The 144,179-nt window shown below is 32.6% G+C and overlaps 6 protein-coding genes across 10 annotated transcripts in view; 4 read left to right on the plus strand and 2 right to left on the minus strand.

Annotated features, from left to right (window-relative positions):
• The window catches only part of LOC139494324 (mucin-2-like), a 14,222-nt gene extending 12,688 nt beyond the window's left edge, over window positions 1–1,534 (plus strand). The window contains exons 9-10 of the mRNA XM_071282491.1: window positions 115–351; window positions 1,035–1,534. Of these exons, the coding sequence (XP_071138592.1) occupies window positions 115–351; window positions 1,035–1,534 (737 nt within the window). The remainder of the gene's footprint in view (window positions 1–114; window positions 352–1,034) is intronic.
• A 26,195-nt stretch (window positions 1,535–27,729) lies between these two features.
• Window positions 27,730–45,439, plus strand: LOC139495686 (uncharacterized). Of its 2 annotated transcripts, XM_071284016.1 has the most exons (7): window positions 27,730–28,030; window positions 33,535–33,671; window positions 38,938–39,088; window positions 39,899–40,120; window positions 42,004–42,240; window positions 44,110–44,277; window positions 44,748–45,439. In XM_071284016.1, the coding sequence occupies exons 1-7, from the start codon at window positions 27,970–27,972 to the stop codon at window positions 45,170–45,172; spliced, it is 1,401 nt and encodes a 466-aa protein (XP_071140117.1). In that variant the 5' UTR covers window positions 27,730–27,969; the 3' UTR covers window positions 45,173–45,439. The 2 variants fall into 2 exon arrangements, with proteins under 2 accessions (XP_071140117.1, XP_071140118.1); XM_071284017.1 differs by lacking the exon at window positions 39,899–40,120 and having other exon boundaries at window positions 27,732–28,030.
• Window positions 45,440–52,297: 6,858 nt separating this feature from the next.
• Window positions 52,298–82,267, minus strand: LOC139495719 (hepatoma-derived growth factor-related protein 2-like). Its single transcript, XM_071284049.1, has 20 exons — window positions 81,510–82,267; window positions 80,669–80,745; window positions 79,716–79,851; window positions 78,048–78,161; window positions 76,617–76,673; window positions 75,721–75,840; window positions 74,445–74,646; window positions 71,425–71,506; window positions 70,897–70,986; window positions 70,050–70,194; window positions 67,523–67,885; window positions 66,757–66,848; window positions 65,325–65,357; window positions 64,776–64,849; window positions 63,687–63,763; window positions 62,827–62,928; window positions 62,018–62,131; window positions 60,161–60,239; window positions 57,774–58,552; window positions 52,298–57,126 (listed from the first exon to the last, which is right to left on the minus strand). The coding sequence occupies exons 1-20, from the start codon at window positions 81,582–81,584 to the stop codon at window positions 56,854–56,856; spliced, it is 3,084 nt and encodes a 1,027-aa protein (XP_071140150.1). The 5' UTR covers window positions 81,585–82,267; the 3' UTR covers window positions 52,298–56,853.
• On the plus strand, window positions 82,059–91,837 carry LOC139495720 (guanosine-3',5'-bis(diphosphate) 3'-pyrophosphohydrolase MESH1-like). Its single transcript, XM_071284050.1, has 4 exons — window positions 82,059–82,179; window positions 85,558–85,613; window positions 86,992–87,073; window positions 89,542–91,837. Exons 1-4 carry the CDS (start codon window positions 82,059–82,061, stop codon window positions 89,832–89,834), a joined length of 552 nt encoding a protein of 183 aa, XP_071140151.1. The 3' UTR covers window positions 89,835–91,837.
• An 11,946-nt stretch (window positions 91,838–103,783) lies between these two features.
• Window positions 103,784–125,444, minus strand: LOC139495687 (transmembrane emp24 domain-containing protein 7-like). Of its 3 annotated transcripts, XR_011657431.1 has the most exons (4): window positions 125,133–125,444; window positions 118,744–118,992; window positions 115,148–115,648; window positions 112,573–115,015 (listed from the first exon to the last, which is right to left on the minus strand). XR_011657431.1 is itself a non-coding variant. In XM_071284018.1 (3 exons), the coding sequence occupies exons 1-3, from the start codon at window positions 125,280–125,282 to the stop codon at window positions 104,943–104,945; spliced, it is 639 nt and encodes a 212-aa protein (XP_071140119.1). In that variant the 5' UTR covers window positions 125,283–125,436; the 3' UTR covers window positions 103,784–104,942. The 3 variants fall into 3 exon arrangements, 2 of the variants coding, with proteins under 2 accessions (XP_071140119.1, XP_071140120.1); XM_071284018.1 differs by lacking the exons at window positions 112,573–115,015; window positions 115,148–115,648 and adding an exon at window positions 103,784–105,182 and having other exon boundaries at window positions 125,133–125,436; XM_071284019.1 differs by having other exon boundaries at window positions 113,731–115,648; window positions 125,133–125,432.
• An 11,436-nt stretch (window positions 125,445–136,880) lies between these two features.
• The window catches only part of LOC139495688 (von Willebrand factor A domain-containing protein 7-like), a 24,499-nt gene continuing 17,200 nt past the window's right edge, over window positions 136,881–144,179 (plus strand). Inside the window, exons 1-7 of one of the 2 annotated variants that reach the window (XM_071284020.1) lie at window positions 136,881–136,995; window positions 139,180–139,488; window positions 140,486–140,602; window positions 141,307–141,480; window positions 142,243–142,315; window positions 142,838–142,929; window positions 143,931–144,122. In XM_071284020.1, coding sequence (XP_071140121.1) covers window positions 139,233–139,488; window positions 140,486–140,602; window positions 141,307–141,480; window positions 142,243–142,315; window positions 142,838–142,929; window positions 143,931–144,122 — 904 coding nt within the window. In that variant the 5' untranslated portion in view covers window positions 136,881–136,995; window positions 139,180–139,232. The remainder of the gene's footprint in view (window positions 136,996–139,179; window positions 139,489–140,485; window positions 140,603–141,306; window positions 141,481–142,242; window positions 142,316–142,837; window positions 142,930–143,930; window positions 144,123–144,179) is intronic. The other variant, XM_071284021.1, reaches the window with a different exon arrangement.

A 144,179-nucleotide genomic window follows, 5' to 3' on the forward strand; every position in this document is an offset into this window, starting at 1 on the left:
TCTTTTCTGTTTTTTTGTGATGGTATTGGGGGTTTCCCTTGATCATATTTTGTCTTGTGTCCCTGACATTTCTATGTGTAGCTTCTTTCCTAAACAGAAATTATATTATTACAGAACAAACAACTGATACTGTGACAGTACAAAATACCCAAGCGGCTAGTGCAACTTCTATCTCTATGAGAGATACAACAACAGCAGATGTTAACGGCATGTTAAACGATGACACATCTCCAGCAACTGCAACGCAGAGTATGCCTGAAACTGTGAGGGAAATATCCAGTTCAACTTCTGAAAATGTGAATTCTATTATTTCAACTGTGATGACTGATACCTCAACACCAGCAAGAACAGGTATTGAATATGTTACAAACATAGATTTAGTGTGTAATTTTGTAAAACAAAAATTAAAAGCTTTTTCATAGCTTTTATTATCATACATTACACGCCTTCAACTCTGAAGTCGCGTTAGACTTATTGCAATTAAGTTCAAAAGAAATCTATTAAAATGGAAACATCTAGTAATAGTCATCATCATACTAAACCATGTGTTCTTGTCAGAGGGTTTGAATGCGAGGTGAAGATGAATCTTGTCTTCGGTGCCTAAAAAATACAACTACAAAAGTGCCTCCAAGTGGATAGTTAATTTATAACAAGTGACGAATTACCAAACAAATACTTTCTATAGGGTCATTTTGGCACTGGGAAAAGTATTGAAAGAAAAGACGACGACGACGCGGATCTATAACAGTTAGGTCTACTCTAATATTATCCCATCAAGAGTAAACCGCTGGGGGGGAGGGGTCGCATCACAGTCGGCTCATAATGGCAGAAAACTAAACAAAAATTCGTTGACAATTAGTTGGTTGACAGTATTTGCTGTATTTGTATTGCTTTATCATTCTTACATGTTCTATTTTACATTTTTTTTTTTCGTTTAGATAGCTATACATATTTAAATTAGATAGTTTTTTTTATAATTCAAATCAAAAACTTTAAATTAACAGATAAAGATTCATCTAATATGTCTTTTTCAGTTAAGAGACCAAAGAAACTGTTGTGTGAATGTCCGAAGGAATATTGTAATACTAAATGGGACTTCCTTGACGGATCCGATCTAACAGATTCAGAAGTTATGAAATTAGTCCTTGAAGATTTTTACCAGAACATACTATCGGAAATCACTATCGATAAAAAATCTGTGACAAAAGAAGAACGAAAGAGGAACTCAGCTATTAATAAAACAAAGTCTGCAAAATTTATTGGATGGGGTAGCATTGTATTCCTCATTCTTCTATTGGCTATCATGATCGCCATAGACCTACTCAACTGCTGTTTTCACTTCAAGAATCGGTCTCGTCGCAGTAAACATGTTAAACGTAATCGAATTAATGCCATTTCTGGAGATGGAGATATTCCTCTGCAAGAAAATGTACATTTAACAGAGGACTATTACGCAAGCAGATCCGGCAATAACTTCAATCCAGACGAAATTAAACGTGACACTTATCACAAAAGACGGGAAGAGCCCTGTTAGAAAAACAGAATGAACCAATAGTAACATACGTTCCTCAGTAGAACTTGTTATCCATGAATATCCTATCTTAATCAGAAAAATGTTCAAAGTTATTACATTATGACCTGAATGAGTATCAGAAAACACTATGAACAAACTGTTTGTACTTCTCCTCACGAGGAATATAGATTTTAAAGATAACTAATTATTTTCAAAGTTTTATAAACATCTGTCATATCTGTGGTAATGTGTTGTAAAAGCCGGTTTTTGCTTATATTATATATCTGTATACTATGTTGTTGTACCCCGTGTTTCATTATATATATATATATATATATATGTATACTCTGTTATTGAACCCTGTGTTATTGAACCCTGTGTTTTGCTATACTCATATCGTTTCATAATGTTTTGTTGGACCTTACATTTTGCCATTATCGTAGCTCGGTACAATGTGTTTTTGAACCAAAGTTTTTGCAATTATCTAATCTCTGTAAAACAGGTCATTTTACCCTTTGGTTTGCCGTTATCCCATATTTTAATGTGTTGTTGGACCCTGTGTTTCGCATCATCAAATCTTTGCAAAATGTATTTTTTTAGTGTAATTTCAAATTGCGATAAGACGTGTCACGGTACTTGTCTATCCCAAACTCATGTATTTGGTTTTGATGTTATATTTGTTATTCTCGTGGGATTTTTTCTGATGCTTGGTCCGTTTCTGTGTGTGTTACATCTTAGTGTTGTGTCGTTGTTCTCCTTTTATATTTAATGCGTAGTCGGTTTTAGTTTGTTGCCCCGATTTTGTTTTTTGTCCATGGATTAATGAGTTTTCAACAGCGGTATACTACTGTTGCCTTTATTTAGTCTTGTGTATAGCCATTATAAAATATCTGTATACTAGTAATACTTAGCTAAACCATGTGTTCGCCATAATGATATATCTGTATAATGGGTTGTTAAACTCTGTGCAATTGCCGTTAATATATATATATCTATGTGTTGTTATACCCAGTGTTTGTCAATAATCGCACCTCTGTATATTGTGTCGTTGAACCATTATTTTTTACTATCATGTCTGTGTATGATGTGTTGTTGAGCCAAGTGTGTTTTCTCTCGTTATGTCTGTGTATTATGCGTTGTTGAACTCTGTTTTTTTGTCATTAGCAAAAACATGTATCTTAATAATGTGTTATTCATTTGTGTGTTTTGTCATTATCATTATTCTGTATAATGTTTTTGAACTCTGTATTTTGCCATTACAATATATCTGTATAATAATTTGTTGAAACCTATGTTTTGCTTTTATCGTATTTCTATATAATGTATTGTATAACCATGTTTTTTTTTGCAATCCTCATAACTTTAAATTAAGATGTTTACTTATTTTTGTTTTTGTGATGCTCTATCACTAATAAAAAATGGGGGAAATATATGTTTGTCTTACATTTTTATTGATGCAATAAAAACAAACCGGAAAGTGTAAAAAGTGTTTCCCAATCAAATATCATTAAAGCTAAAGTGGACATCAATATATTCACTGCTGTAAATATTAGATGCTTTCAGGTCTATATAATGTAAATAATGAAATTTTGGTTGACAAAAATAACTTTTGGATAAGAAACCATTAAACAAATGGGGGAGAAACGAAAATGACAATGGAACTGATAAGTCTTAAACAAACTGACAATACCATTGCCAACCAACAATTCAGAGACGCACAGACAAACTAATCAGCACAAACCGACAATACCATTGCCAACCAACAATTCAGAGACGAACAGACAAACTCATCAGCACAAACCGATAATACCATTGCCAACCAACAATTCAGCGACGAACAGACAAACTAATCAGCACAAATTGACAATACCATTGCCAACCAACAATTCAGCGACGAACAGACAAACTAATCAGCACAAACTGACAATACCATAGCCAACCAACAATTCAGCGACGAACAAACAAACTAATCAGCACAAACTGACAATATCATTGCCAACAAACAATTCAGCGACGAACAGACAAACTAATCAGCACAAACCGACAATACCATTGCCAACCAACATTTCAGTTACGAACAGACAAACTAATCAGCACAAACCGACAATACCATTGCCAACCAACAATTCAGCGACGAAGAGACACACTCATCAGCACAAACTAACAATACAATTGCCAACCAACAATTCAGCGACGAACAAACAAACTAATCAGCACAAACCGACAATACCATTGCCAACCAACAATTCAGCGACGAACAGAAAAACTCATCAGCACAAACTAACAATACCATTGCCAACCAACAATTCAGCGACGAACAGAAAAACTCATCAGCACAAACTAACAATACCATTGCCAACCAACAATTCAGCGACGAACAGACAAACTAATCACCACAAACCGACAATACCATTGCAAACCAACAATTCAGCGACGAATAGACAAACTAATCAGCACAAACCGACATTAACATTGCCAATCAACAATTCATCGACGAACAAACAAACTAATCAGCACAAACTTACAATACCATTGCCAACCAACAATTCAGCGACGAACAGACAAACTAATCAGTACAAACTGACAATACCATTGCCAACCAACAATTCAGCGACGAACAGACAAACTAATCAGCACAAACTAACAATACCATTGCCAACCAACAATTCAGCGACGAACAGACAAACTAATCAGCACAAACTGACAATACCATTGACAACCAACAATTCAGCGACGAACAGACAAACTCATTAGCACAAACTAACCATACCATTGCCAACCAACAATTCAACGACGAACAGACAAACTAATCAGCACAAACTGACAATACCGTTGCCAACCAACAATTCAGCGACGAACAGACAAACTAATCAGCACAAACTGACAATACCATTGCCAACCAACAATTCAGCGACAAACCGACAAACTAATCAGCACAGACATTACCATTGCCAACCAACAATTTAGCGACAAACAGGCAAACTAATCAGCACAAACTGACAATACCATTGCCAGCCAACAATACAGCGACGAACAGACAAACTAATCAGCACAAACCGACAATACCATTGCCAACCAACAATTCAGCGACGAACAGGCAAACTAATCAGCACAAACCGACAATACCATTACCAACCAACAATTCAGCGACGAACAGACAAAATCATCAGCACAAACTAACAATACCATTGCCAACCAACAATTCAGCGACGAACAGACAAACTAATCAGCACAAACCGACAATACCATTGCCAACCAACAATTCAGCGACGAACAGACAAACTCATCAGCACAAACTGACAATACCATTGCCAACCAACAATTCAGCGACGAACAAACAAACTAATCAGCACAAACCGACAATACCATTGCCAACCAACAGTTCAGCGGCGAACAGACAAACTAATCAGCACAAACTAACAATACCATTGCCAACCAACAATTCAGCGACGAACAGACAAACTAATCAGTACAAACTGACAATACCATTGCCAACCAACAATTCAGCGACGAACAGACAAACTCATCAGTACAAACTGACAATACCATTGCCAACCAACAGTTCAGCGACGAACAGACAAACTCATCAGCACAAACTAACCACACCATTGCCAACCAACAATTCAACGACGAACAGACAAACTAATCAGCACAAACTGACAATACCGTTACCAACCAACAATTCAGCGACGAACAGACAAACTAATCAGCACAAACTGACAATACCATTGCCAACCAACAATTCAGCGACGAACAGACAAACTAATCAGCACAAACCGACAAACTAATCAGCACAAACAGACAATACCATTGCCAACCAACAATTTAGCGACGAACAGACAAACTAATCAGCACAAACCGACAATACCATTGCCAACCAACAATTCAGCGACAAACAGGCAAACTAATCAGCACAAACTGACAATACAATTGCCAGCCAACAATTCAACGACGAACAGACAAACTAATCAGCACAAACCGACAATACCATTGCCAACCAACAATTCAGCGACGAACAGACAAACTCATCAGCACAAACTAACAATACCATTGCCAACCAACAATTCAGCGACGAACAGACAATCTAATCAGCACTAACCGACAATACCATTGCCAACCAACAATTCAGCGACGAACAGACAAACTCATCAGCACAAACTGACAATACCACTGCCAACCAACAATTCAGCGACGAACAAACAAACTAATCAGCACAAACCGACAATACCATTGCCAACCAACAATTCAGCGACGAACAGACAAACTAATCAGTACAAACTGACAATACCATTACCAACAAACAATTCAGCGACGAACAGACAAACTCATCAGCACAAACTGACAATACCATTGCCAAACAACAATTCAGCGACGAACAAACAAACTAATCAGCACAAACTGACAATACCATTGCCAACCAACAATTCAGCGACGAACAGACAAACTAATCAGCACAAACCGACAATACCATTGCCAACCAACAATTCAGCGACGAACAGACAAACAAATCAGCACAAACCGACAATACCATTGCCAATCAACAATTCAGCGACGAACAGACAAACTAATCATCAGCACAAATTGACAATACCATTACCAACCAACAATTCAGCGACGAACAGACAAACTTATCATCACAAACTTACAATACCATTGCCAACCAACAATTCAGCGACGAACAGACAAATTAATCAGAACAAACCGATAAAACCATTGCCAACCAACAATTCAGCGACGAACAGACAAACTAATCAGCACAAATTGACAATACCATTGCCAACCAACAATTCAGCGACGAACAGACAAACTTATCAGCACAAACTGACAATACCATTGCCAACCAACAATTTAGCGACGAACAAACAAATCAGCACAAACTGACAATACCATTGCCAACCAACAATTCAGCGACGAACAGACAAACTCATCAGCACAAACTGACAATACTATTGCCAACCAACAATCAGTGACAAACAGACAAACTAATCAGCACAAACCGACAATACCATTGCCAATCAACAATTCAGCGACGAACAGACAAACTAATCATCAGCACAAATTGACAATACCATTGCCAACCAACAATTCAGCGACGAACAGACAAACTAATCAGCACAAACCGACAATACCATTGCCAATCAACAATTCAGCGACGAACAGACAAACTAATCATCAGCACAAATTGACAATACCATTGCCAGCCAACAATTCAGCGACGAACAGACAAACTAATCAGCATAAACCGACAATTCCATTGTCAACCAACAATTCAGTTACGAACAGACAAACTAATCAGCACAAACCGACAATACCATTGCTAACCAACAATTCAGCGACGAACAGACAAACTAATCAGCACAAACTAAAAATACCATTGCCAAACCAATAATTCAGCGACAAACAGACAAACTAATCAGCACAAACCGACAATACCATTGCCAATCAACAATTCAGCGACGAACAGACAAACTAATCATCGGCACAAATTGACAATACCATTGCCAACCAACAATTCAGCGACGAACAGACAAACTCATCAGCACAAACTGACAATACTATTGCCAACCAACAATTCAGCGACAAACAGACAAACTAATCAGCACAAACCGACAATACCATTGCCAATCAACAATTCAGCGTCGAACAGACAAACTAATCATCAGCACAAATTGGCAATACCATTACCAACCAACAATTCAGCGACGAACAGACAAACTAATCAACACAAACCGACAATACCATTGCCAACCAACAATTCAGTTACGAACAGACAAACTAATCAGCACAAACCGACAATACCATTGCCAACCAACAATTCAGTTACGAACAGACAAACTAATCAGCACAAACTTACAATACCATTGCCAACCAACAATTCAGCGACAAACAGACAAACTAATCAGCACAAACTATTAATACCATTGCCAACCAACAATTCAGCGACAAACAGACAAACTAATCAGCACAAACTAACAATACCATTGCCAACCAACAATTCAGCGACAAACAGACAAACTAATCAGCACAAACTAACAATACCATTGCCAACCAACAATTCAGCGACAAACAGACAAACTAATCAGCACAAACTAACAATACCATTGCCAACCAACAATTCAGCGACAAACAGAGAAACTAATCAGCACAAACTAACAATACCATTGCCAACCAACAATTCAGCGACATACAGACAAACTAATCAGCACAAACTAACAATACCATTGCAAACCAACAATTCAGCGACTAACAGACAAACTAATCAGCACAAACTAACAATACCATTGCCAACCAACAATTCAGCGACAAACAGACAAACTAATCAGCACAAACCGACAATACCATTGTCAACCAACAATTCACTTACGAACAGACAAACTAATCAGCACAAACCGACAATACCATTGCTAACCAACAATTCAGCGACGAACAGACAAACTAATCAGCACAAACCGACAATACCATTGCTAACCAACAATTCAGCGACGAACAGACAAACTAATCAGCACAAACTAAAAATACCATTGCCAACCAATAATTCAGCGACGAACAGACAAACTAATCAGCACAAACCGACAATACCATTGCCAATCAACAATTCAGCGACGAACAGACAAACTAATCATCTGCACAAATTGACAGTACCATTGCCAACCAACAATTCAGCGACAAACAGACAAACTCATCAGCACAAACTGACAATACCGTTGCCAACCAACAATTCAGCGACAAACAGACAAACTAATCAGCACAAACCGACAATACCATTGCCAATCAACAATTCAGCGACGAACAGACAAACTAATCATCAGCACAAATTGACAATACCATTACCAACCAACAATTCAGCGACGAACAGACAAACTAATCAGCACAAACCGACAATACCATTGCCAACCAACAATTCAGTTACGAACAGACAAACTAATCAGCACAAACCGACAATACTATTGCCAACCAACAATTCAGTTACGAACAGACAAACTAATCAGCACAAACTTACAATACCATTGCCAACCAACAATTCAGCGACAAACAGACAAACTAATCAGCACAAACTAACAATACCATTGCCAACCAACAATTCAGCGACAAACAGACAAACTAATCAGCACAAACTAACAATACCATTGCCAACCAACAATTCAGCGACAAACAGACAAACTAATCAGCACAAACTAACAATACCATTGCCAACCAACAATTCAGCGACAAACAGACAAACTAATCAGCACAAACTAACAATACCATTACCAACCAACAATTCAGCGACAAACAGACAAACTAATCAGCACAAACTAACAATAATATTGCCAACCAACAATTCAGCGACGAACAGACAAACTAATCAGCACAAACTAACAATACCATTGCAAACCAACAATTCAGCGACTAACAGACAAACTAATCAGCACAAACTAACAATAATATTGCCAACCAACAATTCAGCGACGAACAGACAAACTAATCAGCACAAACTAACAATACCATTGCAAACCAACAATTCAGCGACTAACAGACAAACTAATCAGCACAAACCGACAATACCATTGCCAACCAACAGTTCAGCGGCGAACAGACAAACTAATCAGCACAAACTAACAATACCATTGCCAACCAACAATTCAGCGACGAACAGACAAACTAATCAGTACAAACTGACAATACCATTGCCAACCAACAATTCAGCGACGAACAGACAAACTCATCAGTACAAACTGACAATACCATTGCCAACCAACAGTTCAGCGACGAACAGACAAACTCATCAGCACAAACTAACCACACCATTGCCAACCAACAATTCAACGACGAACAGACAAACTAATCAGCACAAACTGACAATACCGTTACCACCCAACAATTCAGCGACGAACAGACAAACTAATCAGCACAAACTGACAATACCATTGCCAACCAACAATTCAGCGACGAACAGACAAACTAATCAGCACAAACCGACAAACTAATCAGCACAAACAGACAATACCATTGCCAACCAACAATTTAGCGACGAACAGACAAACTAATCAGCACAAACCGACAATACCATTGCCAACCAACAATTCAGCGACAAACAGGCAAACTAATCAGCACAAACTGACAATACAATTGCCAGCCAACAATTCAACGACGAACAGACAAACTAATCAGCACAAACCGACAATACCATTGCCAACCAACAATTCAGCGACGAACAGACAAACTCATCAGCACAAACTAACAATACCATTGCCAACCAACAATTCAGCGACGAACAGACAATCTAATCAGCACTAACCGACAATACCATTGCCAACCAACAATTCAGCGACGAACAGACAAACTCATCAGCACAAACTGACAATACCATTGCCAACCAACAATTCAGCGACGAACAAACAAACTAATCAGCACAAACCGACAATACCATTGCCAACCAACAATTCAGCGACGAACAGACAAACTAATCAGTACAAACTGACAATACCATTACCAACAAACAATTCAGCGACGAACAGACAAACTCATCAGCACAAACTGACAATACCATTGCCAAACAACAATTCAGCGACGAACAAACAAACTAATCAGCACAAACTGACAATACCATTGCCAACCAACAATTCAGCGACGAACAGACAAACTAATCAGCACAAACCGACAATACCATTGCCAACCAACAATTCAGCGACGAACAGACAAACAAATCAGCACAAACCGACAATACCATTGCCAATCAACAATTCAGCGACGAACAGACAAACTAATCATCAGCACAAATTGACAATACCATTACCAACCAACAATTCAGCGACGAACAGACAAACTTATCATCACAAACTTACAATACCATTGCCAACCAACAATTCAGCGACGAACAGACAAATTAATCAGAACAAACCGATAAAACCATTGCCAACCAACAATTCAGCGACGAACAGACAAACTAATCAGCACAAATTGACAATACCATTGCCAACCAACAATTCAGCGACGAACAGACAAACTTATCAGCACAAACTGACAATACCATTGCCAACCAACAATTTAGCGACGAACAAACAAATCAGCACAAACTGACAATACCATTGCCAACCAACAATTCAGCGACGAACAGACAAACTCATCAGCACAAACTGACAATACTATTGCCAACCAACAATCAGTGACAAACAGACAAACTAATCAGCACAAACCGACAATACCATTGCCAATCAACAATTCAGCGGCGAACAGACAAACTAATCATCAGCACAAATTGACAATACCATTGCCAACCAACAATTCAGCGACGAACAGACAAACTAATCAGCACAAACCGACAATACCATTGCCAATCAACAATTCAGCGACGAACAGACAAACTAATCATCAGCACAAATTGACAATACCATTGCCAGCCAACAATTCAGCGACGAACAGACAAACTAATCAGCATAAACCGACAATTCCATTGTCAACCAACAATTCAGTTACGAACAGACAAACTAATCAGCACAAACCGACAATACCATTGCTAACCAACAATTCAGCGACGAACAGACAAACTAATCAGCACAAACTAAAAATACCATTGCCAAACCAATAATTCAGCGACAAACAGACAAACTAATCAGCACAAACCGACAATACCATTGCCAATCAACAATTCAGCGACGAACAGACAAACTAATCATCGGCACAAATTGACAATACCATTGCCAACCAACAATTCAGCGACGAACAGACAAACTCATCAGCACAAACTGACAATACTATTGCCAACCAACAATTCAGCGACAAACAGACAAACTAATCAGCACAAACCGACAATACCATTGCCAATCAACAATTCAGCGTCGAACAGACAAACTAATCATCAGCACAAATTGGCAATACCATTACCAACCAACAATTCAGCGACGAACAGACAAACTAATCAACACAAACCGACAATACCATTGCCAACCAACAATTCAGTTACGAACAGACAAACTAATCAGCACAAACCGACAATACCATTGCCAACCAACAATTCAGTTACGAACAGACAAACTAATCAGCACAAACTTACAATACCATTGCCAACCAACAATTCAGCGACAAACAGACAAACTAATCAGCACAAACTATTAATACCATTGCCAACCAACAATTCAGCGACAAACAGACAAACTAATCAGCACAAACTAACAATACCATTGCCAACCAACAATTCAGCGACAAACAGACAAACTAATCAGCACAAACTAACAATACCATTGCCAACCAACAATTCAGCGACAAACAGACAAACTAATCAGCACAAACTAACAATACCATTGCCAACCAACAATTCAGCGACAAACAGAGAAACTAATCAGCACAAACTAACAATACCATTGCCAACCAACAATTCAGCGACATACAGACAAACTAATCAGCACAAACTAACAATACCATTGCAAACCAACAATTCAGCGACTAACAGACAAACTAATCAGCACAAACTAACAATACCATTGCCAACCAACAATTCAGCGACAAACAGACAAACTAATCAGCACAAACCGACAATACCATTGTCAACCAACAATTCACTTACGAACAGACAAACTAATCAGCACAAACCGACAATACCATTGCTAACCAACAATTCAGCGACGAACAGACAAACTAATCAGCACAAACCGACAATACCATTGCTAACCAACAATTCAGCGACGAACAGACAAACTAATCAGCACAAACTAAAAATACCATTGCCAACCAATAATTCAGCGACGAACAGACAAACTAATCAGCACAAACCGACAATACCATTGCCAATCAACAATTCAGCGACGAACAGACAAACTAATCATCTGCACAAATTGACAGTACCATTGCCAACCAACAATTCAGCGACAAACAGACAAACTCATCAGCACAAACTGACAATACCGTTGCCAACCAACAATTCAGCGACAAACAGACAAACTAATCAGCACAAACCGACAATACCATTGCCAATCAACAATTCAGCGACGAACAGACAAACTAATCATCAGCACAAATTGACAATACCATTACCAACCAACAATTCAGCGACGAACAGACAAACTAATCAGCACAAACCGACAATACCATTGCCAACCAACAATTCAGTTACGAACAGACAAACTAATCAGCACAAACCGACAATACTATTGCCAACCAACAATTCAGTTACGAACAGACAAACTAATCAGCACAAACTTACAATACCATTGCCAACCAACAATTCAGCGACAAACAGACAAACTAATCAGCACAAACTAACAATACCATTGCCAACCAACAATTCAGCGACAAACAGACAAACTAATCAGCACAAACTAACAATACCATTGCCAACCAACAATTCAGCGACAAACAGACAAACTAATCAGCACAAACTAACAATACCATTGCCAACCAACAATTCAGCGACAAACAGACAAACTAATCAGCACAAACTAACAATACCATTACCAACCAACAATTCAGCGACAAACAGACAAACTAATCAGCACAAACTAACAATAATATTGCCAACCAACAATTCAGCGACGAACAGACAAACTAATCAGCACAAACTAACAATACCATTGCAAACCAACAATTCAGCGACTAACAGACAAACTAATCAGCACAAACTAACAATAATATTGCCAACCAACAATTCAGCGACGAACAGACAAACTAATCAGCACAAACTAACAATACCATTGCAAACCAACAATTCAGCGACTAACAGACAAACTAATCAGCACAAACCGACAATACCATTGCCAATCAACAATTCAGCGACGAACAGACAAACTAATCATCAGCACAAATTGACAATACCATTGCCAACCAACAATTCAGCGAAAAACAGACAAACTCATCAGCACAAACTGACAATACCATTGCCAACCAACAATTCAGCGACAAACAGACAAACTAATCAGCACAAACCGACAATACCATTGCCAATCAACAATTCAGCGACGAACAGACAAACTAATCATCAGCACAAATTGACAATACCATTACCAACCAACATTTCAGCGACGAACAGACAAACTAATCAGCACAAACCGACAATACCATTGCCAACCAACAATTCAGTTACGAACAGAAAAACTAATCAGCACAAACCGACAATACTATTGCCAACCAACAATTCAGTTACGAACAGACAAACTAATCAGCACAAACTTACAATACCATTGCCAACCAACAATTCAGCGACAAACAGACAAACTAATCAGCACAAACTAACAATACCATTGCCAATCAACAATTCAGCGACGAACAGACAAACTAATCAGCACAAACTAACAATACCATTGCCAACCAACAATTCAGCGACGAACAGACAAACTCATCAGCACAAACTGACAATACTATTGCCAACCAACAATTCAGTTACGAACAGACAAACTAATCAGCACAAACTGACAATACCATTGCAAACCAACAATTCAGTTACTAACAGACAAACTAATCAGTACAAACTGACAATACCATTGCCAACCAACAATTCAGTTACGAACAGACAAACTAATCAGCACAAACCGACAATACCATTGCCAACCAACAATTCAGCGACGAACAGACAAACTAATCAGTACAAACCTAATCAAAAACATTTCTAAGGTGATCCTGAAATTGAAAGTATGTCTTGTTCAAAACGTTGCACCCGTTGTATCAGTCACACAAATACATAGTTTGTGATACGTCTTTTTCGGTGATGACGCAGTCGGAAAATGAGGACGGGGTTACGGTTCCTACAATTGAAACATGGCCATCGTCATAATAAAAAAATATTCTATTGGTGTCAGTCAATTTGTAATTGTTTCCATATAATGTCATCTGAAGAGACGATTACATCTGTATCGAAGGTTAGCCTCTTTTGTCATATAACAGTTTTCTTGTATGCAGCAACCATCATTATAGGAAAAGAAAACTCTGGTATAACTGGAAAATAAAAAAAATCACGCTACTGGAAATTGACTTCATATACATTTAGGGTAAACTAAGCCTTGGCTGAAACCGAAAAACAAGCTACATTGTATAAATAGCATTTTACAATATACGAAAACAATAAAAATGTGTTATACTGACTATAAAATTGCATTAAACTATAGCAACAACACCAACCCCATTGTGTTCAAATTCACATTTTTCTAATTTAATTTACTGACTGTTTTTATAATTTAAATGACTGCAAAACAAACAGAAAATGGATGATTACAGGAACTTCTTTACCGAAATCATTGCTTAAAATATGAATTTTTAGCACAACCTTCATCAGTACGTTGAAAGCTAGAGATTTTTGAGTTAAAGATAAATTGAACAATTGCATCGTCAGACGCAGACAGTGACCTACATATGAGGATATGTTTACGTTTATACGTAAGTCATGAACTGAAACCTTCTAATAAGCAGTATTGATAACGTGAGAAATGACAGTATTGATTGGGTACTATACTTAGTGTATTATTTGAAATAAAACTTGAAATCCAGGAACAGCCGCTACAAACGAGGAGTACATGTAATTATGTCAGCAATATCGACTTTGTTGCACACGAAAATATAAGTTTTCTTTTTACAGCATTATGAAAAAAGTTGAATATTTCGATGTTTACATGTGCGAGAACATCTTTTCTTTCTTGTGTTAAGTTTGCTTTTACGAATTAACAAAGAAAATAAGTTATTCAACAAACCATCTGAATGCATCTCAGTGAATTAAAAATTGCTAAAATAACATACCAAGAGGAAAATTGAAAAAAAACAATAAGTCATAGAAATCTTATAACACTTTAACAATAATATCAAACTAACAAGTATAGCTCCCTTGAAAGTCACACACTCGAATCTCGAAATAGAACTAAATCATGAACTTTGACGTAAACCGGTTTTTCTTTTGGTATAACCCTACACAAAGATACACACAGTGTGAAGAGGGACGAAAGATACCAGAGGAACATTCAAACTCATAAATCGAAAATAAACTGAAATTGTTTCATTGGTACTCATACCTCATCTCCCTATATCTATTGACAACGTCATGGATAAAATAGAAAATAGACAGACAGACAGACAGACAGACAGACAGACGAACAATAGTACACAAAACACACAAAGGAAAATATAAAGACTAAGCAATAACATAATACCAAATGGGGGTACACTTTGGGACGAAGTTTGAATGCTATGACTGTTGAAACACGCAGTTTAAGAACTGTCTGTGTCTTTCAATTTAACAGTACTTTCGTGCGGATTTCCATGTCAGGGTCAGTAATCAATTCCTTAACTACAGTAGTATCTAGGTCATGGATTATGCTCAATGAAACTCTCATAAAAGAACACAGATGTTTGGTTCAAGGGTTTGATTGTAATCATATAAATTTTAAAACTAACACGATATAAAATCCAACTTGAAACTGTTTTGTTGTTCGATCACATGGTTAAAGGACACAGTTATCCTCTACAATAAGAGTCCCGTGTGTGGACAGTGTATAATTTGTTTAAATGTTTTTAATACGCCTACAAACTTATTTCTTGAAACTGCATGTATACAATTGTAAGTAGGGGATAAAATTACATGTAAAAAATTGTGCATGAAGGTTAAGGTCAATTAGTTGTTAGGTTCAGTTAAAGTAAATAGTCTTGCCAAATTTTGGATATAAGTTGTGATGAATATGAACACACGATTGCAGTAGCACGATTGTCGAAATGAATTTGTAATGCATCAAAATAAACAAATTGATAAAAAGATAGAAATGCATGCATGTTAAGGATATTGATGTTTTAAAAAAGAAAAATGAATATATTTCAAGTAGGTATTCAAATTTAGAGTTTTAATCTTCTACTTCGTTCAGACAAAAAAAACATGAAAAAGTGAGTTAATAGTTATCAAAGGTACCAGGATTATAATTTAGTACGCCAGACACGCGTTTCGTCTACATAAGACTCATCAGTGACGCTCATATCAAAATATTTATAAAGCCAAACAGGTTCAAGAGCATTGAGGATCCAAAATCCCAAAAGGTTGTGCCAAATACGGCTAAGGTAATCTATGCCTGGGATAAGAAAATCCTTAGTTTTTCGTAAAATTCAATGTTTTGTAAACAGGAAATTTATAAAAATGACCACATTATTGATATTCATGTCAACGTCCTCAAACCTTATTAAGCAGGCATTCGTCCTCAGACTTAAACACAATTCTATACTAACATAATTCCGCTTAAAATCAAACATCTCACTTACTATCGGGAACTACACTTCAATATGCCATAGAAAGTTAGAGGTGTATTTTTATCATACGGTATTAATCTGCAACAAAAACTATTAATGTAATGTAACAAAATCGAATTTAGATATTTGTTGGATCAAGAATTTATACATTACTATTATTGAATTACTTGAATTTAGCTTCTTTGTTATTTATAGCATCCCAAAATATTTTATAGATTCTTGCACAATACAGGTTGACCTCCAAAACTTTGTCTCAGATTTTTCCAATTGCATTTCATTCTCTCATAAATCTTCAATGAAGTTTGCAACATCAATTCATAAGAGACTACTTAACTCAATTGGGTATAAATTTGTTCTATTAATGATTTTGAAAATCTGAGACACGGTTTTGGAGGTCAAGATGTGTTGTAAAAGAATCTATAAAATATTTTGGGATGCTATGAAGAACAAAGACGCTAAATTCATTCAAGTAAGGACATCACAATAAAGCAACTAATTACATAATAATTAATTATGTAATAATTATGTCATAATGAAATTATCACAATTTGAAAGATTAATCTGTCTTCTTTCTTTTGGTACCTCATTTATAAAATATAAAGAAGAATAAAACGAATTACAACAGTTTAAGTTGTCTGATTGGGAGTGAAAAAGTCTTTGTATTGTGCTACCGTAAGCAATAATATCAGACGAAAAAACGAGAAAAACTGAAAATCAACGCCGAAACCTGAAAATTATAAAAACTATTACATTGCCCTACTTCATGAAGGAAGTTCTAGATTCGCACTTTGTACACAGGATTAGGTTTGGGTTGTTCATGGCCCTTGTATTGCAGCGTGATCTATCAAATTTTAGAAGCATTACTTTATTGCTTTTCATTTTAGTTTTAGTTAAAAATGATATTAAGAAGAATAAGATATAAACACCAGATGTTAATTTTGATACTGACCCTAAGACGGACGAGGATAAATCTCTCGAGAAAGGAAATTCGTAAAAGCAACAAAAACAAGACGTCCAACGAGCATATTCAACTATTAGAATAAGTGCTAAAAGAGGACAACCAAAAAACATGAGAAAAATGGCTGTGATATAAATATTGGTAGTGTTAAATTTGAAAGTGTGATGAGTGACAAAATTATTGTATTGGAAGGTGACTTTAATAATATGTTTTTTTTCAATTGTCATTTGTTCGTTTGTTGTATTTTTTGTTCACATGATTTTAAACAATTGGGGTAATTGATAGGTTTTTGTTATTATGACAGTGATTGAACTATCATTTACCTATAAGAAACAGTTAGGCTACATTTAGCTGTCCAATTTTTAAGGCAGAGTAGGGCTATTCTTACAAATATTGGACAGCTAAAGGTAACATGATAGTTTCTTACAGGTAAATTATAGCCCAATAACTGAAATAGAGAACGGTTAAAACAATAGAATGACGTCACAAAAATGTTTTAAATTTCAATTGCAAAATACTGTTTGAGCTTTTACTTGACGAATGTATCATCATGGTTTTAAAATACATATACCTAATTAAGTTATTTGTTATGTATTAACAGCTTCCCGAATAGTTTGAACCTCGTTTAAATGTAGTTAATAGAAAAACGACAATAGTCGTAGTAATCAGGTTATGTTTCTTTTATCAATATTTAACCATCAGATAATGAACAACATGTCACTTCTTGCAGCAATGGCGTAAATATATGTTAAATGTTGCTTTGTTCTTTGTCGAATTAAGCCTTCATCTGCTTACCCTGTGATTTGTTTACTGTTGTTTGTCGAGGTAGTTTTTGATGAAGTTGAAGTCCAATTAACTTGAAACTTACTACTCATCTTACCTAACATATGATCTTTCTGATTTTAATGCCAAATTAGAGTTTCCATCCCATTTTTACGTTCCACTGAACATAGAAAATAATAGTGCGAGTGGTGAATCCCTGTACTACGGACATATGCTTGTTTTAATTAGTTTATCTAGACAATACTCAATTATTTCCCCATCATTTCTGTTGGTTGATATCTACAGAAATTGTTTGCCCAACATCTAAAGTATATAATAATGGTATAACATTGAACTGTTATTGAGAAATGTCATTTAGGCTTTTCGTGGACTATTGGCACATTCTTGTTTTTTTATTGATTTTTAACAAAGTGTTTGCCATCCCTTTTGTCAATCATATAAAATTCGGCGATTTGGATGACGTGGTGTTTAATGTGTCATACTTGATATATTGTATGTAAAAATACATAAATTGTGTCAAGTTCAAACCACGCACCTCGGAATTTTATTCAATAATATCCATTATACATAATTACATACTTGAATTAGATATTTCTTCTCAATCTCAACGTATATGACAATATAAAATACTTATTATTCATGATAGACTCTTATGCATGCAACAGGATTAACGGCGATATTCCTACATTTTTGTGAAGACTATAGGAAGACAATTGTTAGAAGACCACAGACAACAACCGTCCCGACAGACGTTAACACCATTTTATGTTTGATTGTCTGAATGACCTTCATCACGAATTTTTATAACCTTGCGTCACTTACTTAGTTATTTTAATGACAACTCGACCCTTGTTTGATAACTTTACCTAATTAAAGTGTTTGTTATGTGTTGACATTTGCTTATTAGTTTGATCCTCGTTCAAATGTAGTTAATTCAAAACAAAACCGAAAATAATCGTATTAATCAGGATAGTAACTTTTTTGTTATTAATATGTCATATCAGATAATGAACAACATGCAAATGGTGTAAATATATGTTTAATTTTGCTTTGTTATTTGTCGGATTAAGCATTGTTCTGCTTACCCTGTGGATCACCTGACATCATTTCCGGGTTTTTGTGGGGTTCGTGTTGCTAGGTTATTAGCTTTTGTGATGTGTGTACTTTTGTTTGTCTTTTTGCCTTTCTCTTATTTTGTCATAGCGTTATAAGTTTAATTTAGATTCATGTGTGTAAATGTACTTTTTGGTATCATTCTCCTTTTCTTTACAAAAAAAATATGTTTGTTTTTCTATTTTTCATCATGGCCTTTTTTACTTTGCTTTTCTTCATATATTCTTTAGAGTCCTGATGTTTATGATTATATTTATTTTTTTTATTTTTTTTATTTTATTTATTTATTTTATTTTTTTAATTTTCTTTTTGAGGGGGGGTATTTAATGGCACAAAGTTGTTTTCTGAACAATTAAAGTAGGCTTTTTTTGATATTTCATAAAGAGAAGATGTCATCGTTGAACTGTAATATAGTATGCTCGATTAAACATAATGAGAAGAGGAAAAATATATGAAAGGACATTCAAACTCGTAAGTGGAACATAAACTGACAACTCCATGGCTAAAAACGAAAACAGAAAACAGTACATAAAAAACTAAATAAAAAATACCAAGACTAAGCAATACAAACCCATCTAAACTGGAGGTTTCAGTTGCTTCGCAAGAATAAGCACATCCTATTCAAAAATTCTTTTCAACTGTTGGTCCCAACGGATATGTCCATAGGTAATCATTGTTTTGAATCTAAAATTCTAAATTTCATTTCATAATGACAATTAATACTTTAAGGTTTCCGATGTTTTATATGTACAATTAATATTTTTAATTTGTTATATGAAATGAAAGATATAAAAAAGAATTAAAGTTAATGATTATCACTTTTGATTTCAAATGGGAGTTTTTTCTACGAAAATACATTAAAAACATTCAGCTATTCAATAAATTTTAATTATTGATGAGCTTGACAGTGCTATAAAGTGAACGTGTGGAAAAAGCTAAGTCCCTGAAGAGAGATATTCAAATGAAATGAAATTTCTATAAATAAGATTATTCTGTACAAAACATAAAATCTATGACCAATAAATTTTCAATTTTCAATTGTTTGCGTTTTCATTGCATATCATATTTTAATAGAAATATGGCTAATCGAAGGAAATGCAGTAAAAAGAAAAACATAAAAATACCGAACTTTCAAATCAGAAAGTCCCTTATCAAAGCCACGTCTATCAATGATACGTCACTAATGATGACGTTCATTTGATATCATCAGACAGTTTCAGTCGTTGGCTATGTATTTGGTTTATATGACCCTCATAATTTAGTTGAGCGTATACATAGCGTCTGCTTGTTCGATGAATTAATGTCAACTAAATAACCAATGTTAAACGACGGAAATAAGCAAATTAAAACACAACAACCTTCAGCACCTATTTTTTAACATTGATTTTTTACAAAGATTTTGCAATTTCTTTGGTCAATAATAATAAATTCTGTGGTCCGAATAACGCTGTGTTGAAGGTGTTAAAGGAGTAGGTCCGGTAAGGGCCGATTTTGGCCCCAAATTTCAGTTTCATCTAACGAGATATTAAGAACACTTTTTAAACACTTAAGTGTCTATTTCAATTGATTCGATTAGTTTATGTTAAAGATTTTAACTGATTCAGTCATTAAAAACGCTCCAATTGAAGCTTAAATATGAAAAATCTATCAAATATGCCAAAAAACGTCACTTTTCAAATGGTTTACGTCAAAAATGAAAGTGGCCGCATCCGTGTTCATCCTCAACCTTTATATATGTTATGTATTATCACGAAATACAACTTCCATTTCAATATTATGAATGAACACTTTCATTTAAGACGGAAACCGTCTAAAATTTAACTAAAATGCTATAATTGCAAAGATTTCAGTAATTTATCATGACTTTATGATGCTAGTACACGATATATGTGCATTGTATTGTCAAAAACAGCACATATTTATGTAGCAGAAGCATTTTACTTTCCAAAAAATAGCTTAAAGATTACATTTTCACAATTTTGCAAAACTGCTTAATTTTGGGGCCAAAAAGGGGTCTTACTGAACCTACTCCTTTAATATATTTCATGTCTAAATAAATTAATCATGTCATGGTAAACCCAAAAATATCTCATCGATTCAACAATAACCATTATATATAAATATCTACTTTTTCCATAATTGGAACTTTATAATATAAGTTACCCGTTATTGAAGATAGACTGTCTAACATGCAATGTGACTGAAGGCGACATTTCTACATATTTTGTTGTATCCTCTAACTGTATAAGAAGATTATTGTTAGAAGACCCAAGACCACAACTGTTCCGACAGACAAAACACCATTTTACTTTTGAATGCCCTGAATGACCAACTCCACAAACGTTTAAATAGTTATCAAATGTACCAGGATTATAATTTAGTACGCCAGACGCGAGTTTCGTCTACATAAGACTCATCAGTGACGCTCATATCAAAATATTTATAAAGCCAAACAATTACAAAGTTGAAGAGCATTGAGGATCAAAAATTCCAAATACGGCTAAGGAAATCTATGCCTGGAATAAGAAAATCCTTAGTTTTTCGAAAAATTTTTAAAACTTTTGTTAATAGGAAATTTATAAAACAAAATGACAACATTATTAATATTCATGTCAACACCGAAGTGTTGACTACTGGGCTGGTGATACCCTCGGGGACGAAACGTCCACCAGCAGTGGCATCGACCCAGTGGTGTAAATAGTTATCAAATGTACCAGGATTATAATTTAGTACGACAGACGCGCGTTTCGTCTACATAAGACTCATCAGTGACGCTCATATCAAAATATTTATAAAGCCAAACAATTACAAAGTTAAGCAGCATTTAGGATCCAAAATTCCAAAAAGTTGTGCCAAATACGGCTAAGGAAATCTATGCCTGGAATAAGGAAATCCTTAGTTTTTCGAAAAATTTAAACAAACTTGCGTCACTTACTTAGTTATTCTGACAACAACCTGATCCCTTCCACTTAATTAGGCATATTAGAAATATATCAGAAACTATTTGTACTTTAGGTAGCTAAAGATTAGCGCTCGCTGAGTTGAAGACCCATTGTTGGCAACGGATGGTCTCTGCCCTTTGATATAGTTGTTGTTTCTTTAACATATCCCCCATTACAATTCTCAACTTATTTTAACATTCTTGATAAAAAAAAAAGCATGAATATTTCAAGTCAAATTGATTATAAACAGTTTTAGGTAGTTATTTGGAAGTTTATAGTAGCTGTAATTATACAATATAGTATACAGTTACCAGATTTAATATCCAAAGAATAACAAATGAAACAGGAGAGATAAAAACCACCTACACTTAAAGTAATAATTATATTTTCCATTTGCAAAAAACAATAACAAAAAAAAACGTTTAATTTGATGGCATCATTTCATATTTCATTTACATGCCTTTGTTGTATCGTACACTTTAACCGTTTTTCTATCAGTAAGGCTTCTCAGCGTCGTTTTGTAAAATATTAGTCTATGTTATCGAACAGTGAAACTGAATATGAGTTAATGAATACTTTGAAAAATAATCGTTATTTTGGATTTAATCTTGAAATATCCGATTTCCATTCTTTGAAATGATTTTTCATACGATTATTACATTAAACATGATACCGAAATATGAGTCGAATCAATTTGACAAATTCTTCTTGATTTACATACTTAGACGCTTTTAGAACTTAAAACCGGAGACATATCAGAAGAAGTAAGTTTCCTAAAAAACACAAATAAAATAAACTGGACAGCTACAGTGTGTTTGCTTTATGTTATCACTCAAACGTGCAGGTCTTTCTTTTATTTAAAGCTGTCCGTTAAGCGTAAAAACATAATGTCGACTATTTGCTTAATACAAAGGGGCAGTAGTTTAACAAAACCCATTTGTTTTATGCGAACTTATGAAATTTGTGTTTGAATGAGTATAAAACATATCTTTCATATAGCCTTGAAATGAGGACTGTATGTAGTAAAAATGTTTCATTGTACATTTAGTATAGTCAGATACACATTTTCATATTCAATTTCCTCGATATCTGTTACTTAAAGCTAGTTCCAAATATCTTGCTTCATGGTTTGTGATACCCATGCCTATCAACTGACCCGTATTCTGCGGGTGTGACCCGAGATTTTCACAATTCTGAGGGATCACTTGGGACACCCGTCGGGTCATTGAATAACCCGGGAATTCCGAAAATGAACCGTTTTCACCCGTATTTCTTAGCCTTGAGATTGATTTCATAAGTAATATTCCTTTGAAATACCGGCAAATTCGTAATTGTTCCACAAACAGGAAGTTCATCTAGCTGTGTAAACTGTCAAATGAGATGAAACCTGGAAGTACTAAAGGGTATCATACCCTCTAGTACTTCCAGTTTTCATCGCTTTGTTGATGAAATAAATTCATAAAGACTTCAGGATTGGGTTCGATTCCCAGTGAAGGCATACATAAATAACAAAATATAAAGATTGGTTGTAAAATAATTATATTTGTGAAAATACATCAGTAAATTAGCCAGTTTAAACTTATTGAAATATGACACACAAAGCAAAAACATTGTCCGCGACAGGTTTCAGAAGTGTTTTGCTATAAAAAGACACTACGTTAAACGAATAGTCTGACGTCACTAAAATGGTTAAAATAAATTTCTATAATATTTTATTATTCATTTTCCCTTCAAATTGTGTGTAACAGACGGAATTACTTTTCAAAACTGAAAGTATGATGAGGATCTTATTTTCAAGTAAATCTATAATTGTTATAAGAAAAGAAGAATGTCATATACAAATGGATGGTCCATATAGTTATCAAAGGTACCAGGATTATAATTTAGTACGCCAGATGTCATTTATTTAATTGATCAAGCAAATCTGAAATCAACGATCAAGTTAAATTTTATATAATCATAAATAAGTCTCCACACTTTTCAAAAAACATAGTTCTGCATTATGATGCACGTGCTCTTGAATAAATGCTTTTCAATATATCAGAATTTCATCATTGGTATTAAGTGATAAAAAGATATATATGTGAGCTGTATCGATTCGACATGAGTGTAAATATGGTTGATTATTAACATGTGCATAGAAACATTGTATTTGGTCATAAGTCAATATCTGCATTAATTTTTCAATTTGAAGTGCATTTAATCTACATTTTGTTTTCGGAAAACGTATTTGTGTAACTAGAGCTTGAAGCATGTTACGTATGGTATCCTATAACTATTGATAATATTTCATAATTCATGTCCGTTAATATTGCTTGTTACAGATATACTACACAGAAGTTTCAAATATCACTATAATAGTATTTAAAATTAAAAAAAGTAATTATGATTCCCATTCCCAAGCTGTCTTTTTTCGTTTATGATCAGATCATCTCACTAAACCATTAAAATTGACTTCCTTGTATTAATTTTGCTGCTTCTTAAATGCTTATATTCAGCTAATTTTATCATTTGAATGCTTCGACATGAGTAAAAAAAAATCAACAAATCTTCTCCCTTTATTACGCTTCTTTAAAGTCGACACGACAAAAATGTTAAAAAAAATACAATCGTTTACATGGTTATAGATTTATATTGTGAAACGTTCAGAAGATAACGATAAAATACAGCAGCAACCATTCCTTCTCCAGCAACTGTCATAATGTAGGGTAAATATTTTGTTGAAAGATCACCCTATTTTACAATGGAACAATGTATGCTGGCATCAATCATTATTATTTACTTGGTATGTGAATACTTTATGCAAACATTCTAAGAAAGAAATGACATTCAACAGATATAAAGACTTTGTCTGGCTTAAAATATGATCAAATAATCTTTAATGTTTTCTTATATATCATACATATGTATATCACCATTGAATGCAATAAAGATCACTTATATCAGAAGTATGTTCTCCTTTTCTATAAACGATACACAACATTTATACTTGCCTGATCATAAAAATATCTAACATGTGAAGAAAAGGCTGATGTTTCTCCTACAGCACATTCTTAATAACGATAGAAAGACAGAACGAAAGACATTTGTTTTCTATATTTATAAGATATTGCTACTCAATAACGAGCATTTTAATAATTTGCGTTTAATGTATCAATAACTGCCTGAACTCTTGAATTAATTCTTTTTTGTTAGTTGTGTTTTACGGTTTCTGTCAATGTATATACCTATATGCAGTTATTTTTTTCAGAACCATAGGTAATTCTTTCTCAGAAATAACTCGGACAATACAATGTTTCAATGAAATGTGTTCCAAGGCATAAAATAATTACCTATATCACGTCATTATTTTCCTTGATACAAATGCAAACTATAATTTACTTCAAAATTATATATTCGTCTGAAAGATTTTTGGTTGCCAATTTGGAAATTTATTTTTTAAAGTTCAATCGATGATAGGTGTAAAAGAAATTGTCATTGCCGCATTTTAATTTTAGAAACAAATATAACGTGAAGTTTTGTTACTTGATCGCTACAATATAGAAACATTATCATATATGTGAGATGAAGTTTAATGTAGACTTTCATAAAATAAAAGGTTAATTGATTGTTGGTTGCTTGCTAAACGTTCAGTGTCAAATATTTCATGCATGTTCAGGACGATACACACTAAATAGGAAATCATACTCTGACCTACATGTATTTATATTCCTCTTCGTGTCAGTTCTTAACTTTTTTAAATCTAAGTGTACCTTTTACTCTATCAAAGGATGAACTAATAAGTTATTCTTATATTCTATTGAATAACATTCACGTAACTCACAATAGGGTCGGGTGGTGAGTGTATATAATTATATCCTGATTATCTGTTTAAAAAATGTATTGCTATTCAAAAGACATTCTTTCTGAATATTTCATTTGATTCAAATACAATTGTTGAAAAAAATAATCACTTTTCCGTGGTAGAAATGTCATTACAAATAGAAAAAGACATACCCCCCAAACTAAGTTGGTACAATAAATTACTTACAATGTGTTTTGTATTAGTCATACACCGTTATCGGATGGTAACAACTCATTTGTGTCTGTTTTCATGCAGTTACAGTAATATTTGTTTGGTGTATTGATAATAAGTCCAAAGATTTATATCTAGAATACTTAGTAAGTTTTATTTCACATTCTAAATGAGCCGTAGGGCGTATTAAAACCTGAACGCATTAGAAAGGAATATCTCACTTTAGTATGGTCGTTTAAATAGCATACTAAATTTTGCAAATCATTATAAAATATAATATTTTTGACGTATAATAAGTCAGATAATGCATATTTTAAGGTTTTTCTTGTTGTAGAACACAACTTGGGGTGTTCTTCGACAAAAAACCTTAAAATGCAATATCTATAACTTATCAACTGATTTTTGACAGGTAGTTCTTAACTGCTTTTACACTACTGTCCAGGTCAGTAAAGGGTTGTTTGCCCACAGACATGTCTAACCCAGGCACTTAATATTTGTTTCAGTCAAAAGTCTGTTAGACTTGTGTTGTATATGACTTTTCGGTCCAATGTGTATGTCCTTGATCAGTCAGAAATGCATATACTATAGCCGCCTATCCTTTTGACGCATACGGTTTTTTTTATTTGTGACTCTATTCACAAAGAATTTTTTTATTACCTTAAATTATGTCTTCCGATAAAATATTGATATCTTAACTGCTTTAAAGTATTGTCAGTTCTCATTCAACGAGTTTGTGTTGATTTATTTTTAATGTTTTGTGTAGCGTTGCGTTGTATGATTAGGTGTGTTGTGTCTTGTCTTTTTTTCTTTTACTAAGAACTCAAATTTTAATCCTCATTTGATCATGCTAATACCTTATATGTTGTTTATCACTGGTGATTAAGCAAACAACAGTCAATAAATCCGCGTTTTTCATGTTTGAAATGTGTACCTTGTATTTTTATTATTTTATCTAACGTAAGGAAAGTGTTCAATAACAATAACATAGATAAGTGATACATTTCGTTCCTACCTATGGACAGATTGTATTAACTAAAAATATCATTTCATTTTGTAATTAAACACCGGAATGAGATCAATAGCTTTCACTGTAATCAGGCCTGTCTATTGTACAATGTAATCGGAATGTTAATAATTCAAAGAACATGGTAGTTTAAATAGAGAAGCTATAACAAAATGACAAAATATTATTTTGTAAACTTTTGTTTTCCTATCAAATTCTCTTTCTCGATCCAAATATGTTTAAACGTTAATACATCAGCAAGGAAATTTACACATACATTTTGCCATTAGCTTGTTATGGAAACGTAAATATGATTCACACATCCTGTATGACAAGGCGTCATAAAAGAGGCATCGAGACTGCGCAGCATGATTTTGGAAATTAAACTTTTGATTTTGGATTTTTTGTATTGAGATACTTTTCAAAACGATAGACGTGTACTATTGTCAAGCTGATATGAACAATCCGGTCATAATTGTGGTATTAATTAGTTCAGTTATTTACATTAAGACTTCAGGTAAGATTATGAAAATCCTCAACTCGTTCAATATCAGATATATTTAATTTTTTAAAATAATGATTTAGAATTTATGTCGATTTTTAATTAGCCAATATCAAAATTTCATGTAGTTAAAAGATTTTACATACACTGCGTCTGAATTCACTGAAGCAAATTGGACTCATATTTTTATAATCAAGCTGAGTTATGAAAGAATGAATAATGTAAGACATGTTATGATTTTAATAAAACCGTTTTTTTGCGAGTTAGTTAATAAAACAGGGATATATATTTTTTTTTAATTTAATATATGAAATGCGCTTTCGACACTTTGAAAATATTTTTTTTCTGATACAGGTATGGTTTCATAGTCTTTTTAGATGAGTCATTAGTAGTGCTTAAGTGATAATGCGCAAAATATTTTGCTAATTTTTCGGGTGTGTTTTTTTGCTAATTTTTGTAATACCAGATTGTTCCTGAAAACGAGATAAATTGAAGTAAAGGATATAAGCCGAAAACAGTCCCTTCAGTAAAATTATTGGACAATTTTACAGAATGGACAGTAAGGCCGTGTTCACATTGACCTAAACTCGATGTTGTGTAAGTGTAACTCACACGTAAACTAAACAAAATTACGTTCCCATTGATAAAACTCAATGTTTACATGTAGTGTAAATCATGTTTTGTCTACATGCAGTCGATACTCGATGTAGGCCTTGTGTAGATAAAGTGTACACAAAACTAGGCATTTAAAACATTAGTTTCACCGTGTATATTTAAGAAAGAAACAATTTTGAATAAAATTGATATTTCTAACAATTATTAATAAAGTTCTTTACATAAATATTTGTCTAAACTTGATATATTTATTTGGGTTTTTTTTAAACTTAACGTAACTTTGTTAAGCCTTTATCAAGACTCAAAGCAGCATCATTGCCGAACACATAATTCATTTAAAAAATGAAGGTCTTTCCGAAACGACTTACCTTGCACAGAAATGTTTGCCACTGGTCTTTACTCAAACAACGATTCACTCATAAATGCATTACCTAAAAAGTGTGAGGTAAATGTATTGTTTGTATAGTGCATGTATCTCGGATCCGTTAAATTACCCTTAAAACTTAAAAAACAACATTACCCCCTCCCTTTGCATAATACTCCTTGGAGAAGAAATACCATTTGAAACAAACAGAAAAGATAAAAATATAGTGATCCCTAATATATCATTCCTTCTTCTTCTTCAATCTCTGTACCGATGTAATGCATTGGCTTTATGAGAATAAAAATATATATTCTTCGCCTGTAAGCACGCTGCTGCAGCCTACGTTTTTTAATGCTTAATCGAGACATCTTTATTATTTATAAACTACTGCAAATCATCAAAATGGCTTTTATAAAGAAGCAACCACTTAACGTAAAAGGTGGTTGGGGGGGGGGGGTATTTTGTTAATTTATCTGAGCCAGATATTTTTCCGCGCAAACGTGTTTTATTCCGGGTATTTTTTTCGATGCTGGTAATCAATTTTTTTTTCAGAATTTAACACTATCAAAAAAAAAAAAAAAACCATCCCCATTAGCTCAATTTAAAATAATACACACAAATAAAGTACAGTTGATGGAAAGCAACGTGTATTGCTCAATGTACATAGAGACATAGTGTATGTGTATCATGCTTTTTGCATGCGCGAACACTACTTAATATATTTTTGTGAATACCTTCCCAGTGTTCCAAAATGGATACATACGATGGAAGTATATTTGTAATGCAAAACAACGAAGGAAGTGATGTCTTAACTAGTGATTGTGTTGTTTCCAAATTCGGACAACGAAGAGGATATAGTTATACGAGCTAAAAATGGCAAGTTATATATATATATATATATATATATTAAAATGTAGTCATCTCCTATTACTTCCTTGTATTCATTAAGAGTGCATCGCAGTTGATTTTATTTCAAATATACCACTATAAATAAGTTCAATGCAAGAAAGGGTTCAATGTTCAAATGTATATAACACAATTACAAACTGTCTCAAACTTATGTTACAAACATATGAATAAATCTAGTACCTACTTTTATCTAATTTCAAGAGAGTACATAGGTTTAAAAAAACCGATAATTTTGGACAAAGTGCAAATCTGGCACATGATTGATTTGTTTAACAGATAACTTGCGGTAACATGTTCCTTTATTTAGCTTTCCACATTGATCGTCCTTAATAAGCGAAGTTTTGCATTTTATTTCTATACAGGCAATGACATGCGATTTAAAAAAACAATATATAGCAACGCCGACACTTGAAAATCATACAGTCCCCTTATTCGTAAAGCAAGTGTCGATTTGTACTTTGTACACAGGATGAGGTTTCAGTTGTTAATCAAAATTTTGATAAGCTAACTTGCACAAGGAACAATACGTGGTTTGCACAGCATGACTTGGTAAACCATTTACTTCAATGAACGTTTTTTTTTTCTCTTGATTATGAAACATGTGATACAATTATTTTAGTTGTGGTCCTTGTATTGCGACATGATCCAACAAGCATTAGAAGCATTGATTTTGTTTAATTGTAGCATACATTGGTGTTGGGAAGAATGATAGCAATACCATAGGTCGATTTATATATTTTCAAAGACGGACAACGATACATCTTTTGCAATAAGAAATATCTTAAAGCAACAAAAACACAACTTACATCTCACAAGGAAGCTATTCAACCAGGAGTTCCAAATGGTGAAGTTGAAATCATTCCTTCGGTAATTTTACGGACGCCATCACGAACTGTTTGATCGTTCTGGAATAACCGTTTTCACAGACGATATCGGATATGTTCTTTATGTCGTTACTACAATACCATTCCCCTTTCACGCATGTGACCTACCGAATAAGACTATTTACCGGATTTGTAATACTATAAGCAACACGACGGGTGTCACATGTGGAGCAGGATCTGCTTACCCTTCCGGAGCACATGAGATCACCCTAAGTTTTTTGTAGGGGTTCGTGTTCCTTTGTCTCTAGTTTTCTATGTTGTGTCTTCTGTACTATTAGTGTGTTTGTCTTCTTTTTTAGCCATGGTGTTATTTATTTTTTTATCTAACGTAAGGAAAGTGTTAAACAACAATCAATTAGATAAATGATACATTTCGTTCCTACCCATGGACAGATTGTATTTACTAAAAATTTTCATTTTGTTATTTTGAACACCGAAATGAGATCAATAGCTTTCATTGTAATCGTGCATGTCTAATAAACAATGTAATCGGAATGTATTTGGTATAACATGAATAATTCGATATGACATGATAGTTTACCTGTACCAAGTCAGGAATATGACAGTTCTTGTCCATTCGTTTTTTTTGCGTTTTGTTATTTGATTTTGCCATATGATTATAGACTTTCCCAATTGATTTTCCTCTAAGTTCAGTATTTTTGTGATTTTACTTTTTAAATAGAGAAGCTATAACAAAATAACAATATCTTATTTTGTAAATTTTTGTTTTCCTATCAAATTCCTTTACTCGATCCAAATATGATTAAAATTTAATATATCAGCAAGGAAGTACTTGTAATATTTGAACATACAATTTGCCTTATTCATGTTTAGGAAATGTAAATATGATTCAAACATCCTTTAGGATACGGCGGAATTAAAGGTACACCGAGACTGAGTCTCAGGACTGAGTAGCATGATTTGATAATTTAATTTCATATATTTGAATATTGTTATTGAGATACGTTCTAAACGAACATACATGTGCAGTTGTCAATGCTAACATGTACAATTCAGTGATATTTGTGGTATTATATTGTTCAGTTATTGACCTTAAGAATGCAGGTAAAATTTTAAGAATCAACCAATCTTTTAATTATTAAATATTAATGTTATTAGAAACATAAGATTTTTCAAAATGTGAATTTTTACTTAATATTTATTTTGAATATGAACAATACAAAAATAAGTAGTGGTCTATTAAATAGATGTTACTGAAGATTCTTCTGAAATTTCAACTCAAGAAAAGCACTTATAATAAATTTCAATCAACCTGACCATTTATAAAAGGATGGATATTATTATAGTGTTAGTAAAGACAGTTCGGACCAAACAATAGAGATACTGACAATAAAAATCTTAATACTGTACTTTAATCATGAAATGCGCTTTTGACAAAATGTTTGACATTTTTAAAATATTTTCTCTGATACGGGCATGATATCAATAAATATTGCAATGGGTTTTATCATGATTAATAATGCCTTTTGGCTTTTACGTAATTTTTTTTATTGCTTTTGGGGTTTTGTTTCTTTAGTTTATTTTGCTGCACACCTTATTGTTACAAGATGTACTGTGAACGAAATAAAATGTACAACGTATAGAATACAACTGTTCGTAATCGACTTTCTTATCCCTTAAATATGTTTTAAGAGAGAAAATCTTTGGGAAGTCGAAATTAAGCTGCCAACGCCATTACTTAAAAAAGAAAAAGACCAACTGACAAACATTAGTAGACAAAACATAGCATAGAAAACTAGAGACTGAGCAAAATGAACCCCATCAAATACTGGGAGTGACCTAAGGTGAAAAGATTGAGTTTCAGAGGGGGTTGTATAGGTGTTTATTGTGAGAAAAAAAAATCATTGGTAGACTATATTGATATTATGTATGATAAGTAACAAATCGTTAAGAAAAAAAGTTTACGATTGTATCAACATTTTGAGAAACGAAGAAAAACACTCTTTAATCATTAATCCTTAAACACCTGAATTAGAACAGGACTCACACAGACGGCATTTTTGATGTTATAACTTCTTAAACCTCATTGCTCAAGTTGCGATAAGGCATATCATATTGGCCAAACAATTAGGGGAAAAACAAAAATATTTGATTACAACCATCAAACGTTTGTTATCGTTGTTAACATACGGAACGTTTCGGATTAAGTGTACTTTCAATCGTTTGTCTTTATTTTTAATACATCAAATACGTCTATTTGATGAACACATCTTTTTCCCGATTCATTTGATAAAGAAACTATATCGTTTAAGAAATTTATTCATATACTCTTAGCATTATCGAGGAACATAAATGAAAGACTCCATTTACGTTTTTTTTCTTTTGTGACATATATGACATATATGACAGTTCTATTGAGAAATAACAATATTTATGGAATATACCCTAATAGAAATAAAATGAGATTAGGTTCTTCGAATCTTTACAAAAATCACCTTCGTATTTCTGAAAATGGAGGTATAATTGAAGATTATACTCACACTGAAGTTTTCTGATCTAGAAGTCTTCCGTATATCATGTGATGAGAAGTTCGTTTCGTTGAAAAGGTCATTCAAATCCCTTCTGTTTTTTCAAAATATTTAAACACACTTTTAATTAAGAAGGTAACAAAATATTTGATCCTCAATGCATGCATATTGAATGTACTGGTTTTAAGTCCAAAGGAGAAACAGAAAAATACTATTATAATTTATTAGTATCATACGAAACTCGTTTTTATTTTGCAGATCGTGTAGTCGTTAAATCGTGTTATAGATACGAATCATCATGGACATATTTTCGTTTTAATGCGACCCTTACCAACATTTGGTGTGAAAACCAGTGTAAAAAAAGTGTTGACAACTATCGGTATTGTGGAACATTGGTAAGTATGTTTTCCTCAAAATAGTTCAATCATTTATATTTTTTCTGCACGTGATTCATGCTTACATAATCCAAATCAAGTATATTTTAAAAAAAATCCTAAGCATAAACAAGACACAAGTATAATATTAAGACATCGGCGCATATATATATATACGCAACAGAAATGATTTCAGCTTTTCAATTGTCACCTTTCCATTTCCAAGTAGCAACATTCCAGCAGCACCTGCATACGTGGTATATATCTCCAAATTGATACGATATTCCCATGCTTGCATAATATCATGATTTTCTTGATAGAGAATTGCTGCTCACAAGGAAGCTATTCAACCAAGAGGTCCAAATGGTGAAGTTGAAATCATCCCTTCGTAAATTTTACGGACGACATCACGAGTTGGTTGACCGTTAAGGATTAACCGTTTCACAAATATTATCGGATATGTTCCTTACGTCGTTTCTACAATCCCCTTCCCTTTCATGAATGTTACCTTCCGAATTAAACTATTTACCGGATTTGTTAATACATAAGAAACACGATAGGTGCAACATGTAGAGCAGGATCTGCTTACCCTTCCGGAGCACCTGAATTCAAACCCTAGTTTTTGGTGGGGTTCGTGTTACTTATTCTTTAGTTTTCTATGTTGTGTCAAGTGTATTATTGTTTGTCTGTTTGTCGTTTTCACATTTAGGCATTGTCAGTTTATTTTCGATTCATAAGTTTGACTGTCCCTCTTTTACATGCATAATAAACAAGAAACCACCAGTATGTGGATGGTTAACGTCGACTGCTGGAGTTTTAATGCATTCACATTCTATTTAAGGTCGGGATTTTAGTTGAAATCATGTCAGTACCTTCCGTTCGGATGGTATTAAAAGTTAAAAATAATACGTATATAATGTGTAGTACTTGCTGGTTTTTACATCTTAGTCTATTAACAACTCCTGGTTGACATCACTGTATTTTTTTCTCGACGAAGATATCACTAGCAAGAAGTCAAAACTTCTGTGTTCCCAAGTATTAAGACTGATATGGTCATAATTATATATTCACCGTATTCATTTGTGTATTTTTTCAAAAATGTTTTATTCCAGTCGATTTTATAGTCAAATAACATCTTCATCAAATAATATATCCTACGATATGACGTTTTATACAAAGCATAAAGTTGTTATTTAAACTGTCAAAATACCTGACTATATATTTGACCTAATGAACGCTATTATTCGACACTTATCGACCTGGACCTGCAAAGGGAGGTCACAGTCTATTTCTTAACTTTGAAATTAGTTGGTTAATGTATTAAATCTCACACCCTCAAATATAGATACAAAAAAAACTTGTATTTCACATAATAATCAGGGGAACCATTATTGTTTCTCGTACCAGGAAATGTGTGTAATACGCCGATTTTTTTCTATATTCTTTAAAGGGTTCACAGTGTTTAAATATTCGACAAATATCTTTCCGTCTATATTCACGGTTTTGTTTATCTTTATCTTCTTTTAAAGAATACTTGACTTTTAAAAACAAGTTAGACATTCCGTAAATATGTAATCATTATCGTGCAAACAGATTTATTATTGAAGGACAACATATTCAAATTAGCTGATAGTGTAGATTAATACACGAATACTATTATTTGAGTGACAATCTAAGAAAAGGGTGCTTATATCACGACTGTAATTGGCCAGCATAACTCATTTGTAACTGCTGGCGCTTTTTCAAAGCCAATTCCTTCATCTTACTTTTCACGGTCATAACTATTTTCCCCTTGCAGTCTCTCAGCAAATAGAAATGAAAAGACATGTTGAGTTTCCATTCAAAAGGCAACTCTACAAATAATTTGCTTTTACATCTTTTTAATAGCCCTCAAACTATTCCTTATGCCTTTAAATTTTAAGAAGAGTTCAATTGCTTATTTATATGGTAAGAATGTAGTTTTCCTATTTTTGATCAATGTAGATATAAGAAAGAAATGTTGTATGATAGCCAATGAGACAATTCTCTACAAGAGACCAAATGACACAGAAGCTAAGAACTTAATGTCACCGAACGGCCCTCAACAATAAGCAAAGCTCATACCGCAAAGTCAGCTATAAAAGCTATAAAAGGCCTCAAAATGACAAATTGAAATCAATTCAAACGAAAAAACGAATGGCCTAATTTATGTACAAAAAATGAACGAAAAACAAATATGTAGCACATCAACAAATGTCAATCCACTGCAGTACAGGCTCCTGATTTGGGACAGTCACATACATACTGAATGTGGCGGGGTTAAATATGCTACGGGATTCAAACACTCCCCTAACCTGAAACAATGGTGTAACAGTTGAACATAAGAAAGAACTATACAAATCAGTTGAAAAAGGCTTAACTCATCAGATGGATACAAGTAGAAATTGATACAAGTAGAAATTAATGCATCTAACAAAAACACAAAGTGGAAGCGACTTGAAGCTAGTAAATCCCAATAACTAAAATAAACTAAGTACATACCTGAGGTTACTCGCAGTTACAGCTTATTATGTTCGTTATTGCTCTGTTTCAAAAATACGGACCCTGTTTTGTTTCAACGGAGTGGATACAAAATTTGTATATTTACTTTACATCGATATCTTTCACCTTTCAAGATAAATAAAGGCAACAAAACTCAAAACTCGTAAATCCATGGACAAAAACCAAAATCGGGGTAACAAACTAAAACTGAGGAAACGCATAAAATATAAGAGGAGAACACCGACACAACATAAAAATGTAACAAACACATAACGGACTAAGAATTAGACAGAATCCGATGAGAAATAACAAATATAACATCAAAACCAAATACAGGAATTTGGGATAGAAAAGTACCGTGACACGTCTTATAGTAATGTGAATTCACACTCAAACACAAGAGAAAACAAACGACACAACGTTAAAATGTAACACACACAGAAACGAACTATAATATAACAATGGCCATATTCCGATTTTGGTCTTTTGTGGATAGTTGTCTCATTGGCAATCATACCACATCTTCTTTTTTATATTGGTACAGGACATTTTTAAAGAAAAAATGGTGGGTTGAACCTGGTTTTGTGGCATGCCAAACCTCACACGTTAATGGCAATGTTAGATATAACATTAAAATGACAACATAATATTACAGGAATACAATACAAATAAATAGGAGAACATATTAGACAAAGTAACACATGAATAATAACTAACAAAAGGCATCAGATTTAAAATTCAATACGCCAGAAACGCGACGTTCACACAAGACTTACCAGTGAAGCCCTGATATAAAATTTCGAAAGGCAAAACAAGTACAAAGTTGTACAGCACTGAGGATCAAAAGTTTCAAAAAGGTTGTGCCAAATACGGCTAGGGATTTCTGCTTGGGACAAGAACATCCCTATTATTTAGAACAATTTATGCTATTGCAAACAGTAAATTTTATCAAATGAATATAAAAGATATACATGATAAAACTGAAGTATTAACTAATTACAGAAAACAAAAAACAAAACCCGGATACATACATAAACCAACACAAAAAATAGACACGTCCGACTTATATTAGTCGAGGCCTCAACGCAAAAAAAAAGAAAATACTGGTAAAGTTATGAAACCACGTTGGCTCAGTTCTTCAAATTATTTTGACATGTTTTTAATATATATATATTATATTATAATTCATTGAATGTCATTGATTCAAAAAGATCCGTGACACTTGGTGATTCTTATAATGAATTTATGTCATGCTGACCAATCGATCAGATACCAAAAACTTCTTGCTAATGGGGTAATTGAGTTTTGTTTGAAGGAGATCATAGATACCCATTTTGCAGAAAATACTGAAAGCATTGTACCAACTGTTGGCGTTTTTTTTATATACTATCATAATTCAAATTTGAAATTAGTTTATAACCTTTGTTCCGGCTTGAAATACAAAACGTAGCAACATGGCAACATTTATTGTATAAACCGCTATGAAATAATATTAAGATCTGTTTAGCAAAAGGTTCACAAACTTTTGACCAGCGGTTGTATATTGTTACTCTACAATATTTGTTTTTATGACAGGCGTTATTTACTCCCACATTATCTAAATAAGTTGATTGCACGGGTCTTTGTCTTTTATGTATCAACTAACAGATTCTAATATAAGAACAGTCTAATCGTGCTGTTCCAGAATTAACACTGCCATTTATTCATTTTTTTTTCAATTGACGCTTAAACATAAATGATATAAAAAGTATTGAACCAAAAGGAGCGAAGGTTTGCTGTCATTATTTATTTTGTTTCATTAAACTTATTTTCAAAGGGACCTATGGCATTAGATATTTTCAAGACCTTATTTTACAAGCAAGGATATAAAAGCTTGGAATACAATCTGAGTATGCACCACATAAAATATATATAATATAATCCACCATTTTCTACATGAGAAAATGCCTGTACCAAGTCAGGAATATGACAGTTGTTGTCGTTTTGTTTGATGTGTTTTATCTTTTGATTTTGCCATTTGATGAAGGTCTTTTCGTTTTGATTTTGTCTCGGAGTTCAGTATTTGTGTGATTTATTCTTTTCTAAATTTATTAAAACCAAATTTAGCCTGCAGGTAAGATGATCCACTAAAGTTTTTTAATTTTGTGGCTTGGTCAGCTTACTTTATTGTATACCTTATCATTTAAATGGATTATCTATGAATATCTGATCGTTTGTGTTATAATCATCCAACATTGATTTTGGAATATAAGGAATATTAATTATTATAAACTCACAGAAGAACAGAATTTTAGAGGTTCACAATAAATTACCACCAAAGTAGGACTCATTAGATTACTGGTTATATACAGAAAATTTCACAGGTTTATGTTCCTCTAAGTTTGCGGTCGAATGAGTTTTTAATTTACTACAGATGGAATAGGACCCCAGTTACAGTCCAGTACTCACGAGTTTCTTAATAAATCTTCCATCTTCCACATAGTTGATTAAACCGATATGAAAATTTTGTAATGGTGTATACAATTGAAGTATGTCTAACGGGTATTCATCAAACTTACAACTTTAGTTAAGTTTGTAGTAATTTTGATACGAAAAGGTTGGATGATTGTCTGAGTGAAGGTCCAAATTTTGTTTTCGATTTTTATTAATGTCTTTTGAATATCACAGTATTCCTATTATTGTCATATTGAACATATGGCACACAATCTTTTATGGTTATATTTTATTTTTTTAACATCTTGAATATAGCAATCTGTTATTTTTCTAGTTCAAGACTTGTTATTGTCGAGAAACGGAACTGTCTGAGCATGGCAAACAGACAAATAAATGTAATACACCGTGTCCAGGAAACAACAATGAAACTTGTGGAATGATAAATAGTAATTCTGAATCTACTTATGTTACTGTCTCGGAAATAGGTAAATATACATTGAAGGCACGTTTATGATAGACGTTTTATTTCTTGTTCGTAACAACCCCCCCCCCTTTTCCTCCCCCAAAAAAAAAATTATTTTGTGACATGTTCATCAATTAAATAATTTTGAAATGATCATCACTGGATAATACATCGCTTTTTATCTCTTTTTAGCAAGTGTATATGCTATATTGAATTGGTAGAATTAGGGATTATGAATGATTCCGGCAATATAATATCAACAGAATTTTTTTTTCATTCTAATAAGATTTGATAATTGAACAGGGCAAACATTCGATTCATTTGTCTGTTTTTGATTCGTTTTTACATTAAAAGAAAATATTTGTGTTACTTATAATTCCTAAAAACATATCAGGGAATTTGAAAATGAATTATTATGATTCGCAGTGATAATGTATAATCACTGTTCGTTTTAGGGATTACAGAGTATACGTATAATCAATAACGATTTTGAAAAGTAGTTATGCAGAATCTAAAGGATTGTGCATACTCCCAGATTATGCAAATTCACTGTAACATATATACATATATAACAAACGTAAAATGAAAGCTCGCATACACCTTGTTTCCTAGCCTCGTACAGCTGATATTTAAAGACACTAAACAGTTATTGTCTTTATAACAAACGTATGATCCCAATTTCACTTGTGTTTACATTTTCTAGAATTTGCCAGTTGTTGTTTTTTTTTACTTCGAGATGTTTAGTCAGATGTTTCATTGAATTTAATGGGCTTATTTTTGGTTTTACATAAATTCATTTTCTTTTAAATACCAAAAATTCCATAATTCACAGACAAATCTGTGACTGTGAAATATACCCAGGAGACTACTGCAACGTCTGTGTCAATAAGAGACTCTACCACAACAGATTTCATGAACATGAAAACCAGCGACACATCTGTACCAACGAAAAGCACTCCTTATCCTATACAGGAATTAGTCATTACAACATCAAAGAATGCATATACTGCAATTTCTACTGTTTTGACTGAAAATACATCACATACAACAAAAGGTATTAAGGTAGATGGGGTGTATAAATTATAATCCATAAAAAGTAGTTCATATCATGGTTACATACATACAAACATACATACATACATACATACATACATACATACATACATACATACATACATACATACATACATACATACATACATACATACATACATACATACATACATACATACATACATACATACATACAAAAAAATCTTCTGGGATCGATTTATAAAATTCAGCGATCCAGTTTATCTTTCACTTTAAATTGTTTGGAATGTGAATATCATCTGAAATATTATTTATGTAATTCAGATCACTCATAACCCAGTTCGCAAATATAATTGGCTAAAATTAACAGTATGTATTTCCCCATAACTTTTAGTTTTCAATATCAACAAATGTATCTGGTTATTTTGTTGTGTGCTCGACTCCAGTCAAGTTCAAAGTCATTTTCTAATCTTTATAAAACCCATGAACATTTTCAAAATATTATTGAAGATTGTTGAGCCAAATCTTTTTAATGAAAGTGTTTTTTTATTTTATTTTTGGTGTGTTTTTTTTTTGTCGCTGTACTGGATTGGGTTTTTCTACGGCTTACAATTAAATATACTCGGTTTTTTTTATTAAACTTATATTCTGTATTTAACAGAACGAACAGTTAAAGCTGTGACTGTGCATAATACCCAAACGTCTAGTGCAATATATGTCTCTATGAGAGGCAAAACGACAGCAGGTGTTATGAACATGTTAACCAGCGACACATCACCACCAATTGTAACGCAGAGACTTTCATATTATTTAAGGGAAATGTCCAGTGCAACTTCTGAAAATGCTGATTCTTGCGTTTCAACTGTTATATTTGAGATGTCAACACTAGACAAAACAGGTTACCGTAATGACCGTGTTGGAAAAATAGATATGTTAAATAACTTATTTAAACAACATATCAATGCTTTTAAAAGAGGGACGAAAGATACCAAAGGGACAGTCAAACTCATAAATCTAAAACAAACTGACAGCGACATGGCTAAAAATGAAAAGGACAAACAAACAAGAGCACACACGACACAGAAAACCAAAGAATAAACAACACGAACCCCACCAAAAAACCAGGGGCGATCTCAGGTGCTCCGGAAGGGTAAGCAGATCCTACTCCACATGTGGCTTACATAGCTATTCTTCTCATTCAACTTTGACAAAGAGCTTTGGTCTTACTGCAAGATCAAGACAGAACCTTCTAAAATAAAAACATTTATTAATATCGATAAGTATGTAGTCCGCCTAAAGTAAAGCACAATCTATTTGTTTAATTATTGCATCGATTTTTATTTATTTTTTTCGTTTAAGAAATCAGTTATTCCTCGAAAAAGAGAAGACATTCATGTAGAAATTTTCCTAACATCTACCATAAACAAAACATCAACTTATGTTTAGTCACTGATGCAGGTTATGTGCATTGATCGAAAACATCATGGAGCTCACCTGAATTATATTTTGTGTTTGAATTATTGGTAATATTTTCTTTATGCGAATTGGTATGTAAGTTGCTAATTAAAATTGGTTATCGAAACAGTTGTTTCTAATCTGTATGATTCCGATATTATTTGTTTATCTATTCTTATAATTTTCTTTATCAGGTTTAGCTTTGACTTAAACTTTAGGTAGCTAAATACGTAAATTATTGATAGTAGTCAACCGTTGGATATCGCTGGTGTATATTATGTCATCTCGTATATGGGCTCAGTCTTATATTCCTTATTTAATTTTAAGGGCTGTTCCTTTTTATATCTTCGTGTTTTCTATTTGACATGATCCTGTCGGAATATTTCCGTCTTTTTATTTTATGTTTTCCATTTTATATATTCTTTTTCTAACAAAGCCCACTGTTTACAGAAAGATTAACTGAAACTATGACTATTACTAATACTCAAGCTAGTGGTACAACATTTGTGTCTATGAGAGATTCAACGTCGGCAGATTTTATGAAAATTATAACCAGCGATACATCTGCAGAAATTGTAACGCAGAGTACACCTTCTATCATACAGGAGGTACTCAGTACAACTACTGAAAATGTTGATACTACCATATCAACTGTAATGACTAGCACATTAACTCAAGCAACAACAGGTATGGTCTATGTTGATAGTTATTCATGTTTGAAATTATTTTAACAAATGTTATTGTATTAACTTAATAAAAAAAATATAATCACTGTTATGTAAACTGCTCACAAAGGGCCAGCTTAATTTTTGGGAAGCTTTTCTTTTAATTCAATAGCATGCCAACAGCACTGATATAAATCTAATACTATGCTGCAAGATTCTAACACAACTTAGTTAAATCCAAAACTGTAGTAACAATATAATTATGATAATAATAATAATAATGATGATAATAATAATAATAATAATAATAATAATAATAATAATAATAATAATAATAATAATAATAATAATAATAATAATAATAATAATAATAATCATAATCATAATAATAATAATAATATTAATAATAATAATAATAATAATAATAATAATAATAATAATAATAATAATAATAATAATAATAATAATAATAATAATAATAATAATAATAATAATAATAATAATAATAATAATAATAATAATAATAATTAAAAACCAATTGTTCAGAGAAGGTCTTTCCACCAAAAACCATGTATTTTGATATGAAAGTGGTTAAAATTCGGTTTAAAATGTAATTTACAGCGTCAGATGATAGCTTATTGAACGCCGATTCCGAAAATATATGGTTTCTATGAAATAGTTTTTTTTTTAAATAAGGGAGATCATTTGTTACTTCCGGTTTGAAAAATGTTTCTTCTGGTATTATTTGAAAGTTTACTTGACACTAATTCCAAAAATATCTCGTTTTATATACTTTTATATTAATAATGAACAAAAAATAGCTACTTTCGGTTTACACAAGGCCACTTCCGGTTGGCTTTTCCAAGGTTAAATGGCTTGAAACCTAATGCGAAAAGTCGTAATAACTGTTCGATATCATACGCAAGAAATCTAAGCGACATCTTGCGAAACAAAATAGCACCGTCTGAAAAAAGTGGCGGAAGAATAAAATAAAAACAATAATCAGAAGAAGAAAAATAGGACTTTCCACAGAAAAGTGGAAAGACCTTATAATAATAATAATAAAAATATTAATACCAAAGTATTTAATATATCTAATGATTGTTTTTTTTTTTATATATATAACACGAAAACATAAAAGAGTTGGTTACAATATCTTAATTGTATTTCATCTTGCATTTAATAAGAGTAAATAATAACAAAAGGCAAGTCGACAATTAATTTGAACTTTTAACTCAATTTGTCGAGTTGTTCGATTTCTGGTGGTAAAGTTCTTTGCTGGACATGGATTTGTTTATAAAAAAAAACTAAAGCAATTTTCTACGGAGTGAAAAAAACATCTAAATTTAATCTGATCATAATAAAAATGACGACCACGACCACGACCAAAATGACAACGACGACGACGACGACGACAACGACGACGACGACGAGGAGGAGGAGGAGCAGGAGGAGGAGGACGACGAGGATGACTAGATTGATCACGAAAATTACCAGAAACAAACAAAAAACCAATTAAAATCATTTTATTTTTATTTTGTTTGGAGTGCAACACTATCAAGTAAAGAAATAAATGTAGTCCTAAGCACGTGTTATCTAAAGTTGTTTATATAACTATGTTGAATTAAAACCTAATTTATAATTTTGTTTAAACTAGATTTGTTTCGAAATTTTGATTAATCAAAAATATGTTTATAGTTTATCGTTATAGTTTTAATAGAGAAATCAATTGAAATGTATACCGATATATCATTATAGCTCTGTCAAATAACGAATTTGATAGTTTCATTTAATCATGATAATTATGATTGATTTATTGATTTGCATAAATATAAGCAATTGTATCATTTTATTCATCAGGAGAGTTATAATGAACATTGGTATTTTGTAGCAAATGAAGAATGGGGTATATGGAATGACTGGAAGTTCTGTGAAGTAAATTGTGCTCGGGAGGATACAACAAATGGGACACAAAGGAGATGGAGAACATGTAATGGCTTGGAATGCTCTGGTAAAGACATGGAAGAACGAGCATGTTCAGAGCCAGAAATATGTAAAGGTATGAAAGCTTCAATGTATGACGTACAATGAATTCGTATTTTTGGTCAGTCCTATGTAGTTAAATGAATTTTCGTCATCTTCCTGATACATCGTATTTCATGTGTTGTTTCTAAATGTATATTTCTTTTGAACTCGTATACGCTTATATCGAAATTTACTGTGGATATGGTTTTATTAAAAAGACACAGATAATATTTGAAGAGTTGATATGTTAATGCCGAACTAATAGCAAAATCTTAGTTATATCAGCTTTAGCTTGAGTCTAGCGTTTTTAAAAAATAAAATAAGACAAATTCTTTCCTATGTAATTATCAAAAATATATCAACTTACCAGTACGATTAAGTCTATTTTAATTCATCTTCATTCACGTACTTTTCTCATACATACTTTAATATTTAATTTAGTTTTCATTCTATTTACTCAATAGTGTAACAAATGTAATATCACTTTTTACTTCGTTATTTTAGGAATGAGACCAAGGAAACTGTTATGTAAATGCCCAAAGAGGTTTATTAATACCAAATGGCACTTCCTTGATGGAATGAATATAACAAATGCTGAAGTAAAGAAAATTGTCCTCGAAGATTTCAACAAGAATACAAAATCCGAGATCTCGGTAAACAAGAAAACTGTATCAAAGGAGGTACGAAAGAAAAACTCCTCCGTAAACCAAACAAAGTCCTCACAATTTATTGGATGGGGTTGCATCGTTTTTCTCGTTCTGCCAATGATTTTCTTGATTGCCATAGACATACTCAACTGCTGCATTCACTTCCGGTCACGCTTTGGTGGTAGGAAACGGAATCGAAATAGGCCAATTTCTAACACCCAACTTCAGAGAGAAAGACTAAAGCCTCTGCAAGAAAATGTCAATGCCGCCGAAAGTTATTAAGCCAGCAGATGTGGCAATGATTTTCATCCTGACGAAATGAAACGTGAAACTTATCAGAGAAGAAGGGGCGACACCAATCATCCAAGCAGAGATGAATGGATGCAGTACCTATAACGTGCAGTACTTGTTTAACTTTCCTTAATACATTTGACACTTTGCTCATCGGGATGATTTCTAAATAAAACTGTTTTTTTTACTTTTAAATTATTAAATGTACTATGATTGGGAAAATTGGTCCTCTTTGAAATAAATATATGATTTATAAAAGATATTTCTTTTCCATAAACATGTCAAATTATGTTTTACATGCAAAATTAAAGTTTTTTAACATCATCTAAACAACGAACCTACCCCTCCCCACAAAACAAATAACAATAAGTAAAATGGTCAATAAACAAAACACTCTTTGAATTGTACAATTTCTCAACCACCCGTCCTGATCTGAGATCCTTAATCTAGATGAGATAAATAATGAAAATAATCAGCTTAATTACAGTGACCAAGCGTTTTCGCGTCAATTGAATCTAGATTTGTAACACATCACACGATATATTAGAGTTAAAGCCACGTTGCTGGGTAGTTGTCTTGATATCCCAATAGCATGCGTTCGAATTCCGGAGAGGGAAGAACAAAAGTTTCCATCCGCAAATTTGCAGATTTGACGTTGTTTATCTGATAAATTGCAAAACAACTGTAGGGGTATATTTTTTGTTCGTTGGAAAAAAACCCACCAAAATGTATTAAAAAAGGTGGTCAAGTGAACCAATTAAGGTTCATCATAACCTTTTGGCTAAAATGGCCGTATTTACAACACCAATTTTACTCTGAGTACAGAAAAACCTGTGCATCTGTTCAAAGGCATGGCTGGGCCTAGATAATGAAATTCTAAATGCATTTTATTGTTCAGAAAGTTATAAACTTTTCTTGATTTTGCCATTCATTTTTTTTTTTCATTCCTGCAGAAGGTGCAAAAATAAACTAAGTTGGGAAAACGTTAGAGAAGCTCCCCTCATATAATCGATGTTGTGAGTAGTATTGATTTAAATGGACAATAGATGGACAATAGACACCTATAAACAATAGGTGATTTAAACTGTGTAACTGAGTGGACCGTATCAAATGAAACTCGTGTGTTTGTTTATTTTGCGATCTTCTGCAGACTGGAAAAAATGCACGTCAAAATCCAGGTAAGTCATTAATTTTCTGAAACATAGACTTCATATAACTTTTAAAGTCGATTTCACCCTACAAGGTGTACTTGATTTGGTCCATATTTCTATTTTTTTAACCAATAACCACATTAATAAACTTATTTTAAGGAAATCAATGCTAGAACTGCATGCAATAATCCTATATCTATCAGTCATCAAATTGCCAAATATGAGGGTACAAAGATAAAGGCTGTGGATTTTCTATAAAATTTCCATATCTTTAGCATTGAATCAACACAAGGGTACATAATCCTTAAAGGCTTGGGAGTAATACATGGATACAGTGTTAATATAGAAGCTATAGTATCAGAAAAAACGTAAATATGGTTAAATTGTTTCTTGTGGTTTAGAAAACGTGTGACCTAACATTCAAGGGCAGGGTCTTTATATAAATATCATTGATTATTTCCAAAAAAAAGGGGGGAGGGGTTGAAATCCAAATGGAAGGAAGACCTTAAAGATATAAAAAAAAAAGAAATGAACAACATCCTGGGGTATTTTACATGGGAGGTAAATTTAATTTACAGGGACGTGTGTTGCTTATAAAGACTGTCAACAAAGTGAGAGGTTTAGCGCTATATAACCAGGTTTAATCCATCATTTTTTTACATTTGAAAATGCCTATACTAAGTCAGCAATAAGACAGTCTTAGTCTTGTCTATTCGTTTTTGATGTGTTTTGTCATTTGATTTTGCCATGTGATTATGAACTTTACGATTAGATTTTCCTCTGAGTTCATTATTTTTGTGATTTTACTTTTTACTAGTGATGTTGAACCCCCTGTTCTGTCATAATCATATCTCTATATGCTTAATTCAGGTGGTCTCGTAAAGGGGCACTAGCTACGAGATATATTAAAAACCTAATATATTATTTTGTTTGGCTCAATCAGTAACGACATACAAATAGTGAAATAATAATTCCTTTTTAGTAGCCAATAAGGTTCAATTTGTCAAAATAAGCAAAAAGAACATTGATTATGAATTATTCACTTGCAAGTGGATAATTCGACCTCATTGAATTTGTATTCATATGAACTTTAATGTAACCCCTTAGATTGAGATGGATAACACTTGAAATGTATGTGTAAAGTTATTTAAAGTAAGCGAATGTTAAAATTGAAAGTGAAACAAAGGTTAACCATTAGATTGACTGATTCGATCCACAAATAAACATTTTAATACAGGTAAAAACGACGATAAACATTTATTTTTTATCTGTAATATGAAATTAAATAGACCTAGAATAGCACGAATTTGCTTAATCTATTATATCTATATTTATGTTTACATCGATAAATAATTAGATGGTGTCTAGACTCAATACACACGAAACGAAGCTACGTATTTTAATGACTGTGCCTTTGTTTTTTTGTTGTTTTTTTTTAGACTTGTAATAGTTTGGATAAATGTTTTACATTGTTTTAAATCAAATATGAGATTTTGATTAGAGTCGGTAAACATGAATTTGAAAGCTAGTGCCCCTTTAAGCAGGTTTGACTGTATATCGCAGAATAGAATAGAAATCCTCAACAAACATTGACAGTGTGTCATACTAGTCTAGTAATTAATTCATGAAAAAATAGAAATTATCAAACATGATATTGTTAACATGAATCTCCACCTACGTCAAGTTAGTCTCTGGTGGATTATTTTTAAACTGTTCAACTTTTTTAGAAAGCACCATTAAATAAGACAATTGATTGAAGGTCCATTGAGAAGTTAATTGTTTGAGATCTGTTGTCTTGATATGAAATGTTGCAAAAAGAGCTGCTGATTAAACTATTATCAATTATTCATAACCTTTTATCCCTTGATACGACTCGTTATAAGAGATGACATTTTGAATATGTTTTATCATTTGAAAAATAAGTATTTTTCCTTGAATCTGTTGAATTTACATGGTATGCATTATCATTTATTAAAAATAATTGATAAAACGTAGTTTGATAGTTTTGCTTTTTTGCTTTTGAACAATTTAATTACAAGTGGAGATTTAAATAAATATTTTTAGAAATAAAAGTTGAGTATAAAAATAGATTTCGCTTATAAGTGTTGAGCTTTCAGGGATTTGGGTTTAATAAACATAAAATCCAAAAGCATTGTTTACAAGGTTTAACTCAAATACATACCAAGTGAAATATTTTTTGAACATTTGTACATAGGATATTTTAAGATGTTAATCTTTAAAATGTTTCTCCGCTTGTAGATACTTATTTTACTTATTATTGAATTCATGTTGAAAGTATAAAGGTATATCTCATTAGCTAAGCAATATAAATGGTTTTTTTTAAACAGTCACAGTCAGATGAACCTTACCTGACATACAGGTACACCTAACAATCATTCCACACAACAAAAATATAGAGGACCTATCGCTTATAATATCAGGAAAACAGATCAAACCACAAAATCTGACCTTGACCAATAATCCGTGAAAATGAAGTCAATAAAATTGAGAATGGAAATGGAAATATGCCACATAAACTATGCCAGATCTACACAGACATGTGCATTTTACAATCATTGCCTTCTCCAAATATAACTGACAAACTACTTATATGATATATGATAAACTGACAAAATTGCAAAAACTTATCATTTATATCAATTAACCACTCCTTATAATTGTTACATACACTCAATATAATTGACTTATTGCTCACAATACTGATAATTAGACGAAAACATAAAATAAACGTTGTCGTATCAACCAGAAAAATGAGGTCAAGGTATTAAAGTAAAATCCTACTAGTTGCGCATGAACACCTTACATTCATTTCATACGCCAAATAAAGTGTCCCTTTTCCGTATAGTTTCTGTGAAATAAATCCAACCACGAAACTACTATACATTGTCCAATGAACCAGGAAATTGAGGTCAAGGTCAAATGAAACCTGCCAAATATAGTTGAAGATGATGGTTATGGTATCTGAGATACAGACTTCATTACTGATCCCTGAAATGAGATTGGGGTCTAGTGAACTCTATCTGAAGGACATGTATACGATGTAAGGATTCCAATTACAGAATGAGATTAGTATAGTACTAGTACCCCATAGTATTTCCCTTGACAAAGTAAACATATTTTTTTCTCTCAAGAAGTTACTGAAGCATGAACATGAGGTCAAGCAAATAGACATACAACAGACAGAAACTTCGTCATACAAGAAAACTCATTATAGCTACCAGGATTAATATTTTATATTTTCTCCAGACGCGTGTTTCGTCTACAAAAGACTCATCAGTGATTATCGAATCAAAAAAATTTTAAAAGGCCAAATAAAGTATGAAGTTGAAGGTTTTTGTTAACAAGGTATGAATCATCCAGGTTTTCTATCATCTAAAATATAAAGCTTAATACAAATAGTTTATGCTGTCACCGGATGACACAAACATTGCAGAATGTTTAATGTGGTTTATCGTTCAAACTACGGCAACATTATTTTCGTTTTTCTTCTTGGAGTTAAACGTTTCATTATTATGTCATCAAGTCAGGAGTTCTACTCCCCTCTATACCTATATACTTGTATTTACGTTCTCTATCTTCACCGTCATACAACTCTTTATTGGTGAAATGATGAAAGTAATATCATATTTAACACGACCTTCAGCATTGTTTGCATTTTTAATATGCATTACAAAATTACTTTTTACTACTGTGAATGTACTTTTATTCGTGGGGTACCAATTTTCGTGATTTTCGTGGATGACTTTATCCACGAATTTAAATGTCCAACGAAATAAATCAACCATTATCTAAATCAAGACATGAAAAGATCCCCATCGGTAGGTTTGACTACTGATATGATCTAGTATTACATAGACTGCGTATAGATATGTTATCCCATATAAAGAGTTCCACCTTAATAAATCATTGAACGAATACAGACAGAGCCGGTATCGCTCACCTGACTCTACTTGGGCTTTTGAAATCATATAAAAAAAGATAAAATTTGGTTTAATATTGCATTCCACGCTGTGGTTTTCTAAATGAAGACATTTGTATGTATTTCCAATAGGGTCCTATGTTAATCTAAGTCCCCCAGTCATTTTGGATGTTGGATCGGTGACAAATTAACAACACTTGGTCAGCACCTCATAAGGAACATTCATGCTATGTTTGGTTTCATTCCATTCAGTGGTTCTCTAAAAGAAGTCATTTGTATGCATTTCCCATAGGGTCCTATGGTCCGAGACCACCATTATTTCGTAGTGCATTTCTTTTAGAACATAAATGAAAATAAAAAAAATCCCACCTGCGCTTTCTCAAAGAAACTTTTACAGTGTGTTGTACTACTTTAGGGACAAATTATATCAAAATTAAAGAAAACTTCATCGGCTCTAACTCAAAATTTTGACAATTTTATGTTTAGGGCGTCTTGAAATCTTTTGACAGCTTCCGAAGTGCTAATTTCCAACCTTTTTCACCAGGACCAAATCACTACTTTCCTTTAAAATTCTGGACCCAAATTTTTTTAGTGTAACTTCACCACCCCCCCCCCCCCCCCACCCCCCCCACCCCACCCTTAACTGGCAATTTGAGGTATTAAACATGGAGAAATAAATTTAAAAGGGTTATAAAAATTAATGGCAAGTAACCCACTGTAAACACTAGGGACTATATTCGTGAACAACGAAAATCAAGGGACGACAATTGTGGTCTCGGACCCTATGTTAAATTAAGTCCCCCGCTGGTGGCAATCTTGGATGTTTGATCCTTGACAAAGTAACAACATTTGGTCACCACCTCATAAGGGACATTCATGCTATGTTTGGTTTCATTCCATTCAGTGGTTCTCTAGAAGAAGTTCAAAATGTAAAAAGTTAACAACGGCCATCAGGCCAGGTGAGCTTAGAAGGGAAATTTCTTTCACAGGGAAATCATTATATTAAAAATTTCAGAGTACCAGCAAATAGAAAACAGTTATCTGAAAGATATAACTAGAGGCTCTTAGTGTCGCTCACCTTGGTCTATGTGCATATTAAACAAAGGACACAGATGTATTCATGACAAAATTGTGTTTGGTGATGGTGATGTGTTTGTAGATCTTAATTTACTGAACATTCTTGCTTCTTACAATTATCTCAATTTATAATGAATTTGGTCCCTTAGTTACAGAGACACTTTGTTAAAATTTACAAAAATCTACAAAATTATTAAAAATTGAATATAAAGGGCAATAACTACTTAAGGGGTCAACTGACCTTTTTGGTCATGTTGACTTATTTGTGGATCTTTCTTTGCTGAACATTATTGCTGTTTACAGTTTATCTCTATCTATAATAATATTCAAGACAATAACCAAAAACAGCAAAATTTCCTTAAAATTACCAATTCAGGGGCAGCAACCCAACAACCGGTTGTCTGATTCATCTGAAAATTTCAGGGCAGATAGATCTTGACCTGATAAACAATTTACCCCCCCCCCCCATGTCTGATTTGCTCTAAATGCTTTGGTTTTTGAGTTATAAGCCAAAACCTGCATTTTACCCCTATGTTCTATTTTTAGCCATGGCGGCCATCTTGGTTGGTTGGCTGGTTCACGCCTTAAACTAAAAACCCCAATGATGATTGTGGCCAAGTTTGGTTTAATTTGGCTCAGTAGTTTCAGAGGAGAAGACTTTTGTAAAAGTTAACAATGACGGACGACGACGCCAGACGACAGACACCAAGTTATGGGAAAAGCTCACATGGCCCCTCGGGCCAGGTGAGCTAAAAAGTGCTCACATAAACTCAAATCATTGCCAGGTTCCAAGCATGGTGTCTTTATATTCTGTAGATAAATATCTGTCAGACAAACAGATGAAAGGATAGAAGGATAAACAGTGAAACCATTATAGACAGGGCATATTTATTTGGTCTTTTGTAATTGGTGACTTTTTTGCATATTGTAATAAGACTATGAGACTAATTTTGACTTTTAAAAAGATGCGACTTTATTTCATCAACATCTACAAATACAACGTCACTGACTGACACAGATAATAATATACAGCAATATGATCTACAACCAGTTCACATTCACATACATTCGTCCTTATGATTATGATACAGCCAGTCATACAAAACTTTTAAATTTTAGAATCACAAAACAGATGTGTATATACTACAGCTCAGGGGGGATTTTGCTTTGTCCACCCGTCCACAGTGGGAGTGGGCACCGGGTGGGCAAAATTTCTAGTTTGTCCACTCTGCCCACCCATAGGAGTGGGCATGCAATTTCTTTTGTTTAATCAAGAGACTGGCAAGGACAGTCAATTGAAAAAAGCAGATAAGCATTTGTAATCACTATTTTTACAAAATAAGAGATTATAGCTAGGGTGGGTACGGGTGGACTGCCCACAGTGGGTCGGTGGAAAAAGCAAAATCCACCCGGGCTGTTGTATATATTGTTGAAACATGATAAGTTTAGTCTACATTTTACGTTGCAGAGGTTCATTATCAAACATCAGATGAAACATGATAACAAAGTCACTAGGATAATAAACAGATGAAAGTTGATAACACAGAAGAATTATTGTGATTTTGTTGCTGAAAGAATTTAGCTTTTAAAGATTTTTAAGTTGTATCAAATTCGTTCCTTCCTTTAAGAGGTTTGAACTTTAATGATCTGCTAGCAATCATTTCACATATATATAATAGACATTCTATGGCAGTTATATTTGTGACCAACTCTTTAGAGTACATTTAATATATAAACATTTGGACACTGTTATTATCAATATTTCATATAGAGAATACTGTAAAAGCAGAAATTTTCGTGGAGGATTTAATTTCTTTTATTTCGTGGAAAGAACATATCCACGAAATTAAAAACCCCATGAGTATTTAACCTCCATATACTTTCACTTTCATTTAATGGAAACCACGAAATTAAATCCCATGAAAACTTATGTAGATACAAAACCACGAAATTTTAACCTCACGAAAATTAATGTTTCTACAGTATACGATACATGCAGAATTCATCACTCTCGATCAGGTTATATGGAAGTGTTCTGCCATTTTGGATTTCTATTGACCATTAAAGAACAATACACATTTTTACTGACAATAGCAAATGCTCATGCAAATATGTAATTCACTGTTTCAGAATCTAATGCATTCTGGGTAATATATTCAAAAGAGTACACCAAAACGTTGCGATTGGTTAAAACATTCTAAAAAATTGAAATTCAACCAATGACGTTACATTATTTTCATTTTGGTGTATGAACAATGAGATTACCCATAGCCCTCTAGTTTCTGAAAAGGCGAATTCACTGGTTTACATTAAATTTTCTTTTAAATGAAAAACAGTATATATGATTTATCTAATGAAAATAGTCTTAAAATTAAAAAAGATTGTTTTTTAATCATGAGAAATTTTATAAGAAAATGATTTTGAATTTCATTCATAAGTTTGTTTGTTTTAATGAGAGGTACATCACTTGTGTACTTCATAATTAAAATAAGGAAAGCAAAGATATTTTTTTCTATAGAAAATTAATCAAGATCAATTTGAATGAAACAGTCCTATGAACTGTATTCCTTAAAACACTATTTACTATCAAATGTACAGTCATACAGGTAATAAAAATAATGCTAATTTTCTAATGCTTGTAGAGTAAAACTTTGGTTGACTTGCTTGCTTTGTTTAAATTAACGTTTACCAAAGTTTTGGAATTGAGATTGATATCTTTAAACCATTTTAATATATAGGAATAGTCAAACCTGTATGTATAATACTGTAAATTCAGAAATCATTGTGTGCATTTATTATTGCGATTTTGTCTTTTGACTAAAATGTGATTTTAATTTTTGTGATATTCAGAAATATCCTGTTTGATTGATGTAAAAAAAATGAAAAAAATCGAGTTTTAATTAATGCGATTATAACCCTGTCGCATTTTGGCAATAATATCTGAATTTACAGAATTTTAATATGATTGGACGTTATCCCAATTAAAATTATACAATACACAAAGAAAGCAAGCTAACCAAAGTTCTGCTCTACATGCATTAAGAAATTAGCTTTAATAAAATGGTTATGTACAAATGGGTGAATATCTAACCATTTTGCTATCTAACTTCTGATAAAAGCAATAGTATTTACTCTCAGACACATCACATTCTAATTAATGAGGCGATTTTGTAAGCAAGCACAAATTGTTAAGTAACTTGAAGCAAAGACGTCCTATGGTCAATATATTGTGCTAATGGTATGACACTCTATGCTCAATTTACAAAGTTATTCACAAAAATGCAATATAATTGTTATGTATGAAACCTTCTAAACAAAAAATTAAATTGATAAGAAACTCAATCACACACCCTCATCAATAAAGTTATTTTCTTAGATTTACAAATCATCTCCACTTACACAATTTAAATACATAATAACAAAAAGATCCATAAATCACCTCAAGATGAGTTAGGCATGCAAATAAAATTCATTATTATAGTTAATAGCTCAATATTTTAAATTTGTATAGATATCTAGGACAATTTAAAGTAAAAAACAGGAATAGATTTCCAATGTCTCCCACAAAGCACATATTTTATTTGTCCAAGGGCAATAACTACACTGTTCAGCAGGGTTTTACACAACTTGTTAAATAGAGAACTATATGGCATTTTCAATATCAAATCCATATCAACCAAGACACCATTACCATCCCAAGAGCTCTACTCCAGGGATTACATTAGTTGACAGTTGATACTGGTCCCATATTGGAAAAGCCATATCATATACATCATCATATCCCTCCAGAAGATGTTTTTCTAGCAACATTCAGATTATAGTTATGAAATATTCTTTGCAACAGTGTCTTGATATCGATGATGTGACGTCATACAGGAAAGGGGTTTGAGTAAGCTTTTCATACCATAACTGATACGGATATAACCACAGATGGTTGTTACGGCAAGATTATCATTGATCGTCTTACAGATAAAATTCATTTGTATTTTGAACTTAGTAATAGAAGAACAGTAATGTACCCAGTTAATCATAGATAATAAATAAAAAGAACTACCAAATCCCAGTTCTAAAGGTCATAATATATTATTGAGTAGCAGGAGAGTAGTCCATGTGACTGGATAGAACTTAAAATATAAAGGGCTTGTAACACCCCTTTCAATTAATGTAGACAGGGAATCATAAGTAATGAAAGAACAAACTACCAAATCCCAGTTCTAAAGGTCATAATATATTATTGAGTAGCAGGAGAGTAGTCCATGTGACTGGATAGAACTTAAAATATAAAGGGCTTGTAACACCCCTTTCAATTAATGTAGACAGGGAATCACAAGTAATGAAAGAACAAACTACCAACTCCTGGTTCTTAAGGTCATAATATATTATTGAGTAGCAGGGGTGTAGCCCATTGGAATGGATATTACTTACAATATAAAGGGCTTGTGACACACCTTTCAATTAATGTAGACAGGGAATCATAAGTAATGAAAGAACAAACTAATAACTCCTGGTTCTTAAGGTCATAATATATTATTGAGTAGCAGGAGTGTAGCCCATTGGAATGGATAGTACTTACAATATAAAAGGCTTGTGAATCCTGTTTCCATTTATGTAGCCATGGAATCATAAACATTATAAAAGAACTGCATACAGTTAGTTCTAAAGGTTACAATACATTACAGTATTGAGACGCATGAGTGTAACAAACAGACAAGAGACTGGATAGAAAATACTTATATAAAAGGCTTGCTCACATAAAAATAAACATCATCCCAGTGGTAGTCATACAGCAAGATATATGTCTATTTCTAAATACAATTAATTGAACACACACACACACACACATACATATCTATACTTTAACAATTTCTTAAACAACACTAATCACTTAATCAATTGATTTTCTCATTTTCACTATCATTTAACGCCTTAAAATTTTGAACACAATGGAAGAATTATGAAAGCTTTGATTTGGTCCATTATCATGATTATTGACAACTGTTATTCGCATTCATCACATTCTCCTCCCACAATTCATCATGCTGGAATCATTATTGTTGATATTTTAAAATAATGGCATTTGTTTAACGATTTAATCCCCTCAATATACAACAGATAAAGTATACAGACATGACAGACAATTAATTAATGGTTTTCTTATCTAAATCCATTTGCACCATTTGGATTATTCAGATCATTTTATATTTTTCAAATCAGTAACAAAGTTGTAAAACTTCAAGTAATTTAAAAAAAAATATCTCTTTCATCACACACAATCTAATACATTCAAGAAAATTCCCACCAATCAGCAATAAGCACTAAAATTATCCACCAATGAGATCTATCATGTTTTATCCTTTTCTGTCATTGTCTATCATCCTCCTTATATTATTCACTGCTGAATATTAAGTTCATGATGACAAACACCATACCATATCAGCTTTCTCCAATTATTTACTGCACATATCTTATTTTTATCCAATCAAAAGTCTTATAATCATTTACTACTACACTCCAAGTAAATTATGCAGTTCATCATCTGACATTACTCCGTCTGACTCAGACTCGTGATGTGGGGATTCCAGTACAGCTACAGGAGGCGGTACAGGGGCAGGTACGGGGGCGGGGACAGGTTTGGGCTCTTCCTCTTCTTTTACTGGTTTGATGGGTGACGAGTCCTTGTCAAAAACCTCCTGTTCAGGATCATAGGCTGCTACAGCAGAAAAGGAATCCTGACTTTCTATTATGGCTTTAATTCTCGCATCTAAGTCTATTCTTTCCTGAAAAGAAATATAAGAGTATTTATTACCTAAACAAACTTTTTTTATGGTATTATGCAACAGAATAATTTGCACATGTACTGACTGGGAGTTCATAAAGTATTAACATAACTTGATTTATGTATTTCTCTGTCCTGAGTGTTTATTTGTCCTGTATTCCTGTCACTTTATGTTGTCATTTTAGTGGTATTTTTGACATTGATAAAAGCAGGTGGTTTGGCTAGCCATAAAACCAGGTTCAACCCATTGATTTTTTTCCTTCATGAAATGTACTGTTCCAAGTCAGGAATGTTTCAGTTGTTATATAATAGTTTGTTTCTTTGTACGGTGCATTGTATCTTTATTGGTTTCTTTTGCACTTCAGTGTATCTGTTGTTCCGTTGTTTTCTTCTTATAATTGATGTATTTCCCTCGAATTTAGTTTGTTATCTGGATTTGTTTTTTATGACTTTTTTAACAGCGGTATACTACTGTTGCCTTTATTTGAAATAGGGCATGTGTAAATTTAGCAGCTAAAATTAACTCTCATGGTCCATTCAATTTTATTTTTCCAATTGCCCATCTATGATCTGAAAATTGTCAAAAAATATCACAAAGATATGACATTCTTTTTACTTATTTTCAATCTAGCAGACAAGAAGTAGTACCTGATCTTCATTGTCCTCAACATCATCCACAAATTCCGGTTGTGCTTCATACTTGGCCACTTCCTGTGCAGCTTGCTGTAATGACTTGGATAAATCGTCCCCGGCTTCATTATCTACATCCATGTCTTCTTCCTGGGATTTATTACCTCCCTTGGAATGATCTCCATCACCTCCCTTGGAATTATTACCCTCCTCTTCCTGGGAATTATTCCCAGAAGAAAAAGGATTATAGTCAGTATCATTACTAGTCACTTTCACATTAGAATCCGTTTTAGAATTGCCATGGAAATTTTTGATGATTTCCAACTCCTCGTTGGTCATATCCACTTCATTGTCCTCATCTTCGGTATCTTGTTTCTCGGAGTCAGTCTCACCAGTTTTAACCGGTTTCTCAGACTCTTTTTCACCAGTTTTGACCTCTTTTTCTGAGGCCTTATCTTCCATTTTTGTGTCTTGATCAGACTGTTCATTTTCACTTTTCTTTAAATCTAATTGATCCAAGTCACCAAGTCCAGGTATTTGTGTCTCTCCTAAACCAGGGATTTGCGTATCGCTCTGTAGACTTGGCAGTGAAGGCCATTCTGGGTGACTCTCAGCAGTCCGATTTGGTAATTTATTATTTGGTATATTTGCCGAATCTACGGTGTCCTGCTTATTGTCTACATTGTCAGTTTTATCATCGGATTTATCATTATTGATAACCGTTTGATCTAAAACACTTGTTTCCATCGTAGAATCTAAATTCAATGAAACGTTAACATCTTCTATTGGTCCATTTTCTGAAAACAATCGAATCAATGAAAGTTAGAGTAAAAGTATGGATAAATAACTCTTATCTGTGAAGTAACATAAAATTCAATTTGTGTATATTGATTAGTTTGGAAATATGTTTGTACCCTATAGCCTTTAATGTCAATGAGACAGCAACTAAACTACACCAAAAACTAAAAGCAATCTTTAACTAAATAAGGAGAAGCATTTAACATTCAGGCAGACAGTGATGAAATAACTGGATGAACCAAGCTTATGTTATAATGATTCACCTAAATTCCAAGTATTCAGGAGATTTCTGCTCTTTTGAGGCTACTGATTTTTCTGATTGTTGTGAATGAGATTTTCTAAATGATAAACTAAATAAAGGTGTTCCATTCTTGCACACCTGTAATTTTGATAGGAAAATGCATAAAGTCTGCACCAAAAACTTTTCCAACTACTAGTCTGAAGGCCAATACTCCGCCATTTTGCTTATGTGCTTAAACAAAGTTTTGCCAATACTTGCTAGTCCAAATAAAATTTTACTAGTCCAGGGCATCAGACTAGTGGCATAAGATGCAGACTGTGCATATGATTAAATTGAAATAGCAATATTTTAACAAGAAAACTATGCAAAAAGTAAAATCACAAAAATACTGAACTCAGAGGAAAATCTAATCTTAAAGTTCATAATGACATGGCAAAAATCAAATGACAAAAACACATCAAAAACGAATGGACAAGAACTGTCATATTCCTGGCTTGGTACAGGCATTTTCAAATGCAGAAAACAGTGAATTAAATCTGGTTTTATAGTGCTAAACCTTTCAAAATCCTTTATATTTATAATGATGCGTGAACTAAATAGACATAATAAATATAATAGTAAAAATATGGGTACAGCAATCATCATCATGTAACAATTTTAAGAGGAATAATTTAACAGAACACAAAAACATGTATCTACAAACTTTGATTGTCTGACGTCAGAAAATTTTATATGTCACATATATTTGACAGTCAATGTATATACAATTTTAAAATTTCACATGGGCAATGTTAGTATACAGGGTTAAAAAATCAAAAGTATGTAAGAAGTAATTTCAGAAATAGACCGAGATGTAAAATAGTCCAAAAATTATATAGAATTTATAAGAATCCACAAATAGTTCATTCCACAACGCGATTGAATAATTTTGATGTTTGTGGTTCAACGTATTTTCTAATTCATAATCATGATAATAGAAATATATCATAATGACATACATGTGTAATAGAACAATATCATACTGACAGGATCTTTTAAAGTACAGTCCTTTTTGATGCGTTTTGTTATTTGATTTTGCCATGTGATTATGGACTTTCCGAATTGATTTTCCTCTGAGTTCAGTATTTTTGTGATTTTACTTTTCACATTATAAGAACCAAAGAAACACAAAAATTCACATATATACAAAACACCCCAGCAAAAAATGAAAGAGAGAATAAGTCAATGAACCATGACTGAATGTGACAGGATGTATACAACAGAGAGACAAACAGACAAACAAATAGAAGCACAACCAAGAAAACAAAATGCTCCTCTGATATGACACTTTACCTGTTATCAATAAAAAAAAAACAAGCATATATACCTGAGGTCTGTTGTATCTCGTTTTCTTTATTTTCTCTTTTCTTTTTTTCCAAGTTAACATCTTTATGCTTCTCTTTTATCTAAAATAAACATTACAATGAATATAGGTTAATAAATCTTATAATGATCAGACGATGATGAAATGCATAATCTTTCTGAACAAACGATTTATTTCCAGCCAAACAAAATATATATCCATGTTTCCTGCCTAAAGACAGATACAAATAGTGTCAGTAGTTCATGGAGGCTGACAAAAAACCTTTTTGAAAAAAAAATAAAAAATTCCTGAATATTTAGGTTTGGTATGGAGACAGGAAACTATATTTGATTTACCTTATGCACAAAATTAAGCAATTTTCTATAGCTCCTAAATGTTAGCCAGAAAAAACTAAGGAAAAGATTACATTTAAACAAGAATGTGTCCATAGTACACTAATGCCCCACTCGCACTATCATTTTCTATGTTCAGTGGACCGTGAAATTTGGGTCAAAACTTTAATTTGGAATTAAAATTAGAAAGATCATATCATAGGGAACATGTGTACTAAGTTTCAAGTTGATGTAACTTTAACTTCATCAAAAACTACCTTGACCAAAAACTTTAACCTGAACTTTGCACTATCATTTTCTATGTTCAGTGGACCATGAAATTTGGGTCAAAACTATAATTTGGCATTAAAATTACAAAGATCATATCATGGGGAACAAGTGTACTAAGTTTCAAGTTGATTGGACTTCAACTTCTTCAAAAACTACCTTGACCAAAAACTTTAACCTGAAGCCGACGGACGGACGAACGGAGGCACAGACCAGAAAACATAATGCCTCTACTATCGTAGGTGGGGCATAAAAATCTGAAAAGAAAATCAGTAATCCTAGACTGTATTAATAATTTACCATATAATATCACTCGGAACATACTTTACAATGATAGTGTGGGTTTTGCTCACTGTTGAAGGTTGTTTGTTGATCCATCAATGAATGCTAAATTTAGTTTAGTTTAAACATATTTATTTATAGTGGATTGGCAAACAAGTTTTGCAACTTATATTAATCCCTTTCCACTTTGCAGGTGCGAGTGCTGCCTTGTAGCGGCATTAGCCTGCTCTTTTTTCGAAATCTACAAGAGAGTCTTTAACATGCAAGAGATATGGCTCTTTCTTAAGGTGTAATACCACCATTGATTTTCCCCTATTAGTCTTTGTTAAATTTGCACTTTTCAAAAAAATGTGCAGAATTTATCCTTGTTTCAAAGAAAGAAATACTTGGCATGAGAAAAGTTTTATCCTGTCAAGTACTATAGAAAAAAATTCACTTAACATTTCATTGCATATAAGAAAATAACCATCAGTGGAAGTTAACCAATCAAATTTCTCCCCTTATTTTATCTGTGTACAAGGTTTAGTCACCATGTAACCTCAAGATTACAAAATTTTCTAAAGAAATCCCAAATAAAAAAATAATGGTGTTTTGAAATACCCAAGACAAATGTTTATGACACAGAAATGTATTTACTCCAATAAAATGTAGGTTTAATTACCTACAACTGTCAAATTCAAGGGAATATTTTTTCGTCCTACTTTCGTATACAACCGGATGTGACGTACCATGATTTGGTGGTATTACACCTTAACACAGGTCAGCAATTTCGTTTTATGCAAAAAACTCAGTGGTTCTGTCCACAAAACATATTATAAATACAGTCTCAAAAATTACCCACTGGTCAGATGACCCCAACTAGTAAATTGTTTTTCAACCAAGCAAGTATTTTCAAAACTTTGTTTGGACACATGGTTGAATATCTGTCTTCGGACTTGTAGTTTGCAAAGATTTTGATTGTATATGACAAATTACATACCACTACTGGTGTTGTTGAGCCAAAGTCTTCTCCTGACAGAAAGAAAGCTTTGAACTTGTGGTAAATTACTTCTGCTTTCTGTTTAATTCTCTCACTGCCTTTATATTTCCTCAACTACAAAGTCAACATTTCAGGTTAAAGTTTAACACAAATTAAATAAAAAATTTATAAAAGGCACAGAAAAATACTGGACTATTTGTTTTTCATATGGTTAACATACCCAGTACAAATTGTTTGCAAACAATGACTTGTTTCCCCTTATAATTACTTACAAATTATAATAAGTGTAAAACTTCCAACAAAATGAACAGATAAGCATATCAAATTTGAATTTTTATGATTGTTGCCACTTTTTTTATATGTAGCAAACAATCAGGAGTTTTCTTCTTCAAGACATTTTTACCTACACACTGAAGGCATTTTGCTGTAAAACAATGAAAACTGCTAGATACTGCTCACTGATGATTCCTCCTTCCAAATACTTGAGGGTCAACAGAAAGTTGTTGAGTGATGAAAAGGCACCAAACATAAAACAGTATAGCTGACTTATATAAACTCTGAAACCAAATTTCTGAAATCCAAGTTATGTACTTCCTCAGAAAGATGTGACTTAAAATATTCATGGGACAAATCAAGAGACGGACAGACAGAGGTAAAATAGAATATCCCCACTTTTTTAAAGCCGGGGTATAATAAGTTTCCATACATTTTTTTGGTTTGTATAGAATTGTCCACTCAGATATGTCAAAACTCTTTTCTTAGTAAGACAAAGAGACACAACTATCACAATAATAGTGATAAAGTCTTACCATTTTTATTGTCTTTAAAATGTCTGGATTTTTCTTTAACATGATCTGATTGACAGGTAGAGCTTCTAAATCCTCCATAATGGCTATACATTTATCTACATCCTTTAAATATACAATCATTTTTTTTACATAAATAAGGCCGTTAGTTTTCTCGTTTGAATTGTTTTACATTGTCTTATCGGGGCCTTTTATAGCTATGCAGTATGGGCTTTGCTCATTGTTGAAGGCCGTACGGTGACCTATAGTTGTTCAAGTCTGTGTCATTTTGGTCTTTTGTGGATAGTTGTCTCATTGGCAATCATACCACATCTTTTTTTATATAATAACATATTCAATGGGAACTAAAATTCTATTGAATTCAAAAACCAAATATTCAATACTTACTTACAATAGGTGTGTTTATGGAAATATATTGTTGTAAGTTTTTGGTAAACAATGAATCTGAAACCATGTTGACATGAACCATAATCACAAATTTCGAAAGATATTACTTCTGAGTAATTTAGTTGTTAAAATTGAATTTTTGTGTTTTAGAGCCACTTTTAATTATCTATTTTGGGCTATTTTGTGGCTGTCTGTTTTTATAGGTGGAGGAAGCTGAAGTGCTTGGAGAATACCATCGCCCTTCATTTCGAAAAAAAATTAAAGCCATTCTATAAATGTAAATAGAAGCGAGTTGTAGATTTGCAATTTTTTTATGTTTAAAACTTTTTGAATGCTTCACATTTGATGGAGAATTGTCTCATTGGCAAACCTTACCATTTCTATTTTTGTCATTTTAATATCCAACACTGATCTATGATAAAAGAAAAATATTTAGAGGTGTACTGAAATGTATCAATAACCAAAAATATACGTACAGTTGCTTCATGGTCTTTCTGTATACATTTTTTTATCTCTTTGTCCATTTGCATTAACTTAGTTTCTGTCTGTACAACTGTGAATGTAGAACAAAATACATTTTAGGAATAAAAAAGATTTAATCTCTTACTGTTCTTGTCTTTTGGAAAACAAGAATGTGTCCATAGTACACGGATGCCCCACTATACTAAAAAAAAAAAGATATTTATAAAATGTTTGGTTGTGTTTCTCTTTTTTAATTAAGATTGCACCGTTGGTTTTCATGTTTGAATTGATTTTCACTTGTCATTTTGGGACCTGTAAAGCTTGCTAATTGGTGTGAGCCAAGGCTTCGAGTTGACCTATAACCGTTTATTCTTTATACATTATGACTTGGATGAAGTTGTCTCATTGGCACTCTTACCACATCTATTTATTTCTTAGATCTTTTATACTCTCCATTGAAATCTATTTACATTAACAGCATTATATCTTGGTTTTGATAATTGATTTTTGTTTTGGTGTCCTCTTTGATTTTTGTTGTTGTTGGTTTGCTGTATATGTAATATACCAAACATTGATACCATACTTTTTTTCCTGGAAAATAAACTCATCTTTATTTATCTTATTGTGCTTAATTCAACTAATTTGGATTAATCATTTATCACAGAATCGCAGTTTTTGCATATTTCGTGAACATGCATGAACCATGAATTTCAATGTTCAATGAAATTCAAATTCTATTGTCTCATGCAATACCACAAAATCAAATATCCACAAAATTAAGGTGGTACCGAAAACTTTCACTAAAATTAATTTGGCACTTTTAATTTTCATAAAATTTTGTCAAAATATTTACTTTGACACTTTATTAAAAATATGAAAATTTAAAATATTTTTAACTAACCGTTTTGTCAGAAAAATTACACTGTTTATATAGCAATTGGACAAACATCAATTTTGATCATCGAGAAGCTTAATATTCCTTTTACAAACCAACGTAATTCAAACGTTTAGCTGAATTTACAGAGTTATCTCCCTGTAGTGTTAGGTACCACCTTAATTTCCGGCATTCAACGAAAGATGGAATCCACAGAACGTAAACTTACAGCTTATTTTATCTTTTTTCTTCTGTTCATATTTTTCTCTCTTTTTGCGTTCCTTTTCTTCCTCTTTTTCTCTACTACAATAGAAAATAATATATATGACTTTCATATATTTACCATCTTAATGTGTGAGAGGTGTACTGCAAAAAGTAAAATAACAAAAACACTAAACTCAAGTTCAAAATAGAAAGTCCCCTGTAATTCACTCATTAATTTGAAAAGCTGACTCATCTTGTTTCTGTATCATCTTATTTGTATAAAACCATACGTTTTTTAGATCAATATTTGTATCATAAATTATAGACCTTTTTTTAACCATATCTTGCTCTCACTGTTCCTATTAATTGCATTGATTCTCAGTAGTCTTCCTAGAATTCATCAAAGTCTTCATATTTGCATTTATTTAGATGTGAATACTAAAGTGGCTCCCAATTATAGATGGGTGTATGATTAACTTTAGATGTTAATATTGTGTGCTCTGTTTGTTTATTTAACTGTATGTCTTTTCGTATGTAATAAATGTTTCAAAAATATTTATCAAATAATACTCACAATTTTCTCTCTTTTTCCTCTTCTTTTTCTCTTCTGAAATAAACAATTTTCTATATTTATAAGAATTCTACAAATGCATATTGAATTAATCAAATTTCAGATAATATACACAATTGATTCAAATATATACAAGAATTCATTTTGGTTTGCTTAAGACTTTGATGCAACTAAACGGTGACCCAGTTGCACATAAGTCTTTGGCAATTGTTTTATACCGTGTACGTACATAAAATATATTTCCTATTTTTTTAAATGACTTTGCAGGCCATCCTTTATAATTCCTTGTTTTATGTTGGCCATCCATGCACAGTAAGGCTGAGAAGGTATGTAGGGAATTTCTTATTTTCTACCCAACAACAAACAATGACACAATTTACATATTTAAGACAAAAAAAAACAAAACAAACCCTTTCATTCTTATTCAAACACTGATAAACTTAAAGGTAATAAAATTAACAAGAAGGTGTCCACAGTACATGGATGCCCCACTCATACTATCATTTTCTATGTTCAGTGATTGGACTTCAACTTCATCTAAAACTAACTTGACCAAAAAACTTTAACCTGGAGCGGGACAAACAGACGGACAAACAAACAAACAGACAAACGAACGAACAGACCAGAAAATATAATGCCCCTTTTCAATTGTAGGTGGGGCATATCGTAGGTGAGACATAAAAATCCAGTTAATTCACAAACAATCTGATTTGACAGAAGGAATCCAAGAAATAAATCAGGAGTTACTGGTACTTTAGTATTAATATGAAACATCCAGTTTTTATTTCTTCTTCTAATGATTAATTCCTGAGAGTTTTGTCTCATTCAATTTTTTAAAAATCTTTTACATTTTATTAATTGTTCTTGAACGTTTTAGTAAAACAATGAGAAAGTTCATGAAGTAAGTGCAATGTAACAGCCAATTAGGAGATAACTGTATTGTATTTTAAGTTCCGACGGCATCAATTGGGGATTTGATGGTCGCAAATTAAGTTTACTGGCGACGCGTTAGTGGAGACAGTAAACGGGTATTTGCGACCATCAAATCCCCAATTGATGCCATCGGAGCTTAAAATACAATATTGTTATCTCCATTCTAATGAAACTGACAGAAAACAACGTTAAAACATGTTATTAAAATCTGTCATATGTCGTCTGTGCTTGTGCGTACGTCCCATAACATCAATTGTCAATTGATGCCATGTAAAAAAGTGACATTATCCAATCACAATGAACATTACAAACGTTGTTGCATTAGAATACAAGTTTGTTGATGCTTTGACCTAGTGTGAATGATTTCCACAGTTTGAAAAGCCCCCCATCTCACATCTAATCATCTTAATGTTAATTTGGAGAACATGAATGGTAAGTAAGTGCAGACAAATAAAAAAAGTCCCTTCAACTTCCTTATTAGGTGTACTAAGCACCAACTTACTGTTTTCTAACCCTCTCTATCCGTCGTTGTCGCTCTGCTTCCCTTTCTGCCTCCTGTGCCTCTTTATCTAATACTGAATGACTGCTATCCTCCTAAAAGATACCATTAAAACTTTACACGTACTGTAATTTCAGAAATGTACTACAATGGTTTTATTATTAATGAAAAGTGCAACAATAGCAGACTCACACATAAAAACTTGCCTTCAGTGGGTTTTTTTTCTTCAGAAAATTATTGGCAATCGCATTAAATAGATGTAACAGTTTTTACCATTTCTTAATTATATTGTCAATCATAAATGTTCTCATTAATTTCAGAATTTACAGTAATTATTTTTTGCCACCTTACCATTGAAAAATAGCAGTGGGGTGGGGGAAAACATGTGGTCTTTCAAAAGGGGTTACTTTAAGGATTAATGAACAGAATATTTGCTATTTACTTTTTGAATATGATTTTTCGACATACCTGCATGAACATTAATAACTGTTTTTCATGAATTCTGTTATATTATCTGATAACTTTCATATAATATTTGCTTTTAAAAGATAGTACATATTACTAGTCTCAGCTTACCTGTACATGAATATTATCAGGTTTACAAGTACCAATTTCAGTGTGATCATACTTACATGAGAATTCACAGGTTTTCCAGTATCAGACCAATTTCTATATTTTCAGTGTTATTATAGATATGATTATACTTACATGAGAATTAACAGGTTTACTAGTATCAGAATGATGTCTATATTTTCAGTGTCATACTTACATGAGAATTAACAGGTTTACTAGTATCAGAATGATCACTATGTTTTAAATTTTTAGAAATGTCATTATCACTTTCATCTTTGATCGTCTCTTCCTCCTCACGGTTTTCTTTTATAAATTCTTCTATCGTTTTACTTGGTTCTTTCTTTTTCACTTTACTTTCAGATTCGTTATTTGATTTGTCTAAATGGTCTTTTTTTAATTTGTCCTTATCATGTTTCGTATCTGTTTTCTCCTCTGAATCTTTCTTGTCCGTTTTTATATGGTCCTTTTTATCAGATTTTTTAGAATGTTTTGAAACACTGTCTTTTGGAGAATGGGATTCTCTCCTTTCTTTGACTATTTCAGACTTGTCTTTGTTTTCCTACAAAAATAAAAATGATCAGAATTTAAAAACAAACAATTTTTATGTATTCTCTGTTTTTCATTTTTAATCGAAAATACATAATTGTTTGAGAAGAAAACAAAGTTCTGAAACTAATGTCTATCAAACATTATTCTTTATAAAAACTAAAATTCTATTAGAATATTATTCGTTTAGAAGTCCAGTTTGTTTTGAGGCCATAATCTTTAGTGAATAATTGTTGTGCATTACGTTAAATCAGGAAGATTTAATAAATTTCAAGGACTGTTCAATAATTTTAGTTTACGATGTAGTTTTGCAAAAGCCCTTAACAGGTTTTTGGTTTTTATTTATGCATTTTACATGTATGGTGTACTATGCATTGAAAATTAAATCCCCAAAGTTTCAATTTGATGTTATCTCAATATAATAAACATTAAACAATAATTCGAAACTATTATCAGTAACTTCTGCGAAATGCAAAATAACTTCATAGTTAATACGTATACACTTTTTAACTTAGCAGAAAAATATATCGCTTGTAAAACAGTGTTACATAAAAATGTCTACACCAAGCACAGGCAAAGACAGAAATGTAGTTTTGTAACGGGTAATTTCTTTTTCTCAAATTGCTATATTTATCATAATAACAATATAAATGTTTTTTGTATAATTTACTGTTTTTTGGTTTCCTTAATATGCTTTTAGAGAAAAATGATAATTTTAACAATTCCTAACTGCTGTTGTGAATTTGGATTTTTTTATATGAATTAAATAATGCCATTTCAGTTAATGCTGCAAAGAAATAATGAAATCAGAATTTAAACAAGTGAAACTGCGAGCTACTGCTCACTGATGATACCCCCGCCGCAAGTGGATAATATTAATAGTGTAAAAATATGCAAGTGTTCGGTAAACAGGAAGTTGTCGAGTGATGAATCTGAAAACGCATCACACGGTATAGCTGACTTATAAAAATCCTGAAACCAAATTTCAGAAATCCTTGTATTGTTGTTCCTGAGAAAAATGTGACGAAAATTTTTAACTTGGTTATCATGTGTAAAATCATACAAGTGTTCGGTAAACAGGAAGTAGTCGAGTGATGAATCTGAAAACGCATCACACGGTATAGCTGACTTATATAAATCCTGAAACCAAATTTCAGAAATCCTTGTATTGTTGTTCCTGAGAAAAATGTGACGAAAATTTTCAACTTGGCTATCATGTGTAAAATCATACAAGTGTTCGGTAAACAGGAAGTAGTCGAGTGATGAATCTGAAAACGCATCACACTGTATAGCTGACTTATATAAATCCTGAAACCAAATTTCAGAAATCCTTGTATTGTAGTTCCTGAGAAAAATGTGACGAAAATTTTCAACTTGGCTATCATGTGTAAAATCATACAAGTGTTCGGTAAACAGGAAGTTGTCGAGTGATGAATCTGAAAACGCATCACACGGTATAGCTGACTTATATAAATCCTGAAACCAAATTTCAGAAATCCTTGTATTGTAGTTCCTGAGAAAAATGTGACGAAAATTTTCAACTTGGCTATCATGTGTAAAATCATACAAGTGTTCGGTAAACAGGAAGTAGTCGAGTGATGAATCTGAAAACGCATCACACTGTATAGCTGACTTATATAAATCCTGAAACCAAATTTCAGAAATCCTTGTATTGTAGTTCCTGAGAAAAATGTGACGAAAATTTTCAACTTGGCTATCATGTGTAAAATCATACAAGTGTTCGGTAAACAGGAAGTTGTCGAGTGATGAATCTGAAAACGCATCACACGGTATAGCTGACTTATATAAATCCTGAAACCAAATTTCAGAAATCCTTGTATTGTAGTTCCTGAGAAAAATGTGACGAAAATTTTCAACTTGGCTATCATGTGTAAAATCAGACAAGTGTTCGGTAAACAGGAAGTTGTCAAGTGATGAATCTGAAAACGCATCACACGGTATGGCTGACATATAAAAATGTTGATACCAAATTACAGAAAGGGTAGATGTGTAGTTCCTGAGAAAAATGTGACGAAAGTTTCATGGGACGGACTGACTGACGGATGGACTGATGGACGGACGGACGGACTGACAGACAGAGGTAAAACAGTTTACCCCCCCTTTTTTTAAGCGGGGGTATAAAGCGGGGGTATAAATATAAATGTTTCCTATCTTACACCATCTTCATCAAAGAACTTTTTCCTCTTTCTTTCACGTTTTGGAGAAGTACCATCATCACTTTCTGATTCCTCTTTTTCAGCTTCGGCTTTTAATCTTTCTTCATGGATTTTACGGATTCTCTCTTCCTCTTCCTTATGGGCTCTGAAAGGGAAATGATAATATCTTTTGGAACACTCTTTGTAACCATTTGAAAACTCTTACTTCAATGATATCATAAATGTCACTTTATGGGTCTCAGTAGATCATAACAAAATATTTCTAGATTCTCATCCCTTCTACAGTCTTTTTCAAAGCTCCCATCCTCCTCCCCATGCAATATCAGCAATTTACAAAAAATAATTTTTTTTTACATTTTTTTAACTTGTTTTTACACAAAAAATGGACAACACAAAATTAAATATATATATAAAACAAAATTTTTGTGGAATGGCTAATAAACTGGTTTAATGTATAAAGAAGTTATCAATACATAAATGTATATGATGCAAATGTTTTCTTTTTGTATTTTCTTTATTCAACATAACTGTTTCATAAAAAGATACATGGACTAATAGAATGCACCTGTGAAATATATTTAAAAGGTATTGATGTCCCCAAAGTGTTTCTGAGGGTGGGAACTCTGTTTTTGAAGATACTTTCCTAGGAACCATGTATGTTTTAATTTAACAGTCCTTATAAAAAAATGTCTGAACTTGACAAAATCTTTGACAGATGAAAAATGTATTTAGAAAACAATTCTAATGTGGCTATCCTATTAAAAATCAGTTAGTTTGTTATTTATTGTCTAAATAGTTAAAACATGTCTCTTATGATAATGTATCCTTTACTGTAACATGTACAAACCGTTCTTCTGCCTCTTTTATTTTTCTTTCCATTTCTTTCTTTTTCTCCAAATCTCTCTTTTTCCAGCTGCTCAAACCGTCTTCAGAGTCACTTTAAAGAAATATGGGACAATTACAGAAAATCTACCACTATGGCTTATGATTGATTGATGGTTGCTTAATGTTCAGTGGCATATGTTTCATGCATGTTCAGGATGAGAACATACAATAAATAAGTCCTGTAATAGGGGACGTTTAGGTTGAAGGTCGGAGGAATTTGGACTGCTAATGGAATATGAAAGCATACTGTTTAAACAGAAAGTTTGCTTTGCAACAGGCCACTTTAAGTACAACTTTTTTTTTTTTTATCTAAAGTGAAATCCAAATTAGCCTTTCCTCATACGATCTTTTAAGGACCCTTGCCAATCAACCATATTTTTCTATTTTTATTCGTAATACAATTATATTTGCTTTCATAACTATTACCCACAAAATATGTGGTGTCATATTCTTCAAAAACCTTTTCCCTGATGAATATATTTTAATTTACCTGTCACTAGATAGACTGCTCATATCGCTAGATGCAAGTTTGGAAACACTTTTATTTTTCCCTCCAGTAGATGGTCTTGAACCTAAAATTTATAAAAATTACTATCAGTCATTTCAACTTGACTTTTAAATTCCATAGTTTACATTTATATTTGGAATATTAATCTTACGTTTATATTTTGATGGAATGAGGTCAAAATATTCAGATGTTAATAGGATGTACATGACTCAGCTGCAGACAACATTTTTCATAAAATATTTTTTGGGTTTTTAAAATTCAGAAAAAATTCTGTGTACATCAAGACCAATCCCGTATATTTATGCAATCATACCTGAATTAGCCATTGTCTATACGTGTGTTTGTAAGATGAACAGACATGTTACGTTTTAATTAATTTTGTTGCATTCCAATATGATGTTTTGCATTTTCAGACCAGAACAAAATTCAAACTTGAACTGTAACTTGTCCTAATTAAACTATATACCAAATTTATCAAATCAATATCTACAAGAATGACAAACTTAAGTGCAGAAAACTGATTATTTTAGTGAATTTTGTAAGTCAAAGGACCATAACTCTGCACAAAATTATCATCCTGAAACAAAAATCAGACCGTTGGTTTTCCCGTTTGAATGGTTTTACACTAGTTATTTTGGGGCTCTTGATAGCTTGTTGTTCAGTGTGAGCCAAGGCTCCATGTTGAAGGCCGTACATTGACCTTTACCGGTTTATTTTTTTTAAATTGTTATTTGGATGAAGAGTTGTCTCATTGGCACTCACACCACATCTTCCTATATCTATTGATCTGTAACTTGTCATGATTATACAATCAACCAAAACTCAAATCAATATCCAAGATTTGTTCTAAATGCTTTGGTTTCAGAGTTATTAGCCAAAATCTACATTTTCCCCCTTTGTTCTATTGCCGTCTTGGTTGGTTGGCAGGGAGGGTCACTGCACACATTTTTAAAACTAGATCCCCTTATAATGACAGGGCTTTCCATTGAAATTGAAGTAGAAGGCTGAATTAAAATTATAGGCGGCTGTAACATGCGTTCGGCGAAGCCGGACGCCCACCAAGCTGTAAGCTTGGTGCCTTACGGCAGGGGGTTTGGGGGCCACTCAAGGCCCCAGAAGCTCTGGTATAAATAGAGCAAAATCCTGCATTCTCGCAATCTCCTGGCACCTAATTTCATCTTTCAAATGACCATTTTTTATTTATGAAATTAAAGAAAGAAAAAAAAATCTCAAAGAAATTTCATTTTTTTTTATGTTATTTTTTTTTATTTTCATTACCTTATGCTTAAAACTCATTTACTTTTAAAGGAGATTTATTCATATAATAATCCGGTTTGTTAAAAATATCTTGATCGATTTTTTTTTGCATAACTACGTGCGTTTGTAAACAAATGACCCCCCCCCCCCCTTTTCTCTCTAAAGACTGTAATACGCGTATTTAAACCATACAATTATTTCTCAAGCATTGACAGAAAATTGATATATCCCCTGATTTTCTCTTTTTTTTTGTAAACTATTCAATAAGTCGGATACATAAATCATTTGGAAATGTTATTTATTTGAGGTCGAGTCGACAATATTCTACTTTCGTTTTTGACCTTGATTCTCTGAACACCACGTGGGCTTTGAAAAATGAACTTCAAAAGAGACTGTTATCCAGATTCTGAACAATATGATCTACTACACTTTCTTTAATTTGACTGATATTATTCCATAACATAAGATTGTCATCCTAATCTGATTGTCTTCACGTTTTAAACACAGGCGCTTGGGTGTATGATACAGATTTTTTTTTTGGATTTTTTTTTTTGCTGATTAAAATATTCAATTTTCTATATTTATAATACATATCTATCACTTCTGTGTATGAATGGATAGTAAAATTGGGTATTTTCTCTGGGTCGTTTAAATCACTCGAAACTAGGTGAGACATGCACAGAAGTGATAGATATGTATTATAAATATAGAAAATTGAATATTTTAATCAGCAAAAAAAAAAATCAAAAAAAATATCTGTATCATACACCCAAGCGCCTGTGGTTTTAAAAGCCAAAAAAAGCCAACGAGTTAATGACCATCGGAACATCTCTATTGTTATCCTTCAATGGCCACCGGAACGTCTCTCTTGTCTTTAAAAAGAAACGATGCATTCTGACTTTAAATAGACAACCAATCAGTGACCTGAGATCATGTGAACTATATTTAGCCCAAGGTAAACACTGACTTTTCATCCTTGTTTATCGTGACCGCGACTTTACGACAATACGTCTCTCGACTGCCTGTAAACATTTGAAAAAGATATTTTTTTCTTTTTGAATTTATATTTTTGTCAGTGAAGTAGCCGGCACTTGAAGCCACCGTAAACGGCGGATTTCCGCCGGCTACCGGCTTCAATGGAAAGCCCTGAATGATTGTGGCTAAGTTTGATTAAATTTGGCCCAGTAGTTTCAGAGGAGACGATTTTTGTAGAAGATTACAATAAACTGTTATCACAGAGATATGTCTCGCCTTTTTTTGTAATTTTGATTATGCAAATGTTGATATCAAAATAGCAATACTTTAACATTTACACAAGTTATGCAAATATTCAAAGTCAATGAACCATGACTGAGTTACATGGCTAAACAATCTCCATGTTAATGAGATGTGCCAATGCTAATACAACTGCATACCAAATACCATTGACTTATTATAAGTCATTCCCAAACCTAAATACAAACATTAATTTGTAAACGATGTAAAAGTTTCAAAGTCAATGAACCATGAAGAGGGGTGAGGGCTATATAATCCCTAGGGAAACAATACTTGCAAATGCTTGATTAAACAATCAACCAAAACTCAAATCAATATCTTCAAGTATGAAGACAAAAGTGTGGAAAACTAATTTGCTGGACTGATCGATGGAGTGCAAACCTTTAAAATTCAGTCCCCTTCGACTTTGTCTAGGGAGGACTAATAAGCATTGTCATATCATAATATATTGTGACATCCTTGATTTATACCTTTGCTTTGTCGTTTCTGTGCTGGTTTGGCTGGTGTTTTCTTTTTCTTCTTTTCTTGTTTCTCTTCAATAGGTTTTTCTTCCTCCACTTCATCTTTATCACTCTCATCTGAATCCACTGATTTTCTCTTTGCTTTTGTCTTATTTGTCTTTCCTGGTGTTTTCTTTTTGCTTTTCTTTGCAGGTTCATCCATTTCAAAGTCCTGGAAGAAGATTGGTATCAATTTTTGCCTTGTTTATACCCTCCAATCAAATCAATTTTATTTTGTGAATATGAGAACCATTTATTTGTCATTTAAATACTGAAACCAGGAAAACAGCTCTGACATTTTTATAAACAATATTACCACCAAAAATAAACCCCCAAGTATCAAAGAACGCTGATCATTAATTGCTCATTTTTATAAACAAATATTACCACCAAAAATATATCCCAAGTATCAAAGAAAGCTGATCATTACAGCTCTTCTATAAAAGAATGCAGAGCAAACTATTGATCAACTTGCTTGCTATGTTTGTTTGGATGTTTGTAAACAACAGGTAGGTAGTCTGTTTACTATATACTGGAATTTGATTGGACAATAAACATTAACTTCAATTCATATCTAATCAAATCCCAGTATGTATTGAAACTCCGCCTACCTATTGTATGCAAACATCCAAGCAAACATAGCAAGCCAATTGATCAAATTTTTGTTTTGCATGCTTTTTTAGAAGAGCTGTAATTGTTATTAAATCCTTCATCATCATGCATTGTTGTTTCTATCTGAGTCTATGACTGCAATTATACGCTTGTTCTATATTTAAGATGAAAAGGTCTTGTGTTGAGCTGATTCTCCATCAAACTGTTTTCATTCAAGCGTCAATGAGTCTTAAGCAAACTTGTGTATGAAGTCATATAAGCCTACTGTTTATTTGAGTGGTTCTTTTTTGGACTGAAAGTAGGTTATATCATTTACTGTAAAGTCAGAACTTTGTTGTTAGGTGAGTAAAATTCAAGGGGATATGTGTCACATCAATTAAACCTCTCATTCTGATACATTATTTACATTCAGTATTTCCCGAAATCCCATATTTAATTGCCTTAAAGGAGGGTTTTAAAAGGTTATTTATTGCAATGTATTTGCAATTTTTTTTTTTATCTATATTGAAGTTAATTATTCATTGTGTTTCATTGAATTGTTGTTTTTTTCCAATTTTTAATTCATCATAAAACACCAATTGTCTGTTTACACAACCCCCTTTTGTGAACCTCTCAAATTTAGACCTGTGTTTACCTCATCTCCTTCATCATCATTATCTGGTGATTCATCGTCCTCCTCTTCTTCTTCTTCTTCTTCGTCTGCAACTTCTTCATCAGAAGCTTCATCTTTCCTTGCTTTCTTTGCTGGTTTACCCTAGAGAAAGAGATAAGTAGAAACATAACAAGAAAACAAACACCAAATAATAATGTGAAAATTACTCAAGGCTGTTGTCTTTTTTATGGTCGGGTTGTTGTCGCTTTGACACATTCCACATTTCTTTTCTCAAGTCTTCATAAACCTCTTGTTTTTTGCTTGAATTGTTTTACAATTTTGTCAGATTTACCAAAAAACAAACAAAACATATTGAAGTTGGAAAACTACTAAGGCCCTTAGCTTCTTAATTAAAACTGTTTTACCTTTTATCGCAAACATGCATGGTATGGGTTTTGCTCATCAATGGCTGAATGATGATAAATGATAATTTTCAATCTATGCCGTAAAGTGCGGTTTCTTGACCATTCCATATATTCTAAGAGAATAAAAGCGTTAAGAACTCATACTTTTGGCATATAATTGGGTTTTCCTTTGAATTAATTGGGTTATTGAACCCTGTAATGGGCAATTGCATTGGGTTTTTAATTGTTTGTATTGCGTAATCACACAAATATGCAGCTTATCTGGAGCTCTGTACTAAGTTTCAAGTAGATTGGACTTCAACTTCATCAAAAACTACCTAGACCAAAAACTTGAACCTGAAACGAGACAGACGGACTGAATAACGAACGGACGGACGCCCAGACCAGAAAACATAATGCCCATGAATGGGACATAATAAAAATCATGGTTGACTGTAACATGAATTTTTAGTATATATCTCATCCATATTTTCTACCTATTTTTTAAAGTAAGAACTTTAAAGTGACACTTACCCCTGATGTTGACTTTTTTCTTTTATGTGATTCTTTTTTCTTCTGTGTCTGGGGTGTCTGTAGAAAATCAAACAATTTTATGTAATATAATAAACATACTTATTTCATATCTATAGCTATCTATAGTGTATTCTTTAACGCTTATTATCAGTTTTCCAAATCAGGTAGCATTTCCCTCCATTAAAACAAATTATGAACAATTAAGAAAAGAATTTAATGAACAATTAAGAAAAGAATTTTTAAATGAAAATAAATATAATAACTTAAATGATATAGATAAATTATAACATATCCTCAATCCTGAAACAAAACAGGACACTTGCAAATTAGGCTCCTTTTTAAAAAAAAGTCACTAAGACTGAGGGCAGGGAGTCCTTGATATAATTTGAATCTCTTATATATATATATATATATATATTGATTTAAAGAAAGACAAGGATTATAGTTCAAAGTGTCTGCATTGTTTATTTTCATTGTTTTATATATGTAAACTGTATATTATGTATCATGTTTTAAGCCATTGGCCCATATGGGTGTAAAGTGCTTTCAATAAAGTTTATTTAAAATGTCAACATCTTAAACCATGTAAACCCTTATCTCTTTATTTTTTAAATGATTTAATCCTGGTAATTAATTAGGTTTTTTAATTATTTAAGGATTTTGTGTTTCTTAGTACAAATAGAGCCTCATTCAGGTTTACTAGAATTTCTTCCGGAGAAAGATAGTATAAATTTGATAAAGCCTGAAGTTATCCTGATACATACACACAGTTTTAGTAAAAACAGGACATAATCAGATGAATAAGATATTCCATGATTTGATATGGGAAGCTGCTTCTTCAAATATTCTCTTGAGCATTTTTCTCAGTTCTGTTTTGTTACTATAATGTTATTTTGTGCCTCTCATATTTTATTAGTGGAGGGAGCCAGAGTATCAATGGAGAACCATCAACCTTTGGATTGAAAACTAACAATCTGAGTCAATTTAGATAATGGTCTAGTGCAACTGGCACATGTGGGATTCAAACTCACAGCCTCACTGTTGACAGGCTAGTGATAGTTGTTTAAATTACTGTATATATTCAGAAATTTTTGCATGCATTTTTTATTGCGATTTTGTCATTTTAGACTAAAATGCGATTTTAAATTTTGGAAAATATAGAAAAATCCTGTTTAATTCATATAGAATATTTCATATTGCGAGTTTAAATTATTGTGATTATGTCCCCGTTGCATTTTTCGCTATCATTAAAACATGGCATTAATTTCTGAATTTACAGTACTTCAACCACTCAACTACCAAGGCCCAATGTAAACAGTTTTCCCATTAAGAGATGTTGTTTAAGACATCTAGAAAGCCTTTTTATTGCGATAAGATGCAAATATGATGTATCCCATCTCTCCCTGACATCTTTTATTTGGCTTAGTTTACCTTTTTAGGTGTTTTCTTCGTAGCTTTAACCTGCTCTTCAGTCTCTGACTCAGGTTGTTGTTCTTCTTCCACCTCTTGTTCTTCCTCTCCTTGTTCTTCATCAGAACTTGGTTGCTGAAAGAATAAATTAGAAAAGATCAGTTTATTCATATATAATATTAACCAAAAATCTAAATTTGAATCTGTTACAATTGACAAGATTGACAAATACATGAATACTCAAAAAAGAAACAAAAAGTTTGGTTAAGCTATCCATTTTTTCTTCAAATTGACAAATATTTGTATTGAAATTTTTAAAACAAAGTTGGTAGAATTAATTTCCAAAATATGTAAACAAAAAAAAACCCAGTCAGCATGGTCATCTTTTGTCTCAGATGGACAGGGGTAACTTTAAAGCCCTCTCAACTTGTCGAAGAATAAAAAGTTTAACCCTTAGACTGCTACGCGCGACTATTGTCGTTCCGATAAGACAGTCCGCTACTGCTACTCGCGACTATAGTCGTTTTCCGTACTCGTTTGTTTACACAGTTACCATGGAATGGGCGGAGTCAATATTCATGAGATTGCGGCAGTTTCGACTTGTATGGATTCTGATTGGCTTAAAATCTGCGTTCTTTCGAGTGTCTCTTGACTTTTAATCAGGTATAAGCGATAAACCGAAAGTGAAAATTTTTGATGAAAAAAGTGACAAAATGGCGGACATTGTTTGGAGAAATGGCCAACACGTTCAGAAGTATTTCAATGATAACGATTTAACAGCGGCGGACGATTAAAAGGATTTGGACGAGAACCGAAGATATAATAGACAGAAATGGAAGTATTCTATCAAAACTGCAAACAGAAGACTTTTAAAGCGAGAATTACGGGGATTCCCAGACATTGTTCAAAATGGATGACATGAAACAGGATTTGCGATGTTTATCATTTCGCCTTTCAAATGTGAATCAATATTGACTAAAATCGATAGACCCGAACTTTAAGTTTGTCAAGATTATATATTGATGAAAGCTTTAAAAATGAACTTGTCGTGTAAATATATTTGTACATGGAAGTAAAAGTCGGCGCAGTGAAAGTTGGAGGAAAAAAAACGGAAAATATTTGCATAAAAAAGGCCGTTGGTCTGAGAAGAAACTTTATTTTTTGATAATCACAATGGAACTTAGTTCTTAAAAGAGATTTTAAACTATATTGGTTCAATTCTGAAGTCATGGATACTTTTACATTGATGGATCGTTTAATAAAACATGAAAAAATAAGTTTACCTTTGTTTACCTATTTTCGCACCTGTACAGGTAAAACATGACCAGAGACTCACACAAAAATAAAATAAATTAAAAATACAGAATCTAACAATACTTTTTTATATAACTTTTATTGATGAATATTCAATATTTACAAAGATACAGCAATTGTAAGTGAACTTGTTTATTTCATCAGTGATCAAAATTTTACTCAGCATTACACAAAAGTACAATAGAAATCAATGCAGCAGTCTAAGGGTTAATATTATATTTTTTTCAAAATAATCATTAATTTTTTGCTTGTTATTTTTCTCACTTCACTGAATATTTACACTATTAATCATCTAAGTTTATCATTATGAATGTAATGAAAATCATTGCACTCTCTGTGTCAGGATGATAAAAGATATCATTTGTTTTTACTTACTGCACCAGAAAATTTAACTTTTGGATTATTTTCTATTTCCCAGAGTCCTTCATTAAAACCTATCCTTTTCTGTGGCTTGGCATACTTGTGTTTCCACTTTTCATATAAAAATATATCTTTTGTGGCAAGGAATGCTCTGAAAAATAAATAAAATACGAATGCAAATGTTATATCTCATTAATTTCCTACTGTTTTTCCGTCACTGTGCAGTGTTCTCCCCAGATATTTCATATAGCATCCTGGAAAAAAAGGAATTTGAAATACCATCATGTTTTTAAAATTTATTGCATCATATCCATAGCACAATCACAATAAGAAAACCACTTCAGATAGTATCACATTACCATGATGCTAAAAGGTCTGGGGAGAACACTGCTGTGTCTTGTATTCTTACAGTTTAAAGCCATACTAAAATGTTTCTTTTTTTCTGTTAACTTTGCTTTGAACTTTGCTTTTTATTGTTGTTTTATGTATGTCTTTAAAGTCTAAACAAAATATATGTGTTTCTAGTCACACGACCAATACTGGAATGTTTTTTTTGCATTCTTAAAACGCTTTTAAACCATCCAATTTGATAAATGTTACCTAAATGCAGACATCTGAATTCATACTCTATTCACTACAGCTAAATTAGCAATGCATTCTTTAAAGAATGCAACAAAGGGGGGAAAATGCCCTATTTTTTCAGCAAACCATATAATAGGCTTTAAGGGGGGTATAATTCCCAAATAAAATTCTGTGAAAACGTGAATATTTCAGGATTTAGATAATCCCAACTCCAAAACAAAACTAAAAACAAAGAGATTTCCTGACCTACATGTAAGTACATTATTCTTGTAAAGCATGTAATAGGAAATAGTTTTTTAAATTATAAATAATGGTTATAAAAAGATAGAAATATGGTAGCACGGGGTTAGTAAATAATCTGAAGTTCAAAATTACAGCCAACATACGTTTCATGAGTCCCGTAGAAAAAGATTGGAAACTTTCCTTTTGGTGCTTGCTTTCCACCCTCTGGAACTTCATCAATCTGAAAAACATAACATAGACATATCTAAAATAAATGGTGATTTCATGAATAAAAAAAAAAACCCAGCCTTTAATCAACTTTCAGGAAACACCCCTAATTTCTGAAATATTCAGATTAGGGACACCAAACATAAACTCATGATGAGTTACCCTGATCACAGCCATCTGTGTTTGAGCGTATATATAGAATCATAAGCTTCATAAGTCCAATTTAGTACACTAACTGAGCTAATTTTGATTCCTTCTTAGATCAATCACTAAATTCAAACTAACCATTAATTTAAAAATTAATCATACATTGATGTAATTTTTGTTAAAATATGGGGCAGGATTGACTTAAGATGGGTCACTTTCGTTTGATCAACATGAAAAATCAAATAACTGGAAGGTCCACGACCTTTGACACCACAACCTGCAACCAAAATCCCAGGCCCTACATATGGATCTATAACAACCGCTATTTGAACCCCTGAATAAATCATACATAGAAATGCTACTCAATAATTGATGAAAGAAAGAGGTGGCGAAGGTATCCTTTTCTCATGAGTTTCTGACCATATGATACTAGTTGTTTACGACGTGAACCCTCACATAGGATGTGAATGGTGAACACTTATAGTTCAATTGAGACCATTGGGTTGAGTTTTACAGACTTATAATGAGCAAGCAGGTAATACAAGTTTACTTTGCAACTACCTTTACAAAAAGAATAAAATCTGCATGCCGAACCACACAAAATGACATATGACAATAACTATTGCATACCCTTGCTGGCCAATGCGGATATCCCTTCATCTTGGCGAATATTTTGTCAAATGGTTTGAATTCTTGATGTGCCATTGTATTTAAAAGCTGTCAGATACAAACGTGAACCTCTTTTGTATGTAAATGGCGACGACAATGCCTACACCTCGACTTTGTATTCGATTTGCTTCTTTTCAGAGATTGGTATCAAATACCAGAAAGCAAATTCCACAATTTGGCAATGTTATGCAATTGTTTATCAGTATAAACATAATCGTCTTATTATCCTATTCATGTTTCAAGGATTTTTTCTTCCGCTAATTTTTGGTCGTGTAGGCTGCCATATTAGATTGTAGTATCGTAATTTCTCGCGAGCATTAAAATTTGGCGGGAATTCAAATTTACGACTTCATTTTAAAATTTATTCTGATTTTAGGTACTTGTTTTCATTAAATATGTAATACAACAACATAGAGGAATAAACGTTGATGTTTATTTTAATTTAAGAGTCAATTAAAAAAATATTTAAGTTCAATTACGCCAGTCGAAGGTTGTCAAAAACAAAACAAAATGGCTTCCGGAGAAGCTTCAATTTCAGAAATTATTAGATGCACCAATTTTGCAGCAATTAAACACAAAAATCAAAGAAGGAAAGACCCTGAAAGCACCCCATATATAAATCATCCAATAGGTTGTTAAAATTCCTTTATATAGAGTTGCTTATGCTGAACCAATCAATGTTTTTTTTTAGACTGGTCTGACTGATGTTTCGGCCAGAAATTTTAGTCAAATCGGTACTTGGTTAAATCGGCACCTGGTCAAATCGGCACTTAGTCAAATTGGCACCGGGTTAAATCGGCACCTAATGTAGTAATTTTGGCACCCATGTTAAATATGTCTAATATATATTTTATATATATATTTTTTTTTTTGGCAATATTTTAAGCAAAACGATTCAAATAAAGAAGGGGTTGTGCCAAAATATTGATGAATTTACATATTCAGGAGGTTTATGTATGCAATTTTTTCGGTCTAATTAAAGGCGCAAGAAATATTTTATGCATAATTTCCCAGAAAATTTGAATGTCTGCTCAAAGCAAGCGTTGCTTTCAGAATAATTATGTGCTGGTGCTTAAAACAAAAGCCTTGTTACTTAAGCGCTGATTGGTTAATTCAAATGCAGTGTTAATTTTGATTGGTTAATTAGAATAATCTCGAAAAGCAAAATTTAGTAAACGAGATTTCACATGCAGCAGCAACTTGGAAACCCCCAAGCTGATTGGACCAAATAGCAGAGAGGGATTCCCAATTAGAATAATATGTACCTGTATTGCACAAAAACGTATTGTGTATTAATAATCTATTGATACAAAATTGTTCCATTAATTCACAATCCACATACTAGTCCCCCCTCTCCAATCCTCCCTATATATTGCTCCTTATTCTATTTAGGGACTATGTTGCGAATACTTAGATGTTTTCACTTTTGGGGCCCGAACCAAACACTGAAAAGATACAGTGCAAATTTAATGAAGCATCTGTTTTACACTAATCAGAGATCAGTAGGGGGTCCAAGATATGTTAACTGGTTCTTAGTTAGAAGTATAAACTGAACAAACACAGGTTTGGGACAAAGAACCACAGTTTGATATTTTCTTTGCATATCAATAAAGCAATACATGTAAACATAATTACAAACAAAGCAAATTCCTGTTGAAAATCTGTGCCAGTGTGGTACTCCAAAGAAAAACCCCAAACCTGTGTAAAGGTAGAAAGTAGGACATGTGTTAGAAAATGCTAAGACTGAGGGCTGTTGCAAAAACATTCATTATTTGACGAACCACAGTACAATTTTAACCAATTTGATGCTAATGGTAGCCAAAAATGGCAGTATGACACCTGACAGTAACGGGAATTCATACCCTCTGAAATTAACAGAAAAAGTCTAGACTAAACTAGAACTCTTACAGAAATGACCCATGGCTGAACCAGTTGTGTGGCAAAAACATCTGGAAAGCAAACTGTCAAAAACCATAGTTCAAATTATGATTTCTTGAAAGGCTGTGTCATGGGAAGGTGTCAAAAAGCAAAATCTTCAAATAGCCTTCCTATTTTTGTCCAGTCTGATGAGTTAAGCCTTTTTCAACTGATTTTTATAGTTCGTTCTTATGATGTACTGTTATACCACTGTCCCAGGTTAGGGGAGGGTTGGGATCCCGCTAACATGTTTAACCCCGCCACATTATTTATGTATGTGCCTGTCCCAAATCAGGAGCCTGTAATTCAGTGGTTGTCGTTTGTTTATGTGTTACATATATATATTTGTTTTTGGTTCTTTTTTTTTACATAAATAAGGCCGTTAGTTTTCTCGTTTGAATTGTTTTACATTATCTTATCAGGGCCTTTTATAGCTCACTATGCGGTATGGGCTTTGCTCATTGTTGAAGGCCGTACGGTGACCTATAGTTGTTAATGTCTGTGTCATTTTGGTCTTTTGTGGATAGTTGTCTCATTGGCAATCATACCAAATCTTCTTTTTTATATTTCCAGGATGACCTAATTATTTGAAATAGGGTACCCTACTGCCTTAAGATGATCTAATAGAATGTTTTAAAGAAAAAAAGGTACATAGAAAAGGGCAATTTGAAATAAACACACTATAATGAGAAAATAAAATGTATTTGTCCCATTGGCAATTATACGCATATCCATATTTTGAATTTTGTATACTAACCTTTTTTTAACATGTAACTTTGTCCTATTTTTTAGGTTGATTTATGCTTATCATTAATGATCCTGCTTATACATGTAATACATGTAATATAGAGCTGCATCATGATCATAAAATATTAAAATTTAGTTCTTAAGATGGAATTAGAACACAAAATGCAAAGGAACTATGCTTTTTGCCTATAACTGCTTACATCAAGCCACTTTATTTCAACTTTGGTGGATAGTTCAATTAGTTGTCTCATTGCAATTGGAAATCATATTATACTTTTATCGTTTTTTATATAGATTAGACCATTGGTTTTAAAGTTTAAATGATTTTACACAAGTCATTTTTGAGACCCTTTATACATGTAGCTTGCTGTTCGTATCGTGTGAGCCAAGTCTCCATGTTGAAGACCATACTTTGACCTATAATGGTTTACTTTTACAAATTGTGACTTGGATGGAGAGTTGTCTCATAAGCACTCATAACGCATCTTCTTATATATCTAAATAACCTGCATCTATTTTTTTATTGGATTGCTGTTCTTCAACTTAACCAATAGATCCTCTCGACTATCATGAATATCATTTATTTCTCATGCATTAAATGTTTTATTAACCTTTTTATAGGTACATCTTAAACAATGCCAATTTAAGGTTGAATAGACCTATGTTATGTTTTTAATATTAAAAAAAGAAGATGTGGTATCATTGCCAATGTAACAACTCTCCACAAGAGACCAAAATGACTCAGAAATTTACAACTATAGGTCACTGTACGGCCTTTAACAATGAGCAAAGCCCATACCATAGAGTCATCTATAAAAGGCCTCGAAATGACAATGTAAAACAATTCAAACAAGAAAACTAACAGCCTAATTTATGTACAAAAAAATGAATGAAAAACAAATATGGAACACATAAACAAACGACAACCACTGAATAACAGGCTCCTGAAAGTTCATTTTCTCCCTAGTTTCATCTTATTCCATTTTGAGATGTTGTTATCTTAATAAGTTACACACATAGTGAACAAAAGATATATCCTGTTTTCAAGAATTTGTTGAAAGGTCATTTTGGCAGTGCAGATCGTTGATCATTTTACTGATCAAAACTATGTTCGGGCAATTCTTTTCTGATACATGTATTTTATAGCTAACTATGCCGTATGGGCTTTACTCATTGTTAAAGGCCATACAGTGACCTATAGCTTGATATTAATGTCTTTGTCATTTCAATGGTCTATTGTGGAGAGTTGTCTCATTGGCAATCATACCACATCTTCTATTTTATAAATACAACCTGAAAATTGTTTATGATTGTATTGTAATAATTGATTTGTTTGTAATTACAGGAGTAGCTTATATACTGACCAATGAAGGAAAGATTACTGACTTAAGTGTGATACAGGTATGTATGTACATAATACATATAATAATTTTATAACAAACCATTGCAATTTTAGTACATGTAGTAACTACGTAATATTTTGTTTGTTAAAATTTTATGATAGCAAAATCTCTCCCAGCTTGAAAAATTTATTAATAACCAAAGTCTTGTAATTCTGAGTCACACATTGAAATTGTCACTGGAGGAAATTGGGTAACAGTTTATCAACAATGATCAATATCTGATATTGTCAGTTTTCAGCAATATAAGTACTGATTATTCATATTATTTATCACCGATTTTCTGAAACAAATTTTCTGCGTTTCTTTTTTACCACAAAAAATTGTATATGATTGTGAATGAGACAACTTTCCTCCAAATGGTATATGAGTCATCAACTATGGGTCACTGTACAAACTTTAGCAATACTGAAAACCCATACAGCATAGCAAACTGTAATAGGCTTTACATGAAAATTAACTGCTTATAAGCATAAATATTTAAAAATAGAAACAATATCTAATTTTAATTAAAAGATTATTAATTGATTGATGGATGTTTAATGCTTTGGCTATATACATGATATGCACGGGTGCAGGATCTGTTTACCCTTCCAGAGCACCTACATGTAAGATCACCCCCAAGTTTTGGATGGTGTTTGTATTGCTCAGTCGTTTCTTTTGTGGTTTGTGTAACAGCAGAGACAGATCCAGCCATTAAAAAAAAAGGGGGGGGTTCCAACTATATGTCCCCATTCAAATGCATTGATTGTCCAAAAAAAGGGGGGTCTGGGGGTTGGAACCCTCCACTGGATCTGCTGTAGACTAGTGTTTTTCTGTTGGTCATTTCTGTTTTAGCCACATGGTGTTCATACCTGCCAACTAAAATTAAAATGCCCATGGGGGTTTTGCGAGCAAGACGGCTCTTGTAGTCCTATAAAACCTTCAAAGGGGCCTTCAAATGTATTTTAATGTTGTTTTTTGGCTTCTTCATACTTTTAAAAGCCTATAGGAATTATACAACTACTATTTTGTTTAAAATTGTAGACAAAAATGTTTCTCACAAAATTTCCATTTTAGAGCTTCCATGGGGGAAATCCCCCCGCAAATAGTGACAGTTGGCAGGTATGGGTGTTGTCAGTTTATTTTCCACTTTTGAGTTTGAATGTTCCTTTGTTATCTGTCCTCTCATTTCAGGGGCGGATCCAGCCATTTTTAAAAGGGAGGGGGGGGGGGGGGTTCCCAACCCAGGATAAAGGGGGGTTCCAACTATATGTCCCCATTCAAATGCATTGATCGGCCAAAAAAAGGGGGGGTGTTCCAACTACCGGAACCCTCCCCCTGGATCCGCCACTGCATTTACAATGATGCAACTATTAAAACATGTTACAAAATTTCAGGCTGCACTGTTACATGACACGGTAGAAGACACAGAAACAACATTAGATGAAATCAAGGAAGAGTTTGGCGATGAAGTGGCAGGTTAGTTATGGTATGATAAGTCCCACAAAGACAATACATTGTCAATTTAACTAGAATACAGATCATGTGTCAACCATGTGCTTCCAAGGATCTGACAAAACTTCTTTTTACTTTCAGTTCTGCCATCTGATAATTATTACATAATCAAATTTAATGTCATTTTAAAGTTTTATTATTTGTAGATCAGTTGCTATTGTTTGTCTGGTTTATTTTAGCCATGGCATTGTCTGTATATTTTTTCGACTGATGAATTTGAATGTTCCTGTTGTATCTTTGGTCTCTATTTTAAGGTATTTAAGGATGTACTTAGGTGATGTTTTGGAATTTGTGTCAAATGTTCGGACTCCTTAGTGTTTTTCCATATATTACAATGTAAAATATTTTGCCCCATAACACCCATTTATTTTTTCATATATTAAAGACTTAATAGCTTATTTGAACTTAGTTAAACATTGAAATTTGTTGGTTAATCTAAAACCAAGAAATACACAATAATTTGTATTTCAATAATAATAAATTCACAGTTCACTGTAAACATGGTAAACTAACTAATTTTGTGAGCAATTTATTTTCATGACTTTCACAGAAGTAAGATAACCGAAAAATGTAATGTCTCAAAAAATAAAAACTTGGAACTTTGCTTATCTTTCTATATCAAGAAAATTTAAAAGTTGCTAAATTAATTCGTTGCGAAGTGGGCTAAAAAGAGCTCATCGTGAAATAAAGTATTTTATGAAAATTAGTTGGTTTGTAGTGTATATGTTACAGTAAATAGGTGAAATTAGGAATTACACGTAATTACTAAACATTTCAGTAAATACCTGTAATTACTAGCCAATTTAGTAAATACATGTATTTACTAGTTGTTTCAGTGATTACTGGTAATTACTGATTTTTTTTGTCATTTTTACAGCAATTTACTAACTTGATGTTTTTGTTTAAAATGAAAAACATAATTCAAGATACCAAATAAGAAAGTAAAGGGTAGGGATTTTAAGGGAGCTTACTTAAGGATGTAGGAATATAAGGCACATCAAAAGTGCATACTCTTTAGTGTTTGTGAATTGAATCTGGAAAATGGTTGTTTTATAGGTCTTGTAACTCCGTCACTATATGCATTTATATATGCAAGACAATGATATCAATCCAAAATTGATTTTCATAATTTTGTTAAACTAAAATCTCAATCATGCACTGTGGTTTAAAACTTTAAAATAACTTTCTCCAAATATCCTGGATTTCTACCAAACTTGGACAGAAGCTAAATGTTTATGATCATAAGATAATATCCGTAAGTAAAGTTTGTAAAAAAAAATCCTTTTTTTCCCTATATTACTTATAAACATCGTAAATGGCCTAGTTTTTTTCCCAGTTAACATTACATAAACTCTGCAGTTAAAGATTTTAAAACATTAGATTTTATAAACCATCCTGGATTTTTACCCAATTTTGACAGAAGCTTTTTAAAGTACTTAAGTCAAAAGATAGTATCTAGAGGAAAATTTTAATATCTTTTCCTCATTTTTGTTGAGCCTGCGATTAACAGCAAAAGTAGGCGAGACTATTTGTTCTGCAAAACTCTTACAATTGTAATAGCTTAATACATCGATAACCCATCTCCAGCTAGGGGTTGAATTGAAGGTCACATGAATACGTATTCAATGAGGTCCAAATATTCACTAGCAAGTGCACAACTCATCAACCTTGTTTCGCAGCTAATTTAACAAAATAGAACCAGATTGGCTGCTAACAGTGAATTATAATTTCACTATATCATTTTTATTAATGATTTAACAATAAAAAAATATATATTTTTTTTTTTTATATCTGGAAGCTAATGCACATAACAGTTCATTCCAGTTCTTAACCTACATAACATTATCTTATCATTATAAGTTAATAAGTCTAAATATTCTTCAAACTCAAAGTTTTTTTTTTTAAATTTAAAACATAATGATTTGGGAGAATTTTTCATTTCTGATTTCCATGTCTGCTGAAATTGGTCAAAAATTCTCTGTTTAATGCTCATCTTTAACCATTTTGGATTAAAACTAAAGTTACTCTGATTTAACCAAATATTTGAAAGTCCATATTTATTCAAGATATTTTTAATACAAATCAACTATTCAATATTTTAAACGTACTAACTGATCTTCTAATTAGTATTACCATATAACTTTTGATCATCTGACCATAATACAACATTGTTTTAGCAGTCAGTAAATAGGTGTAATAATTCATTTTAAAATTAGTAATTACTGGTAATAACTGGGCCGTTTAAGGAATTACTTGTATTAACTAAGTGCATCGGGAATTACCTGTAATTCCTAAATTTTAGTAATTACATGTAATTCCTAATTTCACCTATTTACTGTAACATATACATACCTCTATAAGCTAGATTTTTTTCAAAATGGTAGAAAGTGATATGAGATTAGAATAATTTTTGTACATTCCTCTTATTACAGGTCTAGTCGATGAAGTTTCAGATGATAAAAGTTTATCCAAGATTGAAAGGAAAAATCTACAGATAAAAAATGCACCTCATAAAAGTCTCAAAGCTAAACTGGTCAAGTTAGCAGACAAATTGTACAATCTAAGAGATCTGAAAAGAGCTACACCAGAAGGCTGGAGTGAGGAACGAGTCCAGGAATATTTTGTATTTGCATTTAAAGTAGTAGCTGGACTGAGAGGAATAAACGATGCTATGGAAAAAGAATTAGACAAATTGTTTAAAGAAAAGGGTTTATCAGATTCTTAGTTCACTAGTTTTTGTATAAGATACTATAACAGTATCAACATTAGATACTTTTATTCACTTTGAAAATCTCAGACTTTTTGTAATGCCTGTCATGAATACTGTAATTTTTGAAATTATTGCAAGGTTTTTATTATTGCGAAAAAATGCGACAGAGTTGTTAACAAATAATTCATAATTCATACTCGCATTTTGAAATATTTTATATGAATTAAACACAATTTTTGTCCAAATTGTAAAAATTAAAATCGCATTAAGTTTAGAATAACAAAATCGCAATAATAAATGCATGCAATAATTTCTGAATTTACAGTATTGGAAAAAAAAACTCAGGTGTTTTTTTGTTTTTCTTTAGACTTGGGATCTCAGTCATAAAACTATTTAGCAGTACAAAATGCTGACATGGGGGGTAAAATTGTTTATCGGGTCAAGATCTATCTGCCCTGAAATTTTCAGATGAATTGGGCAACCCGTTGTTGGGTTGCTGCCCCTAAATTGGTAATTTTAAGTAAATTTTACTGTATTTGGTTATTATCTTGAATATTATTATAGATAGAGATAAACTGTAAACAGAAATAATGTTCAACATTATAAAATCTACAAATAAGTCAACATGACCAAAATTGTCAGTTGAACCATTAAGGAGTTTTTGCCCTTTATAGTTAATTTTTAACCATTTTTCTAAAATTTTAGTATTCTTTTTAAAAAATCTTCTGCTCTGAAACTACTGGGCCAAATTTAACCAAACTTGGCCACAATCCTCATTTGGGTATTTAGTTTTAAAAATGTGTGGCGTGACCCTGCTAACCAACCAAGATGGCCACCATGGCTAAAAATAGTACATAGGGGCGAAATGTAGATTTTGGCTTATATCTCTGAAACCAAAGCATTTAGAGCAAATCTGACACTAATAAATTGTTTATCAGGTCAATTTCTATCTGCCCTGAAATTTTCAGACAAAACAGACAACCTGTTGTTGGGTTGCTGCCCCAGAATTAGTAATTTTAAGGAAATTTGGCAGTTTTTGGTTATTATCTTGAATATTATAATAGATAGAGATAAACTGTAAATAGCAATAATGTTCAGCAAAGTAAGATCTACAAATAAGTCAACATGACCAAAATTGCCAGTTTACCCCTTAAGGAGTTATTGCCCTTTATAGTCATTTTTTAACAATTTTCATTAAATTTTTGTAAATTTTTTGTAAATTTTTTAGAATATATTTTCCACTGTAATTACTGGGCCAAGTTCATTATAGATAGAGATAATTGTAACAAGAAGAATGTCCAGTAAAGAAAGATCTACAAACACATCACCATCACCAAAACACTATTTTGTCATGAATTTATCTGTGTCCATTGTTAATATGCACATAGACCAAGGTGAGCGACACAGGCTCTTGAGAGCCTCTAGTTATATGAGAAGGTCATTTTGAAATAATTGTCACTGGACATTCAACAAGCAGCAATCAATCATCATACCAAGAACTTTCTCAAGGACAAATATCATTTCTCATGCAGTTGTATTTCATTCATAAAATTTATTATCATGTAGCAATTTCATTAAGTCACATGCAATAACAGAGATGGGTCCGATTACTTTCAATGTAATTGATTAAATTACAATTACTTTGTCATTTGTACGATTAAATTAAATTAATGATTACATCATTTCTGAAAGTGTCTGATTAAATTAATGATTACATTAGCAAAGTAAGTTAGAGACAGTGGTAGAGCTCTATGACCAAGAAGGTCCTGATTACAGTAGCCGTTGTGGGTGGTTGCTGTAATAAGTTGTTCTTCCCAACTCCTCCATGGATTTCATTTAATTTTTTGTGAAGGCTTTGTTTAACTGTTGTTTGTTTTACATACATACAATTATCATATATATATTATAGTACATGTAGTACAATTTTTTATATGAATTTTTCTTTGACAATTAATATTTATTTAAGATTAGAATTTATTTATATTTATTAATAAAGATGTGCAAATAACAACATAAAATCTTCTAGTGATCAATCATCATAAAGATATAGCTATACAAGTATAATTGGCATAGTGTCACATCTACAGATCACCATTAAATAGTTATCAAGAGTGAGAAAATCCTTCTTATCAGTGTTCCAGCTTGAATCTTTGGGCAGAAGGGTGCTAGTTGTCAGAGATTGGACTTTAGCGTTATAACCCAGATTATAATGGCACTGTTGGGCAGTCAGTGTATAAATTATCTCAGCTATTGCTCGACCCAGTTGGAGAAAATGAGTTGTATTTTAACCTTATTTAGAAATCTTTTATGATAAATTATAACTAACAATACAATAAATAGGAACTAACCACAATAGACCAAAGGATGCAGATATATACAACTGTAGGGCAGTGTATGGTTTTTTACCACTAGCAAAACCCATCCTGTGTAGTAAGCTATCAAATATTCTGACATGTCAAAATGAGAAACAATTCAAAAGAGAAAACCAACAAAATGATTTAGGGCTATTCCAGAAATAAATGTATGGGGGGGTTGGAAGGCACATTATATTAATAATACTTGGGTGATGGGTATCAGAGCAACTTTTCACACTATAATGCACTATAGTTCTCAAATACAATTGTCTGGGTGGCAGGTGCTGACAAAAACTGCCTTCCAACACCCCCATACATTTTTTTCTGGAATAGCCCTTATACAAAACAACATACAAAATAACAAATGTGTCATACTGTAACCAAGGACAACCAATGAATTAGAATAAAATGACTACACATTGTGTAATACCAGTTTTGTGAATGAATAGGTCAAAAGAGACTTACATGTCTCATGACGAGAAAAGTCAGCAATAGAAGCAAGATGTTTGTCACTCTGAAATAACTTGGTGTCTGTTGACATCTTTTATTTGTTTAACTTTTAAGCTTACATTGTCCACTACTACTGCCATCACTAGGCTTCTGTAGTTTATGTTGTTTGATGTCATTGACTTTTTATTTTAAATCTCTTCTGAAACCACTTGATCAATTTTAACTAGACTTGGACTGAATGATCCTTAGAGTAATACTACACACTTGTGTTTCTGTCTGTCAGTCAATAAGACTCCATTGACAAAACATAACATGGGGGGGGGGGGGGGGTGTATAGAATTGGTAAACAATCAACTATTTGATAGTAAAACACATTCTATACACCAACTCTAAATGCATAATAATCAATTGTTGCATTAGAAATTATGTTTTGGTGGTTAATATAAAATTACTGAACTCAGAGGAAAATTACAAATTTTAACATAAAATGCTAAGCAAATGGCAAAATCAATAGCTCTAACACAACAAACAAATGGACAACAACTGTAAAATAACGAGAGTCATTTATCATCTGTATATGTTATTGGTATTCAAGCCAGAGTTCTAGACTTTAAAAGACCACATCTTTATGACATGCATATCACTTTATTCTACTTAATTAGCCTATTTTCAAGAGAGTTTGTGGTAAATCAAATTGTCAAATATCAAGTTCCAATAATTAAGGCATCTAAACAATAACAATCAAAACCAAGGAGTAAACAAAGACTCACAAAACCAAAGGACGTTTAAATCAACAGTTATAAATAATAATTAAGAAACAACACGAACTCCACTAAAAACCGGGAGTGAAATCAGGTGCTCCGGAAGGGTAAGCATTTCCTGCAACATATACGGAACCCATGGTTTCTTTGTTCAGTTCGGTAATGATTAAAGGTTATTATGACTGAGGAAAAAAATATCAGATATGATTTCTAACACACTTTTGTCATAATGGCCAATGAGCTCAACTTCTTGAGTGATGACCTTAATTTGATTGATTCATAGCCCTGTCTTAGCAACTCTGGAGAAAGCAGTATTCCTCGTTCAACAAAATCAACATACTTTGAGCTAGCTTTAGCATTGTTTAGAGTAACGTATTAATTGAGACACGCATACTCCATATGCTGGTGCCGCTGGGATGTTACTACACAGAAATGGAAAGTTGACTATAAGAAATTAAAATCATCGCGTAGAGGAGCGCAATTGGTACCCATTGGGATTCCAATAGTCAGTTGGAAGACCAACCTTCAAATTCAACAAATATGTTGTCAATTAAAAAGTCGAGCATGGCAGTGATATCCTCGTCGGTATATTTGTTCCTTGACTCTGTATGATTTTTCACAAAGTAAGCTGAATTCTAGCCCAAAACTAGATATTTAAAACGTCTAGTGATCTCTAGTGCCCTTTTTGTTAAGAAACATAAGCTGACGAGTTCTTTCAGTCGAGCTTTAAGTTTAGTATGTGGAAGAGTGGTATAAAGAGTTGAAACATCAAAGGTTTTAATGTTGGTACAATGTTTTAATGATTGAGTGTTAATAAAAATGAACCAGTGAATCTATAACAAATCTTATTATTTCAATGATTTTGAAAATCATTATTGGGTTTTGGACGTTCAAACATGTTACACTGGTGATAATTTATTTGTTAAAATGTGTCTCTCTTGAAGTAAAATATGGGTACTATTAATGGTATTAATACAATTAGATATATACCCTTACCGGTTGACTGTTATTCTGGATGTCAGCAGCCAAGTAGTCAGTACTTCAATCAGTGCTGATATGATAATTCGAATATTGTTTGAATCGTAGATACAAATTTCTTGTTTTGAGTTACAATAATTCATATTGTGTGAGGATCACACTGAATCTTCCAGCAAATATACTGAAGAAGATATTATCAAGATGCCGGACTTTTTAATCGACAATATATTTGTTGAGTTTGGAGGATTTATATTTTAACAGACAGTCGGTATTCCAATGGTTACTAATTGTGCACCCCTGCTGGCCGATTTGTTTTTGTACTCGTATGAAGCAGAATTCATTCAGAACCTACTTAAAGACAAAAAGAAAAAGCAACTTGCGAAATTCTTTAATTTTACTTTCCGATATATTGATGATGTTCTATCATTGAATAACCCATATTTCAGCCAATACTTACATCTCATATATCCCAGCGAACATGAAATTAAGGATACTACTGATACTAGAAGGACTGCTTCATACCTTGATCTTTTCCCCAATATTGACGCAGATGGACGACTTCACACGAAAATCTATGATAAACGGGACGAGTTCAACTTCCCAATTATCAATTTCCCATTTCTCAGCAGTAACATACCCTCTGCCCCCTTCGTATGGTAATTATAATCTTAAATCAATCCTAATTCTATCTTATTCTTTAGATATAGTTTTTCAAATGTGACGGGGTTTTTTTTGGTGCTGTTTCAGAAATTCAAATGTGAGGTATTTTTTGTGCCTTTTCACCACTTCGCATGTGACGTCATTTTTCTGACTTTTTGCGTTGAGGCCTGGACTAAGTCGGGTGTGTCTATTTTCTGTGTTGGTTTTTGTATTATGTATTCGGGTTTTGTTTTCTGTAATTAGTTAATACTTCAGTTTTATCATGTATATCTTTAATATTCATTTGATAAAATTTACTGTTTGCAATAGCATGTAAAATTGTTCTAAATAATAAGGATGTTCTTGTCCGGAGCAGAAAACCCTAGCCGTATTTGGCACAACCTTTTTCAACTTTTGATCCTCAGTGCTGTACAACTTTGTACTTTTTTTACTTTCAAACTTTTATATCTGGGCGTCACTGATAAGTCTTGTGTGGACGAGGCGCGTTTTTTGGCGTATTGAACTTTAAACCTCATGCCTTTTGTTATCTATTATTCAATGACATGTGTTTCTTTGTCTAATACGTTCTCCTATTTATTTGTATTGTAGTCCTGTAATATTAAGTTGTCATTTTAAGGTTATATTTAACACTGCCATTAAAGTGCGAGTTTTCTTTAAAAATGTCCTGTACCAAGTCAGGAAAATGGCCATTAATGTTATATCATAGTTCGTTTCTGTGTGTTTAACAATTTAACGTTGTATTTCCGTTGTGTCGTATGTTTTCTCTTATATTTGAGTGTGAATTCCCATTACTATAAGATGTGTCACGGTACTTTTCTATCCCAAATTAATGTATTTAGTTTTGATGTTATATTTGTTACTTCCGTCGGATTTTGTCTAATGCTTAGTCCGTTTCTCTGTGTGTTGCATTTTAATGTTGTGTCGTTGTTCTCTCATATTTAATGCGTTCCCCTCAGTTTTAGTTTGTTACCCCGATTTTGTTTTTTGTCCATAGATTTACGAGTTTTGAACAGCGGTATACTATACTGTTGCCTTTATTTAATGTGCTTATAAAATTTTTGAAATCATTTTCAGTTTAGAAATGGTTATCATCGTATACTCACAGCCTTCGAAGCGCTATTCTTCTGTATTTGTCTTTACAAGGAACGGACAGTATTAAAAAATGAAAGCCAAGCATGAATATAACTTCCTAAAAACGTCAAGATCGTTATGCACTATATTAACAACATTCATATGATGTCAACTTTGTATGAGTATGTTTGAATCTGAACGTTTTATAATTTTCCAATCTATAAACAAAGAATTTAGTCGCAAACATATATTATATCTCATGTAAGAACCGAAGTAGCGGCTTCTGGTCTGATACCATCTAACAGTCCATCAGCCAGCAGCTGTAGCGGGCAGGGGCTTGAAATGCTTCGACCCAAAAAAATGTACACAAATTTTATGAGTAGTTTGTAAATTACAAAGTCAGTATGACAAGATATGAGCTGGTCAGTATAATATAGGCATTTGCTAAAAGTCACATGAATAAGTTTCTATATTATATTCATTTCAAGAATCATATGTTTTCATTTATATTCAAGATAAACAACAATTTTAACTAGTAATGTACTTATATTATAGGCTTAGATGATATGACAAGAATCTTTTCAGTATAATACATGTAGTAATGTATCTATACACTCAAGAGATATTTATCAACTTATCTCTACACTCAAGAGATATTTATTAATTTATCGCTACACTCAAGAGATAATATGTTGGTGTGTTAGAAAAATACATAAAAAGGCTGAGTCCTGATATCTTAATAAGAAAATAGATTACCCTAAGAGAAAATACTAATTTCAAGTGAATTTAGTCAGAAGACCTCTTTCTGACTGTTTTGTCAATATAGTAATAACTGATACCTCACCAGTTACATTAAAAATGTTTATTATTATTAGGTATATTCAGAACCTTTCCTGAATACCTTAAAATGAAATACAGTTATACCTTACATAAACTGTTTTGTTTATTATAATTTTCAGACATTTAGAAAATCATCCCTTAATTGCCAAATGTTTTTCTATTTAATCCTATGTATTACAACAACAAAAAAACGTTAACAGCAAACATGAACTTCAATGAACAATTTCAATAATCTTTTTAAATTTAAAAGATAAACGAGAAATAAAGCTTTGCCAGCAATAATCCAATAATTAATTCAAAAGATATTCTTAAACAATTTTAAAGAACTTTCCTAAATTTACCGAAAGAATAAATTACTTTAAGCAAATGATCAAAATTACAGAAGTCCGGCTTCAAAGAGTCTGCTAAAATGAAATATTCCTTTTTAACTTTGCAAACGCTAACTTTACTATTTTCCTTTACAATTTAACCTGATCAAGTTTATGAAGCTTCTCATGACTTGTCTAACATAGAGACTGAGGAAGAAGAAGAAACAATAATTTTAAGACCCAGATCCAAATTAAGTAAGAGGCCAAGTCTTAGAAAACCTGTCTCTCCAAGAAGGTCCTTCAGATATAGAAAGCAAAATGATCTAGAATAAGCCAGAACCTCAAAATCAAGGTGATTCTGGGGTATATGATATAATTAAAGCAGCTATACAAGATATAACTGGTAAAGTAGTATTAGCCATTCAAAATGCTTTTACTGGCATTACAAAACAATATAGGCATAATAATGCTTCAAGTGAGCAACACAAACATGCTAAAAGTATAACAATTGTTAATAATAGTAATTCATTTTCTAAAGTTAGAGAAAGTAAACCAAGTTTTACATCTAATAGTAATTTAGATTTTACATCAGCATCTGAGTGTGATGAATCTGATGATGAAATATTTAGTGATGCTCTGATATTGATACTAATAGTATTGACACAGATGTTATAACCCAAAGTAAACGATCAAAATCGAAAATTGGGTTTTCCAATGCTAAACTCCAATCCTTCACAGGAAAAGAAAAATGGGAAGTCTGGATGGATTGATAGGTTTGAGTCAGTAGCAAATCTACAAAATTGGGATAATAGAACTAAATTGGGTGAATTGTTAACCAGACTTCAAGGGGAAGCTGGTGATTTTGTGTTTGACCAATTAAACAGTAAATCATTAAAGAATCACTCAAAATTAGCCACAGAACCTAAGAATAGATTTGGGGTCTTTGAAAATAAAAAAGCATATAAGGTACAATTTAACAGACGTACCCAAAAATTAAACGAAGACACTGCAGATTATGCTGTGGAATTAAAACGCATATATGACCAGGCTTATTCAAACAGACATGCTAAAATTAGTCAGGGAGACTTGCTCCAAAGATTCTTAATGGGATTGTCAGATAATGAAGCAAGAATTCATCTTGAACTGAATAAAGACCCCAAAACTATAGAGGAAGCAGTCCAATAGGTCATAACCTATAACATGTTTAAGGAGACAACCTCTGAAACACATCAGGTCAATTCAGGAAAAAGTACCAAGGTTAGGCAATTGAAGAAACAAAATAATCAAAGCTTTCAAAAATCAGATCAGAGAGTAGAAACGAAACAGAACACCAACAAGATTCAGAAAAAGATGTAATTTCATTAACCAAAGATACATTACAGAAGATGTTTACCAAATGTACCTAGACAAGAAATGAAATGATGAGGCACAGACATCAGTAACAGGACATAGTCATCCTGATGCAAGACAGTTGGACAGACAGCCCTTCAATGTCAATACACCACCATATGTTCCTAATGGGAAGAACGCTTCAGACAGAAATATTAACCCAGAAAACATCCCAAAATGTTATTATTGTGGTAGACCCGGTCACTATGTCAGAAAATGCTGTAGTAATTCCAATAGGCATTCAGATTACAGAAATAATATGGAAACTCCTCCAAGACAGATAACTAAGCCTTACACTCCCCCAACAGCAATACTAGTATGTCACAAGGTGAATTTAAATCAGATGGATATACATTAAACTAGAACGGGTTAACCTAATTGACCAGAAGTTAGCCCTTAAGTTTAATGAAAACGGTCATAAATGGACAACATTGGTGTACATGAACCAATAAGCAGTATAACTTTGTGTAATAGTAGTGAGGAAAATATTAGTAATAGTACTAGAATTGGGGTAAATATATATTAGAAAAAGCAAAAGTAAAGAGGAAAATATTAGTAATAGTAATATATCTTCTGTCACTTTAGAAGATACAAATTTAGTTTGTTCTACACCAATTTTAGTGAGTGAACAATCAGTTGCCAGTAATGTTATTGCAAGACAAATACTCCGAAGTGATGGAGTCTTGAAGGACATGTCCAAGGATCTGCGATTAATTTTACTGTAGATACAGGGCCAGTCCGGACAATGTTATCCGTGTATGCCTTTAATAAAACTCCTCATGTTAATAGACCAATCTTGGAAAAGTCTAATACTTTAGCTTTTGCTGATGGCAAACCCATAAAGGAGCTAGGGAAAGCTATTTTTAAAATTAAATTAGGAAATTTATGTTTTAGTCTAGAAATGATAGTAGCAAATATAGAAGACGAAGAATTTCAAGCCCCTGCCCGCTACATAATTTTGGCATCATTCTGATCTGATATCATCTAACAGTCCACCAGCCAGCAGCGTTACCATCCCAGGGTTAAAGAAAGAAAGTAGCACTTAATAATATGGTTGAGTCTGAACGGCTTTACTTGATATACTTTCATCAGGAATGCTCATACCCAAAATAATTGAGAGCTAATGACTCGTATCTTGACATCAATCAAGAAATTGATCGATGGATATTTGAAACAAAACGTTGCCAGAGATGTTTATTTTCACCTTCCTAATAGTAAAAGATTGGTTAATTTTTGTGTCATTTTGTCTCTTGGAAATCATACCGCATCTTTTTTAGTATTTTATATTTTTATTTCTATCTAGCAGCATTTCAGCAGATTTTGCATGTTGAGCATATATCTTCCAATTGATTCGACATTCCAGAGCTTGCGTTTCTTATTAAGATTTTCACGAAAGAGGGTTACCATTTACATGGAATCTATTGAACGAGGATTATCAATGGTTTTTCTACCTTTAGGTATTTTTCTCCTCATCTTAGAGCTTTACATGTTTCGTTTTACATCCGAATTAAGCCATTCTTACTAGTACGTTATCTTGCAAAGACTAAAAGAGGTTGTCATAAAATGTAACAATGCGTTATGCTAACTATAATAGCGAATTAAGAGAGGCTCATAGATCTGTTAACACTCTTTGTCAATATGGAAATAAGAAGAGACAAAAGAGACCAAAAACACATCAAAACTCAGTCATGGTAAAAAAGGAAAAGACTAAAAGGGAAACAGCAGTACACAATTGCAAGACATTTCATAGAAAGCTGGAGACTGAGCAAATCAAACCCACCCACAAAAACAGGAGGATTTCAGGTGCTCAGGAAGGGTTAGCACATCCTGCTCCACATATGACACCCGCATTGATGCAGCTGTCTGGCAGTGATGCTCATGTACAAAACCGGTGATAAGTAAATGCATGTTTTTAGGCTGGTAATTTTTTGAAGGATATTGCTAGAAAGTTGCTACAAAGAAATGGAAAGTTTACAATTAGGAAGCTGAACTAATTTCTTGTATTGTAAATTTTTGTTTGCAAACGACCCTCGTACGTTGTAAATTTTCAGATAAGAGTCAAGATATAAACCTGACTCAGCTGTATCCTTTATCGCAAGCTCGATTGGATTCATTAGATCAACATACTCACCAAAATTTGAATTATTTAGTGGCAATGTCGATTGTTTATTGAAAAACACGTCCTCCAAACGTAACACATATGTTGTCGATCATGAAATCCATCATCTTGACAATGCCTGTTTCGAGTTTTTGTTTGAATCAGAATGTTTGTTTTACATAGTACGATTTACCGATCCCTAAGACAAGATACTTGCAACTGCGTTTGTCATTTTTTTTATAAAACGAAGCAAAACTCTGTAATTATTTGTCTTTCAGATCGGAATTTGCCTCTATTACACTTTACTCGTGTTAAGTGTAGAAGAGTCAAATATTTGCCATAATATTGCAAGATGAAAGAATACGTCGCTGGTAAGGACACTTATGCAATTTAGGTATCCGATACAAAGAATATGATCCAGTTCTTTAATCTTTGGTTGAAATTCCAAATGACCATAAACAAGACTATGATTATCTAGGATAACTCCTTGTTAAATGTCGTAGGGGTATATTGAGTTTCCAAAAAATATTTGTCCATACCTTATTCATTTACACAAATACACACAGTGACACTATGTTGTTTGGGGCTTTATCTTCGGGCATAATTATCAAAGATAAAACTAACCTTCACCAATTATTTGGATAAACGCAAGTATATAGGTCACCGTACGGCCTTCATAAACGAGAAAACCCAGACCATATATTCAGCTATAAAAGACCCCGGCAATACAGTTTTCTTAAATAACAAATACCGGTATATCACACATAAACCAACGAATTACTAAATTAGTCTCTTGACGAACACGACTAGGTTAACATGTTTGGGTAAACGTCCGATAGTATACTGTCCTGGGTCAGTGGTGCAACAGAATATATACACATTATCATAATATTCAATATAAGGACAATTCATATAATTCGTTACTCGAGACTAGATATTCAATAAACAACAGTCACAGCTTTCTCCGCTTCATATGTTTCGACTTATACATCTATTTTGACATAAGCTGTTATCAAAACCAGAATCCATGAAAAACGAGCAGATTTTAATTTTAAAATTATAAATGACACTCTACGAAGCGGCAATATCAAAATTTACCTCCATATGACATATACATGTCCCAACACCTTTGATAATCAAGAGTTTATAGTCATTTTCTACAGATGGAAAATACATGTACCAATTCAGGAATATGTCAGTTATTTCTTTCATTTCATGTTTGAGCTATTAATGTTGCCATTTGAGAAAAGACTTTCCGTTATAAATTTTCTTTTCAGTTTGATACTTTTTTATTTTACTTTTTAAGAGCTTGACATTTTGTACAGGCGCTTGGGTTTTGTTGTTATCGACGAAAACACGATGTCATGAAGATGTTATTTTATTTCCTTGCTTGTTGTCTGATCAACGTTTTTCAAGCTTGAAAAACATATTTAAACTATCAAATGCTCAACATTTAGTTGTTTTAAACGTTTGTCTTTGAATAATATGTTGGAGCAAGTGCTTTATAGAATAATACCGGTATTTGGATGTATTTTAATTAATTTAATTTATGTACTTAAATGCATTGGTCTTTCTTGTCGAGTTCTATTCTTCTCTGAATATCAATTCAACATTGAATAAGATAGATTATGTGGGCTTACTTCACAGGCGACACTAATTCAGAAGTACAGTCACCGATAGCTTTTAAGATTGAATGACCTGCTATATACCAACTCTACCTACATATGGTATATATATATATTTCCCAAATCATTTGGTAGCCTAGAGGATGCATACATATGATAGGTTTAACTATCTTTTAGACCAGGTTAGATTCACCATTTTCTACATAAGAAATGCGTCCCAAGTCAGGAATATGACAGTTGTTTTCCATTCGTTTGGTGTGTTTGAGCTTTTGAATTTTCCATTTGATTATGAACTTTCCTCGGAGTTCAGTATTTTTGTGCTTTTACTTTTTGCAGACATTTTCGACAGAAGGAAATGCCAGCACCAGGCAAGGAACATGACTGTTATTTTCCATTCGTTTGATGTGTTTGAGCTTTTTATCTCGTCATTTGAGAAGGAGCTTAAGTATATTTTTCAAGATTAAAAATAGTTTAAACTATCAAATGCTTTACATGCAGTTTCCTTTAACGGCTTTGAATAATTTGTCGAGTCACGTGTATGCATATTTTGGCGTTAGTATTGATTCACTTATAGGGTCTTTGCATCGGAACTAAACACATTTATTAAAAAACCAGTTGTTGGCATGACACGGGTTATGTTCTTCTCATATATGTTATGATGGTATGATACTAAACCCCTCACGGGAAGGATTGTGCCTGATGTTCATATGATGAAATCATAATCTTTCAGTCAGTTTAATTGAAGTCTGGAGCTGGCATGTCAGTTAACTGCTATTAGTCTGTTGTTATTTATGTATTATTGGCATTTTGTTTATTTTCTTTGGTTACATCTTCTGACATAAGACTCGGACTTCTCTTGAACTGAATTTAAATGTGCGTATTGTTATGCGTTTACTTTTCTACATTGGCTAGAGGTATAGGGGGAGGGTTGAGATCTCACAAACATGTTTAACCCCGCCGCATTTTTGCGCCTGTCCCAAGTCAGGAGCCTCTGGCCTTTGTTAGTATTGTATTATTTTAATTTTAGTTTCTTGTGTACAATTTGGAAATTAGTATGGCTTTCATTTTTACTGAACTAGTATATATTTGTTTAGGGGTCAGCTGAAGGACGCCTCCGGGTGCGGGAATTTCTCGCTACATTGAAGACCTGTTTGTGACCTTCTGCTGTTGTTTTTTTTCTATGGTCGGGTTGTTGTCTCTTGGGCACATTCCCCATTTCCATTGTCAATTTTATGATAGGATCATAATACCGGTATATGGATGTATCTAAAGTACAAAAAAAATAATGGAATGATATGGGCTGCTTATTAGTTCAGGAGTGTAAGTATCTTATTCAATACTTAGTATGTCAAATATCTGTTTATCGATTTAAGTTTTTTTTCATATAACAATCTGATTTCGAACTTGGTGTAAAATAAACACAAACACAGTTGAACATATAAAATAATTTTTTTAATTGAAGAAAAGGAAAACATTAAAGCTGCTTAATTTCACATGCTAGTAAATTTGATGTTAGTACATTTAGATATTGAAAGCGTTACATTGTAATAGCTATGACATTAGGGACCAGTTCCATTTCTTTAACGTCTATTTTAGACAAATATGATTATATTATGCAACTAGTATACGTAGTTGGTTAATTTCCACATGTACAAAAATGCACTAGTCTTACTTGTGCATTGACATGGGCATATATGAGAATCTGGCTAAGGAGTCTGTATTTCTGTGTTCTTTTTCTCTATTTCATATAGTTTAGTACCTCATTATTATCTTTCCTTTATTTCCCCCAAATATACTCTTATTATGTAAAAACAACACCCAGACATAAGGCTCATTAAAATCAATGTACATATAAGTCTTAACTAATAATTTAACAAATCTATTGATAAAAAAGTTACTACTCATCGTCAATAGCCATTAGATACAATTCTTTCTGCTTCGCTCCACGTGACCCTTTCGTATCCTTTGGCTATTGAGGACCAAGACTACTTGACTTTTACATCGGTTTGCATACATACGTATGACCATTTTTGAAGTCGATGGGTATTTTCAATTGAGCAAAATATTTTATACATCTCAACACCATGATTGTAATGGTGAATTCAATCTAATTGTTACTTTGAAAAGATGTCAAAGAAAGGGCTCTCTCTAACATTGTGCTATTTCCGATTAATGTGTTCCAACAACCTGTAAATTCAACAAATATTTATTTTTTTTTAATTTGAAAGAGCTGTATCAGGTAAAAAAAATGATGACATGTTTGTAAATAACAGCATAATAGTAACACAGTAACTTTTACAAATTATTGTAAAGCTTTTAAAAATTTGTTCGTCTGCACTCAATTTTTTCTACCCTATTGTATTGTTTTGACAATATTTTATTCAGTGAAAGAGATTACTGAAAAAGAAGCAGACGCCATTGAAAATATGGCGATTAATTAAAATATATACCTGAATTTTGAACTTTCAGACCAAGAAATAAATAATAATAAATAAGGATAAATATACCTTATCACTGGAAAAATAAAAACGGATAACGATTCAAAATGCCAATTTGATATGGATAATTTGTTCCTATTCAGTGCAAAAACTATGACGTAATAGGGGTTGAATTGTAACCTTTTTTCTCACTGAAAAAACTTCTAAGAACAAACACTTGTCCGATTCCTAACATAAGAATAAAAAATGTCTGTCCTAACGACCAGTAGAAAACGCGACTGTTCAAATCATCAGCATATATTCGACCTTTGGCTTCTTTCAATCTGAAGTGTGTCTGGCTATCAACTACCTCTCTAAGTGATGAGTGGATATCTTCAGAGGCTGTCTCCATCTATAATATAAAAAAAAACGTATCGTGAGTTGTTTGTTAGTAGAAACTGTTATTTTTTAGGATCCACTCGTTGTATGCCACTGAACTAAAAGGTCTGAATGGATATAATAAGACATTTTGTTCTAAAAGATAACATATATACGAACGTCAATAAAGAATTGCAATTTCCAATATAATTTTACCACTGTTTTAAGTTTATGAAAACCCTTTTAAGTAATACATACACCGTTTAATCATTTTCACAGATACAACCCATCCTTTTCCATAGTCTTGGGCACTGTCTCTACATGTGCACACAGTATGATAACCTGTTCCGTTTCGTACATACCTTATTATTTTTTTCAAGAACAAGATTTACTCGTTTTATACATAAATTCTAGATTTTAGTTTTTACTATGTAAACCATAATATAAAATAAATAATCGATGTTTGCTGTGGTAAAATTAGAAAATGAGATACTTTAGGAAAGCAATCTGGTTTTTAATAGATATATATATATATATAACAATATAAATGCATCGTTTTTGACAAATAACAAAAATAACGAACTCCAGGGCAAATTAAAGAAGGTGGAGTCTATAAAACGCAATCCATCACAAAAACTAGTGGAAAACAACTGCAATATTCATGACAGAGTTTGGCGAAGAAAATAGTTGGTTAAACAAGATTTTATAGCTAGTTAATCCTCCCACGTGAATGACAGTTGTTAATAGTATATCGGCAAAATTGAGTGAGCAACCCAAACAGGCATAATAGGTAAATGACCATAATTGTGATCAATCAATCGAAATAAACTGTATAAACATACATCATAGACTGAGGTATACAACTGACTTAAAGTGTCCTTTCTTCCTTATCTGAGGGTCGTGATGTAGAAAACATGCAGGGTCGTTCTAATTAAATGTAATTGGATCAATTGAATTATTGGACAGTATAATCGCTACATGTTTGTATATATTCGAAACACCTGTCTGTATGGAAACAGATGCCTTACTATCTCAGGCATAGATTACCATAGCTGTATTTGGCAACACTTTTAGGAATTTTGGATCACAATGCTATTCTACTTCGTACTTTATTTGGCTTTTTTCAACTCTTTTGGAATCGAGCGTCTTTTGTAGACGAAACGCGTGTCTGGCGTATATATAAAATTTAGTCCTAGAATCTATGATGAGTTTATTTAGATAAAACGTTTACTGTACGCCTCTATCGTGATTATAAAATCAACTGTGTCATTGTTAATGGACATCGCAAACATATCAAGTCAGGAATATGACAGGTGTTGTCCATTCGTTTGATATGTTAAATCATTTGATTGGGACTTTCCGTTTTGATGTTCATCGAAGTTCAGTATTTTTGTGAATTTACTTTTTATATGTAAACAAACATATGCCGTACATTATACCCTTTTTTAAATGCCACTTTGGAACACATTTTCCACAGTATATGCGTGGTGATTGTCGGTATTAAGGGATGAGAATAGTTATTACCAGGCTAATAATGTAATAAGACAGACGCGCGTTTCGTCTTCACAAGACTCATCAGTGACGCTCAAACCAAAATAGTGAGAAAGCCAATGTAGAAATGTATGATTGTTTAAGAAAGATTGTTGTCTTTAATGTCGGTTTTTTTTTTAGAGCAGATCGTTAATCTTACTGTTACAATTTCTCTCACTTTTTTTATTTGCATGAATTGAAGATGTAGATATTATTTTAATTCTTTCACATGTTCAAATTCAACACCGGTGGAAAAAATTTGTAATTTGGCCAGCTGTTAGATGCTAGGTCACCGGACATGCCATATTGGTTGAGAAATGCAGGAGTGGAGTTCAATGCCATTTATTGATTTTCTATGGTAAAAGCCATGGTGTTGGTTTGATCTATAGAAATTTCCGATTGATTTATCGACAGCATAATTCAGTGGCGGATCCAGAACTTTTCTTAAGGGGGGCCCCGCTCCAGTCATGCTTTAATGATTCCCTATATAATCAACCAAATTTTTTCCACGAAAAGGGGGGGGGGGGGCGGCCCCCCAGGATCCGCCTATGGCATAATTTTTTTATTTATTTACTAATCATCGATATTATTTTGATAGTCCTAAATATAAAGCTTTATTAAAACTGTAACATAATATCAACATTAACCAGGAAAACTAAACATTGACCAATGAACCATGAAAAGGAGGTCAAGGTTAGATGAACCATGTCAGGCAGACATGTACAGCTAACAATTCTTCCTTACAACAAATAAAGTTGACCTATTGCTTAAAGTTAAAGAAAAACAGACCAAAACACAAAAACTGACATATTGATCATAAAATATTTCCATACACCAAATATAGTTGACTTATTGCATATAGTTTAGAAAAAGATACCAAAAATTCAAAAACTTAACTTTGACCACCTAACCATATAAATGAGGTCACATGACACCTGCCAGCTAGACATGTGCACCTTACAATCATTCCATACACCAAATATAGTAGACCTATTGCATGCAGTATAAGAAAAACAGACCAAATCAGATGCTCTGCAGGGCAAAGCTTTATACAACGGCAGAGGTCGAACCCTGAACAGTTGGGGCAAGTATGGATACACTATTTAAGCTTGATACAGCTCTGAATTTGGATTGTGATTAAATAGTTGACACAACATAGCTTTCTGACACAGAATGAATGTGGTCTAAGAACTTAAACTTAAAAACTTAAAAATTTTAAATTGGACATTTACCTATTATGGTCCACTATCCAAAATCTAAATACATGGTTAGATTCAGCATATCATAGAACCCCAAGAATTCAATTTTTGATGAAATCAAATAATGTTCAATTTTAGACCCTTTAGACCTCAATGAGGACCAATTTGATAACCGGGCCCAAATATTAAAAATCTAAATACATGGTTAGATTCAGCATATTGAAGAACCCCATATATTCATTTTTTGTTGAAATCAAACAAAGTTTAATTTTTGACCCTTTGGACCTTAATGTAGACCAATTTGAAAACGGGACAATATTGGGCAATTGAATATTTCTTTCTATTGCGCAAAACTGTGCAATTGAAAATTTCTTGCTATTGCGCAATATTGTGCAATTAGATATTTCTTGCTATTGCGCAATACTGTGCAATTGAAGATTTCTTGCTATTGCACAATACTGTGCAATTGAAGATTTCTTGCTATTGTGGAATACTGTGCAATTGAAAATTTCTTACTATTGCACAATACTTAATAAAATAATTTTGGACCCCGATTTGGACCAACTTGAAAACTGGGCCCATAATCAAAAATCTAAGTACATGTTTAGATTCAGCACATATCAAAGAACCCCAAGAATTCATTTTTTGTTAAAATCAAGCTAAGTTTAATTTTGGACCCTTTGGACCTTTATGTAGACCAATTTGAAAACAGGACCAAAAATTATGAATCTGAATACACAGTTAGATTTGGCATATCAAAGAACCCCAATAATTCATTTTTTGATGAAATCAAACAAAGTTTAATTTTGGACCCTTTTAGCCTCTAATTCGTTGGGACCAAAACTCTGAAAACCAATCCCAACCTCCCTTTTGTGGTCATAAACCTTGTGTTAAAATTTCATAGATTTCTATTAACTTATACTAAAGTCATTGTGCAAAAAACCAAGAAAAATGCTTATTTGGGACCTGTTTGTGGCCCCTAATTCTTAACTGTTTGGTTGGACTAAAACTCCCAAAATCAACCCCAACCTTCCTTTTGTGGTCATAGACCTTATGTTTAAATTTCATTGATTTCTGTTTACTTATACTAAAGTTATTGTGCAAAAACCAAGAAAAATGCTTATTTGGGCCCTTTTTGGCCCCCAATTCCTAAACTCAAAATCAATCTCAACCTTCCTTTTATGGTCATAAACCTTGTCTTTAAATTTCATAGATTTCTATTTACTTTTACTAAAGTAAGGGTGCAAATACCAAATGTCTTGGGACGATGACAACGACGCCAACATGATACCAATATACGACCAAATAAATTTCAATTTTTGCGGTCATATAAAAACAAAAACTTAACTATAACCACTGAACCATGAAATTGAGGTAAAGGTCAGATGACACCTGCCAGTTGGACATTTACACCTTACAGTCCTTCCATACACCGAATATACAAGACCTATTGCTTATAGTATCTGTGACCAAAACTTAATCTTGTTCCTTGATCCATAAAATGAGGTCGAGGTCAAGTGAAAACTCTCTGACGAGTATGAGGACCCTGCAAGGTATGCACATACCAAATATAGTTATCCTATTACTTATAATAAGAGAGAATTTAACATTACAAAAAATCTTGACTTCTTTTTAAGAAGTCACTGAACTGTAGCTGTTGCCGCCGGATCACTATCCTTATGTCAAGCTTTCTGCGACAAAAAAACATAATATAGACTTTGAACCCAGATTTAATGCCTTTGAGCCTATAACAAATTAGAAACCTTATCAGTAGTTGTGTCATCATGACCAAGTCTGAAACACATCAATACTCATACCGTATTACATAAATAAACTCATCATAGATACCAGGACTAAATTTAGTATACATGCCAGACGCGCGTTTCGTCTACAAAAGACTCATCAGTGACGCTCGAATCCAAAAAAGGTAAAAAGGCCAAATAAAGTACGAAGAGCATTGAGAACCAAAATTCCTAAAAGTTTTGCCAAATACAGCTAAAGTAATCTATGCCTGAGGAAGAAAATCCTTAGTATTTAAAAAAATTCAAAAATTTGTAAACAGTAAATTTATAAATATAACCATATCAATGACAATTCATGTCAGCACAAAAAGTGCTGACTACTGGGCTTGTGATACCCTCGGGGAAATAAATCTCCACCAGCAGTGGCAATGACCCAGTTGTTGTAAATAAACTAATCATAGATACCAAGACTAAATTTAGTATATACGCCAGACGCCATTTCATCTACAAAAGACTCATCAGTGATGCTCGAATCCAAAAAAAGTTGAAAAGGCCAAATAAAGTATGAAGTTGAAGAGCAATGAGAACCAAAATTCCTAAAAGTTTTGCCAAATACAACTAAGGTAATCTATGTCTGAGGTAAAAAAGCCTTAAGCTGTAATACTTGTGGTATTACTATTTGTAGTCTATTGACAAGAGTATATTTTCAGTATGATTTGTCAATTTTTTCAGAGCTTTTGTTCAGTTCATATATGACATTTGTTTATGTCTAGCTTGTGAACGCAACTCCTTGAAGTCTTTTATTCAGAAAACACTCATACCTTAATAGTGGGATTGTTCTCATCATGTGTACTGCACAGTTATTATAATTCGACGATTTTCAAAGGAGTAACGGGACTTATATTTTTTTGGAAGTATTTTGGCAATAAATGTAAAAGCATAAAAATATAGTATATATACCAAACCGGTCAGGCTATTAAACATCACCAGGCGCTGTTAATTATGTGTATTGGTATATATACTATATTTTTATGCTTTTACATTTTTCTCACTGATACACATAGTTAATATGGCTTCTACTAACGAAAGCTCCATGTGGAGTTAATGTGTTTAGAGACTACTTATGTCAGTACACCTTTCCTATATTGCCTATTTTGGCAATTACTCATTGTGAACACAACTCATCGGAGAGGGAAGATTCTTCTCCATTGTACTATTGTTTACTATCATGTGAAGTTGTTCATTTTATACCATAATTTCAATTCGACCATTTTCATCAGAGTTATGGAACTTTGACCATTTTTTTAAAAATGTTATAACAGCAACATCCTGTTAAAGCAACTCCTCTCAGACCACAGACAGTTTTACAGAAACCCTTCATATTTGGTGAATTGGTTGCCATTAGAAGTTTATGTAGTTGACCAATTTTGATTTGACAATTTTAATGCGAGTTATAAATCTTTGACCATTTGTTGGGAGTATTGTAACAAAAACATTTGTGAAAGCATATCCTCTGAGTCCATTTACAGAATAGTAGTTGACCATAGTATACAATCTTTTTTCAGGAAGTTAAGGGACTATATTTTTTTTAGTAATGCAATTGTGTCATTTTGTAAGATCTACAGTGTGAGTACTCCTCTAAGACAATTTGAAAGAAAGCTGTCATACTTAACAGCATTGTATGCTGTTATTGTCGAGCCTGCAACTTTTGTTGCAGAAAGCTCGACATAGGGATAGTGATCTGGCGGCGGCGGCTACGGCTCACTTCTTTAAAGCTTTATATTTTAGAAGGTGGAAGACCTGGATGCTTCATACTTTGTATATAGATGCTTCATGTTACGAAGTTTCTGTCAGTCACATGTCCAATGTCCTTGACCTCATTTTCATGGTTCAGTGACCACTTGCAAAAAAAGTTTTTGTAATGTTGAATTCTCTCTTATAAGTAATAGGATAACTATATTTGATATGTGCGTACCTTGCAAGTTCCTCATGTCTGTCAGACAGTTTTCACTTGACCTCGACCTCATTTCACGGACCAGTGAACAAGGTTAATTTTTGGTGGTCAAGTCCATATCTGAGATACTATAAGCAATAAGACTAGTATATTCGGTGTATGGAAGGACTGTAAGGTGTACATGTCCAACTGGCAGGTGTCATCTGACCTTGACCTCATTTTCATGGTTCAGTGGTTATAGTTAAATTCTTGTCTTTTGGTCTGTTTTTCTCATACTATATGCAATAGGTCTACTATATTTGTTGTATGGAATGATTGTAAGGTGTACATGTCTAGCGGGAAGATGTCATGTGACCTTGACCTCATTTTAGGTTCAGTGGTCAAAGTTAAGTTTTTAGTTTTGGTCTTTTTATCTAATATTATATGCCATAGGTCAACTGTATTTCGTGTTTGGAAATATTTTATGATCTTTATGTCAGTCGTGCAGGTTTTATTTGACCATGACCTCATTTTCATGGTTCATTACACAGTGTTAAGTTTTTGTGTTTGGTCTATTTTTCTTAAACTATAAGTAATAGGTCAACTATATACGTTGTATAGAAGCATTGTTAGCTGTACATGTCAGCTCTGACCTTGACCTCATTTTCAAGGTTCATTGGTCTTTGTTTAGTTATCTTGGTTAATGTTAAGTTTATGTGACAGTTGTAATAAAGCTTAGCTTTATACTTAGGGCTATCAACATTATATCAATGATTAGTATAGAAGGCGAGACATTTCAGCGTGTGCACTCTTGTGTATTATACAATAGTTTAAATTTACCACATATATGAGAGTTTTGGGACTTTTACCATATTATGACTATCATACCACAATGACATATAATTACACACATATTAGTTCCTCTTTATGCAGGGTGGGGAAAATTTTTATATGGTGTAGACAAATTTTCATATTGACAGTTTTTTTAATACTGATAACAAACAGTCTTAAAACAAGATGTTAAAATGTAGAAATTTATTCAGATTTTTTTCATAAATAAAAAAAATTAGGCAAATTATAAAAACATCTAATTTTTGGCATAACAATTATTATAGAAATATCCTTGTACAATATTCAATGAGTGCTACCAAATTTCAAAATATCAGCAAAGAAGAATTAGTTGCAAGGCAGATGTCAATATTTCTTATATGCTACAACTCAACATTTTCAAGCTTCAGACCAAATATAAAACCATTCCCTTTCATAAAAGCTAAGATTTGCACAAAGTCTTTCGCACAGACAGCCTGAATGGTGGAATATGGAACATTTACTGGATCTGCTTTCACTATAGGCAATATAAAGAGCTGAATCTAAGCATTTTATTCCTTTTATATTTTTGTCAATGGAAAAATACATAACAAAGGTACAAAGTAATTATAAATTATATTATTAAAAATCTTTTATCATGATCGTTGACTTGTTGGGTTGTTACAAAAAATAACAATCATGATCTTTGACTTGTTGAGTTGTTACAAAAAATAACAATCATGATCGTTGACTTGTTGAGTTGTTACAAAAAATAACAATCATGATCGTTGACTTGTTATAAAAAATAACAATCATGATCGTTGACTTGTTGAGTTGTTATAAAAAACAACAATCATGATTGATTGATTGTTGTCTTATTGAGTAGTTGCAAAAAAAAAAAATTACATATTTATTTCTAAATGGTGTTCTACTTTCATAACTACTGTTGGTTGAGCGCAATTCAACAACAGAAACTTGTTAGTATTTATTCTCAATTTAAAACATTCAGTTTGTCTCCCAATTTCCATACGTTTACATACATCATGTACTTAAATAAGAACTATTCATGAGAAGAAAAAAGAAAGAAAAATTATAAATTAACTTTAAAAAAATAGATTTCTAAAGAAGCAAATGGAAAATAAACAACAATAAAAATTTAAAATGAGCAAGCACTGATTTGTAGATTTTAAAGTAAACTCTTGAATTAATTACACATGAGATTTCCTGTGATCATGATACGCCCATCTAAATAATTATAACTATAAAATCTACTGGGAAATCTTTCATTCACTAGACCACTAAACCAAACAGCTTATGTTTTAAACAAAAAAGTTTTTTTTACATAACCTTAAAAAAAAAAACTAAAAAAAAACAATGGATGTTTTTATACTAATTATATATATGGAATGATAACCATCTATACAAAAAAACAAACAAAATAAATATTCTCAAAACACGCACTTCACGACAACACATATGTGTGTACATACATCATATAAAACAGAAGTACAAATAGCACACAGTGATACAAAATATCCACACTACAATTATATTACATCAAAGAGAAGAAGTTTGAGATTTTTTCATACAAAAATCATAACATATATCTAGTTTCTGAGTTCTGTGTATTCATGTACAAGTCAGTGCAATATGGTTTGAACATTTGAATAAGTTTGACATCCTGACATGCCATCGCATCAGAGCATTCATTACAGTTACCATGGTTACTGAACATGCATGTGATATATAAATGTATAAATATAGTGTTTTCAGTCGCCCTCAAAATAATTTAGTACAAATCTTAGTTTACAAGTGATTGGCAACATTATATGTAAGGCATTTACGTAAAGCTAATTTTTAATGTTATCAGATATCAGATATCAAATTGCATTGTGGGAGAAACAAAAATTTTAAATAGCTATGTTAGATTTTCACAAAATTGTACTCCTATTTATTGACTAACTATGTCAAATACTTTCATTCCTCTATAATGGTATGAAATGAGCAAGATGAAATGAGCAATGAAAATAATTTACAATGAAATTTAACAGTCTAATTAAACATGATTTTCTGTTCTGAGTTTTAGTATGCACTTTGGACCTGCCAAAAAAAGTTTTGAAAACAATGCTTGAATAGAATTTTTTTCAATCAATTCCCTTAAATATAATAATCTGAACATTTAAATTGCATTGCAAGGTTTAATAGGTTAATTTATGAGTCTGTAACCGTACTGGAAAATTGATAGACCACAAACTTGATCTAAACTGTGGAAAATATATATACATCCTAATTTTAGGGGAAATTTTATCATTATCATGTTAATTAGACTGAACTTCATATATCTTGATAAGGCCATACTTAAAAATTGTTTACAGCTTACATTTTAATTCTAACCTGAGTATTGTGGTTTTTACTTATTTTCATGGTTTATAAAATGTGATTTTTTGGTTGACACTGATTTTGTGGATTTTTTATGTAAAGGGATTGTTCATGACATCGTATCAAAACAAATTTTGTATGCATAGAAAGAATACCAAAAATTAGTATTTTGTTGGAGATACTAATATGTTTCATAAGAAATTCATGAATATCCATATCAACAGAACAATAATGATTAAGGGCATACGATACAGTTACAGGGAAGGTAATGACGTTGCTAACGTAAAACGTTATTTTCGCGACGTCAAACTCTGACATATCGGGAAAAGATGCATTTTTCGAGCAAATATACAAAATTTCGAACTCATTTTACTCAAAAAGTAGAACATGAAGGTATATTTTTTATTACATATTTGATTTAATGAGGTAAAAAATAGCCTATATGCAAATTTTCATCAACTTGTAAATACAGGTTCAAAACTGTATCGTATGCCCTTAAACAGTATATCTTTATGGGATATTTTAGGTCCATTTTGGAAATATTTTCCCTGCAACATTTATAATTTATATCCACTACCTAAATTATTATGCTAATTTATACTAGAAGAATTTTAAATCCTAGCAAATTCATAAATTTTTAAGGATGGCCTACATGAAATAAGTATAAAATCTAATTAGCAATACATTATGCTTTTCCAGTTCTCTTATCTGTGAAAAAACTTCTTAGTACTAAAACCTGCCCTATTCCAACAAATAATATTATTAATGACTGTCCTAACGACCAATAGAATACTCTATCGTTTAAATTTTCTGCAAATACTCTTCCTTGAGCTTCACGCAGACGGTGATGAGTTTGGTCATCTAATATGTTACGTAAGTCTTCGTGTATATTGACCGCTGAAGTCTCCATCTACAAAGGAAAAGAATAAGCCGTAACCAGATATACATCTTGATCTGACATAGCATGCTAATAGTAAAAAGCTTGGTAAATATTACTCTAAATCAGGAAATTTTAGTGTGTAAAAACTTTGAAATGGTAGTCTGCACCAAGTTCTTTTCTGACTACCAATAATCTAACATTTTTCTTGTACATGTAAGTTTAAACAAAGTTTTGCAAAATTCGCTAGTCTAAATAAAATTTTACTAGTCTAAGCATCGGACTAGTGGCTAACAGTGCAGACTGCAATAGGAATTTTACCTCAATTTTTTTCTTAACAGACATTTTACAGTTTTAGTAATTAAACATGATGCATTGTACAATGCTATGAATGATGAAACATGAATAATGAAAACAGATCTAACTGCACCATCTAAGACGAAAACTGTGAACCAAACCTGATGCAAAAATAAACTCATATACAGTATTATATGACTTCAAACATGTCAAAAATACCAGATAACTGGAATTTTTATTTTATTATTACTTTTTGTTGTCATGTTGTTTGGGCTTAAACAGAGAATAGAAATCCATGGACCATTCAGATCACATGCAGATGTAATGAAGCATATTTTAAAATCTATTGGCAAATTTCAATGGTGCACTTGTTCTTTTAGTTTTAACATTGTTATACAATGCAAAATCTTCACAAGAATCGGTGAAGGCAAGAACTCCAATAGATACATTGTATGTCTATGCTATAAAGATTTCGGTCTATTACGCACACACTATTATGTGATTAAATAAATAATATGGTCTAAATTACAAAAATGTTACAAGTCTTCAAGTGTTATTTTTTCACTGGTCCTGGTATACTAATTTTTGAAGTAGATGTATATCCCTTCTACATGTACATTCATATTTTTAAACTTATACTTTAAACTTATACAAGCCATGTATAAAAGGTTTTTTTTTGTATTCTTTTTTTGAATTTTCTACATTGCTCTACTAGACATGGTATTTTATTGTCTTTTATTGATAGAACATTTTGTCTACAAAAGTATTAATAAAAGGGGAGATAATTCAAATCTTGAAAATTTCACATAATTACAAAAATCTTTCAAATTTACTCATACAAATAAATGATATTAAAAATATGACTTGTTTAAGTAAGAAAAACCCTGACTGATTGTCAGTCAAAGGAATACTTTACTTATCAAGTATTCAGCATGGTCAGCATATTTATCATGTTTCTGATTATGAAATCTAAAACTATCATATTTAATCTAATTATGTCTAATTTAAAAGAAAATATTAGTAATTTTAATGATCTTACATTAAGATACTCCTTAAGAAACTCAAATTGAAACAAAAAGTCACCAATAAAGCCTTGGTCCAACTTGGAGACCATTTCCTACAAGTTCTTAGAAATTTGAAACACTACATTGTCTTTTTTTTTTATTTCATTATTTTATTTCATTCCTCAAGTAAGCCAGAAATGTTACTACTGAAAAAATGTTTTTGTCCAGTATAATACTATAAATGTACAAAATGTGTCACACCACCTCCTCTTGTTTCAATTCATATCAATTCGTTCAAAATGCTACAAAATGATCAACCTTACAGATTTTGATATGCTACTAGTCAGATCAAGATGATGCGTTCATGCAGGAAAGTACAACATGCAGGTATTGTTCAATAAACAGGCGTCATCAACTGACTTATATACATGGACTGGGAAATGTTAATACATTTTTAATATAAATAATATTATAGTATAAATGAATAGGTGTTTTTATAACGGCCCTATTATATGTCCAATTTAGGTCTGTAATATTGGTCAAGGAAGTCTGTAATGGCCCGAGGCAACGCTGAGGGCTATTACAGACATCCGAGGCCATTATTACTGACCGAGGACATATAACAGGGCCATTATAAAAACACCCATTTCTTAATACATTTATTAACCAACTGAACAAAAGTGTATGTGTTGCTGCTAACTTGATGTACTGTCTTACTCTTTTAATGACAGTTTAGTTTGAACACAATAATTTGTACTTCACCATTATAAAGCTTTAAATATACCACATATCCAAGATATTAAGTTGAAAGAGATATGTGTTAAAAAACAGGATGAACAGTGATCCCTTTATATGGTTCTTTAATGTTGGTTGCTGGTTACTAAATTAAATAAAATACAAAAAGGTATTATACTCTTTACAAGTTTTATTAACTTTATTAAAAACCCTAACAGGGCTTAATACAGACAAACTGGGCATTAATACAGGGCCATTACAGAAAAACAGGGCCATTACAGAAAAAACAGGGCCATTACAGAAAATATGTAATTTTTAATAAACAGTCACTTTTCGCAATAATGCACGTTGGTTAATAAAAATCAATTAATCAATCATTCAATCAATCAAATTTGTTTGTAGCTATCATAAGGGGCATATGTTCTCTACAACCTCTAAAGGCCCTATCCACCCAAGACAAAGTGAAGCATTGTTCAAAACTATTTCAGGTATCTCACATTTAATCAATTGAGGATTCAAGTTTTGCAGAAATGTATTCGAAGTGTTTTATAAAACAGAACTTCCCCCCTCGGCCCAAAAATGAAAAGTTCAACACTGAACCTGAGCCCTCCCAATTTCTAGCTGTACATCTGTAGTAATGTCTAGCATGTCTAGTAAATACATTGTCTTAAACTAGTTGGTTAACCTTTTTTTTATCTGCTAATACATTTTTTGTAAATGAATGCATACTTAAAATATTTTTTTCATTTGCATTTGCCCCCATTACTCAATGAAAGGGGCAACTTCCGGTATTAACTAGAGAATAGCATCCTGAATGTATACATTATATATAGATCATGTATACCTGTTTATTGAACAATGATAAGCAAAATAAATGAAAATAGAACTATCATGCAATACCAATTACAACTAAAAGCATGCAAACTAGCGGCATGAAAGAAAAGACTTCTAGATCACAAAATTTTCGTAACATTATTCAGCCTGATGATATACATGTATCAAACCCAAATTATTGCATGTAAAAGATCCTACATTTATTTCAGTTCATGCAAATTACAATGTAATTAAAGAAAATATGAAAATCCAACTCACCAGAGTCATAGCTGTTGCATGTTTCCCTTCTTGTTCAAAAAGTGGCTTTTCATCTCCAACTTGGAAATCAAAGTAGACGATCTTGTGTGTAAATGTTGAAAACTCATTACTAAAACAGAACTTGAAGACCCCACTTTGATCTGGTGTCCAGGTAAAACTATCATACTGCTTCTTCACGTCTTTGTATAATACTTGACCATTGGGAGCGGTCAATTCCATGTCCACATCATACTGACCACCTGATATAACCTATGAAATAAATTGAGTATTTGAATATAAACTTTACTTGTATTATATGTCAGTTAAATTTTGTCCTTTATGTGAAAATATCAAAGGAAAAAGTGCCAATCAATTACAATGTCTTAAAACAAAATACTGGAATAATACTAGATTATCGCTATTTTGTGCATTTTTCTTTTGATCTTTTTTTTAGATAATTTTCATATCATGCTTCTCGCTTGAGATGGAAAAATTATCGCTAGAAACTAAGGAGGCCATGTGACGTTGCTAACGAAATTGACATGAAATTGACAACGTCGTCATAGGTAAAATTGCGATAAACAGATTATCATTGGTCATCTCAACTCGATTGCTTTTCTCACTTTCGCTGAACCAGGTCAAGCGAGAAAATCAATCTCGTTGAGATGATCAACGATAATCTATAAATACATCTATATACAATATACATGTATAGGAATCTGATGTTCAGTGGTTGTGGTCTGTTTATGTGGTTCATAAGTGTTTTTCATTTTTATATATAAAGGTTAGACTGTTGGTTTTCCCATTTGAATGATTTTAAACTAAAAAAATTTTAGGCTTTTATAGCTTGTTGTTTCATGTGTTTAGTGAGCCTAGGCTCCGTGGTTTAATACTTTTATAAATTGTGACTTGGATGAAAAATTGTCTCATTTGCACTCAAACCACATCTTCCTATACCTATAGGTCATGTAGGTAGTGGAAAAGTGCAAAACAGAATGAAAATTAAACAGAATAGAAAGAAATACACAAACTCAGTATGAAGAACCAGTTTTAAATAATCGATTGCAAGTAAACATTTAAAATTTTTTTTTACAAGACTTCACAAGATTAACGATTTATGGATTTTGGTAGTGTCTAACTGAAAAACTATCAGAACTGCTTTATAATAATAAATTAACCAATAATTCTAATCCTAAACGAATACAAGTTTTATAATAAAGTAGATATATTTTGTCATGGTGTGATTTATTTGATCTTTGTTGATGTGATGTGTTTGGGAATTTGGAAAAGAAATCAGCGCAATTACTTGGTTTCCGTTCCCTGCTGTGATGAAATGAATGTGATTATAACAAAAATTAATTGACAACTTATAAGTTCAATACACCCATATCACCCTTAAACTAAGTTTGAATGACACTTTATTATTATTATTTGAAATAATTGGGATAAAATTTTGCGAGTACGTTTTTAACACATGTCAATTTCTGTATCCTATCGTTACTATGAAATCGACTTAAATAAAGTAGTGTCAAGTCCCAACAACATCAGGGTTCTCACTAAGAATTTTGTAAGGCGAGTCCAGGGACTCGTCATTTTTGGCCATGGTGAGTCCAACAGTAAGAAAACGATATTTTATAGCAATAAAGTTTGATATTTTTGTCTCCATGACCTAATAGAACAATGAAATAAGATTAAATTCTGATTACTTTTCAACTTTTGCTATAACATGTATAAAATGATGATATGATTGTTCAGTTTATACAAAATATTTCGATCTTGATGCATTGTTGAACTCACCACTTTTAAAAATGGTGAGTCCAGACAGATTTTCATGAGTCCAGGACTCATGGACACGCCTTAGTGAGAACCCTGAACATGATCAATGTATATGTCCGTGCTCATAATTAATTTGCAGAGATTACCCTTACATGTACAAAATGTACCAACTCCCAAAACTTGAAAAAGTCTTTTAGTATCAAGTTACATTTTTCTATGCACATGACATGATTTTTACACAGGGGAATTAACATGATTTAAGGAAATCTATGAAATAGAAATAAAAATTGAAATGGAAATTGGAAATGTGTCAAAGAGCCAATAACCTGACCACAAACAGTGTTCTCCCCAGAAATTTTGGATAGCATCACATTTGGCGTAAAAAAATAAATTGTATTTTTTTCAATATATGTTCAATGTAATTTGTTGCGTCGTGGCAATGCTCTATTTCCTTTATGTTATATTATATATGTTATTGTTTATTACAAAATGCATTATATTGTTTGTTTGTAGGCCATTATTATAGCATTTTATTTACTAAAATAGAATTTGCAGCTAAATTATTGCACCAACGGCATAAACCTTTCTACTTAAAAGAAGCAAAAAGTTCATTTTTTTCAATTTTACCAATGAAAAGATATTATCTAAACCTACAGTCAGGGATATAACTCTATAGGGTTATTACAGAAAAATAACATACATTTGTTATTGTGAACTAAAAATTCAAAGAATAGTGATAACATATGGCTAAGTATTCAGTAAAGTGCTGTTTCAATGGGTGTCCCAGAAAAATGCATTTTTTTCATATTTTAAATTATTTTGAGTTTTAATGCAGGTAGCTAATCAATTCACTGCATGATGAAGAGATAATATAAACAGTCTCATATGAAAAGTTTATTGTTGAATAAAGTATTTTATAAATGAAGTGTTGAATTCCCTATTTTTTGCATGCTTATTTTGTGACATGGTCGAATGACCCAAAATCAAAATTATTTTATTAACCTTTTTGTATGAATGGCAACTAGGTAAAAAGGATTTTCAGGTAAAACAATAGGGTTGGCAAGGTTAAGGACACTAAAACATGAAAAATCATCGAAAAATAAAGATTAACAAGAATGTGTCCTCAGTACACGAATGCCCCACTCGCACTATCATTTTCTATGTTCAGTGGACCGTGAAATTGGGGTAAAATCTCTAATTTGGCATTAAAATTAGAAAGATCATATCATAGGGAACATGTGTACCAAGTTTGAAGTCGATTGGACTTCAACTTCATCAAAAACTACCTCGACCAAAAACTTTAACCTGAAGTGGGACAGACGGACGGACGAACGAACGAACGGACGAACGAACGAACGGACGAACGAACGCACAGACCAGAAAACATAATGCCCCTCTACTATCGTAAGTGGGGCATAAAAACAATTTTAAATGGTCATGTTGTTGGACTAACATTTTCTGTCTTCTTCCTATGTGAAAATGAAATATAAGTTATGTAACAATAGAGGGCAATTAAATGCACAAAATATCTTGAGGCTTGAGCTTATTAACTAAAATGTGATAATTCATCATGAAGTTACAGCAGAAAGTTTTATTTTTTTTAGGAATTGTCATTAAAGTTTACTCTTGAAAAATCTGTCCAACCGTTACGGGCGAACATTTCAATTTTCATTTGCAAGTTGCCAACTCAGTTTAAGTTTTTTTTAATGTTTATGACAACAAATTTTACTACAATCGCGATGTGCATGCGGTATTGCTGTCAACTGTTCCTTTTTACTTGAGGTCAACGACATTGAAGGGGTGAACACTCTTTCTGTCCAACCAAGAGATGGAAGTTACATCCAACATTTGTCCAAAAAAATGTTACGTCCAACATCCAAGATATTCTCTAAAATGGCTACCACAAGTCACAGAATCAATTTCGCTTCTACTTTGACAATTACTTAACCTTAAATACTACCATATAAATGAAAAATAAAGAGGTTTTAAACTGTTGACAGTCTAAATTTGACATAATTTTGAAAATTAGGACGTAACAAGAGTCCATTAATTTTCTGTTGGACGAACCGTAGGACAAAATCTTCTAATGTCGGACGTAACAGCTTTTTAAAAGTAAAAAGAACCTTGTTAACAACTAACAAGTCCACATAAACTAAAAAATAGTTCTCAGACCCTTCCTAGTCTCTTCTTAAGAGGTGCCCATTTTTAAATTCCCATTAGGATCAGTAAATTAATGAATTCTGTCCTATGTTTGTCCGACAGGGAATATAATCTGTCCTATGTTTGTCCTACAGTTTTTTATGGTTTTGTTTTATCCATTTATTTAATAATGAACCATTTTACCTCTTGCTGAGGAACACCAGCTGTAGATATTAGTATAAACAGCATAGTTTTGATTTTGTTTTTGAGTTTCAATGATGCAAATGGAACAAATTCTCATCCAAAAATGTCCCCGTTTGTCCGACATATTTTAAGATTTTTCCAACTTATAAGTTAGTTTTTGAAAAATTTAACAAAATGATATACTTTAATTGAAGATCTTATGAACTGTCAGAGAAAAATTGATATATTTATTAACTAGGCCTTCATATAAAAGGAAAATATTCAATTTTTCAATGTCCTGTTACGTCCAACATAACCTCTGTCCAACATGCTATTTAGGTCTAATTTTATGTTTTCTGACTAAATAACTATCTTTTTACATGTAAAACCCTAAACTAGAATCATTCTCCTTTCAGAAAATCATGTTATTAAGATTGAAACAGCTACTTTTAAAATCATACATGTTGTCACACACTAACAACACTATACTGAATACTTAGCCATACATGTATGTATGTTACATGTTTAAAAGGGACAATATATACATCATTAGTTTAGTTAAAATGTATAAAAGTTCTATTGATATTACTTTTGTCTATATGTATACTTAACTATTGAAAGATATAACAGTTCATAGTTTGCCAATTTTGCATACATGTAGTACACCTATATGTTATTACAGAAAAAATATGCCTGTAATAACTAAAGGGTGTTATCACAGCTTCTCTATACACTTCAAATCATTTGCTCAGACATACATCATGCTTAATTACAATGTATTTTAATTTATTGCAAGAAATAATGACCAGAGCATGTAATGAGGTTCTGCGCAAGTTTCTCAGTAATTCCCAAGTGTCTTATATAATAAGTTACATTCCTTTAATAACCTAGCCTTGTTATCACAGCTACATGTAAGTTTATTCTTTAATAGCCTCGTCTCATTGATTTACCATGGTTAATCAAAAATGAATTAATTTAATTAAAAAATTAGTTATCAAGGCTATGCATTTAGTTTCTGCGCAAAGTCTCAAGAGTTCCCTAGAGCCCACTATAAATGAAATAATTTTACAAATAACAAACATATGTTATTACAGATTTAGAAAATTTAAGGAATAAAGAGTAGACAACTCATGAAAGTATCTGTAATAACACACGCAAGTTATTTTCTGTAATAAGGCCCTATAGAGTTATATCTTTGACTGACCTATGCGTTTAAAATTTTAGTATAACTACAAAATCACAATTTATGACAAAATTTCTAATTTGCTACTTAAATAAGTGAATTAAAAATCACTCATTTAAGTAAGTCCCCTGACTGTTGAACATATTATGAACAAGAAAATCCTGCACCTAGAGGCAAACTTCTGAACAAAAACGTGAACTGGTCAATGATTAAAACAGATTTTAAAATTTAAAATCGACCACACTAATTTTGTTTGACACCCTTACCCTCATGAAAATACCATACTGGGGTAACAAGAATGACCGACCATATGTTGACATCATCTGTTTGTTGATGTTTTCATGTACATTATTTATGCAATGATGTATTGATCCCAACACTTAATAGACTTCTGCCATTCTGACGTGACTGATGTATGCAAAATAAAAATAGGACAAGGTTAAATTAACTATCTTGGAACCAAAGTATTGAAACTCAATCATCTTGACTATCCAAAGTTGTACAAATCGAGGGTTGTCAGGATAATGATATTGTATAGATACTAAGGTCATACATGTACCCCGGTTACCTTGAAGTCTCACTCTCTCGAGGTCTTTGTAATTTATGTATGTTTGGTAATCCCAATTTTCAAACAGTGATATTATTATTTTCTGAAGTGTTCATTGGGGGCTGTAATGGGGGTACCTTCTTCATTGTTCTTGATTAATAACGGTAGTATTCTTGCCAAATGATGTGAACAGTAATTTTTGCTATATGACCATGAAATGAACTCTTTCTTTTAAACGATAAAAACATTGACTGATTTTGACAAATCACGTTAATTTTTTCTCAAAAATGAAGGTAACAATAATTATTTGAGACCTCTGGCAAATCAGGAGGATATTTTGACGAATCACTGTAAAATCTTAACCAATGTTGTCGAGAACGTTAGCCGTAAAAGGACTGTTTGATGCCTGATGTTAAAGGGCATTACTACCCTCTTCATTGTGTCTGAGGACTAACAATATACAAACCTAACATATGTCATGTTTACACATGTGTTTTACTTTGTTTACATCGATATTTGCATCGAATTTTAAATCATTTTTGTTGTTTCGTATGTTTATATTTGTTATTGTTGTTTACAAACCTGAAATTCGAGGGTAGACTGAACACCCTTTTCAATGTGTTCAAAGAAACACTGTCTCTCATTATCTGGTAACTCAAATGTCAGTTCGCCGGCAAACACAACTGACAATAAACTAAGTACTGCGATGACACCGATCAATTTTTTGCTCATTGTCAACACGGGATGCTAAATCTAATAATCAAAGTTCGTGTCAATCTATTCTTATTTCAACAATACAGTTATTAAAACGTGTGCAACATGTGTTGTCAAGTCCTTCCTAATCGTCTTGTCGAAAGATGGCGTAGTTTAAAATTACGTGGCATACGAAAGATTCCTGTCAAGGGAAATAACTCTTGTTTTTTTTTAGATCAACATACAAGGAAAATGAGAGACAAAATGCTGAAAAATATAAAGATAATAGTCCGGAGAGATGATGAATTGACAAAAAGAATTTAAATAGAGCAAAATAGTCCAAAAAATTAAAAAAAAAACATGAAGCCCCTTATAGTTACAGACCCTCAAGACATTAGGATTTAGAATGGAAAAAAAAGGGGAAAAAAAAAGAATAACATCTCATTTAAAAAAAATAGAAAGTTGACAAAAAATACTGAGAGTACTTCAAGCAGAAGCCAAAACCGGTAGAAACCTAACACATGTTCATCATTGTGTGTCTATCTCTCAATAAACCAGTTTCAAAGTTAAAGACTTTATTTCTAAAGAAACTAGACATGTGTTATGTTTATCTTTTTAATACTGGTTAATGAAATCATTACAGTGTGTACTGGCTGGTCATTATCGCGTATGATACGATTTTGACACGCCTACATAGCTAATAAATATTCATGACTTTATAGATAAGGACAGCACGTGTAGCCAAAAACGAGGGTTGTAGATTTGTAGTATAAAGGTATAGATGTAGTTTTGAGAATAGAAAATAGTTACAAAAATATAGTTATTATTTATTAGTATCCGAGAAAGGAAAACACGGATCTATTATGGTGGAGGACTCAAATTATATTTATTAATATTGTGACTTTAATTTTAAATGTTTACATGAATAACATACGCAAACAATTGTCGAAAATTGACGAAATTCCGTATCTAAACAATAATTTAACAAGTGTTCCGGTTATCTTATCTGACAGCAAAGGTCGATGTTTACAAAATCAACTTAATTTCCGAAATTCAATTAAATGGTGTTATAAATCAGGAGCTACTACGAAGGAACAGTTTAATTTTTTGAAGCAAAATTTAGCAGAACTTATAAATCAGTATACTAACATTACATTGTTTGTGTGGTTAGGGACGAACGATTTAACTAAGAAAGAACGGGATGGCAGTATTTCTTTGAAAAGTAGTGGGAATGACAGTGTAAATCATATTTATTCGATCTACAAAGAAATTTACTTTTTCGTTCGTAATTTCGAAAAGGTCAAACTTATTTATATAGAAGTTCCGGTATATTCTATTTATTGGTGGAACGTTTTCCATAATCATTCAAATCCAGAACAATTTCGTGAAGATGATCTGTGCCTACATACTCAAATAGAGCAGTTAAATATTTATATTCGTGATATCAACCGTATTTTACATGTACATTCCCCAAGTTTGTCGAATGATTTAGTGCAAACACGGAAACAAGGAAAACGAAAACATACGTTTTCTAGTTACACTTTTACTGGATATTATGATGGTATTCATCCGCGTCCAGAGCTATCAAGATTGTGGTTATTAAAACTTTGTCGTGTATTTAATACGTACTGTGTTTAGCTAAAATATCCGAGAATTCTGTCTGGAAAGGGATTTATTTGGAAAATTCAACTCAAGTTATCTGTAAGTACGTTTCTCTATATACTATATAATTGTATGTGCAAATTGTCGCGCTACAATATTCCAGTTCCGAATTAGGTATATATTTGGGAATGTGGTACAAAATGCAAGAGATGAATCATTGTTTTCTGTATGTGTACATTGGTACGCTACAAATTGATCTGTAATTGACATGAGTAGTCCACAGATTGATTTTTCTTCCGCTGAAAATAATAACACCGCTGAATCTACGTATTTGTATCAAAATGAAGATGATTTTTACAGTACTATTTTAACTCCAGATTTTCTTGAATTTAACGAATTTAAAGAACATGACATTTTTCTCTCCCTACCAACACCAAGGAAAAGTTCCACGCTAAAATTGCATTCTACACATTTAGATTCAACACCTCCAAAAAGCGAAAACTCCATTGTAAAAATGGAAAAACTTGCCAACTGCTCTACATTTTCGGGTTATTCCCAGGACAACGCACAGAAATTTTTATCGGAATTTAAGTCATATGCTCTTTTACACGATCTTCGTGATTTTGACGGGAAGAAAGTAGCCGCGTTTCATCTTCATTTAAAAGGCCCAGCATTAACCTGGTTTAATACTCTAAGTGAACGATCAAAAGAATCGTGGAACGCCATCGAAGTTTTGTTTGAGGAAAAATTTACAAATTTTAAAAATCACAGTGCCATGGCTATGATGGAAGGTCAAATTTTTAATACCCTTAAATTAGGAAAAGCTCAACAGCTTGAAGATTTCCATAGTCAAATTCTTGAAAAAGGAAACCTCTTACACAAACCTGATCATGAGGTTTTAGCTCGATTCATCGAGGGCCTACCAGAGAAAATGGCATTTTTCGTACGAGCTGGCCAACCAGCAGATTTGTCCGCTGCTTTAACGTCTGCTAAAATGGCCGAAACATGTGGATACCGTGAGAAAATATTTGAAAATGCAGTTTCCACCTCTATCCCTGACCAACAAAGCGATATTTCTAATTTCTCAAGCCTCACCTCTGAAGTAAACAAATCCTCTGAATTTGCTAGTCTAACGAATGAAGTTGCTAAACTCAGTAAAACTGTGTCAGAGCTTTTAATTTCGAAAGTCCCACAAGCATCAGGAAATAGCCAATACGAATCACCACAAAATAATTTTCAAAGGAGTCAGCAGTATCAATACCCAAACACAAACACCAATTCAAATTGTTTCAACTGTAATTTTCCAGGACATAGGAAACGAGAATGCAATTGGAATGGATTTGGACAAACAACAAGTAGTAAATGCCAAATTTGTCACCAAACGGGTCACACTGCTTATCGATGTAAAACCATTAAACCAAATCAGGAAAACTACCAATACCCGGTCGATACAAGGCCAAATCGTTCGGGTCCATAAATTCGAGGTCTAAACAAGTCAACTATACCGATTCCAAACCAGATAACCTATCTACTTTTGATAATTTTATATATATGAATGTTTGTTGTGGTAATGTTGATATTGCAGCTTTGATTGACACTGGAAGTTCAATTAACATTATGTCCGCTCCACTATATAAATCTTTACCAAGGCATGTTAAATCCGATATCAGTAGGTTCACTGAACCCATTAAATTAGCAAATGGACAATTAATATTTGTAGAAGGAACTTCTTCCGTAACAATACAAACAAATCAAGGTTTGCATGAGGTCAAAGTGTACATTCTTAGCACAACATCCCATCCGTTAATTCTAGGTATGGAATATTTGAAATCTAGTAATATTACATTGAAGTTCAGTGAATTTAACACAAACAGTAAATATCATCATGTGAAATGTAATAAAAGGCTAAGTATTCAGCCAAATTCTGAAATTTTTGTTCGGGCAAATGTGCCGAAACATTTATCTGTTGGTCTTCAAGGTATATGTACAAACAATGTGTTTTCGTTAGGAAAAGGACTGCTTCTTGCAAAAGCGTTAGTCACTGTGTCAATTGATAAAACTATTCCTTTGAAGATAATGAACCCTACAAATACAACAATTTCAGTCTCTAAAGGGTCAATCTTAGCGAACTTTCAGATATTGAATGCTGACTTTAGTGTTATAACTGAAGACATTAAATGTCCCCCTGTAGTTCAAAATGTACAGATTGGATCCACTCATCCGATTATTTCAACGAGTAAAAACAATGAAATTAGGGATGAAACTAAGACAGTGTTTTTGTCGAATTTTAGTATTCCTGAACCATTAAATCCGGAACAAACAACACAATTAACTGACTGTTTATATGAAAACAAAGACATTTTCGTCACAAAAGAAAATCCTGATCTAGGGTTCTCAACTTATGTACAACATAAAATAAATCTTAAACCTGATGTTAAACCAAAACACCAACAACCGTATCGACTCCCGCCACATAAAAGAGAAGTATTGCGGCACCATTTAGACGAACTCCTTAAACAAGGAATCATAGCACCGATTAGCGAGGAAGAAAATGTGCCTATCACAAGTCCAATAGTATTGGTGACTAAACGAAAAAGACAAAATGATGCTTTTCACAGTGAAAAGGATGCAGCCCTATCACAATATAGATTTTGTTGCGATTTTAGATATTTAAATTCATGTACAGAACAGTTTAAATATTTTATTCCTAATCTACAAGAACTTACAGAGTCATTTTCACAATTTGTTCCAAACTATATATCGTCAATTGATTTGTCCTCAGGATTTTTTCAGTTAGGCATTGACCCTGAGTCTTCACGCTACACCGCATTTAATACATGTTTTGGTACATATAAATTTTTGCGTTTACCGATGGGACTTTCGTCATCACCAGCATCTTTCCAATTACTCATGGACAAAGTGTTGCATGGGCTAAAATTTAAGTCATGTCTTTGTTACCTTGACGATGTTTTGATATGCTCGGAGACATTTGAGCAACATATAACTGACTTACAAGAAGTTTTTCATAGATTTCGTTCGGCAGGTCTTAAGTTAGGACCAAAGAAGTGTTCGTTTGCTCAGTCGTCATGTATCTTTTTAGGCCATTCTATTTCAAAGGAAGGAGTAAGTCCGCCACCTGATCGAGTACAGGCAATTCAGGAATACCCACCACCTAAAAATATAAAAGAGCTACGGCGTCTTATAGGAATGCTTAACTGGTTCCGAAAATTTATTCCAAATTTCAGTGCAAAAATATCACCATTAACTAGATTACTGAAAAAGGGTCAGTTTTTCGTTTGGAATGTTGAACAACAATCGTCATTTAATGATTTGAAATATGCGTTACTGAACTCAAAAATATTAGCATTTCCCATTTATGATTTGACATTTAGACTTGCTGTAGACACATCTTCGCGTGGGATTGGTTACATGTTATATCAAATGCATCCTAATGTAAACGGTGAAAAACAACCAAGAGTTATACGATTTGGTTCAAAATCGTTAAGTAGATGGCAACAGTCCTATGGACCGACAAAACTCGAACTTTTGGGCATGGTAGTAAGTATACTAGACTGTGCTGATTATTTACGTGGAAATCAATTTGTTGTTGAATGCGACCATCAAGCTCTGAGACCTATTTTTCAAAAACAATTCAAGGGTGCAATTTATGAACGATGGATGGCTATTTTACAACAATTCAATTTTGACCTGCAATATAAACCGGCAGAACAAATGCAAGTAGCAGATGCATTGTCCCGATGTACGAGAAAAAATGATGAACCCGTCATCAGTCCGGATGAAGATGATCCATTCTTTCCTTATGTCACAGAACGAACTGGCCAAATCAAATTGCCGTCCGGTAGAAATTTAGCTGACTTTCTTCATAATTCTGAAACCGAATCCGCAACGGTCATAAATGTAAATAATGTAAATAATATAGATATTTTCTCTGAATGTGTTTATGATGCTGATACAGACGATGTTCTTGAGACACCAAACAAAAAGAAGAAAACTAAACTTAACAAAAAGTGTGAAACTGTAAATGTCACCCAAGTTCATAACAATGACTCTTTATATGATAAATCAACTGACCAGTGTAGTGACAAAATAGACATTTTTGATATTTCCACGGTGTATGATACGCCAAGTGACAATAATTTCGATAAACCTACGCAAAATCATGAAAATACTTTATCGGAACTTGAAATTTTTAAAAACAGTGATTTAACACCACAAAATATTAAAGATTTGCAAAGGAAAGATCCTAATTTATTACCTATGATTATTTACTTGGAAGAAAATAAACTTCCTAATTTACAGAAAGAAGCTAGGAAATTATTATTACAAGCGGCTGATTATCTTTTGATTAATGGCGTATTATTTCATAGCTCGGTAAAGAAGAAATCCCGTAGAGCAAGTAATTTAGACAATTTTCAACTTGTGGTTCCGAGATTAATGAGAAATTTAGTGTTACACATGTGTCATGATTCACCTCTAGGAGGTCATTCTGGAATTAAAAATACAATCGATAGAGTACGTGAACATTATTATTTTTCGAGGTTATCTACAATAGTATCAGAATATGTCAGGACATGTCACGAATGCCAAATACGTAAAACCTCAAGTGTACACACTAAAGCAGGTATAATTTCTTTTCCGACACCATCAGCACCGTTTCAGGTATGGGAAGTAGACTTATGTGACCTTTCCCACTTTCATCGGCAGGACATTCACATATATTCACTGCTGTTGACATGTTTAGTAAACTTGTGTTTGCTGTACCTTTACATAATTGTGATGCGCTGTCTGTATGTCATGCACTTTTTCAATTATTTTCGTCTTATGGTGTTTGCCATACTTTATTGAGTGACCAAGGGTCAGAATTTATTTCAAAAGGTACAAAAGAACTATGTAAAATGTTGGAAGTTTCCCAAGAGTTTACACCAAGTTTTGCGCATCATTGTTTAGGTACATGTGAACGTTCACATCGAACATTAGAAGAACGAATGACTCCATATATAAGGAAAGGTAGACCTTGGAATGATATTTTACCAGCTGTAATATTTTCAATGAACTCCTGCACAAATGCAGCTTCACAATACTCGCCGTTTGAAGTGGTATATGGTAATAGACCCCAATTTCCGCTTTCAACTCCTCATGATTTAGATTTAAGAGATATTCCAAAAGATATACACGTTTACCTTAAACAATTGCAACAAAAATTGAGCACAATAAGAAAAGAAGTCCAAATAAACGTTGAAAAGGCAAATGCTAAAATGGTTGAAAGAGTTAATAAAACAACATCACCTCTAAAATTATCAGTTGGAGACTATGTGTACTTGCACGACGAGCCTATTGGTCAGGGACGAAAATTACAAGCTAAATTTACGGGACCTTTTATTGTTGATAAAATACCAAGTCCTCATTTAATTAAAATTAGAGATCCTGAAAACAAGCGAAGACTTCGAATGCCTGTACATATAAATAGATTAAAAATGGCATATATTCGTGCCCCACAACCACAGCCGTATTTGCAACACGTAAGTGAAAGCCAAAGTTCAAATACAACTGTCGACTCTTCTACTTCGTCATATTCTGAACAAGTCCCCGTACGTCAGTCAACTAGACATAAAAAGCCACCCGCAAAATTTAACGACTTTGTTAATTTAGATTCCGAATTAGGAACAGATTCAATATCATCAGACGACAATCGATATCATAAAATCAAACGTGTTTTAGCCAGGAAAATCGATAATAATCAACTAAAATATCTTGTACAAATTGTCGGCGAGCCAGCACAAAATTCTATATGGGTAGAGGAGTCAAGTTTATCACCTAAAGCAAAGAAGATAGTTCAAAATAGACCACCTCCAATGATACTGTGAATGTATCTTTGTGTGTGAAAATTGTTTCGCCACAACCAATCGACATTAATCCAGTCGTGATATATACAGATCTGTGTGTGAAAATTGCCTCGCCACAGAAAGTACAGATGAACTTCTATACTTGTGTGTGAGAATTGCCTCGCCACAAGATTCCTTTTGAGTGTGTGAATATTGATTCGCCACCTCTAATGTGTTTGTCTCGCCACTTTGATGTCTAAATACCAAACCAGAGATGAAAGAACATTTTAGAGACAATGTTGAAATTTAATATTTTGTTGATATGTGTTAATGAGAACACTGCTTTACATTGAATTGTTTGTGACATGTTATTAATTTGTTTGTTTTATTTGAATTGGTTCTTTTGCATGCTTATATATATAGGGCTACACGTGACTGCATTTAGTAGTAGTATATTTGTTGTTGTTGATACTTCAATCATGCTGATAAGGTTTTGTAAAAGTTACTTTTGCTATGCGAATTGTATTTGGAATTATTAGGTTGAATCAAATGATTCGTGAGATATTTTATATAATTGTTATAGTGGCCAAAAATTGATGGCTGGGTAGAATCAAATGATTCAAGAAACTGAGTAGTAGTGGTCAAAAATTTGTGACCGGAATTTTGTTATGAGGGTCAAAAATTAGTGGCCAGGTGGAATCAAATGATTCAAGAGATATGAAGTATAATAGGGGCCAAAAATTGGTGGCCGGGATTTGTGAATTGTTTGAACGTTGAACAACAGATGTAGTAGCGCAAAAGATGTTATGCTAGAAATAACCTTTGTTTTCATATATTAATATCTATTTTTGATTGAATGTTGTAAGAATCTTTAATCTCAGTTAACGGAGCATTAATGAGTAATTCTGTGAGAGAGTGAGAATAGACTAGTTATTATTATTTGAAATATATTAAGAGTCACGGGTCTCTGCTAGTGTCATCACTTTGAAACATGTATGTTTATTTATAAAGCTACATTTTTATGCATCGCAAGTGTTCACTTGAGTAAGTTGACAGTTGTAATTTGTCGTGCTCTTGGAAGTATCCGTAAAATAAACAAGTGAGAGGTTAATGGTCAAGATTTTACGACCTATGGTATCGAACATCTGTGTCTGGGATTTCACAGAGAGATATTTATGATGTTGTGGTTTTTACATAATGAGTTCTAATGAGATTTAATGGATAGATTAGTTGATTTGTAACTATAAAATTTCTGCACACTTGTCATTGTGACAGATCAGATAAACAGAATTTCCGTTTCAAGACTACATTAATTACACTGGGAACTAAGTTGAAACCATGATCATTGATTTTAATTGATACAAATGTTTAATTTTTTTTTCATATTTATTTTGACCTTATGATTTTTTTTACTGCATATTTTAGCGATGAAAAAGAAACCTTTTATTCTAGATATTTTAAAATTTTCTGTTTTTATTTTTTTAGACTACAAATTTTGAAGTTATTTAATTTGAAACATAGTTTTATTATTTAATGAGGACCTATGATATTTTTTTTTACTGTGTGTATATTAAAGTGCAATTGGTATTTGCTTCAAGATATTGTTTCAGATTATTTTTTTTTTCTATTATTATTAATAATTTTTATATCTAAAGATTTCATTTACCAGTAAGAAATTTTTAGAAATTTCTAATTTGTGGGCGGGGATGCTATGTTTATCTTTTTAATACTGGTTAATGAAATCATTACAGTGTGTACTGGCTGGTCATTATCGCGTATGATACGATTTTGACACGCCTACATAGCTAATAAATATTCATGACTTTATAGATAAGGACAGCACGTGTAGCCAAAAACGAGGGTTGTAGATTTGTAGTATAAAGGTATAGATGTAGTTTTGAGAATAGAAAATAGTTACAAAAATATAGTTATTATTTATTAGTATCCGAGAAAGGAAAACACGGATCTATTACATGAGTACCAGTATGCGAATAACTAGTCAACAAAAATAACTTGATATGCATAAGGTACTGATCAATTTCTCAAGTTTCATAATGGGGAGGGGCCCGGGGGATACTTCGGAGAGAAACGATGGAATTTCTCTTTCTTTTAATCCCCACCCTGAAGAATGAAAATAAAGTCCAAGAACCCCTCCCAAAAGACAAGAAAATTAAACTCCTCAACCGGCTTCTCCCAATACTTTTATTCTTTATGACAACTAATACATACATGCAATTCAGTGGCGGATCCAGAAATTTTCATAAGTGGGGGCCCACTGACTGACCTAAGAGGGGGCCCGCTCCAGTCACGCTTCAGTGATTCCCTATATAAGCAACCAAATTTTTTCCCAAAAAGGGGGGGCCCGGGCCCCCTGCCCCCCCCCCCCTAAATCCGCCTCTGCAATTTCTATTTTTATTATAATATCATTATTTAATAAAAGTTGTGGATCTATTACTTAATTTAAGGGATTGGGATTACCAATTGAAGTTTATAAAGTGTCGGGGTGGGGGTGGTTGGGTTAGGATGAACTTGGACAATTAATGTAAAAAAAAGTCCGGATAAACTAATAAAAAAGGCAGGTCCGAGTAGAGTGAAAAATAAAAAGGCAGGACAGAGATTTAACTAAAAAAATATGCAGATTTGTGACTGGGGGAAACACATAACCCGATGATTCGTGTAGAAAATGTACCACGATCTTTTTACGTTTCAAACACTTCAAATTTCCCCTACATTCTACCCGGACGTCGTTTTTGCATTTTAACTAGATCAACCGATTGTACTTCTTGTTAATTTGTTCTCGTCCTGAACATGCATGAAATATTTGCAACTGGACGTTAAGCAACCAACAACCAATCACTCAAAATATCAAATATGCCGTTAGCAAGAAATTCTTTGATGATCCATGTTTTTATTGATTTCTATTTAAGACTGACATGGAAGCGACCATACAGAAAAAAATAGAACAAATATCAAGAGAGTTAAAATGGAAGACAAGCTGATATTGGATAATCAGCACTACCGGTGTCAGACATTTATCTCAGTCAAAGTCTTTGTATAGAGTGTGAGATAAAGAAGCCAATATTCAACCCGGTAGTCTTGACTTGTTAATTCCATATACAAGTATAGACAAATGAATGATTATATTAAAACGAAATATACATTTAAATGGAAGCTATTCTTCTTTAGATATTTTATGTTTATATAGTTGCCAATTATCGAAGTTGTAACTTTATACATTGTTGAAAGATCGTATTCAAATAAATTTGGCATCAGAGAGGTATATATATATATGAAGAATGTTTGTAGTTTTATTTGACGTAGTAAAAAATCAACTTTTATAATTTACTGTTCAGGTTCTTTTTCGATGGTACGGGACTTCGTGTAGAAGTTATACACTTGCACGAAGAAGCAATACATACGAATTTACTTGTAAACTGCAGCAGTTAAGACATTGACAGATACGAGAGTAGGGATCCGGGGTCTTGACTCTCCTTCTTTAATGTTTATTGATGATTGATTGTTCGTGTTTTACCGCCACCAGTAAGCGCAACTTTTTGGCTATTTTGTGGCGGGCAGGTTTTATTGGTGGAAGAATCCGGAGTGTCCGGAGAAAACCAGCGACTTACAGAAACAGACAAACCTGGTCAATTAGGATTAGAACTGAGTGCACTCATACGAGCGGGGTCCGAACTCACAACCTCAGTGTTGACTGGCTAGTGATTACAGTAGTATTATTAGACCACTCGGCCACCGAGGCTCCTCGATGTTTATTTAATACTTGAAAAAATAAATAATTATGTGAACGTTTCATGGTGTTCCGGGGATTGGGCCACTTTCAAAATTGATGGATCCGCGCCTGCAAAACCAATACGTTTTCACCAACTGAACATTACTTTATATATATATCAGAGTAATTACAAGCACTACAGATGGCTTGCAGTCTTTAATTTCGGAAATGAATTTCCCCAATTCATATCATAAGATGACTTTTCTAATTTAAAAATTCACAAGGTAATATGATATACATGTAATGAATTTTAAGTATCAACTGCATTGCTTATTTAAATTGACAATTATACATTATCAAACCAAATATGTATACAGATCATGCAGATAGGTTCAAAACAGTGAAATATTTGTTAAGTATTTGTTAAGCATTTTAAAACTATTGAATTTAAACGGCTAAATGAGCAGAACCAGGAAGTCCCAATACGTGTACATATATATAGGTAATGACGATTTATTGCCTGTAAATATTTTTATACTTAATTATAGGAATGGCATAACAGTTAAATGGTACGTTTTAAGTATTTTATTAGCTATGCTTCGATTTTTTATTTATCTAAATACTTACTTGTTTATTGACTTACTTATCCATTATTATTTTTTATACATTTACTTCAGTATACTTAAAAATCTAGTAATTAGTTACATATTTATTTAATTGGACGATATGCAGTTGCTCTGTGCTATGTAATTTTTTTTTTAAATTTATTGATGAATATTTTTTATTGTTTCGTTAAAATTAATACAACATATTTTAAAAACACCAATAGAAATATGTGTTTAAGTACTATGCGTTTACTGCAGTTATAATGAATAAAACGATTTTTGCGCGAAACGAAAAGAAAACGAAATGAAACCAAAAGAAATTAAGGAAACCATCTTTAAAGCCAAACGAAACGAAATAGGATTCAACGAAATAAAAAGAAATAAAACGTAGTGAAATCAAAATCAATCAAATGTATTATACATTATAATAACGGCATGACATTTATATTCTATCTATGTCAATAAAGCCTAGCATAGCTTTTTAAAAGCATTTGGACGATAGTGATGAATTAGTGCTTTACGTCCAAAGACAAATATTATATGTATATCGGAACGAGAACATTTTATGGTGTTTTGAATATATTATTATTATTATTATATTGATATTTTGGGAGGCGACTTTCCTGATATGGAACTTGCGCCTTGAATATACATGTATACACCTTAATTTATACAAGACAGACATAATGAGCCGGGTTATTGCACCCGAAAACAGTGGACATGGTAACGTTTTAGCCTAGTGCAGACACGTAATATTATTCCGACTTTGCGCAGACAAGTTATTGATATTCAACCTCACGTAATCGTGTAACAGTAGGGAAGCAAAGAATAATAAAAGTGAGCACCACTCAAATTAGTATCTTCTTAAGAAAGCAGAAAAACAAAAGGAATATTTAAACAAAACTAACAAGGCAAGGATGACAAACTGGCAACACTATGGTAAAATTGAAAGACCACAAAAAGACAAACAGCAGTATATCAAACACAAATTCAAAACTGAGCTACACGAACTTGATGTGAACCGATGCAAAAACATAAGTAGATCTGGCTCAACATGTGGCACCATTCGTGTTGCTTATGCAAGTACAAATTCGGTGAGTGAAAAGTCTCACTCGATCGGTGATGTTATGTTCAGAGGAAAGATGACGGAGGTAAACATCTCACGTCATCTGTGAAACAGATATCCGATTATCTTTAATTAAATTAATGTGTTCCCGTCTTGCTCTCTTAAAAAAAGACAAAGAAGTGCTTTATCAATTTCAACAAAATTGGGTCCACATCGGCTGTGTAGTGGTAGAGGATACATCTCTCTTCTATGCCATATTTTGAAATTGATTTTAAATAAACGCAGGTTGCTTCTTCAGGGAGTTTTATGAAAAAGCAGGGAGTACTGCCGGTGTGGTAATATTTTTGGGCACACGTTTCCAGAAAATGTGCGAAATGTACATGAAAGGACGAAAAGCTGTTAATACTGCAAAATGGAGAACAATTTTCGTTATCTATCTTTTAAATATTCGACAAATATGATAGTTAGTTTATTTTTTTTTCTTTGTCTCTTTTTTCCGTTGGTTTAGTTTCTTTTTGTTTTGTTTTGTTTTGTTTCTATTCCGTTTCGTACTTAATAGGCATCCTTGAATTGTTCATGGTATAAACCTGGTTGTTGCTGTATAACATACTTTTTGGTTTTTGTTCATTTTCATTTCAGGGTCGTTTATAGCTGACTATGTTGTATTGGTTTTTCTCATTATTAAGGCCTTACAGTCATATACTCATTAACTTATTTATTCTTTGGTCTCTGCATGGTGAAGAGCTGGTATCATTGGAAATAATACAGCATCTTCTTATTCTTATTTTAACTATATTCGTGTTTACTCAATTCAACCTTACTCTCTTGCTTTATGGTTTGTGATTTACGATCGAGAATTCCGTATTTGGTAGCTTTATTTAGTATAAATAAAAAAGAGTATCCTTAATGAGGCAACAACTAAACTAACCAATGAACATTTCATTTGGAGGAAACGTACGTTTCTATTGTAAAATTAATTGATATCTTATTATCTGAAAACGTTTGCATATACGAAGTCATAAAAGTTGCAAGAAGTCTTCCGTGTTTAAGTCATACTTCTGACCAATTTCAAGTGTTCCTATATTTCATACAGTGATATAGTAAAGAACACTACCTTTAAAATCCAAAATAGTTTTTTTTTAATTAATGAAGGTTATAGAAAGGATGAATGCCTTAAAGACAATACTATATAGTATTGTCCTTTTTATTGCCAAACCTTCAAACTCATTTCCGCCAGATGAAAATGGATTGACGGGAAGTGCAGCAAATACCAAACACCACAAGGAAATAACAAGTTTTGCTATACAAATGGCTGTCGTCACATATATACAAATCAACAACTTGTCAGTAGTGGATGATTCAAGTGATCCGTCTACCAAATTGCAGGATTTTTTTGGTGATGGTGAGTATACGATTGATATGTTTCACGTTATAAATGTCGGGGCCTTTTACAGCCGACTACACAGTATGAATTATCTCATTGTTGAAGGTCGCAATGCTGTGGGGTAATAAGAAGATGGGACAACTACTCATCGACATGATAAACCAAAAAGACAGTTGAATATGAATAAAACGAGATTTGCGGTAAAAGTATACGAGACAGAAACCAATCAAGAAAACTAACACCCAGAGATAGACGTTCTTTCGCTTTTACACGTCTTATTCCATGTTTAAAATTGAGAATAGAAATGGGGAATGTGTCAAAGAGACAACAACCCGACCAAATAAAAAACAACAGCAGAGGGTCACCAACAGGTCTTCAATGTAGCGAGAAATTCCCGTACCCGGAGTCGTCCTTCAGCTGGCCCCTAAACAAATATATACTAGTCCAGTTATAGCGAAGGCCATACTAAACTCCAAATTATACACAAGAAACTAAAAATAAAAATAATACAAGACTAATAAAGGCCAGAGGCTCCTGACTTGGGACAGGCGCAAAATGTGGCGGGGTTAAACATGTTTATGAGATCTCGACCCTCTCCCTATACCTCTAGCCAATGTAGAAAAGTACACGCATAACAATACGCAAAATAAAAATCAGTTCAAGAGAAGTTCGAGTCTGATGTCAGAAGATGTAACAAAAGAAAATAAATAAAATGACATTATCTAAACATATAATTTGTGCATTGAAAATTATAAATTGTTGCTATTAGTTCTGTTGTGCAGGAAAACGCACATTTACTACAGTTAAACTGGAAATATAGCAAAATTCAGAAATTATGAAATAATCATTGACTGGGGCTGCCTTTTATGCTCTTTATATCGTTTTGTAGTCATTTGTTTCTTTTGTCGATCGTATAAATTAAGCGATTCTCGAAGATAACTAAATTGCAATCAAATATTGATCATTTTATTATAATATGACTTCATTGTATCATGAAGTTTCTCGTGATTTCTAGATGCTGATGGGCTGCAGGAATTCAATAGGAGGAAAGACGAAATTATACAACATGTGAAGAATCAGGAAAAATCGAACGAGGCTCACATACACTGCAATTCAGAACAAATAGAATTTGGTAAACACAATTTGTCGTTTGTTTTTTTCATATACTTAAACGGTTTGTATTAAAGGGAAACATCGCAAAAAAATAAATCAAAAATAGATATTATGTCCATTCTGTATAAAAATACTCAAATTCATAGATATTAAAGTTTTATTCTGCTAGATAAGAGGTCACCATCGATTTTAAATTTAGAGTATCATTAGAATACAATAGTGCTAACATCGATACCGTGTTTAAACATGAGATATTTGCAAACAAAAAGAATAATACAAATTACATTCACATAAAAAATATGTAAGAAATGACAAATAAATGAACAAATCAAATATTAATCTGGGATGCATTTGATTACTTTCAACATACTTCGTATCCTATGCTTGACGAATATTTTTTTTCAGTCATATGTTGATGGGCCTTACAAAATTTATGACCTCAACACTGTCAGAACCAAAGCTCCGTAATGATGTCCTTTTGTGCGTTTTTGTAGTAGTTTAGATTGTTTACATTGTAATTACACATGAACATTACTATAAAAATACAAGCTCTATATGTAACAAATAAATTCACATTAACAAGAAACATCTTGACTAACAGATATATATCGCTGAAGTCTAGTTGTCTTAAAATAAGTTCGAATTGTCATAGACATGTTTAACATGTTCTATTCATGGATAGAAGGTGTTGCGTATACAGGTTTCATGTTCCTTATGTTTTAGCACATAACTATATCATAAAACTTCGAGGACAAATAAAAGACCTCGCACTTAGTACTGAACCAGACCTTACGTTGATACGTGAAAAAATAGGAAAATGCATTTTTACCTTGCAATCGTTCTACAGTGGAACCAATTGGGTTGAAATGAACAATATAGCAACTTACAGAGATTTTGGTAATTATAAATCGGTTTGATCTGAGCCTTCTTTATTATCTTAATTTCACAGAGAGTGAACATTGCAGAAAAAACATGACATTTTAATGCTATTATTTTTGTGTTCATGGATCTGATTAGATAAACTAAAATAATGGGTAGAATGTAAAATTAATAAATTTCTCATGATATTTCACTCTATGCATAGTTATATTGCATAAACAGTAGAGGCGTTCAATTTTGATTCCTGGTTCACATATGCAATGAAGAGGTAAATCAATGTATAATACTATTAGTCAACATAATTGAAAACATATATATACACACTATATGAACCTTTAATAACCGACTTTACGGTTTGGGTTTTTCTCATCGTTGAATGCTGTATGGTTGCCTATATTTGTTTAAACTTAGGCTGATGACGTATTTAGTTATGTTGGCCAAACAACGACATCGATGCATATAGTTAAAAAAAAAAATACGAAAGAGTGATGTTAGGTATCGATGAGTGACGTTTGTCACTTCTTGTGTAAGTGTATGATATTTTGTAAAGATGGGGATGCATGCTCATTCACGGACAGCAAATGCTTTAATCGGTCAGAATGGCATCAACAACAATTATGGACTGAGACAAACATTTATTGACTATCCTTAGCCGCTTAAGATAACTGTTGCTTCTTTATTGATTGTTTTTTTTTCGCTAACAAGTTATTGTATTAACTAATCTTTTTATCTATGAAGAAGAAAACGGTGCATTGTTTGTTTCTATTTTAATTTGTACAGGAGTACCAAACAAGACGTTAATGGCTATTGCTGGTAAAAGTTTGGACACGTGTCAAGACTGTGATAACTCTGGGTAAATCAAATTTTAAATGTATATAAAATTTAGTCCTGGTATCTATGATGGGTTTAATTATATAAAACACATCTGGTGGACAAAACTGTACTTCAAACTTAACAGTATTCTACTGACAATTCTTGATAAAAAAATTAATGTTTGTTCTATTTTGGTTTATATTTTCTTTATTTTTTTTTTATAAGTTAAGAAGTTTTAAATGGTCTGGACTCCGGTCTGAATAAAGAAATATTAATTGTCGAATTGTCATCTGTTGCAGTGAAATTGATATCGTTAATGTGATTCTAGATATAAGATGAAACAGTTATGAACTGAATACCATTAAGTTAAAAAATAAGCAGACGAGCCTACTAAAAAAGGTTTTGTGCGAACAATGACTTTGCTATGACTATATATATAAGGTACCCATTACCCTGATATCATTGCCATATTTACATTAAGATAATGAAATACAACGATTTGGAGAGATCTTAAGGCATATACATGTTTCTATATTTTCCCATTTTTCTGTTTTCAATATAGGTCGGATAAGAATTCTTGCAAAAATAATTTATTGATAACTAATATGTTGACCAGTGGATACAAGACAGGTCAGGATATTCAACCTCCATATAGTACGTATCACTTAAAAGCAATTCTTTTATGCACATTGCACTGTTGTTGTTTAAATAGATAGATCTTCATCTGATAACACGCGCATTTTCAGGTTCAACTTTGCATGGCATTTTGTTTTCCAATCGCCGCTGCTACTAAAGTACGGACAAAGATGTGTACAATAATCAATTTTCAAAATGAAAAGTACACCTAAATGAAGTGTTGATTTAACATGAATGCCAATTAACAAGGGAAAATCAAATTCTAGTACATGTATTACAAAGCAAAATGTCTATTTTATGCATTTGTTAAACAATAAAACTTTTACATGTATCAATTGATACATTTCACACGTGCATGTGTACATGTATACATATACATAAACTACTTAAAGAGGGTGCTCTTATCAGACACATTTTTCGCCGAATTAAATGTGTAGACTCAGCATCAATATATAAGCGACTATTCCGAAAATTTACCGCATATGTACAAACATTGTGTCATCTATAACCCATTTGCATAGCAAACAAACAAACTTATTATGGCTAGTGATTCCATTACTTTTATTGGTGGTTTGTATTTAAAATTGATTGAGAGTTCTGTATATGTGTATCTGACAAGTAGATCAAACATACTCGAATGATTACAGTTGTGTCAGCCTTCTTTCAATGCAAGTAGTTGTCTTAATAAACTTATCATTGTCAAATCCTCCTCTACAGAAATAAAAGGTGTCTTAAACTCCAAAATATCATATTATTATGATGAGTTATCGATGTCTGCTTACGATAATGTTGTTCGTTTGGTTAACATCAATTATATTTCTCTCAGAAGAAGATAAATGAATTGTTGTATTAAATGGTAATTGCCTCTTTTAATGGTCCCAAGGTTTGACATTTAGACATCTAGTACTTGTGATTTTATTTTTTTACAACATAAATATATATTTACCCATAAAACGTACAGATAAGATGCAAGGTAAGCAACTACTGTTTTAAACGGCTGACGCTTTATTTTTATTTAGAAGTAAGTGGAGATAAAGATAAAGGAAAATGTGGTTACGGTGGATCTGTTGATTCAGAAAATGGTCAGACTACTGCTTTGGGCGGAATAAATAAAGACCGACCAGATTCAACATATTCACCACATCATTACTTACACTATGATGCTTTCTTTGCCGCAAGGACAGCTACAGTGAACTTTTTGATAGATGAAGGTAATATTATGATCCACATAGTTGTTACGCTGATCTCAAATTGTGTGCCCCTCTGTA

This window comes from Mytilus edulis, chromosome 11 (assembly GCF_963676685.1).
Source record: "Mytilus edulis chromosome 11, xbMytEdul2.2, whole genome shotgun sequence".
NCBI classification, from domain to species: domain Eukaryota; kingdom Metazoa; phylum Mollusca; class Bivalvia; order Mytilida; family Mytilidae; genus Mytilus; species Mytilus edulis.

Bases quoted from the DNA above. Each gene is read 5' to 3' on its own strand.
- LOC139495687 (XM_071284018.1), bottom strand. From the start codon at position 125,282: ATGAGCAAAAAATTGATCGGTGTCATCGCAGTACTTAGTTTATTGTCA. The intron at 118,993-125,132 runs GTTTGTAAACAA...TTTATTTCATAG, and splicing joins AGTCTACCCTCGAATTTCAG to GTTATATCAGGTGGTCAGTA. The intron at 105,183-118,743 runs GTGAGTTGGATT...TTTATATTATAG, and splicing joins ATGCAACAGCTATGACTCTG to ATGGAGACAGCCTCTGAAGA.
- LOC139495686 (XM_071284016.1), top strand. From the start codon at position 27,970: ATGAACAATCCGGTCATAATTGTGGTATTAATTAGTTCAGTTATTTAC. The intron at 28,031-33,534 runs GTAAGATTATGA...TTTATTTTGCAG, and splicing joins TATTTACATTAAGACTTCAG to ATCGTGTAGTCGTTAAATCG. The intron at 40,121-42,003 runs GTATTAAGGTAG...CACTGTTTACAG, and splicing joins TACATCACATACAACAAAAG to AAAGATTAACTGAAACTATG.
- LOC139495719 (XM_071284049.1), bottom strand. From the start codon at position 81,584: ATGGCACATCAAGAATTCAAACCATTTGACAAAATATTCGCCAAGATG. The intron at 79,852-80,668 runs GTATGTTGGCTG...TTTATTTTTCAG, and splicing joins TTCTACGGGACTCATGAAAC to AGCATTCCTTGCCACAAAAG. The intron at 76,674-78,047 runs GTAAACTAAGCC...GATTTTCTACAG, and splicing joins CGAAGAAAACACCTAAAAAG to ACACCCCAGACACAGAAGAA.
- LOC139495720 (XM_071284050.1), top strand. From the start codon at position 82,059: ATGGCTTCCGGAGAAGCTTCAATTTCAGAAATTATTAGATGCACCAAT. The intron at 82,180-85,557 runs GTTGTTAAAATT...TTGTAATTACAG, and splicing joins ATATATAAATCATCCAATAG to GAGTAGCTTATATACTGACC. The intron at 85,614-86,991 runs GTATGTATGTAC...ACAAAATTTCAG, and splicing joins CTGACTTAAGTGTGATACAG to GCTGCACTGTTACATGACAC.